We start from the raw sequence: 144,179 nt of genomic DNA, 5'->3' as shown, positions 1-144,179 counted from the left end.
CATCTTTATTATACAATCACACAGTTACAACAAATAGTATAGGTATATGTAGTTATAAAATAAATAAATAATTTGCATTTTTTTGCGTGTTAAAGCTAGTATTAATGTAGGGTGAAGTGACACTGGTTCTCAAATGCTTGGATGTCGCAAAAGACGACTAAGGGATATGCTTATAAACTTGGGATTCCTTTTGTAGCTGTCACAATATCAATCTCAATTCCTTCATAAAGCCATGCAGCTTTCAGTCTTTTCAATACTGTTGGCTCTGTTTACCCCGCAAGGATTACAGACGTGAATATATGTATGTCTGTAAAGTATGTCGGGACGAATCGACAAGGCAAAAATGTAACTGGAATTATTCGAAGGCGAAGTCCTGTCGCCGCGTGCGGATACAAAACTATTAATCTATGTCGTCGACAAAGGAAATTAATGGTAACAGTCCTATTCATTAACTTACTTAGCTCGCCCATAAATATGTATGAGAGGTATTAAATTTTAAGTCTGCAAAGTGTAGAGGAATCATGAATGAGAAATATTGAACTGGGTCTCGACATTTTTGGGGGAATTTTAGGAAGCATTTCAGTGTTTTCAAGACTGTTGGCTCTGTTTGCCCCGCAAGGGGTATAGACTAGAGATTGATGAATGTGAATGAAGCGAAAGAAGTATGCAGGATCGGGGCGAGTGAAAAGACGTAGTCTGTATATGTATTGTAGATACTAAGTTATTCATCAGCCGCCTGGCGAAAGTCCAGGTTGCGTCCTCACTTCCCTGAAGAGGACCCTAGGAAGCGCCTATGAACAAAATCCTGGATTGGGCAAGTCATGGGTTGTACATGAAGCGACCTCTGCTTGACCTCTGCAACCTTTTCAAGGGAACCTAATACATATAGGATCATGGTAACACATCCAGATTCTTCACCTTGAAAGCATTGGTTAGCAATCAAACTAATAGTTGTAACTCAGAATAGATTTATGTAGCGGGAATGGTTATTCAGGCTCGACCGATATAGGCAAGATCAAGAGAAAATGCTGCAGTGCAGTTTGTAACCGCTTCTTCTGAACTGACGCCTTGGAAGCGGCAGTAAATTTAGTTTTAAGTAATGCATTTGACGTCAACCAATGTTGTGAAACCAAAAGTTTTGGCAATTATTAAGCGATATAAAGTACCTATCCTATAATAATAATAAATACCTATGTTTTTTTAATTTGAATAAAAATTTTGAATCAACCAGGCTGGTGTTATGCCTGGAGAACCGCGCGACAGACAATGTTGAGTCGGAGGATGAATTAATGCTTCATGTAATCTTTGATATAGCGATTTAGCAAACGCGCTGTGATTGGTTGGTGACGTGTGACGTAAGTAATGTCGTCACATGTACAATAGGATTTTAATATTACACATTTTTAACGTAAAAAAAAGGTTGTAATTAAATTATCGCCATTAACAATTTATTTTCTGTTAGATATTTATTAAATTTCGAAAAGTAGGTACGAGAAACACAACTTTGGTGGGAGTTTGTTGCTTAAATTATGTCATAACTTTTAATGGCCAGTTGTTTACTGTCCTTTAATAAAATACGGTTAATTTGGAAGTTTTAATGTGGATTTAGGTCTCCCCTCTTGGGGAAAGGGGAAATTATGTCTTGGCTGTGAGAGAGAAAAAAAACGAATTATGATTTGATCTACATCTCTTTGGCTTGCGCGTGGCACCAGATTTTTCTCCTGATTGTGAGATAAAATCAAGTGAAATTCTGAATAACTTAGAAATAGACGTATTTAGTGCCAGCTTCCACGTTAAAGATGATATGTGTGACCAATGGAAGACAATTACATATATACATAAAATCACGCCTCTTTCCCGGAGGGGTAGGCAGAGACTACCTCTTTCCACTTGTCATGATCTCTGCATACTTCCTTCGCTTCATTCACATTCATAACTCTCTACATGCAAGCTCGGCGGCGGCGGAAGATAATTGGTCACGCATATCATGTTAATTCTTAATTTCTTAAAGTAACATCATCAACTCTCTTGAGAGGAGCCCGGGGTGCGCCTTTGACCATGATTCTGGACTGGGCAAGTCAGGGTTTTTCACAAAGCGACTCTTCTTGAGCTTTCTACTTCTCACCTCTCTGGAGAGAGGCCAAGGGTGTGCTCTTTAAAAAAAATGATCCTGGATTGAGTGAATCAGGTTTTAATACAAGTGCTTTGCGAAAAAACCTGACGTACTGCCTGTTCATTGTTATCTACACATAGCATATGCCGTGTGGTTCTCGGCACCTATAAAAAAAAATAATATGACCACTCCATGGGAATGGAAATGAGTCCCATGGATGTCGTAGAAGGCGACTAAGGGATAAGTTTAAAAGCATGGGATTCTTCTTTTAGGTGATGGGCTAGCAACCTGTCACTATTTGAATCTCAATTATATCGTTAAGCCAAACAGCTGAACGTGGCCTATCAGACTGCTGTCTCTGTCTACCCCGCAAGGGATTTAGATGTGATTATATGTATGTACGTCTATATCCGTAATTTGGGGCCTGGGGTCCGCATTCCGACATATCTCCAAACTTCGTCCAATCTCCAGCATCTTCAGTCTTAAGACTCTAACGAGTATCATTCCTTACAAAATAAATTGTCAAGCGCAATCAAATTAAATTATCAAGTGGTTAATATCTAAGTGATAATGATCTTTATTGCGAGAGTCCCTAAGGCGACTTTTGTCTTATTGTCTACTCATAAAATATAGCCGTCAAATAAACAATGAAACAAACCTTCGGGCCCATATTCAAATGTAAATTAGGCAACACCATTTCAAACCGCAGTCACACCGACACCGTAAATACATATATAGTACCCGGTTGACCGAGCTTTGCTCGGTCTACCAGAGATGGCGCTGATATAGTTTCTTAAAACGCGGTTTTTTAAAATGTTTAATCTTGGGAACCGAGCTTTTCTCGAAGCTAGGACCTTGATAAATCGATTTCTTGAGCCGAAAAGTCCCTAATCTGTAACTTTCATGAAAATCGTTGGAGCCGTTTCCGAGATCCTGATTATATATATACAAGAATTGCTCGTTTAAATATATTAGATATTTAATAGCTGTTCCCGCGACTCCGTCCGCGTGGAATAGTTATTTTGGGCATCATTGAAGCCCTCAAGGATGAATAATTTACCCAGTTTTTTTTTAACATTTTCCATTATTTCTTCGCTCGTAATAGTTGCAGCTTGATGTTATATAGCCTAAAGCCTTTCACGATAAATGGTCTATTCAACACAAAAATAATTTTTCAAATCGAATCAATACTTTCTGAGATTAGCGCGTTCAAACAAACAAACCCTTTTAGTTTTATTATATTAGTATAAATTAAATTTCGCAAAAAATTCGCGCTTCGTACTAAATGCGACAAAATAAGCATCACCTACAGAAAGCAACGAATTTAACGCCACCTTGCGACGAATTTAGCACCACCAGTTTTTCGCAAATTCAACTGAAAATATAGTTAATTTTACCCAGTATTAAGGTAAAACATTATGTCCTTCTCCAGATTTTTTATCTTAATTCGTGATATTTTAAGGAGATCAATATTAAGGAGAACAGATAAAGCAGTTTTTTACCGCTTTTTCTGCACTGACGCTTTGGAAGCGGCAGTAAACTTAGTTTTTAATAATTTGTTTGACGTCAACCAATCTTGTGAAACAAAAAGACATGGCATAATAAGTGATGTTGAAATTTGCCATAATAAAAATAAAAATTTTGAATTGTGAAAAGAGGTAACAAATAAACAGGTTAACTTACTTACGCATTTATAATTTAAATTGTGATTTGGAAACAAACAAACCAATACAAAAAAGAATAGATCCACTCCATCTCTTTCCCAAGGATGTCGTTAAAGGCGACTTAGGGATAGGCTTACAAACTTCGGATTCGTTTTTTAGGTGAAGAGCTAGCAACCTGTCTTTCCAAGACTGTGGGCGCTGTCTACCCCGCAAGGGTGACGTGACCATATGTATGTAGGTATGTATGAAAAATAAAAGTGAAATACGTAAATATCAGTTTAAGTTTGTTCGGTGTAACTGAGGATTCGATTCAGAATGAAAACAAAAGGTATTCTCTCGACGAAACTGTCCCGGCTTGCCCCGGAAGATTTTATATATTAACAATAGCTTTCACCCGCAGCTTCGTCCGCGCCAATTTAGCGCCATCTACAAGCGCGAATTTAGCGCCACCAACAATATATATACAGGTTTTCCGCAAATCCCATTGGTATTACACATATTTTTGTCAAGAAATTGAGTTATAAGTAGTTGTTGTTTTGTTGTCAAGACTGTTGGCTCTGTGTACCCCGCAAGAGATATAAACGTGACTATATGTATGATGATGTGATGTGATAAAAAATGCATGTACTTCTAAAGACTCTTAAATAAATATACCTAATTTTTCAAGATTGGTTCAGTAGATAACGCGTGAAGAGACAACAAATAAACAAACAAACTTTTATTAGTTCGGCATATTTACAATACATACATACATACATAATAGTCAAGTCTATATCCCTTGCGGGATAGACAGAGTCAATAGTCTTGAAACACTGACAGGCCAAGTTCAGCTTTTTGGCTCGATGATAGAATTATAATAGTGACAGGTTACTAGCCCATCATCACCTAAAAGAAGAATCCCAAGTTTATAAGCCTATCCCTTAGTTGCCTTTTACGACATCCATGAGAACGAGATGGAGTGGTCCTATTCTATTTTATATTGGTGCCGGGAACCACACAGCACGTAATCCTAATTCGTTATTTTATACATACATACATACATAAAAAAACGACAAAGAATAGTCGACTCTTAACATTGTACCTATAACTGTAATTATTGAACGTCCTACATATAAAACGCTAGTATTTACACTAATTGACAAACAAACAATCCCCATCCGACCGGCAAAACTACAGACGTGTGTATAAATTACAGCTGCGAGGTACTAAAGCGTCTTAGCTCAATTCCGCTTCATTAATATACCATTTGCTTAATCCTTCCTTCATAGTATAGGCGGTGTACTTAGAGGCACACACTTTCGACTGCGACTCGTAAAACGCAACATAGGGAATATCAATTAATATTATACCTACATATAAATATAATATAGGTAAATAATGTTTAAGTAATTTTGACGTGTCGTTTAATTGGTGCCGTGTGTACATACATACATACATATGGTCCCGTCTATAACCCTTGCAGGGTAGACAGAGCTAAACAGTCTTGGAAAGACTAAATGGTCACGTTCAGCTGTTTGGCTTTATGATAGAATTGAGATTCAAATAGTGACAGGTTGCTAGCCTGTCGCCTAAAAGAAGAATCCCAAGTTTAAGCCTATCCCTTAGTCTCCTTTTACGACATCCACGGGGAAACAGATGGGGTGGTCCTATTCTTTTTTGTATTGGTGCAGGAAATATCACGTTCTAAACTACCTAGAACTACAGAACACATGATATTAAAGATATGACCAGTGAGAAGTCCAAAATGTGCGCGTATAACCTTGTAGTGGCGTCATTTGCCAAGGAATGTGTGCGTACGCTCAGTCTCAACATTGCTAAGTCGTCCTGATAGGCTCAACTGAGCAATATAAATTATCCGGGGTGATGGATTTTGTGGAGACCGAAATTTGTACACCACAGATTCAAAGTGGAAGTGAAAGGTTTCTTCGCGTTGTATTTCCATCCATGTTATCAAGTCTGTATCCTTTGCGGGGTAGACAGAGCCAGCAGTCTTTCAGATATAAATGAAATTCAAATTTTCACAACATCGGTTGACGTCAAATAAATTACTTAAAACTGTGTTTACTGCCGTTTACAAAGCGTCAGTGCAGAAGAAGCTGTAACAAACTGCACTGCAGCATTTTCTTCTCTCTCTCCCTCTCTCATCAAACTATGTTCCCAGTTGCGCCTTCCGTCACAATGCTTTGGGGCCAAAGATCCGCATTTTGCCTTCCACTTTGTCCATATCCTGCTCGCAATGTCTACGATTTTTCTCAAAATTAGAAAGAAAAGTATTATATTATGGTGACGATTGAAAATGATGATCAAACCTGGGCTTTCGATGTTAAAGCCTAGTATTACAACAACTAGATCACCTAGGTATTACAGATACCCTGTTTATCAAAGCTGCATGCGATGTTGGATTAGCATTAGTCTGTTGCTGTTTAATTTAGGGTATCCACACACTTACGACTTAGTCTGAGAGTTAACATGATTATGGTCGCTATTTGAATTTCAATTCTATCTTAAAGCCAAATAGCTGAACGTGGCCTATCAGTCTTTTCAAGACTGTTGGTTCTGTTTACCCCGCAAGGGATATAGACGTGATTATATGTATCGTCCACGTTTAGCTATTTGGCTTATTGATAGTATTGAGATGCAAATAGTGACAGGTTGCTAGCCCATCGCCTAAAAAAAGAATCCCAAGTTTGTAAGCCTATCCTTAGTCGCCTTTTACGACATCCATGGGAAAGAGATGGAATGGTCCTATTCTTTTTTGTATTGGTGCCGGGTACCACACGGCAAATAAACATATGTATGTATATTTATCAGGAATTTTTTTTTAATATATATATTTATCCTAGCAGCGACGCTGCTAGTGTTCTCTAGAGATCTACAACTCTGATTACGTCGTGTGCGCAAGAGGGAAACACAAGTGTGCATGGCGTTAACACACTTCATAACCAGATGTCACGGAACTGTGTGAATGTTGTCAAAAATATTTGAAAGTCTAGCATGCGCGGGCGCCCTTTTAATATGTCAGTACCAATATTGTTCAACGCTTGACCTGTGTCATACAAAATCATGTATAAGTTTATTGTTTGTTTTGTAAAATGGGTTTACATGCTAACTACCGCTCCCGATTTTACTTGCATAATGACTGAGGTATTGATGTTGAATCAAATGATAAAAAGTTCGCTTCCAAGCCAGTATAGAAGTGTGCACTAGACCAATGTGCTCCCTTAGTCGCTTTTTACGATATTAATGGTAAAGTATGGGGCGTGTGGTTCCCGGCATCAATAGAAGAATAGGACCTCTCCATCTCATTTCCATGGATGTCGTAAAAGGCTACTAAGGAAGATAGGCTTATTTACTTAAGGTTTTCGTTAAGGCGATGGGCTAGCAACCTGTCACTATTTGAATCTCAATTCTATCATTAAGCCAAATAGCTGAAGGTGGCCATTCAGTCTTTTCAAGACTGTTGGCTCTGTCTACCCCGCAAGGGATATAGACGTGATCGTATGTATGTATTTATGTATGTTTTACCAGACACCCTGTATATGTATGTAATCAAACTTTACACGTACCAAAAGGAATGTAATTTATAAAAGGAATGTCGCGGCGAAAACCAATTTATTTGAAGAGAATTCAATATAACTCTTGACTGATTTATAAATCACTTTTTTGTACGAGAGTTACTTATTTTTTTTTACATAGGCATATTCAGTACCAGGCACATACAAATTACACACCTTTCTTTTTTAGTGCGTGAAGCCACGCGCGTTCTTTAGTATTACATATATAGTCACGTCTAAATCCCTTGCAGTGTAGACAGAGCCAGCAGACTTGAAAGTGTTGAAAGGCCATGTTCAGCTGTCTGGATTTATATTGGAATGGAGACTAAAATAGTGACAGGTCGCTAGCCCATCACCTACAAGAAGAATCCTAAGATAAATAGCCATTCTCTTAATCGCCTTTTACGACATAGAAAAGACGAAATGGCCTTTTCTAAAATGCCAGAAACCATACCGCACATTATTAAACAAGTATTCCAATTTGTGTGAAATCGCAAAATATTTGCCAAGCAACAAACGTAAGCGCCGTGTGGTTCCCTGCACTAAAGAATAGGACCGTAGAACCAAACTAAGGGATAGGCTAATAAACTCTGGGGCGATAGGCTAGCAACCTGTCACTATTTGAATCTCAATTCCATTATTAAGCTATACTCGTATAGCTAAACATGGCCTTTCGGTCTTTTCAAGACTGTAAGCTCCGTCTACCCCGCAAGGGATATGGACGCGATAATATGTGTATATGTATGTAACAACGTACAATTGCCTTACCTTCAAATTACTGGAGCTTTCAAGTAGGTACATTGCCACACAAAGTTCAATTAGAAAACTTTCCGCCTAAAACCTTTAGGGAAACGATGTTTGCCTGTTTCTAAAGTACTGATATGTTAATTTGTACGGCCATCAACATCACAGCAACAATCATTTACGTCACTTGCTTTTATTCAGTTGTATGGGCAAGACTAATAAAATTTTGGTATTGGACGGCCTCTGTGGCGCAGCGGTAGTACGCTTGTCTGTGACACCGGGACGTCCCGGGTTCGAATCCCGATCAGGGCATGACGAGAAAAGAACTTTTTCTGATTGGCCTGTGTCTTGGTTGCTTATCTATATAATATCGTTGAGTAAGTACCTTGAAATACAAGTTTCGAAATAACTTCGAGGCTAACTCAATCTGTGAAATTTGTCCCGTATATACCTACCTCATTATTATTTATTTATTTGAATCTCAATTCTATTTTTAAGTAATATAGATATAAAAATTCTCATTGTAACTTGGCTCAAAACGTCTGAGATAAATAAAGATACGTTACGTGCGCGTGTAATAAGTACCTGTATTATTTTTAAATATGAAGGATAATAGCTAAACTCCATATATTTTTTTTATGAGATACCTACATTTTCCGTGCCGTGTGGTTCCCGGCACCAATGAAAAAAAGGAATAGGACCTCTCCATCTCGTTCCCATGGATGTCGTAAAAGGCGACTAAGGGAAAGGCTTATAAACTTGGGATTCTTCTTTTAGGCGATGGGCTAGCAACCCGTCGCTATTTGAATCTCAATTCTATCATTAAGCCAAACAGCTGAACGTGGCCTATCAGTCTTTTCAAGACTGTTGGCTCTGTCTATTCCGTAATGGATAAAGACGTGATCATATGTATGTATGTACCTACATTTTCGATGACAAATTTTCATACATGAGAGAAGCCGTGGACATAGTTCAACATGGATATGAACGGATGATAAAAACACCAGAAATAAATAAAAATATTGCTAGGTGCTGAAAATATTTCAGCGTTAAAATTTATTTATTGTTACTCTATGTCACCACTGAAGTCAGGTGAAAACACGAAGTACGACAATACAGTCAGCATAAAATATATTTTAAAGTATTTCATGACACAGTATAAAAATTTAAAGGATTTTTTATAAAAAAAACAGTTAGCTATAGATTATATTTTATTTCATGGTAGAGTATGAAAATTTATACAATATTTAACGAAAAAAAGCAGCACTTGACTTTTGTGCCGTGTGCTTCCCGGCACCAGAATAGGATCACCATCACGTTGCCATGGATGTCGTAAAAGGCGACTAAGGGATAGGCTTATAAACTTGGAATTCTTCTTTTAGGCAATGGGCTAGCAACCTGTCACTATTTGAATATCAATTCTATCATTAAACCAAACAGCTGAACATGGCCTAACAGTCTTATCAAAACTGTTGTCTCTGCCTACTTCGCAAGGGTTATAGACGTGATTATATGTGCATATGTATGCAAAATACATGTTATGAATGTGGATAAATCGAAGAAAATATGCAGAGATCGTGGCAAGGCAGAGATCGTGGCAAGGCAGAGATCGTGGCAAGTGGAAAGAGGTAGTCTCTGCCTACCCCTCCGGGAAAGAGGCGTGATTTTATGTATGTATGTATGTATGCAAAATACATCACCATTCACTTGGCGTAAGTCCCAATTGCATCTTCAGATCCCTGGAACGGAGCCCGAAGTGTGGCTGGTCCAGCATCCTGGATTAGCTAAGTCAGGTTTTTACACGAAGCGATATCCATTTGAACCTTTTATGATTTCACTAGCGGTGCCCGCGACTCCGTCCGCGTGGAATAGTTATTTTGGGCATCATTGAAGCCCTCAAGGGTGAATAATTTTCCCCGTTCTTTTTTTTCACATTTTCCTTTACGCTCCTAAAAGTTGAAGCGTGATATTATATACCCTAAAGCTTTCTTCGATAAATGGTCTATTCAACACAAAAAGAATTTTTCAATTTGAACCAGAAGTTGCTGAGATTAGCGCGTTTAAACAAACAAACAAACTCTTCAGCTTTATAACATTAGTATAGATGAATATTGGATCAGTTATCTTTATAACCAGATTTTTACGATGTTTTCGCATACCTTGCATCGGTAAGCGATTCTACTAATAAACATAACTAGAGGACGCCTGCGGCTCTGCCTGCATAAAACATAAATCACAGTAATTCCCGTTCCCGCGAGAATTTCGGGAAATCCTCTCTTAATACATCCTTAGACCACATACCACTAGAACCAGCGGTTTAGGCTGTACGTTATACGTCAGTCAGTTATTTACCTTCTTCTTTTACATATTGAGATTCAGAAAGAGTCAGGGAGTAAAGAAATAATGAGACTAAACATTGTAGTTCAACTTTATTTGCAGTTTCACATTATATACAATATTGTCAAAATTATCATAATTAGACAGGGCCTTTATACCGCTGCTTATTTAAAATATATGTATATAATTCCGACGCCTTCAAAGGTAGAATATGTGTTAACGGAAACTGTACCTAAATAGGTACTGAAGACCCTTATTGTAACCATATTCAAGGAATAAATAATTATGATTTATCCTATTCCTAACTAATATTATAAATGCGAAAGTAAGTTTGTTTGTTTCTTTGTTGTCTTTTCACGCGTTATCTCCACAAACAATATTCTTGAAATTTCGCATATATTAGTTCAGAGTATGCAGAAGGACATAGGGTACCTTTTATTCTGAAAAAAAATTATCGTTCCCGTGGGATTTGCGAAAAACCTGTGCACTCTTACATAGATGGCGCGGAGTGAATTTAGAATCAATCTTCTTGAAATTTCAAATTATTCCACTTGTCAGGATCCCTCCATACTTTCATTTTGTCTACGGTTGTCTAAACCTCATTTTCAACATCATTCATTTCACCTCCCACGGGTCTACTGGAAGCAATAACTATTGAAATAAGTACTTGTACTAAAATTTCTGTATGTCTTTTTATGTGTACATAAATAAATATATTACCATTTACACTGCCTATGTAAAGTTTATGCGTTAATAATTGTAAATATGTATGTGCCGTGTGGTTCCCGGCACCAATACAAAAAAGAATAGGACCACTCCATCTCTTTCTTATAGGCTTACCAACTGGGGATTCTTTTTTAGGCGATGAGCTAGCAACCTGTCACTATTTGAATCTCAATTCTATCATTAAGCCAAATAGCTGAACGTGGCCGTGGAATTCAGACTTTTCAAGACTGTTGGCTCTGTCTCCCCCGCAAGGGATACAGACGTGACCATATGTCTGCTCAACGTCTTGTTTAAAGTTCAAAGTATCTCTCACCAGTCACCATTTGTCTACTAAACAATCGTCTTAGTTTCAATGCATTCTTCCTACTGGAATCAGACCCGCTTACATCCTCACCTCTCTGAAGAGGTGTCAGAGGTTTGCCTTTTTGTCAATGCTCCTGGATTGGATGAGTTTTATTCATTGGCACATGTAAATTATGTGCTTAATTTGCGACTATTTTGTACATTTTGTCATACCATCCTGTAGTTTCTTCCACAAATCGAACTGTTCGTGATATTTCACCATATGTACTGATATTCCTCGTTTTATCATACATGTGTCTTTGATTTTTTTATTATAAAACTCTGTGGCATGTTGTCTTTTGATTCCTAATTTTTCAGCTAATATACCAGTAATGTAAACATCTTCAAGTCTAACATACGGTTCTGTATTAGACGCATCTAGTAAATCTTCGATTACATCAGCTGTCATTAAATATGCTGGTCCAGTCGTGAAATCAGGGTAAACTTTACCTGGAAATTCATTATTTGGAACATAATATTTTGAGCGACTCGACCTTTTGGGTAGAGATTTCTTCATCACCTTACCCCAAATCGTTTTAGTCATTTTCAATCTTAAAGGGTTCTCCATAAAGTCTATCAATTTAGGCACATTTATAAACATGTCATCATCTGTTTTAAGTATTCTTGTTGCTAAAGGACAATGTTTATTCACCCATTCAAGCATAAATATACTTTTCAGCGTAAGATTACTGTAAGAATCGACAAAATCACCGATTATTATATCACCATACAATAAATCTTCATCTTCAACCAAAGCTTTAAGGGAATCTGGTGGTGTACCAATAACAAAAGCTAAAGATATATTAGAACGGGTTGCGTAATGTCCCCAAGTCATTCGTATGGCATTTCTTGGTGCCACATGAGAAGGTGCTGATGTTACCAATATAAGTACCTGAAGTTTAGATCCTAATAATGGACACAATTCAGAATAACTCTTTTCATCATCAGATTCGTAAATATCACTAAGAATAAGTATCTCTGAAGATTTGTTTGCAGTTGTAAGCGAGTCGTCAGCTTTAGTTGATGATATGACAATCTTTGTTCCTTTCGATATTGGAAACTTGGAATAATTTGTAGGTATAAATGTTGTTCGGTGTAATAGAGGGTGAGGCGTACGCGCAGATGGTTGAGGTATGGAAATAATCCATAGCATCAACAGTAAACCAGTCGCTGTAACCATGGTGGCAGGATTTGGAGGTCGAACCATTTTTGACACTGTAACAGAACAATTTGCAATGAAAAATCACTAAAAACATTTTCATGAAAATGTACATTAATACATGCCATCACGTCTGTTTTTTATTGGGCAAGGTAGAGACTATGGATTGCGAATTGCTACAAAATAATATGTTACATGATTGCAAGATGCTGCAAGAATTTTGCAAAATATCTTCACGTGTGTATATGTATGTATGTATGTAATTACTGCACAGATTGAGTTAGCCTCAAAGTAAATTCATGACTTGTGTTACGGGATACTAACTGAAAGATATATGGACTATATTTTATGATAAATACTAATATAGATAAACATCCAAGTTAATCATAGGAAGTTTATTTGGCATCATGACCTGGTCGGGATTCTAACCCAGGACCTTTGGTATCACAGACAAGCGCTCTACCGTTAAGCCACAGAGGCCGTCAAATGAGAGGAAACAGATATTTCAGCAAAAATTCCAGTAATCATTTGTTGTAAAATTTTTCAGAGACATCAATTAGCTTACATACATAAAATCACGCTTCTTTCCCGAAAGGGGTAGGCAGAGACTACATCTTTTTACTGGCCACAATCTCTGCTAACCTCTTTCGCTTCATTCACGCTCTAAACTCTCTTCATGCAAGCTCATCAGTGCCGTGTGGTTCTCAATACCAATTGAAAAATGAATAGGTAGGACCACTCCATCTCTTTTCTATGGATGTCGAAAAAGGAGACTAAGGAAAAGGCTTATATCGCTGGGATTCTTTTTTGGGCGATGGGCCAGTAACCTGTCACTATTTGAATCTCAATACTATTATTAAGCCCAACAGCTGAACTTGGCCTATCAGTCTTATCAAGACTTTTGGCTCCGTCAACCTTGCAATAGAAAAAGACGTGATTATATGTATGTATGTATCATGAAATGAAGGTTTAGAAAATTACGAACCTTGTTTATTTAGATTTCATTAGTATAAGAAGACTTAGTCACTACATGCACTTCACAATATTAGTTTATTCGAAATGAATATTTTTTATATCGATTAAAATAAAATATGTGTACACAATACACACCTTAGCAATATTTACTAAGTAATAGATACTGAGTTATATCTTTGACACACATTACGATTAAGGTGATATGCATGGGATGCGGTTTCAAAAAATTTAAAATGTTGATGGCATAAATCATTTCTAAAGAGTAAAAATTTCTTTTTTAATCTTTTTGTAGAAATAATTTAATAACATACATACATGTGGTCACGTCTATATCCCTTGCGGGGTAGACAAAGGTTGATTTGAAATGACTGAATGGCCACGTTCAGCTATTTGGCTTAATGATAGAATTGATTTTTTTTTTTAAATTATACCATATCCAGGTAAATTTAGAATTTGAGTATACCCAAAAAATTTAATTTAATAAATGTTAGTATGAAAATGTATCCATTAAAAGTTATTTTATTCATAAGGAATATAAAATGTTAGAAGTCCAATGAGTAAGACTGCTTATTTCTGAAAGTTATTATTTGTATTCAATTTCGATAAAATAACTAAGGTGTATCATATCATATCATACAAGTATTTATTAATTTCATGTATACCTATATATATCGTCTTAAATCTGACACATAGATAATGTTGAAGTAAGTAATTGTAAATTTATCGCGTCAAGGAAAAGGGTACTTAACAATAATTTATTACAATTAACTTTTAGTATTGATACGAGTAATTAAATTCTTATAATTCGTTATATGCCTACCTTTCAATTCAAGTGAAATTCATCATAACCGCATTTTTATCAATATGTAGCGGGAGCGATGATTCGGCTCGACCGCCACCAAAGGGAAGATCTTCCGCCAGGCTAGGTGTTATGCCTGGGGAACCGCGGCTCCGACGATGTTGTGTCGGAGGTTGTATATATAGCTCCAATCCATGAAATCTCTGAAATCGCGATTTTAGTTTCTTCGCTGCTATTGGTTGAGCGCGTCAATTTCTTCGCGATGATTGACAGTTGTTGTGTGATTTGATGTTATTGACGAGTGGCGTAGAGATGTCGCCACAAATATATATATTGGAAACTCTTCCATTATTGAGTGACTGAATGACTGACTAATAGACAACATATAGCCATATGGATCCAGTTCAGATACAGATTCACAAGAAGCGACTCCTGTGTCTGAACTCCGTAACCTTTGCAGGGGAACCCAACCCGTATTTGATCATGGTTACACATCCAGTTGCCTGAATGTGCAGGTTTCCTCACGATGTTTTCCTTCACCGTAAGAGCATCGGTTAGTATTCAATCTAATGTACATAACTCCGACAATAGTTGTTGGTTGGTGCCGTGTGGTTCCCGGCACTAATACAAAAAAGAATAGGACCACTCCATCTCTTTCCCATGGATGTCGTAAAAGGCGACTAAGGGATAGGCTTACAAACTTGGGATTTTGTTTTAGGCGATGGGCTAGCAACCTGTCACTATTTGGATCTCAATTCTATCATTAAGCCAAATAGCTGAACGTGGCCGATCAGTCTTTTCAAGACTGTTGGCTCTGTGTACCCCACAAGGGATATAGACGTGACCATATGTATGTATGTATAGTTGTTGGTAAATGTCCGAGGTATTCGAACTGGTGCCTTTGAGGGCAACATGCATTTTAACCGGGCACCTTACCGACTGGACCATCGACGCTCTAAACGCTATGACTCTTGTTTATTGGAATAAAAATAGAAGATTAGAAGAAAAAGACACTCCAATAGGAAAAATATAAAAGACTAGCTGTGCCCGCAACTTCTTCAGCGTGGAGGGGCCACCATTTTGGGCATCATTGAAGCCCTCAAGGAGGAATAATTTTCCCCGTTTTTTTTTTCACATTTTCCATTATTTCTTCACTCTTTATATTTGCAGCGTGATGATTGATAGCCGAAAGCCTTCCTCGATAGATGGTCTACTAAACACAGAAATAATTTTTCAATTCGAACCACTAGTTCCTGAGATTAGCGCTTTCAAACAAACAAACTAGTCAGCTTTATAATATTAGTATAGATGTAAATTCCTTTGTCACAACTGGTTCAAAATCGAGTTGCTACTTCTATAATCTTATAATCTATAAGCTTCTAATCTTGGGATTATTCTTTTAGGCGATGGGCGCTAGCAACCAAACAGTTGAACATGGACTATCAGTCTTTTCAAGACAGTTGGCTCTGTTTACCCAGTTTTGTTTAGCAAGGGATGTAGACGTGATTATATGTATGATTTCTCCAGTAGTTTTTTATCTCCCATTCTCAGTGGACTTATTTAAAAGCGAAATATTTGTTTAGACCAAGGAAAAAATTTACGAAACCATTGGTCTTTTGTGTTCAAATTTAAAATGGCGGCAGTTCCGTCTCTTTGGATCCGTCGACGTGTTCAAAACTTATTCAGTGAAATGTATCGAAAGGTGTCAAACCGTTTAGTATTTTTTTGTTATAGCCATAATGCTATGTCATGGCTACGCGAGGAGTAACTGCAATAGAATATAATATATTTATTTTCAAAATTGGATACAAGGTACTACTTATTGACGTCACATCACTTAAATCTAATTATAACTACTACCGCTTCCAAAGCGCATGTGTAGAAGAAGCGGCAGAACAAACTACACTGCAATCATCAGCTGTCTTTAGAAACTAGATTGCTTTTAACAGAACTGCTTTGAGACTGAAATACCTAAAGGTGTGATGTGAAACTCATTGCTCTACTCATAGAGCTCATTAGTTACCGATCCTTACCTACCAAATTTATGACGTCAATTATATTGTAGTACCTGGTTGACCCAGCTTTGCTCGGTTTTTTGTTTTTGGTAGAACGTGTTTTTTGAATTATATTGTATTTAAAAACGTGCTGTTTTAAGCTGAATTAAACCAATGTTCCTTATGGTTTTGTCTTTATTCTTGTATCAAGGTGGTTATGGTCTTAGAGCTGAAGACGCGGTAGACCGTAAAATGTGGAAATAGAAAAGTAAGTTAGGGTATCCAAAGTAGAGGAGGGTGCAACTGGAAATATGTCAAGAAGAGAGAAGAGGCTTAAGAGGCTAAAGAGGTCAAAGAGGTCGAATAGGCTGAAGAGGCCGAAGGGGCCGAAGGGGCTGAAGAGATTGGAGCTAGTCAAGACAAGGAGCGCTGTTACTCGAATAAAAACAAGCGCATACCACCTCTCCCACAGTTATCTATCAAGAATGGATGAAGGAAGTATGCAGAGATCGTGGCAAGTGGAAAGAGGTAGTCTCTGCCTACCCCTCCGGGAAAGAGGCGTGATTTTATGTATGTATGTATGTATGGATACCATTCTTACAATGTTTACATTTACATTCTTCTTGTGTAATAATTTAACTAATGTAAAGGTTGACGAAGATTTGACTTAATGGATTTACGCCAAAACGGAGCCCACCCGAAGTAACACCATTCGATCATATGCTTTGGCGAACTGATGCACGGCCGGTCCGTCTACACTAGGGACGTGTGTAAATTTACGTTTGCAAAATATCGATATCGAGTTATATAATTTTTTCTTCCTTTCTATGAGGATGTATAAGATATTATTAAAATTTATTTCTTTGTATTTATATGTTTTATTGTGACTCGGTGACTGACGTTTTTATTGTGACATATCAATGCACAGCCCTAACAGAAAGGTTTTGATTTTTGGAATTTAGTTTTTAGGCCGCTTATGTTTATAAGCCAATCTCTGAATCGCCGTTAACGACATCCATGGGAAAGAGATGGAGTGGTCCCATTCTTTTTTTATATTGGTGCTGGGAACCATACCACACAGAAATATCGATATAGGTTTTAATTTCCCCACTCTATGGTACGATTCGTAGTAAAATGAACCAGCTTTGTGAATCAGAAGGTGCAGAATTTATGCTTTGGCATTTCTCGAAATAGGTCATAGATATTTATTAACACCATTGTTTAGGACTTACTCTTATTCTAACAAAGTACATGACATGCAGGTAGGTATATGTTTGACTAGAGGCAGCCCGCGACTTCGTACGCATGGAAACCCTATCAATCCCGCGGGAACTCTGGGATAAAAAGGAGCCTATGTGTTATTCTGGGTCTTTAACTACATATCCACATACCAAATTTTATTGTAATCGGTTCAGTAGTTTTTTCGTGAAAGAGTAACAATCATCCATACTGACATCCTGACATACAAACTTTCGCATTTATAATATTAGTAGGATATTTGTATTTATGTTAATTTATTATAATATTATTACTAAGAACAGCAGCAACACAGCGACTTGACACTTTTTCACTTAATTATTTTATTGCCGGTTGACGGGAAGAGATCCCTTCATGGGATAAGTCCGCCATTGCAATTGTTTTATATCTTATAGAAAACTATGCACTTGAAACTGTTTAAATTTCTGTACAATATAGATATGAGAAACAAACAAACAAACAAACGATATATCCTATACGAGCGAGTAAAGTAGGTGCGCCTATCTTTAGACAGAGATAAGATAGACAAGACTTGATATGCGGGATTTCTCGTTGACACTCCGCGGGGAACTCCCGTATCTGCGGCAGTCTTCATTCAAATCCAAGATGGCTGCCTACCTTGGTACGATTACGTCTTGCCGACTATACAGTGAACAGATTTCTAGCTATGCCGCTTCCCCTGGGTCTAGGTAGAACTGGCAGGTCTAAGAGATCCCGGCTTGACGTCGTGAAAGATGATCGTGCTAATGGTCTTAAAACTAAAGACTCTCTATATAAGCCTATTCCTTAGTCGTATTTTACAACATCCATGTGGAAGAGAAAGAGTGGTCCTATTCTTTTTTTTTGTGCCGGGAACCACACGGCCACTCCTTATAAGATGGAAAAATAATAATTTCTTATCAACCTGCCAATAATTTCTGCAATGATTATACTACCAGTATTTATAAATACTACAGATATTAAACGCACACGTTACGTAGGTACATTTATTTTACTTGTATCTCGGACGTGTCATTGATTTTTTGTAAATTTTCCTCGCCAAAGAGTTTCTCACATTTAAAAAAAGTAATTTGTCACAATACTTCATTAATAGGTAGGTAGGTACCTATACATAATTTTCAGTATATTTCATTCTTACCACGCAGATAAACTCGGGATCTATGCATAAAAAGATCAAGCTGAATAATTTTGTAATAATTAACATTATTTTTGTGTTTCTGCTGTCGACCTTTTTAATACATCAGCTGATATTCTTCATCATCACTTTTCATGTAAAAGCCGTTAGTATTTCTTTAAATTTTATACTCAACTACTGCAGGAGTGGTTGCTGCCGTGTGCCGTGTGGTTTTAGGCATTTTAGAATAGAACCACTCCATATCTTTCCAATGGATGTCGTAAAAGGCGATGGGCTAGTAACCTGTTACTATTTGAATCTCAATTCCATCTTAAAGCCTTGCAGCTGAACGTGGCCTTTCAGTCTTTTCGAGGTTATTAGCTCTGTCTACCTCGTGAAGGATATAGTCGTGACAACGTACAAATTGAAAGTCATTCCTTTTTCAGCCATTCTTGTATTCCATTCTCAGTTAATACTTTATCTTACCAGTAATATGAGTCGTGCTAGCAACCAAAGCATTTAATTGTAAGTTTACAGTCTGTTTTTGCTGATATATCGGTACATTTTAAAACAGAGAAGTAATTTGAATTGCTCTATAAATAAAGCAAATTTAAAATACTAATAAGCTTCATCAAGTGTTTTGTAATCACTTTTGTTTTTACGTATGTAGAATAAGTTCATTTTGACACTTATCCATTTTATGAGTTAGATCTGAAAGTTTATATTGACGATAAAAATCGTAATAATCTTAAGTTCAGTTATGCTGTTCCGATTTTCGTGAAACCTACAAAGTTTATAAATCCAACTTTTATTTTGCAGATTTCGACAGGCGAATTGTACGTTGGCGGTTATGAAAAATCACAACGCGAACATTGTTCAAAGTTCGGTTTTAATTTACAATTGCTTATAATCATACCGTCAGATCCTAAACATTTCGCGGAGAGAGCTGCTATCAGAAACACTTGGGGTCGTCATGCAAGAAAATTAAATGTTCCCACCCTATTCATTACTGGTGCTGTGCCAGATTACCTTAAACCTATCTTCGAAGTTGAAGAACAAATGCACGGTGACATTATTATAGGTCATTTTGTTGACCATTATTTGACGCTTACTCTCAAAACTATTTCAATGGTGGAATGGGTAAGAAATCATTGTCATTTAGTCCCGAAATTATTGAAAGTCGATGACGATGTGTCGGTGAATATACCAAAACTAATGGATTTTGTTATTAACAATAACGCTTCAAGAACTATGTGGGGGAACCTACAAGAAGGTATTAGTCCCAGACGAGTATACAATTTGAAATCATACGTTTCAACTAAGCAGTATCCTGGTAGGGTGTTTCCAAATTATTTGTCCGGTCCAACTTATTTACTTACAACTGATGTTGTAAAAGACATTTTAGACGCAGCTCCCAATGAGCCGTATATGCCTATTGAAGATGTATTTATTACTGGTGTGCTAGCAAATAAATTGGGAATACATAGAAAACATATTGAAGGATTCTGTAAGGATAAAACCAATGACATGTGCGAAGTTAAATCAGCAATTTCAATACATGGAGTAACACATCGAGAACAATTTGAGTTTTGGGAGAAAATTGTCGATGCAAAAATGAAATGTGAACCAGAGGGAAGTTAAAGTTTGGAGAAATACATTATGTAAATTTTTTGACATACAAATATTATATAATTATGTTTATATCCCTTGGTAAGGTAGACAGAGTCGATAATCTTGCAAAGACAGATAATCCACGTGCAGCTGTTTGGCTAAATGATAAAATTGAGATTCAAATAGTGACTGGTTGCTATCCCATCGCTTAAAAGAAGAATCCCTAGTTTAGAAAGTCTAACGACAGAGGAAAGAGAAGGATTGGTCGAATTCTATTATTGTTAGTGCCGGGAACCACACGGCTCTAACAAAATCGAGATGTATTATCAAGGATTTAATAAATAGTGATGTGTATATTTAATAATTAAGACCAAATCATGCAAAATCTGAAAAGGCATTTCAAAGTTGAAGAAGTTTTGGATATAAGGCCAGGCGTGTAAGATTTAACCATAGAAGAAGAAGAACGATGCGATTTAGTTTTAACAAAACTGTAAGCTCTTTCTACCCCGCAAGGGATAAAGACGTGATTATATGTGTGTATGAATAACAAGAAGAAAAATACAACTAGAATTTAAACTAAGTAGAAACTTTTATACAATATCGTCTTGAAATTTCCCAGAGTTTTGTTACGCTTTGTTTATTTGGAAATCAGATATCGTTGAGATGGCTTGTAACAGAAAAGCACTAGGCGTATGAAATTCACTTTTATAATGCATACTTTTTTAGATCGAGTTACGTTCTCTTTAGTTTTATCTAGATAATATTAAAGAAATATATAAAAAAGAGATTTTTCTTGACTCCTGCTCATGTCATGTAAGTTTTGTCATTTGTCCGTTAATAACTCAAAGATTTAGATCTAAGGTTGTAAGATGCATGTTTAAAACCTGCAATATTATGTTCAATAGTTGGAAGTTTACCAGGTAAATTTTAAAACAACTTTTTATCAAAGTACCTACATTTTTTATCCTGTATTTCTGTAGCAACTTGTCACTATCTGAATCTTAAACCTGTAGCGGGAGCGATGATTCGGCTCGACCGCCACCAAATAGAAGATCTCCCGCCAGGCTAGGAGTTATGCCTGAGGAACCGCGCGACAGACGATGTTGTATTTACCCTCCAATCCGTGGAAACTTCGTAATCGCGATTTAGACTCTTCGCTGCTTGTTGAGCGTGTCTTCGCTATGTTTGACAATTGGTGTGTATCTTTAGTGATGTTGCCAGAAACCCAGTTGAACGTGTAGTCTTTCAGTCTTTTTAAGACTGTGGGCTATGTCTACCCCGTAAAGTATTTGGATGTGATTATATGGACGTAAATATTAAATCAACTGTGCTATAAACTAGTTTTACTTTGATATCCTGTTATCCGTTTAGGAGTGTAACTTGGTTATTCCCTAACAGAATAAACATTTATTTGGTGTGTTTTTGTTATATTTTTTAACTAATTTCCAGGTCGGAGTGTTAAATCATCATTTAATTCTGAAATGCGTTCATACTTACGTAAATTGATTGAAAAAATAAGTGCAGCTCTCCTGCTTTTGATGATATTACTTTTGCTCTTTAACTCATCAAGAATAACTAAGAGACCAGTTCTAACAAGCGAAATTTACGTCGAAGGACATGACACAATCCATAGAGAACTCTGTCCACTCTTAGGTGCTAACCTGCAATTAATCATACTTGTATCTTCAGAAACCTCACATATAGCAGAAAGAATTGCAATCAGAGATACTTGGGGTCGCTACAGGTCACAATCAATTCCAGTTATATTCTTTCTCGGTAAAGTACCAGAACATATCAAAAAACTGATCGAAGTAGAAGATGCGTTATACGGTGATATCATAATCGGCCGGTTTGAAGATTCTTATGCAAATTTAACGCTGAAAACTCTATCTCTTCTTGAGTGGGTCGACAAATACTGCAATCTTGTTCCTAATATCGTTAAAACCGATGATGACATATTCATAAACGTACCTAAATTAATGAATTTCAGTCAAGATCCTGCTATAGTTAACGCTTCTAAAACAATATGGGGTAAAATTAATAGAAGAGTGAAACCGGACCGCAATACTTATTCTAAATATGAAGTACCTATTGAACAGTATCCTGGAAATAGATTTCCAGATTTCGTAAGAGGTGCCGTGTATTTGATGACCACTGATATGATAAGGGACATGTTAGTTATAGCTCCCAATGAATTGTATGTGAGACTTGAAGATGTTTTCGTGACAGGAATACTGGCGTCTAAACTTGATGTTGAACGGGTGAATGTTGAGGAATTCTGTGCTCACGATGTGGAAGATTTGAGAATGTCGAAAGAAAAAATTGGTTCACTATTGTTTGACATATCTGAACAGTTCTATTGCTGGAAAATTTTTAATGCCAGTTCTAAGTTAAAATTTGATGTGGTTTTAATGTTAATAGTAATTGCTATATGTGGTTTTAGAATAGTGTCTACTGTTTATTGATTGTATGCTATTCTGGGGGCTAAAATATTACGGTTTATTGATTGTACCTATGCTTATCTGGGGGCTAAAAATATTTACGTCTTCTCATTAAAGTAAGATGTTTTAATAAAAGTGTGCTGCTTGTTCCTTGTTTCTGTAATTTTTTACACAGATATTTATCGTGCCGTGTGGTCCCCGGCATCAATAGAAAAAAGAATAGGACCACTCCATTTCTTACCCATGGATGTCGTAAAAGGCAACTAAGGGGTAGGCTTAAAAACTTGGGATTCTTCTTTTAGGCGATGGGCTAGTAACTTGTCACTATTTGAATCTCAATTCTACCTTAAAGCCAAATAGCTGAACGTGGCCTATCAGTCTTTTCAAGACTGTTGGCTCTGACTACCCCGCAAGGGATATAGACGTGATTATATGTATGTATGTATATTTATCATGCACAGCTGGACAGCTTAAAGGATGAAATTGAAATTCAGATAGACTAGTTGCTGGTCCAATTATGTACTGGGTCACATTTTTTAAATATCAACATGCCCCTCCACATTTGCCGTGTGTGTGGTGTAAATAAAGAAATAAATATATACGCGACAAATTACACAGATTATAGATAAATATCCAAGACCCAGGTCAATCAGAGAAAGTTTGTTTCTCATCATTCCCTGCCCGGGATTCGAACCCGGGACCTCCGGGGACCACTCCATCTCTTTCTTATGGACTAAGGGATAGGCTTAGGAACTTGGGATTTTTTAGAAGATGGGCTAGCAACCTGTTACTGCTTGAATCTCAATTCTGTCATTAAACCACACAGCCGAATGTGACCCCGCAAGGGATTTAGACGATTATATCTATATATGTAGTATGCACTTCACATTTTTATACGTTTAAAGATGTGAAACAAAATGGCTTCAGTTTTCTACTTAGATGAATTTATCAGGCCTCTGCTTCAGAAAGGAATCTGAGCAATAAAGATCGCATGGTTTGAAGTGAAAGGCGGTGAAATCAGGTTGATAACAGGCGGGTGAGTATCAAAGAGTTCGCGATTGTATGCGGCGTTAGGGTTGTGGTATACTGAGGCATATTAGATTAAGTTTTTGCTTCAAGCCTCTCTTAGGTAGATTTTAAACATATCTTTTTCTTCTTTATAACATACATAAATATAAATAAATAAAAATAAATATATACGGGACAAATTACACTGATTGAGTTAGCCTCGAAGTAAGTTCGACACTTGTGTTACGAGATACTAACTCAACGATACTATATTTTATAATAAATACTTATATAGATAAACATCCAAGACCCAGGACAATCAGAAAAAGTTCTTTTCTCATCATGCCCTGACCGGGATTCGAACCCGGGACCTCCGGTGTCACAGACAAGCGTACTACCGCTGAGCCACAGAGGCCGTTTAAAACATACATACATAAAATCACGCCTCTTTCCCGGAGGGGTAGGCAGAGACTACCTCTTTCCACTAGCCACGATCGCTGCATACTTCTTTCGCTTCATCCACATTCATAACTCTCTTCATACAAGCTTATAAATATTTAAAAAAAATGTATGTATAAGTATGACAATTTCTTTGCAAAATTGACATTAAATTTCATTCATATTTCACTGAGAGATAATTAAAAAGAAAAAATCTTTACCGTCATCTTTATATATATAAAATACATTTTCGTCAATATTCCCTCAGGTAACAAAGTTTTTGACGCAACGGGAGCGAACTCACGGGCAATGCTAAGTTACATACAATGCGGCCTTTCAGTATTTTCATGATTCTGACTTGCTTATATTATATTAATTTAAACGAGACAAATTACACTGATTGAGTTAGCCTCGAAGTAAGTTCGAGACTTGTGTTACGAGATACTAACTCAACGATACTATATTTTATAATAAATAGTTATAAAGAACATCTTAGACCCAGGCCAATCAGAAAAAGTTCTTTTCTTATCATGCCCTGGCCAGGATTCGAACCCAGGACCTCCGGTGTCACAGACAAGCGTACCACCGCTGCGCCACAGAGGCCGTCAAATGATTATATGTACCTATGTGGTGTAACCGGAACCTTATTTAAAATCCAAAGGGTTTCGTCCTTTGAAATGTTAAAATACTTACTACCTCCGGCTTACTTCAAGGTTGGTGCGGAGTTTAAAATTACCGTAAAATTGTTTGAAGTTGTACTGAATATGAATGGTCATTTGTGAGTCACCTGCGTGACATCTTTTATTTTATCTTTATCTTTGTACCTGTGTTTGACAAATAAATTGATTGATTGATTGATTGACAAAATTATTCTACAATATAGTTACGATTTCATATCATCCACTTGTCTGAATGTGTAGGTTTCCTCACGATGCGTGCCCCAAGTCAGCCATCAAAGTAATGAACTTAACTCAGAGAAGAGAGGAATATAGAAAAAGTTGCTTTGTTATTTCATTATAATTATAATCATCATCACTACATAGTATAAAACAAAGTCGCGTTTTTAGTCTGTTTGTCTGTATGCTTAAATCTTTAAAATTACGCAACGGATTTTGATGCGGTTTTTTGTAACAGGTAGAGTGATTCAAGAGGAAGGTTTTTATGTATAATTTTTTCCGAATTTTGCACCCGTGCGAAGCCGGGGCGGGTCGCTAGTAATACATATATGTATATAACTACTTTGCTTTTTAATGCATGCAAAGTTTCATGTTTCAGTAGATATCTCGTGAAGAGAAAACAAATAAACTGACTTTCGCATTTATAAAATTAGTTAGGATAGTAATTCGTATTAAAAAAAATAAAGCACTATGCAGAGTTCATAGCAAATGGAAAGATGTAGTCTCTGCCTACCCCTCTAGAAACGATGCGTGATTATATGTATATATGTAAATTTATAGTTAAACATTAAAAAGAACTGTTTAAAACATTAAGTGCCGTGTGGTTCTCAGCACTAATACAAAAAAGAATAGGACCACTCCATCTCCTTCCCCTGCATGTCGTAAAAGGCGACTAAGGGATAGGCTTATAAACTTGGGATTCTTTTTTTAAGTCGATGGTGTAGCAACCTGTCACTATTTGAATCTAAATCTATCATCAAGCCAAACAGCTGAAGGTGGCCTAACAGTATTTTCAATATTGTTTGTTGGCCCTATCTACCCCGCAAGGGGTATGGACATGAGTATATGTATGTATGTGTAAAACATTAAACGTCTCAGCATTTGTACGTATGGGCGTTATTGGAGTTGAGCCAAGTGACCTCAATAATTGCGGTGTGTTCATAACTAACTTGCAATTTTAATATTTCCTGAATACTTTCTGTGTTACCGGTCAAAAGGAAATTGAATAATTATGAAGAATCATATCCAGGGGTCCTGCGTTACGATAGAAAACAAAAGAACAGCTACAAACTATTCTATCTTATTTGTTACTAGCTGTGCCCGCGACTTAGTCCGCGTGGAATAGTTATTTTGGGCATCATAGATGCCCTCAAGGATGAATAATTTTCCCCGTTTTTTTTCACATATTCCATTAAGTCTTTGCTCCTTATACTTAGTTGCAGTGTGATGTTATATAGCCTAAAGCCTTTCTCGATAAATGGTCTATTCAACGTTAATCTCAGGAACTACTGCTTCGAATTGAAAAATTCTTTTTGCGTTGAATAGATCATTTATCGAGGAAGGCTTAAGGCTATATAACATCACGCTGCAACTAGTAGGAGCAAAGAAATAATGGAAAATGTGAAAAAAACGGGGGAAATTATTCATCGTTGAGGACATCATTGAAATGCCCAATATTACTATTCCACGCGGACGAAGTCGCGGGCACAGCTAGTATTATATAGTTCAGATGTCACATTTGATATCAATTAATCTTGCATCTTGCATTTGTTCCTTTTAGTTCACGTCTATTCGCCGAACGCGTTAAATGAACCTCCCCCCCGCTTTCAAGACTAAACCCAGAAGGTGGAAGGCTAAATTAATTAATCAAATTTTCCGAACGTATATATACCCGTTCACAAAGTTTTCCAAACACACTTTAGGCGGAAAAACTTTGGAGTTTGTACGCATCAACGCCTCGTGTGATTGTGCTGTGATTAATGACTAGTCTTTATCGTGCCGTGTGGTTCCTGGTACCAATATTAAAAAAAAAATAGGACCACTTCATTGTTTCCCCATGAAGTCGTTAAAGGCGGCGAAGAGATGTGCTTATATACTTGGGATTCCTTTTTAAGGCGACGGGCTAGCAACCTGTCACTATTTGAATCTCAGTTCTATCATTAAGCCGAACAGCTGAGCGTGGTCTTTCAAACTTTTCGAGACTGTTGGCTCTATCTACCCCGTAATGGACAAACACGTGAGTATACGTAGCTATGTCTTACACCAAGAAACCTGTGATGTAAGGTAATGTTAAGTAACAAATATTGAATTACCTAAAAAATTCAACCGAAAGACACAACCCTTCTTTTCACCAAGTCGGGCAAAAATATCACCCAAAGATCAAGAACCCAAGATCAGTTGACTAAGACCTACGGTTCCTTGACGTCTTAATGCGCCTTCAAAGGAATTACTTGGAATAAGGGCGGGCCCTGCGGAGAATTTGATTCAAAACGTGGACTAACGAAAAATCCGAGGTTCTCGTAATAATAGACCGAGCTTGACATAATGGCCTCTTAAATGCTTGTGCATTTTTGACATGGTGATAACATAATTTGTACAGTGTGTATTGTACTTACATATTTTATTTTATCTTTATCTTATTTATTTATTATTTTTGAATTTTAAGAGTAGGTAAAATAAATTTATTCATGATTTTTGGAATTGCTATCAATATATTCCCGCTAATAATGCAGCAAACATACATTTATAAATTTAGTCAGGTCTATATCCCTTGAGGGGTAGACAGAGCCAACAGTCTTGAAAAAAAAGTCCATGTTCACCTATATGGCTAAATGATGGAATTGAGATTCACATAGTGACTACAAGAAGAATCCTAATCTTATTAGACTTTCCTTTATAGAAAAGATATGGATTTGTCATATTCTAAGGTGTCGGGAACCACACGGCATCACTCACCATGTAAGCGTTGCCTTTCAATTCCTGCCTCGTAGCATACCACGTGCGATGCCGTTTCTAACGCGCGAACAATTAGCAAGCGAACGATAGCAATAACAATCTATTCTCTCGTCCACATTAAAAAGTAAAAAGTAAAAAAAAAGTAAGTAAAAAAATTTTATTTAAAGAACACCATAACAAAAAGACAAAAAAGGAAACAAAAATGTTAAACACATTCTATTCTTAGTTTGAATAGTTGTGAAATGACGTTGTTAAAGAAATGCTGCAATGCAGTTTGTTACCACTTCTTCTGCACTGACGCTTGGGAAGCGGCAGTAAACTTAGTTTTAAGTAATTTATTTGACGTCAACCAATGTTGTGAAACCAAAAGATATGACAATTATAAAGCGATATGAAGTGTCCTATAATAATGAATAAACATTTTGAATTTTGAAGTTTTCTTTTCATTCTTGATCTTGTTGTTGGAAAGATGTTGTCTCTGATTAAACCTTCGGTGATGCCGCGTGATTTAATTTATATATAACACATCCAAACTTTACAGTTTCAAGTTTTATCATTTCCGAGGTCAGAGTCGCGGCGACTAAGAGACCTTAATAGAGTTTACGAGATTTGCATCTTCAGCACTTAAGTTGTACTTAAGGTTTGTATAGTTACTATTTATTTTTTTAATTGTTAGTAAGTAAGTAGTGTAAGTTGAAAGATGTAGTCTCTGCCTACCCTTCATGGAAATAGGCGTGATTTTATGTATGTGGTTGAAACGAAAGAAGTATGCAGGGATCGTGGCAAGTGGAAAGATGAAGTCTCTGCCTACACCTTCTGGAAAGCGGCGTCATGTTAGCATGTAAATTTAGTTTGAGAAAAGATTGATTGGAGTGGTCATTTTCAATGACGTATGGTTTCTGGCACTCAAGAATGTCGTAATAGGCGACTAAATGAACATACATACATATGGTCACGTCTATCTCCCTTACGGGGTAGACAGAGCCAACAGTCTTGAAAAGACTGAATGGCCACGTTCAGCTATTTGGATTAACGATAGAATTGAGATTAAACTAGTGACAGGTTGCTAGCTTATCGCCTAAAAAAAAAATCCCAAGTTTATAAGCCTATCCCTTAGTCGCCTTTTACGACATCCATGGGAAAAAGCTGAACGTGGCCATTCAGTCCTTTCAAGACTGTTGGCTCTGTCTACCCCGCAAGGGATATAGACGTGAACATATGTATGTATGTATGTATGGGAAAGAGATGAAGTGGTCCTATTCTTTTTTGTATTTGTGCCGGGAACCACACGGTACTGATGCTTATGGTAAGTGAGTTGGTAGCCACAATTAAATACTCTGCGATCCCACGATGTCTTCAAAATGGCAGGATGGCAGCGCTGGAGGGGATTTAGTCTTTTCAATACTGTTGGCTCTGTCTACCCCACAAGGGGTATAGACGTGACCATATGTATGTATAATAAACATCCAAGACCCAGGCCAATCAGAAAAGTTCTTTCCTATCATGAATCATCATCAGAAGAAATATACATATATAACCCAATTTTCGGACAAATACTCGTAAAGGAATGCTTAAACACTCCACTCAGTTACAGTTAAAGTTACAAACTTAAACGGGGAACAAACTTTAAGCTCTGTGTAAGTTTAGCCGGGTAAGTTCAGGCAATGAGTGTTCAAAATGTTTGTTTCGTAAAAGTGTTGGGAAAACAAAAGCATAACAAATTGGATACACAGTAAGATTGTTTACGTTACTTTAGTGCCGTGTGGTTCCCGGCACTATATAAAAAAAGAATAGTACCACTCCTTCTCTTTCCCATGGATATCGTGAAAGGAGACTAAGGGATAGGCTTTTAAACTTGGGATTCTTCTTTTAGGCGATGGGCTAGCAACCTGTCACTATTTGAATCTCAATACTATCATTAAGCCAAATAGCTGTGCGTGGCCTATCAGTCTTTTCAAGACTGTTGGCCCTGTGTACCCCACAAGGGATAAAGACGTGATCATATGTATGTATGTTAATATTTTATTGTTCACTAGCTGTTGCCCCCAACTTCGTCCACCATACAACGGAAAGAACTGAGCCCCTTTATTGCTCCTTGTCTTTGATTGTATTTTACAATCTGCAAGCGAATAGAAACAGCTACCAAACTAGTATAGGAACATGCACTAGAGGCGCTTATTCCCTTAGTCGTCTTTTACAACATCCATGGGAAGATTTGGACAATTCTAAGCGCCAGGAACCACACGGCACAATTATACTTATCTATTACCCAATCTGAAACTACATGTGATATTCACATGAAAAATAAGGGTGAGGTACTAATTTCAGTGTTTTATCGTGGGAGGGTGTCAGAATTTGTTTCTTGAAGGGTATTTTATTACGGTGGCTGGTTTTCAGTAAATTGGCCGAAATGGGAGGGCCTTTGCCGTAAATCATGTCAGTGGGGAGATAAGTTGTGGGTTAAAGTCATAAGATGAGGCGGAAATCAAAGACATTTTAAAATTGTATAAATTAATTAATCCCACGTTCAACTTTTTGGCTTAGTGATAGAATTAAGATTCAAATAGTGACAGGTTGCTAACCCATCGCCTAAAAAAGAATCCCTAGCCTATCCCTTAGTCGCCTTTTACGACATCCATAGGAAAGAGATGGAGTGGTCCTATTCTTTTTTGTATTGGTGCCGGGAACCACACGGCACTATAGATCAAATGCACTTAAACTATTATTTAAAAAAATACTTTTGACAAGTAAAGGTCTTTATACAAGCATCAAGCATCACATCTAGTCAGCACTCGAATTTTTCCATTCAAATATTTACTTGCTTTCATTTTTCTTTTGGCATAAGTCTAGTTTGTGTTTTCTGGAGAGAAGCCTGGCGTTGTCCTGTTACCACGATTCTGAATTGAGTATGTCATAGTTCAAAATTTATCGTTTTATTATACTTTAAAAATAATAGGGATATTAAGCGCGCACGTAACGCACCTTTATTTTATTTGATTCTCAGTCGTTTTTTTTTTGCAACCATGTTCTTTTTGCAAACCGTCTAAGCATATTCTGTTCCATTTTTCAAATCATTATCTTTTTTTTTTATTAACAGAATTTGTGTTTAAAATCATCACCGTTTTTACCTTTTTCGCGGTATTTGTTTTTGCAAATACAATAAAATTCTATTCGCTTCATCTTATGACTCAAACGTGGTTATAATAAGCGTAGACAGACCTTGGGGACTATGTTAGCGATATGACGCCGGGAGTTTAGATTTCTACGGATTTCATATATGGTGAGTATTTTATCGCATATCCAGGGTTGGACGTAACAGTTTTTTTTTAAGAATATGGTATTTTAAGAGATTTGTCGAATTTGTTTGAACACACAGTGGTTGTATTTTTAGCTTTTAATTATAGATCACAGTTTTGAGTCCCGGTCAAGGCAAGATGGAAGACGAAGATTTTCTAATTGGCCTATAAAAATTAATTACATGGTACACACTCTCCTTGTATAGTTTATTGATCAGTCAATCTCTTTTCATTCATCCTTCCTAGAAAGACTTATAGGCGTTTGATATAATTGAGATTCTAATAAAGGTTGCTAGCCCATGGCCAACAAGATTAATTCCAAGTTTATTCCATTAAGCCTATCCTTTAGTCGCCTTTTACGACATCCATGTAAAAAACTAGGAGTGGTTCTATTCCAAAGTGCTCTAAAAACCACACGGCTCTTAGACGATTATTTTACACGTTCCCAAAATTAAAACAAGACACTGTTTAATTTTTTAAATTCAATTATCAGCCTAGTTTCAGGGGATTTAACGCTGAAAATATTTAGGCGTTAAAAACGGGAGTGGTGGGGAAAACTTTTAATTGCCACTGGAATTAATGCTCGGCGGTTGGATAAGGTGAAACGTACGGGAGGTTATTTTGCACTGGCCCGACTCGGTTTTTCATTCGTCTCAATTTTTTTTATGTTGAGAAAGTTCTATGAATTTTTATCTCCACTTAATCTCAAGAATGTAAAATAAGCCTTTCTATTTCATTATTTTTTATTTTTTGTCTACACTTTTCTGTGCCGTGTGGTTCCCGGCACCAAATAAAAAAAAGAATAGGACCACTCTTTCCATCTCTTTCCCATGGATGTCGTAAAAGGCGACTAAGTGATAGGCTTACAAACTTGGGATTCTTTTTTAGGCGATGGGTTAGTAACCTGTCACTATTTGAATCTCAAACGTGGCCATTAAGTCTTTTCAAGACTGATGACTCTCTCTACCTCGCAAGGATATATACCTGATTATATGTATGTATGTATTATGTATTTCGCTTCCTGCGGGAATGGCAGAATTTCAATCCGTGTGTACACATTGTAACAGATTTTACAGCGTCACAGCCACCAAGTTGACATTTTTATTTATTACACTACTCAGTTTAGCCTGTTTTTTAGATTACGGCCATAATTTTGTAGGAACTGACTGTAATTCTTGCCGGTTTGAAACCGGACGGCCAGATTAGGGTTTTAAAAATTAGATAACCTAGATTTTTATAACTTGAGAGCAATTTAAGTGGGTCATGTTTTAGAAGGAAAATACAAACATACATACACATAAAGTCACGCCGCTTTCCCGGAGGGGTAGGCAGAGACTACATCTTTCCATTTGCCACGATCTCTGCATACTTCCTTCGCTTCATCCACATTCATAACTCTTTTCATGCAAGCTCGGCGGTTTCGGGTACTCTTGACCTGACCCTTTGCCAGGACATCCTTAATTTGATCAAGATACGTTCGTCTAGGCCTTCCCACTCCGACCTTTCCCTCCACACTCTCCTTGTATATCTGCTTAGTCAACCTGCTTTCATTCATCCTCTCCACATGACCGAACCATCTTAACATACTCTTCTCAGCAGACCGCATACGTCTCCCGCCGGGAACGAGACGATAATATAGTGTAAATAGGCTCTCTCGCTCACTCTTTCCGTGCGAATTGTAAAAGTTAATCAAGGGAAAGGCCAATAAACTCAGGATTACTTTTTTAGGCGATGCGCTAACAAACTGTTATTTCAATCTACCAGGCCCGCACGGAAGTTTGCATTAGATGAATGTGCTCCTATTCCTTTAGTCGCCTTTTACGATATCAATACGGAGTCCAATTCTAAAGTGCCGAAAACCACACGGCAAGAGATTGACTGAGTTTTAACTGATTTTAAGCACTCACATTGCATTATATTTTTTAATAATTTAGAATCATGTTTCAATGATTAGTGGTCACCGAGCGTCTAATAACATGATTCGATACGTCCGAGATAAAATAAAATAGAGTTACGTTACGTGTGCCGTGTGGTTCCCGGCACCAATAGAAAAAAGAATAGGACCACTCCATTTCTTTCCCGTGGATGTCGTAAAAGGCGATTAAGGGATTGGCTTATAAACTTGGGATTCTTCTTTTAAGCGATGGGCTAGCAACCTGTCACTATTTGAATCTCAATTATATCATTAAGTCAAATAGCTGAACGTGGCCTGTCTTTTCAAGATTATCGGCTCTGTCTAGCCGTGATGATATGTATGCACGTTACGTGCGCGTTTAATACCTGTATTATTAAAAAAAGGAGGGAGTTGTTAATACTTTTTCATGTTTTTTTTTAGTAGCGAAATAATTAATTCTGAGCTCTTAATACAAAATTAACACCCCATGTCAGTCCAGGGCTCTCTAAAAAAAAAGCCGTGAAGCCGGCTCAAAGTTAATATACGTAAAAAGTTAATTTAAAATGGTTCGCAATTTGCTCATTGTTCATAACATGAGGGTAATGAACCGTGCTCCTGAGTTTAAGGGTTAGAATGTTATGAATATTTATAAATATATATGTACCTACGGGACAAATTACACAGATTGAGTTAGCCTCGAAGTAAGTTCGAGACTTGTGTTACGAGATACTAACTCAACGATACTATTCTTTATAATAAATATAGATAAACATCCAAGACCCAGGCCAATCAGAAAAGTTATTTTCTCATCATGCCCTTGAAGCTCTCAAGGAGGAATAATTTTCGCCGTATTTTTCACATTTTCCATTATTTCGTCGCTCCTAATAGTTGCAGCACGATGTTATATAGCCATCCTCGATGAATGGTCTATTCAACACAAAAAGAATTTTTTAATTCGAACCAGTACTTTCTGAGATTAGCGCGTTCAAACAAACAAACAAACAAACTCTTCAGCTTTATAATATTACAAAGATTTATGAGTAGATATATATACTTTGCTCGCGCGAATTAAGAGCCATATACAAAATAATACACTTAATAAATGATTCATTTGTACTACAAGCTTCAACCAGCAGATTCGCTCGCGTGAATTTAGCTTCACCTACAAAATAAGATAGGATGAAAGCTATTATGTCCTCTTTAATTATATATACGCAAAATTTCGAGAAGATTAGTTCTGTAGATAACGCATGAAGAGGTAAAAAACAAACAAACAAACTGACTTTCGTATTTATAATATAAGTTGTGATCGGAATTAATAGTCGGCCATATAGAAAAGTATAACAACTGCATATCGTCGATACGTATCGAAAGTTGTGTACTTCATTTGTAGCCTACTGTACTTACTTCATCCTCTTAGCGTAATCCCCGGTTACTTTCTCACATAAATTGAGAGGTGCCCGTTCTATTTTTATTATATTCCTAGCTCTATTCTGCTCGGTCGGGGAACACACGCCCAAAGGTAATTCAATACTCGGCCCATGATAATTAATGAGAGATAACTCTGACATAATTAGCCCATTACAGCTCCATTTGTAGGTGAGAAGCACATCTGATAATTGTGTGATTTACTCGTATACGAGTAACCAAAACGATTTGAGTAATTTTTTTAAAATCGTAATTGAAAATTAGAAGGCCATATTCATACTAAGATAGTACATACTGACATATAGTCACGTTTTATCCCTTGCGGGGTAGACAGAGCCGACAGTCTTGAAAAGACGGAGAGGTCACGTTCAGCTGTTTGGGTTAATGATAGAATTGAGATTCAAATAGTGACAGGTTGCTAGCCCATCGCCTAAAAGAGGTATCCCAAGTTTATTAGCCTATCTAGCCTAACCTATCTATCCCTTAGTCGCCTTTTACGACATCCATGGGAATGAAATGGAGTGGTCTTATTCTTTTTTTTATTGGAGCCGGGAACCACATGCCACCCTTTTCTATTCCTGTCACAATATCTTTTATATCATCACGCTATTCTTTATCCTGTCACAAAATTTTACACCGATCATCCTCATGAACGTTCTCTCATTTCCACTGTGTGTATTCTTTTTTTCATGCCTTTTCTGCTATACATAAATTTCATTCCCATATATTAGTGTTGGGACCAACACACCTCTATGCACTGCCAGGCGCGTCTTTTCGAATGTCCGACTTAAAGCATACTTCCCCTTAAATAACCTGATTGATAAGGCTTAATACATTTGAGTGTTTACGACGTTCTACGTTCATGATTAATTAATGTTATTCTTGTATTTTAGAACTTTCTAGTACTTAAGGCTTAGAGCTAAGTGATTAAGGAATAAGAAAGGCGGGTGAATGAAAAAAATAATTAAAGAACATTTACACAAGACTGTTTAGCATTACATCTAATATGCCGTGTGGTTCCCGGCACCAATACGAAAAAGAATAGGATCACTCCATCTCTTTTTCATGGATGTCGTTAAAGGCAACTAAGGGATAGGCTTACAAACTTGGGATTCTTTTTTAGGCTATGGGTTAGCAACCTGTCACTATTTGAATCTTAATTCTATATTAAAGCCAAATAGCTGAACGTGGCCTATCAGTCTTTACAAGGCTGTTGGCGTCTCACTACGATTGGCTGATGGCATATGACGTCAGTGTAGTCGCCACTAGTCCAAATTTGATTCGAAATTCGAACTTAATACCTTAGTTCGGGTAGGCTCACGAATCGCTCCACTCAATGTCATAACATTTAAATCATGTTTTGACGACCTCTGTGACATCGGAGGTCCCGGGTTCGAATCCTGGTCAGGGCATGATGAGTAAGGAACTTTTTCTGATTGGCCCCAACCCAAATCTTGGATGTTTTTGTATATAAGTATTTATTATAAAATATAGTAGGTATCGTTGAGTTAGTATCTCGTAACACAAGTCTCGAACTTATTAGAGGCTAACTCAATATGTGTAATTTGTCCCGTATATATTTATTTATATGTTGACAAAAGCCATGAAAGCTCTAAAGCACTTCACATGACAAATATTCATAATAACAACAAACAAAATCTGAGAAAACCTACCGCGTGAACTCATCGTAAAAACGCGCATTTATCAAGTTATGTTATCAAAAATCTCGTTTTGAATGACGCAGCGACACGGGTGTAAATATTTGGGTTCTAGAAGTGCATACATATAATCACGTCTACATCCCTTGCGGGGTGGACAGAATAAACAGTCTTCAAAAGAATGATAGGCCACGTTCAGCTGTTTGGCTTAATTATAAAATTGAGATTAGAATAGCAACCTGTGACTATTTGAATCTCAATTCCATCACTAAGCTTTACGGCTGAACGTGGCCTATCAGTCTTTTGAGGACTGAAGAAACCAGAGGACATTGTTGGCTCTGTCTGACCCTGGAAGGGATATAGATGTGTTTATATGTATGGCTTAATGATAGAATTGAGATTCAAATAGTTACAGGTTGCTAGCCCATCGACTATAAAAATAATCCCAAGTTTTTAAGCCTATCTATAAAAGGATTTTCCGAAATTTTTTGCAGTAACAAAAATAAGCTTTCTGTTTTACTCTAATCAAGCCTTAATTTGATGACTTTCTTCAGTTTCTTCGAAATTAAACCTCATCTTTTTTTAAATAAATTTGCTGAAGATTTCTTTTATCCATTATCTCGTATACTCTATGAATGCTTTTTAAGGATGAAAATTTAACCAATCCAGGCGTCCCACATCTTTGTATTAAAAAAATCCACTGAGATAAAATGACGCCGTGGCGTCTTTTATTATCGCCGCTTTCAGATTAATATCCTTTTTGAAACAAAGACTGTGACGATACTGAAGCAGGTACGAGTATGAGATAGTGTTTTATTTTTATCGATATTTAATTATACTATATGAATCCTACTAATATTATAAATGCGAAAGTTTGTGAGTAAGTCAGAATGTCAGTATGAATGTTTGTTACTCTTTCACGCAAAAACTACTGAACCGATTACGATGAAATTTGGTATGTAGGTAGCTAAAGACCCAGAATAACATAGAGGCTACTTTTTGGCCTGGAGTTCCCGCGGGATTGATAGACTTTCCATGCGGACGAAGTCGCGGGAGGCCTCTAGTTCTGGAAATACCAGTTAAAAACGTTCATAAGGCTTAAAGGACTCCGTGTACTAAGACGGATGATGCAATTGGGAACAAGAAAATATGAGTACATACATACATACACATACTTATAATCTCGTACTCACATTGTCCTTTGCGGAGTAGACAGAGCCAAGAGTCTTAAAAATACTGAAAGGCCTCGTTCAGATGTATGGCTTAGTGGTGAAATTGAAAGACCTGTGTTAACAGATAAAAACATTACGATACTATATTTTATAATCAAATACTTATATAGATAAACATGCAAGACAATCGGAAAAAGTTCGGTTCCCATCATGCCGTGGCCGGAATTCAAACCCAGGACCTTCGGTGTCACAGAAAAACGCACTACCGTTGCGCCACAAAACTCGTTAAATATTACAAATACATTAAATCCAATGGCAGTTAAATCGAAATACATCAAATAGCCAATTTAAATTGTTAAATGCTATTTAATTTGTGAAAAGCAAGAATTTCGGGAAATATCGATATTCGATAAATTTATAGACACATACCATGGCATCACTAGCGCGTAATAGATCGTATTACGTATGCGGGCTCTGATTTTTTCCTCATTTGTATTGTGTCACACATCCCGTTGATAACATTTTAGGGACGTTCTATACATACATACAAGCATATCTTTATCCCTTAAGGTGTAAACAAAGCCAACTAACTCGAGACTGAAAGCCACGTTCAGCTGTAAGGCTCAATGATGGAATCGAGATTCATATAGTGACATTAACGGCCTCTGTGGCGCAGCGGTAATAGGCTTGTCTGTGACACCGTAGGTTCCGGGTTCGAATCCCGGTCAGGGCATGATGAGAAACTAACTTTCTCTGACTGGTCTTGGTCTTGGATGTTTATCTGTATTTATTATAAAATATAGTACCGTTGAGTTAGTATCTCGTAACACAAGTTTCGAACTTACTTCGAGGCTAACTCAATCTGTGTAATTTGTCCCGTATATATTTAAACATACATACATATACATAAAATCACGCCTCTTTCCCGGAGGGGTAGGCAGAGACCACCTCTTTCCACTTGCCACGATCTCTGCATATTATATAATGTATATATTTATTTATATTATTTAGAAATAGTTATTACAGGTTATTAGCCCATCGCCTAAGAAGACTCCCAGGTTGATAAGCCTATTCCTCGATTAACTTTTAGAATATACTGAAAGGAAATCTCTTCCATATATTTTTATGCTATCAGATGTGCATCAAAGCTTTATAAAAAAAAATATCGTGTGGTTCCCGGCACCAGTACAAAAAAGAATAGAACCACTCCATCTCTTTTCCATGGATGGCGAAAAGGCGACTAAGGGATAAGCTTAAACTTGGGATTCTTTTTTTGGCGATGGGCTAGCTAGGCTAGGTTCCCGGCACCAATACAAAAAAAGAATAGGATCGCTCCATCACTTTCCCATGGATGTCGTAAAAGGCGACTAAAGGATAGGCTTACAAACTTGGGATTCTTGGATTTAGGCGATGGGCTAGCAACCTGTCACTATTTGAATCTCAATTCTATCATTAAGCCAAATAGCTGGACGTGGCTATTCAATCTTTTCAAGACTGTTCGCTCTGTCTACCCCGCATGTATGTATGTAGATTACCGTGTCAATAACAGAAACACAATTGAAATATACCTATTGCCACTGTCAAAATGACGTGCGGATTTCCACCAAAAAGTATCGTTAAGCTATTAATAGTAAACTACGCTGAAAATAGAAATGGCTGAACACGCATTACAGGGGTTCCCGACGCCACAACAGGAAGGGAGGAAAAACGTTTATTGAAAAAAATAGTATCCTTGTGTTAGTGTGCCATGATACAAAGCAATTTCCGCCCGGGTTAATATCACACATTATGTAATGTATTGTAACATATTAAACTAGCTACCCGCTCCGGCTTCGCACGAGTCGCATCTGTACTTCTATACTATTCTATCATAAAGCCAAACAACTAAACGTGGCTTTTCCGTCTCTTCAAGGCTTGACTCTGTCTATCCCGCAAGGGATATAGACGTGACTATATGAATGAATAAAAAAATCTTAAAGTTTTCCCATTTTTGTCTGTTAACATACAAATCTAATGAACCAGTATGACCAAATTAATAATTAAGGAAAAGGTACTACCTATAAAAAAAAACAGAATAAACAAAGTTACAAAACCGAAATAATTTCCAGCAATAACACCGTCCCAATGGATGGAGACTTTAAGTGTCATAACAAATTTTATTCATCGAAAGTGTCTCTCCACTTTGAGTGGCAGATTTATTTTGCGCCGCCTTAATTACGCCTCGATTTAAGGGTGCTTGCCATTGAATTATATGACAGGATTCGACAATATAAATTTTCGCCACGGAAAAATACTCAAATTGAGTGACCGGATAAGGAACAGCGTGATAAGGGAATGTTGTGATGTGAAAGAAGATGTAGTTACAGGAATAGAAAAGGGTATGTTAGGATGGTTTGGTCATCATGTGGAGAGGATGAATGAAAGCAGGTTGGCTAAGCAGATATACAAGGAGAGTGTGGAGGAAAAGGTCGGAGTGGGAAGACCTAGACGAACGTATCTTGATCAAATTAAGCACGTCCTGGTAAAATGTCAGGTCAAGAGTACCCGAAACCGCCGAGCGTGCATAAAGAGAGTTTTGAATGTGGATGATATACATAGGTTCTGTGCAACAAAAATATAACAAACAAAACCCTGGCCGGGATTCAAACCTGGGACCTCCGGTGTCAAAGACAAGCGTACTGTGGCTGCGCCACAGAGGCCGTCATAATCGCCGAGTAACTTAGTCAGCTCTTGTACAAAATCACCTCCATTTTATCATCACAATTTTTTCGGCCCCTGTCAAAACGGTAAAGCAAATTTTGAATTAATTAAACAAGTGTCTGATTGGTAATGGGAAGGGATTTGTTTTAATTGTCGATTTAATTATATTTGGATATCCCGTATTGATTTTATGCTAAACATGCATTTACCCTCTTTTTGACCCCTTTAGGGGTTAAATTTCGAAAAATCCTTTCTTATCTGAGCACTACGTGGTAACATACAGATGGTGTCCAAATTTCAAGTTGGTGGCTTCAATGGTTTAGGATGGGCGTTGATGAGTCATTCACCCTTGTTCCTTTATATAATAAGATGTTTTTGATGTCAACATTAGAGCGTCGATGGTCGAATCGGTAATGTGCCCGGTTAAAATGCGTGATGCGCAGAAAGACACAGGTTCAAATCCCACCTCGGCCATGAGCCAATAACTGTTTTCAAAGCTATGTACATTAGTTTGAATACCAACCGATGCTCCCACGGTGAGGGAAAATATGGTGAGGAAACCTGCACATTCAGACAACTGGATGTTGTAACCACGGTTCCAATACGGGTTAATTTTACCTGCATAGGCTGCGGAGGTCAGAAGAAAGTCGCTTCGTGTAAAAACCTGACTCGCTCAATCCAGGGTCTTTGGTCACTTTGGTCAGGTCTCCTCTCCAAAGAGGTGAGGATGCAACCGGTACTAGAGGAAGAAGATTCAAACATCAAAGAAGTCAACATGTCAGTTTACGGACCAATCATTATCCATCCATACATATAAAACATTGTAACTAGTCGATGTCTGTACTTGTTTATTTTTAGAAATTCAGTCGGTATGTTTGTATTCACATCACGCGAAACCTATTGCATCGATTTGAATACGGTTTTCACATATGTGTAAAAATGAAAATCCGCCCACCCTTCTAAGGAGGCAATACACGAGAACAGCTTTTATGTATTAAGATTGTCCACGAACGAAGTCTCGGGCAACAACTAATCCATATTAATATTATAAATGTATGTTAGTTTTGTTCTTTGTACATACCTTTTCACAGTCAAACCGTTGAACTAATTTCCATGAAAAATCCCAAAATGAAATCCAAAATCAAAATCAGTCTTCTTTTAGGTGATGGGCTAACAACCTGTCACTATTTGAATCTCAATTCTATCATTAAGCCAAACAGCTGAACGTGGCCTTTAAGCCTTTTCAAGACTGCTGGCTCTCTCTACCCCGCAAGGGATATAAACGTGATGATAAGTAAGTATGAAAATCAAAATTAAACTATTCCAAATTTAATGATAAAATCCTATTCGATTTTGTAACTCGATTTACCACTAAATAATGCTAGCGCTATCCAGGTTTGTGGTCTCCCGGTTGGTCCAGACGATTTGGATCACGTCACCCTATATTGAAATCTATGTTGGATTCCGCAGAATCTGAATTATTTGGCTGTCAGTACCACCGCAAGATATTCGGTTCGCTTAGCTTGGCACTGGGTTTGGGGGTAACAAATTGAAAATTAAATCGTGTATATTGAATAGATAGACTTGTAGACACGTTATATCCCATGCGGAGTAGACAGAGTCTTTACTGAATTTCCAAGTTCGGCTGTTTGGCTTACGAAGGAATTGAGATTTAAATAATGACAGGTTGCTAGCTCATCGCCTATAAGAAGAATCCCAAGTTTATAAGCTTTTCCCTTGGTCGTCTTCTACGACATCCATGGGAAAGATATTTACTTCAACCTGCAAGGCATAAAGACGTCATTATATGTATTAATATTTCTTTTATAAAAAAGTCGTCAATAAACAAAATATTTTCTTTAAAATACATAGTTACTTTGTGAAACAAAGGAGCTGAAGAAACCCGACTCTCTTGTAACTGTCGAGCAGACCGCAAACCGGACGGCAAACAATGATTTGAAGTGAATTAATAATTAATAAACGGAATAGTAACAGAAAGGCATCAATATTAAGGACAACAATGGAACAATACAATTCAACGGGCACGATTTCTTGATCGAATCAAAGAGCTTTTGTTTTTTAGAAATGACATAAAAGTTGATTTGAAAAAAAAAACATATCTTCATTTAAGTAAGTAAGTTTATTTGCGTTAAAAGCGGTATTACAGGTCAAAGTACATTTATGTTTCTCACTCTTAACCTAAATAGGCATGCAAATTTCTGATTATAATATTATACAAAAAAAAAGATATAGATTTAGCTTAGTATTTTACTTTGTCACAATTTCGCTTGTCGATGCGTTCTTAAATTTCCTTGACACATAAAAAGTCTTTTACAGAATAATAACACTTTTGAATCAGAATGTTTCTTAGTCTACTTTTAAATATTGGTAAGGATAATTAAAAAATATTGATATAATTCTAAGAACGCAAATTGAGATAGTTTTCAAAAAACGTATGCTTCGGCTTCAAAAATGATGGTAAAAAATTACAGTAAAACTTAAAAAAAAGAAAAAAAAACAATTCTATATACGAAACAAAATACTGTGTGTATGTAATACGGTGTAACGCTGTGGTAGGCTAGTGGCGTGTGACGTTTGAGATGTCGCCGTAGATTATTCGCTGCTATTGGTTGAGCGCGTCTTATTCTCACTGTGATTGGCTGATGACATGTGACGTAGGTAAGTGCAGTCGCTCCATCCTTCTCTATAGCGGAACACTATATTATTATGTGTGCATAAGAATATAGTGTTCACGGAGATTGGATGTCATGTGAAAGACGGACAAACAAACCTGTTTTATAATGAATATCACTGCATAGTATTAAGCAGTCCACTCTCGCTTCAGTCTCTGTATGTATATATATATGTTTAGATCTTTTAAACTACACAAAGGATTTTTATGCAATTTTCTCATGTTCAGATTTTCGATTTTTCCTCTTTAATCTGCATCTGAAAATTGCTACTTGTGCAAAGCCGGGGCGAATTGCTAGTCGATAATAAATCTAGATATTTCAAAAATCTTTCCAGATGAACACATCTGGGATAGATTTTTGAAATTAATCCGGAAATAAAATCTGGAAAATAACAGACTGTTATAATTTTCGGTTTGGTATTCATTAATACTGCTTCCATCGCTACATCCACCTCACACTTCATGCAAATTCAATCACTGTAGGCAGTAAATAATTAAACAGAATAATAAATCCATCGTGTAGTATCGTGTGGTTCCCGGCACTATTACAAAAAAGAATAGGACCACTCCATCTCTTTACCATGGATGTCGTAAAAGGCGACTAAGGGATAGGCTTATTAACTTAGGATTCCTCTTTTAGGCGATGGGCTAGCAACCTGTCACTATTTGAATCTCGGTTCTATCATTAAGCCAAATAGCTGAACGTGGCCATTCAGTCTTTTCAAGACTGTTGGCTCTGTCTACCCCGCAAGGGATATAGACGTGATCATATGTATGTATGTATGTATGTGTAGTATCGTGACGGGGAGCAATGTATCTGCGTAATAGATGTACGTGGAGCGGCCTCGTAGCATGAGACATGAGATAAACATAGATTAACGAACGTTCTAGAATCTAACTTAGATTCTGATAACAACATAAAAAATTCTTAAAATGTATACATATTTACAAGCCTTAACTAACCGAGTTCTTAATCCAAACTAATGATGAAGAGAACAGATTTTTATTTTTGAATGTTTGTAATGAATAAACTCAAAAACTACTAAATCAATTTAAAAAAATTTTTTGAGACTCTTATTCCGGAAAGCTAAAGTGTGTATTTGTTTTGAAACAAATATTATATTTTAAGTAAACTTATGTTTGAATAATTTAGCGCAAATAATTACAAAATCGTCAAAATATATAATTTATATAAATCTTAACATAACCTATAACCTTTACTGGCAGCAGTGAGTCTGTAGCGCTTGGTCGGTCGCTTAATAAATAAATAAATAAAAATCAGGCCCCCCATGAGATGGTCTGATTATCTAGTAAAATCCATGCAGGTCGGCTCCAAAAGAGCGTGGTGGAAGTCTTTGGGGAAGTCCTACGTTCGGCAGCGGACGTCCTACAGCTGAAATGATGATGAAACATACATACATAATATGGTCACGTCGATATCCCTTGCAGGGTAGACAAAGCCAACAGTCTTGAAAAGACTGAATGGCCACGTTCAGCTATTTGGCTTAATGATAGAATTGAGATTCAAATAGAGACAGGTTGCTAGCCCATCGGCTAAAAAAGAATCCCAAGTTTGTAAGCCTATCCCTAAATCGCCTTTTACGACATCCATGGGAAAGAGATGGAGTGGTCCTATTCTTTTTTTTTTGTATTGGTGCCGTGAACCACACATATGATGATGAAACTTTACATTATATCAATATGCCGCTTCTACATTCTTTGTTAGTCTATGCCCGTTGATTGGATACACCCGGGAGAGATCCTGATTGTTTGACATAAACCCGAGTTTGATTTGTTTACTGATTTCCGCAATCGTTGATATAATAAAATACATTGTTAAATTTAAGTTTTGACGCGAGACAAGATGCAAATATTTGAGGAGTTTTTCGGTCATTATTTATTTTTGATGATAATTAATGAAAAAAATGTTATATATCGGCGTCAAGGGAAGATTAAGACAAATTAAAGTTCATTGAACGAATTGGGGAAGAGGTAGTCTCTGCCTACCCCTTCGAGATAGAGGCGTGATTTTATGTATATGTAGATATGTATGTATGTAGGGTTAGGTCAAGAGTACCTACCTTTTTTGCATGAAGGTATCACAGAGCCAACAGACTTGAATATAATGAAAGGTCACGTTCAGCTGTTCGGCTTAATGATAGAATTGAGATTCAAATAGTGACAGGTTGCTAGCCCATCGTCTAAAAGAGGAATCCCAAGTACTCCGGTGTCACAGACAAAGGCGCCGTCATAGTTGGTGTATAATTGAAAATCAGGATAAGGAACAGCGGGATAAGGGAAAATTGTGATTTGAAAGAAGATATATATATTGACAGGAATATATGTAGTTTATTACTGTAATTTATTTAATTATTTCATGTTTAATTATGTAAGTATTGGCATGTAGGTTTAGTTAAATAAGTTAAATGTTATTTATGCACACGCCACACCGCTCTAAAATTCATCTCTCCTCTCATGCGTCTACTGGAAGAGATTTCTTTTGAAATAAGTAGCACCTTTGTACTATAATTACTGTTATAAATGCTCGTGTATACAACTTTGTGTACATAAACATTATTTACGTATATAAATAATTAAAGTAAATATATAAACCTGTAACTAAGAAATACTTAAACACTTCTAATCTTTAAAAAAATCTACTTTAAATCTGAATAAATTCTTTCTCGAGTCTTGAATTGGTTATTAATATAATTAAGTATATGTATATGTATACTAAATTATATTAATAACCAATTCAAGACTCGAGAAAGAATTTATATTTTAAATTAGTATATATATGTATACTAAATTATATTAATAACCAATTCAAGACTCGAGTAGGAATTTATTCAGATTTGAAGTAGATTTTTTTAAAGATTAGAAGTGTTTTAGTATTTCTTTCTCGTGTGACTCTTGTCCTGACCTTTCTCCACGTCGGAAGATGCGTTTGTCTAAAAACAGTTGAAAATTATAATTAAAGCTGCAAATATGGAGGAAAACTTTTTATATCCGCTTTGAACTGTTCTTGATAAAAATATAAAACCACAAATTGACTTTTAGACTTTAATAAAGATAAGAATTTTATTAAATAAAAGCAGTCTGTGAATCGCACGTCCTGCATTAGTTGAATAAAAAACCAATAAAGACGCAGATATCATAATCTGTGGAATATAACTTGATCCCGCTGTAAGATACATTTTATGTAGGTATGTCATTTTCGCTTTTTTGTGCCATGTAGTTTCCGCCACTATGCAATAGAACCTCTCCTTATTTTTTTTTAATGAATGTCGTCCAAGGCCACTAAGGAATAGGCTTTTAAACTTGAGATTCCTCTTGTAGGCGATAGGCTAGCAATCTGTCGCTATTTGAATCTCAATTCCATCATGACGCCATACAGCTGAACGTGGCCTCTCAGTGTTTTCGAGAATGTTGGCTGTATCTACCCCGTAGTTGATATAAACATCACTATATGTATGTATGTTTATATGTACTTTTTTATTCATATAATGATCAGCATAATGTAAAAGTGCCGTGTAGTTCCCGGCACCAGTACAAAAAAAGAATAGGACCACTCCATCTCTTTCCCATGGATGTCGTAGAAGGCGACTAAGGGATAGGCTTGCAAACTTGGGATTCTTTTTTTAGGCGATGGGCTAGCAGCCTGTCACTATTTGAAACTCAATTCTATCATTAAGCAAAATAGCTGTACGTGGCCTATCAGTCTTTTCAAGACTGTTGGCTCTGTCCACCCCACAAGGGATATAGACGTGGCCATATGTATGTATGTAATTTAAAGTATGACCACGGCAAGCAAGCGAATCTACCATTAGATTATTCTTAAGCCTTTACTTTTTTTTCATCTGAATCCACTGACCTAAAATTCCTATTTCTTATTTCCTTACTCTTTCCATATATTTTGTATTCCGTATTTGGAAATAAAATGTAACAAAATATAAAATAAGAAACTGTAATAAAAAACAAAAAAGAATATTTTACTTCCGCCTTGGTTCGCCGAGCTTGCATGAAGAGAGTTATGAATGTGGATGAAGCGAAAGAAGTATGCAGGGATCGTGGCGAGTGGAAAGATGTAGTGTCCCTCCGTAAAAGAGGCGTGATTTTAAGTATGTATATCTGTATACTAGCGACCCGCCCCGGCTTCGCACGAGTGTAATGCTGATACTAAATACACTACAGAAAAATATCTATATTAAATCAATAATGTATTTATGCTATTTAATTGGATATGGATTGCTGTATTGGTTAAAATCACTTCAAAATTTGCCATTATTTGTCGTAAAAAGTAAATGACAAAAAAATGTTGTTGTGGGATATCTATGAGAGATAGACATACCATCGCGGAGTTTTCTGTAGACCTTTTCAATGTGTACAAATAATTAGTACATTATTTTGATAAATCTCGTAGGGTTCAGCCTGCGTTTGCAATGTAAGCGGAAAAAATTATAATTAACGACATCACATTAGAAACCTCAAAAATAACAGTATTTCTCCACTATTTAATGGATGGTATTATAAATATGAACATTCATCTTGAATCACTTTATCTATTGGAAAAACCGCATCAAAATCCGGTGAGAAGTTTAAAAGATTTAAGCATACAAAGGGACATAGGGACTGATAAAGCGATTTTGTTTTATACTATGTAGTGATATACAAAACAAATAGCTTCGAAGTTAGTTTGAAATGTGTGTTACGGAATACTTAGTCAACGATACTATAATTTATAATACTTGCTCTGCGCCAACGCCAATCTCCTGTTTGGTTTCCTTCCGCCCAAAGGTTGACTGGAAGAGATTGCATTAGCGATAAGTCCGCCTTTGTACCATCTCTATCCGTTTTGTGCTCTTTATCTATTTTTTTTTATCTTTAGATTTTTATTTATCTATTTATAATAAATACTTATGTACGGAAACATGAGAGAGTTCGTTTCTCATCATGCCCTGGCCGGGATTCGAACCCGGGTCCTCCCGTGTCACAGACAAGCGCACTACCGCTGCGCCATTTCTTGTATTAGCTATAAAAAGAAGCCGTCTCCACGCCTTTTCTTGTTCTCAGACACAGAAATTTCACAAGCGCAGTCATAATTACTGAAGGAAGAAAGCAGAGATTTACGGATGTAAGCCCACGACTTTCATATTACTGTTTATTAATTTGCTTTTTTATTACGTTTTCATATCGTCTGGTACACGCGTACAACATTCAGTGATGTGAATACAAACATACATATAATCACGTCTATATCCCTTGCGGGGCAGACAGGGCCAACAGTCTTGAAAATACTGATAGGCCACGTTCAGCTATTAGGCTTAATGATAGAATCGTGATGTGTCAATGTGATGAAAAGTGATGTGAATGACATTAATAATTATGTGTCACGGATTGGAGCATATATATATATATATATATTATATATGATTTATGCAACAATATGACATACAGTGAACATTGTTTGTTTGTTCGTAAACTCTTTATTGCACATAAAAAGGAATTATAACAAATTACAGAACAGTTATTGGATTTAGAAGAATATGTACAACATTATTACGAATCGTAATTTTGTCTTAGTTTTTTCTTAGTAAGTAGTTATCAGCAACTGTAGTTGTGTTAAGTTGTGCTATTAGGAACACATAATTGAGATGGCACAAATAGTTGTGCATACTTACATACATATGGTCACGTCTATACTCCTTGTGGGGTAGACAGAGCCTTATTAATTCTAGGTCTTGAAAAGACTAAATGGCCACGTTCAGCTACTTGGCTTAAGTTAGCCCATCGCCTCGCATCGCAGAATTCCAAAATTATTCGCCTTTTACGACATCCATGAGAATGAGATGAGTTCTTCTTTTTTTTTTCTTTTTTTTCTTATTATTTATCTTCTTCCTGTTCTTTTTTGTATTTAAACATTGGTGAAATAATTGCATCAATAAACAAAAAACTACCAGAGTTATAACGAGGTACAGAACACATGATTTGGACGAGTCCAAAACGCCAATATTACGGCAAGAGAAGCAGTTGGAACACACTATATTTTTCGTTCGCAACCAGACCAGCATCTTAGTCCAATTAACTTTTGCATAGTTAATTTCTCTGGTTGATTAAGAATTAATTTCAATGAGACGAAGACAAGATGGAGTCTTTGACAAATTAGGTTATAGTGGCGATATGTACAACTTCCTAGTTTGCATATGCTGTAGGTTAATTTTAGGATAATACCATTTCGTTTAGACGTCCTGGTAAAGGGTCAGGTCAAAAGTACCTGAAACCGAACTTACTTCGAGGCTAACGCAATCAGTGTAATTTGTCCCGTATAAATTATTATTATTAATATGAGCTAGTCAGAATCATGAAAATACTGAAAGGCCGCATTGTATGTAACTTAGCATTGCCCGTGAGTTCGCTCCCGTTGCGTCAAAACTTTGTTACCTGAGGGAATATTGACGAAAATGTATTTTATATATATAAAGATGAAGGTTAAGATTTTTTCTTTTTAATTATCTCTCAGTGAAATATAAATGAAATTTAATGTCAATTTTGCAATGAAATTGTCATACTTATTATACATACATTTTTTTTAATATTTATGAGCTTGCATGAAGAGAGTTATGAATGTGGATCAAGTGAAGGAAGTATGCAGAGATCGTGGCAAGTGGAAAGAGGTAGTCTCTGCCTACCTACGTGACCCCTACGTGAAAGAGGCGTGATTTTATGTATGTATGTATGAACCATTTCGTTCTTAATAACTTCGCGAAGGTATTCTTAGATATTAATTTTTAATTATTGTAATCAATGCACTTAATTGCCGTGTGGTTCCCGGCACCAATACAAAAAAGAATAGGACCACTCCATCTCTTTCCCATGGATGTCGTAAAAGGCGACTAAGGGATAGGCTTACAAACTTGGGATTCTTTTTTAGGCGATGGGCTAGCAACCTGTCACTAGTTGAATCTCAACTCTATCGTTAAGCCAAATAGCTGAACGTGGTCATTCAGTCTTTTCAAGACTGCTACCCCCACAGCCTCTGTCTTCCCCGCAAGGGATATAGACGTGACCATATGTATGTATGTATGCACTTAATTTACTTGTCTGTCATCTCATACTGATTCGGAACTCCATTTAAGTATCTGTCATTGTTGCTTGATGAATGATTGTATATTTGAAACTAATCGCATTTTTTAATGCTAAAGGGAAGCGAAAAATTTTTTTTATAAAAAGCCGCTCCATTCTTTCTCCCGTTCTCATTTCCTCTTGCGAAGTTGTTAGCACGCTGTGATCAACTACAGTCCCGGTTTTGTCTTCGCTACAACTAGTGCTGCTTGATTATCGATAGTTTTGATATCGATAGATTTCTTCTGTAAACGTTTAGAGTGTCGATAATATCGACAGCTTAGTTCGGCTATTTATGAACATTTATTAGGCATAATGACGAGTAAGTATGTCTTATTTTCTCTTTTTAAATTCTATTTGGATATGTTTTCGATGAAGTGATACATACATATAGTCACGTCAGCTGTTTGGCTAAATGACAGAAATGAGATTCAAATAATGACAGGTTGCTAGCACATCGTCTAAAAGAAGAATCCTATAATTACTCTATATACTTTTGCACTTCTTTCTTTCGCTTCTTAATAGTGATATTTTGATCTGAGTGTTGTAAAATCCAGTTTCTGCGTTTTACTATCGATAAATTTATCGATTATCTACAATTTTCAGCACTAGTTACAACATCGCTGTCTCTCTTTAATCCACAACACGACATACCTGTCTCGCTCTAACACACAAGCTCATCCTATATGTAGGGGTTTTAATTCAATTTCTTAATGTTTCCTTTTGCAATGTTTTGTTTGTAATAGAGTTTACTTATGGTATTCAAAGTATAAAAATTATAATATATAATACTGGCTATTGCCCGCGACTTCGTACGCGTGGAAGAGTCGCAAATCCCACAGCAATTATAGTCTTTGTGGCATTTATGAAATGTATCCGTCGTCATTCTCCAGACTGTTCTTAGTCCACGCAAATAATAAAGAGAAAATACTTATTTGTATTTTTGTATGTTTGTAACGAATAAACTCAAAAGCTACTGGACTTATTTTCACGAAATTTGACGCATATATAGATTAGACCTTCCGAAATGACATAGGCATTTTTTCTAGAATTTTCACGGAAAGGAAGCCCCGCCCTAAAGCAAATCTTTACACAAAATTTCAAGAATATTGCTTCAGTAGATAACGCGTGAAGAGACAACAAACAAACAAACTTTTGCATTTATAATATTAGTTGGGATTCACAAAACAAAAAAAAAGTAGAATAACCATAACGGAAAATCTATACTAATATTATAAAGCTGGAGCGTTTGTTTGTTTGTTTAAACGCGCTAATCTTTTATGTTGAATAGACTACTTATCGAGGAAGGCTTTAGGTTATATAACATCACGCATATTACGCAACTATAAGGAGCGAAGAAATAATGGAAAATGAGAAAAAAACCGGGGAAAATTATTCATCCTTGAGGGCTTCAATTATGCCCAAATTAAGTATTCCTTGCGGACGAAGTCGCGGGCACAGGTAGTTGTAATATAAAGATAACGTATGTAGCGTACGTATCAAGATATCAGGAACATATGGTACTACCACTGTGGCAAATTACTTTTAAACTGCATAGTGTCACAGTAAACTCTTAACAGAAGGTATAGCGACATCTCCACACTACACGTCACAAAAATAAAAATAAAATCACGCGACGCTATATTAGTAAAAAACAACGAAAAACCCAAATCGCGCAAGCAAAGATTTCACGGATTGGAGCATATATACAACCTCTGACACGACATCGCTGGAGCCGCGGTTCCCCAGACATGACAGCTAGCCTGGCGGAAGATCTTCCCTTTGGTGGCGGTCGAGCCGAATCATCGCTCCCGCTACAAAAGTAACGTCACTTCCGTAGTAATATAGAATGATAACACTGTTGCAAGGTGCACAGTAATCTTTTTTTTATTGGTAACTAGATATATAGATAGATGTGCAGTGTGGTTCCCGGCACCAATAGAAAAAGAAAAGGACTATTTATCTATACTAATATTATTAAGCTGAAGAGTTTGTTTGTTTATTTGTTTGTTTGGCCTATTGACCTGTCACTATTTGAAACTCAATTCTATCATTAAGCCAAACAGCTGAACGCGGCCTATCAGTCTGTTCATGACTGTTTGCTCTGTCTACCCCAGAGGGGATATAAACGTGCTTATATGAATATATGTATGTGTAGATAGATGTGCCGTGTGGTTCCCGGAACCAACAGAAAAAGAACAGGACCACTCATATAATTATATGATTGAAAGTACATACATTTCACGCCTACGGAAAATAGTTTTGTAACAAAAGTTGACTTTCTGTCTTTAATATTACGTACGTGTTTTACACTTTAAATGCGCTTGTGACAAACGACGCCATTTTGTCTAATACTAGTACTAAAAGTTTATAAAATTTTGGAGTATCTCTATTTTTAAAAAATGCCGTGTTTCTTGGACCATGAGTAAGAAGTGACAGCTTTTCAAAGACAATGAAGCTTATTCTAATATTATAATACCAATATTAAAAAGGAATAAAACCACTCTTCCCATGGATATCGTAAAAAGCCACTAAAGGCTAGGCTTATAAACATGGTATTCTTATAGATGATAGTCTAGCAGCCTGTCACTATATTAAAATCTAAATACATACTCGTACATATCAGTCTTGAAAGACTGACAGGCCGCGTTCAGCTGTTAGGCTTCATGATAGAATTTAGAATGTGCCGTGTGGTTCCCGCCATCAATAGAAAGAAGAATAGGACTACTCCATCTCTTTCCCATTCATGTCGTTAAAGGCGACCAAGGACTAAGATTTTAAACTTGGGATGCTACTTTTAGCCGATGGGCAAGCAACCTGTCGCTATTTGAATTTCAATTCTATCATTAAGGTAAACAGCTGAGCGTGGCCAATCAGTCTTTTCAAGACTGTTGGCTCTGTCCACCCCGCAAGGGATATAGACGTGATCTGATTATATGTATATACATATGTGTACAACTAATAATCTAAACCAATATCTAATAACGCATCCCTTAATCTAAAATTGGGAAGTCAATATTGAGTCGAAGTTATCCGCAAATCAATTGATAACATCATCAATTCGATAGATAAGGCAAATAATTTGGAACTTCCGTGTCCTTTGTTAATTAATATACAAGCAAAGCCACCTGAATGAAGTTATACCATGAACCCTTTTCATTGTGACACACGGCCACTAAGTTTATACAATAGTAGGTATGCGTATTTGTATTTATTTACCGTGAAGAGGTAACAAACAAATTTACATTCCCATTTTTTTCTTATAAACTTGGGATTCTTTTTTTTAGGCGATGGGCTAGCAACCTGTCACTATTTGGATCTCAATTCATCATTAAGCCAAATAGCTGAAAGTGGCCGATCAGTCTTTTCAAGACTGTTGGCTCTGTCTACCCCGCAAGGGATATAGACGTGACTATATGTATGTATGTATTTTTTTCTTTTGTCTTTCTGTGTCATTCTTTAAAAAATAGTAATGACGTTTAATTATATAATCCTTATTTAATATATCTATCTATCAGTCTTTTTAAGACTGTTGGCCCTGTCTACCCCGCAAGGGATATGGACATGGTTATACGTATGTATGTATGTAAAAATAAATATAGAATGGGACATATAATTAAGATTATATGTATGGATGTAAGTATGTATGTAAAAATAAATATAGGATGGGATATACATATAACTAAGATGTTAAAGTCAGTGTGTCACGCTATCTCTAAGTGGCTCAAGTTTCGGAAGGTCACCGCGACATCATAATCCCTCTATACGGTAACATGGTACTCTGTTTAATCGCAGTAACTAAGGTATTTGAGGTAAATAAACATACAAACATATCATCACGTCTATATCCTTTGCGGTATTAACAGAGCCAACAATTGTGAAAAGATTGAAAGAACACGTTCATATTTATAGATAAAGACGGAATTGAGAATCAAATATTGGCAGGTTGATAGCCTACAAGAAGATTCCCAAGCTTATATGCATTTCCCTTAGTCGCCTTTTACGACCTTCGTCGGAAAGACATGGAGAGGAGAGGCCTATTCTAAAATGCCAGCAACCAACCGACCTTCACAAGCTTTGCAGGGGAACCTAACCCTTATTGGATCATGTTTACAAACCCTTGTGATGTTTTCCCTCACCGTAAGAGCTTCGGTTAACACTCAAACGAATGTACGTAACTCATTAAATAGTCTTTGGTATTCTTCTTTTAGGCGATGTGCTAGCAATCTGTCACTATTTGAATCTCAATTCTATCACTGAGCCTAACAGCTGAACGTCTCAGGCTTCTAGACTAACTGGCTCTGTCTACCCCGCAAGAGATATAGACGTGAATGAATTAATGAACGGCCACAATCAGTTACCTAAACCGGAGAAAACTATAGAATAACTTGAAGTTATCTTCCTGGATGAGATTTGTTTGAAACCGCCAACGAACGTGCTTCAGATAATGAAATGGACTTTCTCAACTATGATAAAACATTATACCTACTACCTTCACCGTTCTAAAAGTTGTGCGAAGTTCAATGAAGAAGTTTCTCATAAACTATGATTTTGCAGTTGTATGCAATTATTACATCCAACTATACTAACTAAAATGTTTTATGTTATTAAATGTATTTTGTTAACAAAATTAGTCTAAAATACTTATAGTCATGTTTATATCCCTTACGGGGTAGACAGAGCCTACGGTCTTAAAACGTTTGAAATTCAGCTGTAGGTATGGCTTTATGATGGAATTGAGATTCAAATATGGCCTACAAGAGGGAGGGAGGGAGGAGAGAGGGCTATCCCTTAGTCGCCTTTTACGCCATCAATGGGAAACATACGGAATGGTGTAGGTGGTATTCTGAAGTGGCGAAAACCACACGGCACTCTAATATTCTTAGACAAATATAAACAAATACACCTGCCAAGTCACTAAACTATTTAGTACCTACAAGTAGTTAATGATACTCGTACGAACTTTCAACTCACATCAAACATTCAAGTGTTTGTTTTCTGAGAGTTAATTTACAGTTTCATTAGTAATAAGGCGTGTTTTCGCGAGAGAATATAAATAGTTGTACAATTTAAATAATTAACTACGTACCTATGTAACTAGAATAAACTTGTAACTTGTTGTAGGTTTATAAACATGGGATTCTTCTTTTAGGCGATGGGCTAGCAAGCTGTCACTATTTGAGTCTCAATTCTATCATTAAGTTGAACGTGGCCTTTCAGTATTTTGATGACTGTTGGCACTGTCTGCCCCGCAGGGGATATAGACGTGATTATATGTTATGTAACATAAGTATTCCCTTAGGTAGTCTCTGCCTACCCCTCCGGGAAAGAGGCGTGATTTTATGTATGTATGTATGTAACATAATTAGAAAAAGCTTTGTTTACAGAAATATTTCAGTCTTTTCGAGACTGTTGGCTCTCTATCTAAGCGGCAAGAGTAAGGGACATGATTTTTTAAAAATTAAATGGATTTTTTTTTTGTAATTTAATACTAAATTTAGTTTGGTACAAATTTACAACGTATTTCACTCTCTTACATACGTATCATCACGTCTATATCCCTTGCGGGGCAGACAGAGCCAATACTCTTGTAAGACTGTTAAGGCCACGTTCAGCTGTTTGGCTTAATGAGATTCAAATAGTGACAGGTTGCCTGCCCATCGCCAATGAAAAGAATCCCATGTTTATAAGCCTATCTATCCCTTAGTCGCCTCTAACGTCATCCATGGGAACGAGATGGAGCGGTCCTATTCTTTATTTTTTATTGGTGCCGGGAACCACACGGCATATTCTCTTAAAAAATTATATCCAAAAATCATCATTAATGAGGTCACCTTTTTGACACAACGATTTACCTTGTAAGGTTCACTTTTTTTTGTTACCGTATATTTTTTACTAATAGACCTTTGGAATTTTACTATTCGAGGGCCGTAACGCTAAACATCTTCAAAGGAGGAAGAACGTGATTTGGTTCAGAAAATTCTACGGGTTGAATAATGTTCAGATTACGTTACTTTATTAAATAAAGTTATTTGTGATATTAGACCTCACAAACACACACACACATTTAATCACGTCTATATCCCTTGCGGGGTTAACAGAGCCGACAGTCTTGAAATTACTGACAGGCCACGTTCAGGTGTTTGGCTTATGATAGAATTGAGATTCAAATAGTGACAGGTTGCTAGCCCATCGCCTAAAAGAAGAATACCAAGTTTGTAAGCCTATCCCTTAGTCACCTTTAACGATATCCATGGGAAAGCGATGGAGTAGTATTATTCTTCTTTCTATTAAAGCCTGAAAACACACGGCACTAAAAAAACAAAAGTTTTAATTTGATTTTAATAGTTTTTTTTTAAACTAAACATAGTGCGTTCCTACAATAAATGTTTAGGGTAGCGTAATTCGAACGGAACTTGATTCCGGTTCAATCGGCTTATATCTGTTATTAACTTTGTGGGCCTTTTGTTAGCAAACCAAACTGTAAGCATTTATTGCTGACTAGCCTTTGTAAATACAAATATCAATTTATATATTGTGCCGTGTGGTTACCGGCATTTAAGAGTATGGCCACTTCATCTGCTCTGTCCCATCGACAAATGGAATAGGCGCAAATCTAGATTAATAAATATGAATATATGTATATATATACATGTATATTACTAGCTGTTTCGGCAAACGTTGTTTTGCCATATAAATAATTTTTAAGTAATTTCTAGTAAAAAAAAATGATAAAGTGTGAACAACCAAAAACCCTTCACAAAACGTTGACAGTTTAAAAAAAAAGCTGCAGCATTTCATCATGTTATATATGTATTTTCACATAGTCTCCTGCAAGTTGATGCAAAGCGTTACTATTAGTACAATTTGTAAATTTAATTTCATTTTGTTATCATCTTTTTTATAAGTAGTTTATGTTTTACTTTTAATTAAGCTCATTCCAAAATGAAATACTTACCAATAGAATAATTAAACTTAATCATATATAAATACGAGTATCATGTTTTGACAATAGAAATAGCCTACACGTATATTTTGTTTCTAAATAGCGAACACTGATATAATGCCGGGTAAACACTATGTGCCCGGATATATCCGGCCTTTTGGACCAAATATCCGTTATCAATTGTATTAGTACAAAGAAGTTATTAATGTTGCTATAATTAGGGTGATTAAGCGCTAATTTGTCGCTTTTACGGTCATAATCAGATTTCATGCTGGCTTGAAAAAAAGCGTAGTGTGTCAACTGCTTCTCCATTCGTACATACATACATACATATTTTCACGTCTATATCCCTCGCGAGGTAGACAGAGCAACCGGTCTTGAAAAGACTGAATGGCCACGTTCAGCTATTTGGCTTAATGATAGAATTGAGATTTAAATAGTGACAGGTTGCTAGCCCATCGCCTAAAAATAATCCCAAGTTTGTAAACCTATCCCTAAGTCGCCTTTTATGATACATTCCATTCGTGCAGATTGTAAAAGACAATTAAGGGAAAGGCTTATAAACTTGGGATTCGTCGTCGACCTATCACTATTTGAATCTGAACGTGGCCTTTCAGTGTTTTTGATAATGCCGGCTCTGTCTACCCGGAAACAATTTAGTCGGACCAAAAACTCTTTTAGGTACATTTAGAATCATTATACATTACCGTGTGGTTCCCGGCACCAATACAAAAAAGAATAGGACCACTTCATCTCTTTCCCATGGATGTCGTAAAAGGCGACTAAGGGATAGGCTTACAAGCTTGGGATTATTTTTAGGCGACGGGCTAGCAACCTGTCACTATTTGAATCTCAATTCTATCATTAAGCCAAATAGCTGAACGTGGCCATTCATTCTTTTCAAGACTGTTGGCTCTGTCTACCCCGCAAGGGATATAGACGTGACCATATGTATGTATGTAGGTATACATAGTTCCCCAAGTTTATCTAAAGCCCTTAAGTACATGCGGAATTCCATCCGGCTCTTGGCTCAGGGCAAATAGAACTATGTTAAACTAAGTCGCAGAATATTACAGTTCTACAAGACAAAGAGTACATATTTGCACTTTAATATAACAAAGTTCTAGAGGATATCCACCATGGCTTATACGCATATGGATTACTTCTGATGATCTCATGAAAGTTATTTTCTTGTTTTATTATATATATAGTTATATGACTACATTTTCAAGGCTGTTGGCTCTGTTTACCCCGCAAGGGATACATACGTGATTATATTTATGTATGTACAACATTGTTACCGCAGCTTCGTCCGCGTGAATTTAACGCCATCTACAAAAAGCAGGAACTATAGTTTTTAACTACTACTTAAACTACTTGATATTTCAAGAAGACAATTTATTTTTATTGAATTAGGTAAGCCGTGAAGAGTTAACAAACAAACAAATTACTTTCACAATTATAAATATTTGTAGCCTTTTTGTCGTAAAATGTGACTAAGGGCCTAAATATTATAAATATCCATGGGAAACATATGGAGGCTCCATTCTAAAATGCCGAAAACCACACGGCAATAAAATTTTAATAATACTCATATTTTTAGTCGAGAGTTTAAGAAACCAAGATGAGGCCACAATTTGGCAGAACGAAGCCATATTGTTTAAATTAATAATGAAGTCTCCAGTGGAAATGACATCAAAAATGACTTAGTGAACTTCAGACGGGGAAACTTTTCTAATCGGGGCAGTAGGGACTCGTAATAAAATGTTTTAGACGCTAGAAATCTCCGTAGTTCATTAAAGTTTTGGCTTTATGAGCGTTTACGTCTTTGCCTTCCCTTCCATCTTGACAAGTGCGAGTCGAACGCGCGGGCTTCCTGTACAACATATTTTTTTTTAGAATAGAATATTTTCAAAACAAGGTATCACTTATTGACGTCACATCACTTAAATTTAATTATAAAAACTACCGCTTCCAAAGCGCATGTGTAGAAGAAGCGGCGGAACAAACTACACTGCAGCATTTTCATCGGACGTCGATATACAAATATAGATCTCTTAAATCTAAATCATGGACGAATGCATATTGTCTACATTAAAATCATGAATGAATGTAAGTACCTAGAACTAGTTTAAAAAAGTGCATATTCAATGTCAATTGGATATCAAGATCTTCTTAATGGTAGATGCTCTTTAGAAAATATTCTATTTTTCTTTGATATCTGGGATTTCTCTGGTAGGCTAGTAATTTATTTGAATATCTATTTCATTATGAAACCATACAATTGAACTTGGCTTTTCAGTCTTTTCGACACTTTGCTCTGTCTACCCCGCAAGGGATATAGACGTAATATGTATACATATTTGTATGTTGATATCGGTAAATATACTTTTATGAATATCGATGAAGTGGACTGAAAAGTGAACCAAGTTTTTTTTCTTGGGTCTACCTTTACTAACCCAACCCTCTGTTTTTGTAAAGTATCATCATACTACATACTATAGTCTCAAAACAGACCTCGATTGCCGTGTGCACCCGGCACCAATACAAAAAAGACTTTCCCATGGATGTCGTAAAAGGCGACTAAGGGATAGGCTTATAGATTATAGGATAGCTTAATAGGATAGGCAAACGTGGGATTCTTTTTTAGGCGATGGGCTAGCAACCTGTCACTAGTTGAATCTCAATTCTATCGTTAGCTGAACGTGGCCATTCAGTCTTTTCAAGACTGTTGGCTCTTGTACCCCGCAAGGGATATAGACGTGACCATATGTATGTATGTACAGACCTCGAGTAGGGATATACACATAAAAGCGAAAGCTTGGACACGAAGCTGAGATTCTTGGCTTAATTGACTTAAAAAAAAACAAAATGTCACAATGACATTGACAATAAGATAAGCCGCTGGCCGCTTCCGCCCGTCGCTGTTTACTATTTGTTTGTTGTCTGAAAGAGTTACAATTTATCTTCAAAATATTTATTTCTTTCTTGTGCAATATGGAATTTCAAAGAAATACCTTCGGAAATATTTGCAGATTGTGTCTGAGCAGTGAGAGCAATGAGACATTCGTATCACTTATTGAAAATAACCAAGTCAACTGTTACGGCGAGTCAGTAAAGCGATTTGCCCAGATTTCTATTGAAAAAGACGATAATTTACCCAAAAGCATGTGCCAGAAGTGTGTATTTTTATTAAAATGTGCTATTTACTTCAAGTTTAAGTGTGAAAATAGTGAAAAGACATTATTAAAATTGTCAAGAAGAAACGTAAACAAGACAAGGAAAGATTCAAGTATTTTCTCAAATACCAAACGATGTGCTCAAAATATGCAGAATTCTCAAACCGGAAATTTTGCCTTTTCTGCCAGTGATGATTTTCAGAAAATTTCAAATCAGCATTTAGAATTGCCGAAGCAAAGCTATGACACAAATGAAGATTCAAATGAAAGTTTTTTCGACAACACTTTGTCTTCAGAATGTAATAAGTCTAATATGCCTACAAATAATAGTGAAATTGTATTAAAGTTGTTAAGAAGCAGTCTTAGTGCTTCACGAAGCTCAACATATAATGCCACAAAAAGAAATCGCAAGAATGTCAAGAAGGACAAATACGAATGTGAAATTTGCAAGAAAGTCCTCGCGAATCGTGTTACATATAGTCATCACATGGAGCAACACACTGGCTTTACGTTCATATGTGAACACTGTGGCAAAGGCTTCCCGAACAAAGCAAGCTTGAACTTTCATACAATTGTTGCCCACGGGACCGGTCCGTACTTGCCTTGCCAACACTGTTCATTCAAGGCACCAAACAAAATAAAATTAACTGAACATGAACGGGAACATACCGGAGAGCGTCCCTTTGCATGCGATAAATGCGGATTGACATTCCGCAGGCAAGCGATTTGGAAAAAACACATGATACACCATACCAAAAAGACAGTACAATGTCCAAATTGTCCACGTACATTTTTCATGAAACATGATTTGGACGCCCATTTGAACAACGTCCACGAAAGGAGATATATGTATGCTTGCGATAAGTGTCACGTGACTTACGCTAGAACAGTAACCGTAAGGAAACATTTGACCGTAGTGCATGGTATTCCGAGAGAAATTCAGGGAAAAATCTTAAGAGTAAATTGTGGGAATCCACAAACGGCAGAACCATAAAATCTTCATTAGATTGATTTTGATGCAGATTTTTAGTCTATGTAACATCATTCTTAACACAAACTTTGTTATAAATGTATGCTATTTAAATGAGACTGATAAAATTTCATATGGATATAGTGTTCAAATGCTTGTCTATGTATTTAGTAAATTGGAATTAACCAAAGTTTTTCTGATATTTCCATTAGAACTAAAGATAAAAAAAAAAATTCCCATTAACAAAACAGAAAGATACAAAACATAGGATACTACTCATAAATTGTAGTGTAATGAAGATAATTTAGATATTTCCATTGAAAAACATTCTTCATAATTTAATATGGCTTCATTTGTTTTGAAATATAGTAACTTTATTTATTTAAAACTTTATGGCACAAAAAAAAAATGCACAAAAGGCGGACTTAATGCCGTTTGGCATCTACCAGTCAACCATCTGACCAAACACAAAAACTTTAAGTTGGTGGTGCGATAAAGTGCACATGCATTCTGAAACATACTACATTACTAAAAAATGCATATAAATACATAAAACATAAAATACATTATAAATACATAAACATACATACATAAAATATCAATATATGTATGGATGACCCATTGTTTTATAACATATTTTTACATATAATGTCTTCTATTCTGGTATTTATATCTTTTTGATGAATGCCTATAAACATATATTAGGTTTGTTTTAGATGGTGGACAAGCTATCTGTCACTATTTTAATTTCAATTTCATCATAAAGCCATACAGCGGAAAGTGGCCTTACAGTTGTTTCAAGACTGATGGCTTTGAATACCCATAAGGGTGATTGTATGTTTGTATGTAATTTATTTATTGAATTATAGTTGGATTATATTCATCAAATAAACGTTGTTCATTCCTAGTTTTTCCTCGTAAATCAACATTAATTTGTACTAAAATTACTCAGGATCATGATGGTCCCGTTATCACATTTACTAAATAGATTACAATGCCAAAGACCAACTATGACTATAGACAATATAAGATTTAATTTATTATTATTCAAATAAAGGCAATCCATCATTTAGTATTAATATAGATCTTAATTTCTGATGTTTTTCAGCATAGAAATATTTGATAAAATTATATAAAGCTAAGCTAATAAAATAAGGATTCTAGTTGTACGCGATGAGCTAGTGACCTGTCATTAAATCTGAATCTCGCACAGGGATGAAAAATTTAGAAAGGCTACTGCCAACAGGCAAACTGATACTTCTTGACTGAAAAGAGTCAATGTATTTAACCGTAATTTTAAATAAAACAAAGATAGTCATTCAAAAATGTATTTTATTTACAAGTAACTTATTCTTCTTCTTCTGCGTCTTCGTCCGCGCGAATTTAGCGCCATCTACAAAAGAATACTGGTTTCTCGCAAATTCCACTGGATCTTTAGTTGTTGCTGGGATAAAGCGTAATCTATGCCCATTTCCAGACTTATTAATTATATTGTACGCAATATTTCAAAAAAATTAGTTCAGTATAGATAACGCGTGAAGGACAATAAAAAATAAACTTACTTTCACATTTAAAATATTAGTTGACTTTTTTCTTGATTAGATGATATAATTTAGTGTTTTTTGTCATCATGATGATGATTCACTTGACCATTTTCACAGTTTAATTAAGTACTTGTATGGTTTCATAAATATTTACAAACAATAAATTTTGTATACAGATGTTTACAAGACGACCAAATTCCATGTTGGTCTCGTAGCGAAGATAAATATAAAGTGTGTGTCAGCTGCTTCTCTTCACGTGGAGTTTGTAAAAGTCAAACAAGGGAAGGGCAAATAAACTTAGGATTCTTCATTTAGGCAATGGGCTAGCAATTTGTATACAAATCCTCAATCAATCAATTCAATCCTCCAAAGTACACGAAACCGCCGAGCTTGCATGAAGAGAGTTATGAATGTGGATGAAGCGAAGGAAGTATGCAGAAATCGTGGCAAGTAGAAAAATGTAGTCTCTGTCTACCCCTCCGGGAAAGAGGCGTGATTTTATGCATGTATGTATTGAATCTCAATTCTATCATCAAGCCATAAAGCTGAACGTGGCCTTTCAGTCGTCAAAACTGTTGACTGTGTCTACATTCCTCGCATTATTTGAGAAATATACGTATTCTTGCAATCAAAATATTTAACCATCTTAAAGCAGCTTCGTTTTTTATCTATTTCTATATAGGTCAATGTTCGTGCCTAACATTACTAGGTCGAGTTTTGTGGTCGCGGTCTGCTCTCAAATTCAAATGCGATGTCTACCGAAGGCTTTTAGTTTTGCCGTGTAAATATGTGGGGGAAGGGGAAGTGTTATGTAATAGTTTTCATTTAAATGCTCGTCGCCACTACTGCGTAGTTTTTGTGCGGTAAATGGCGGTAAATTGCGTTGAAATTCTTTTTTTAAGCTCTTATTTGCTGGTAATTTAGAAGATAATGCTTTAGCGATAAGTCCGCCTTTGTATCTTATCATTCTGCTTTGTGCTGTTTTGTGTTTTACTCTTATGGTGCAATAAAGGGTTTTATCTATCTATATATTTATATATTTAACAACTAAGCTTAGGCTTTATTCGGTTATAATCTGAGGGCGTCGGTGGTCGAATCGGTAAAGTGCCCGGTTATTGCGTGATTCGAAGAAAAGCCACAGGTTCAAATCCCACCTCGACCATGTACCAATGACTATTTTCGAAGTTATGTATGTTAGGTTCCCCTGCAAAAAGATGCGGAGGTCAGATGGGAGTCGTTTCGTGTAAAAACCTGACTCACTGAACCCAGGATCCATGGTCAAAGGCATACCCCGGGTTCCTCTCTATAGAGGTGAGGATGTAACCGGGGCTTATGCCAGGAGAGGAAGGTTATCCTTGATCGGGAAGAAAATTGACGGCTTGTTTTGCGCAGTTGTCGGAATCTCGCCTCTGAACCAAAAGGTCCCAGAGTTCGATCTCCGGTCAGCTCATGATGAAAAAAAAAACTGACTGCTTTGCATAATGAAAATCTGTTCTTCGTTAAAGATGATTAACATTGTCTGCTTTTGTTTAAAGCTATGTACGTACCACGAGCGAAGCAGCGGCGAGCTGCCATTTTCTCATTATAATCAACTAGCTGTGCCCGCGACTTCGTCCGCGTGGAATAGTTATTTTGGGCATCATTGAAGCTCTCACTCAAGGATAAATAATTTTCCCCGATTTTTTCACATTCACCATTATTTCTTCGCTCCTTATAGTTGCAGTGTGATGTTATATAGCCTAAAGCGTTAAATGGTCTATTCAACGCAAAAAGAGATTAGCGCGTTCAAAAAAACAAACAAACAAACTCTTCAGCTTCATAATATTAGTATAGATTACGTTTTAAAGTTCCTAAAAATAGTACTTTAAACCCACTAGATACACAATATCATTTCGGTTTCAAAGTATAAAAAATCTACAAATTTCAATTGTATAATTCAAATGAGCGATCCCAGCTTAGCGTCGGTCCCACTTTGAGAGCCACTAGGCCAATTTAACCCTTCAACTTTCGGGCTATCATATTGTTACTTCCGGCACAAAAAATGTATCTTGGTGGTATCTCCTTAAATAATTTCCTCTTGGCGAACATCTGGGCTGGGGGTTTGGTGCGATTGACATGAAAATAGCGAGATGAGAAAGAAATATATTTTTTTTTGTACGTACAATTTATATTTTGTACTTTCATTCACGTGATACCTATATTGACATGTGCATCCATTTCGTAAAAACATTCCAGAGTGATCGGAATCATTAGAAAGTCTAAGGGAACGGCCCTTACGAAGTTTCTATAATATAATGTACCTACCTACAATGTGTTTTATAAAATGTTAAAATATTTACGATTCAAGAGAAATAATGTATCATGACGAGTATAAAGCTGTTGTTTTTGTCTACTAAAAAACATACTTACATGTAATCACGTCTATATCCCTAACGGGGCAGGCAAAGCGTACAGTTTAGAAAAGACCACGTTAAGGCATTATGGTATTGAGATTCAAATTGTGGTTCCCGGCACCATTCCATCTCGTTTCCATGGATGTCGTAAAAGGCGATTAAGGGATAGGCTTATAAACTTGGGATTCTTCTTTTAGGTGATGGGCTAGCAAACCGTCACTATTTGAATCTCAATTCTATCATTAAGCCAAACAGCTGAATGTGGCCTATCAGTCTTTAAAGACTGTTTGCTCTGTCTAACCCGTAAGGGATAAAGACGTGATCATATGTATGTATGTATGTATTATAAGGGTAACTGATAAAAATTAAATAATATGCTTCAAAAATTTGGATCACCCTGCAAAATTCATAATGTTGGTGTAGTTTAATGAAAGCTGTTCACTGTTAGTTAGGTTTTAATTAATTATTCATCCTTGGGGGCTTCAGAAATGCCCGAAATAACTATTCCACGCGGATTCCAGCTATTCGTTAATAATATGTAATTAAAAATTGTGTTCAGTTAAAAATTAATTCAAAATCCTCAATATTTATCTACAGAATCACTGTAAACCCATGTAAACATACTCCAGTGACAATTTACTTACAAGTAAGTGTACCTACATTATAATAACGCTTAGAGCTCACCACTTAGACCCCAATTGCTAGAACGAGCCCCACGGGACCCGCCTGCCTACTTCTATCAGACCTTCGTAACTTGTAACATTAGTAAACTTAGTCGACGCGTTCTAAAAATATAACCTCCCTTTTATAGTCGGTTAACAAGATAAAGTTGAACAGGTAAGTACATTAGTAATTCCGTGTTTGGGACCTTTTACCTTTTTTTTAGGATCGGGTATTAATACGCACTAACGTTTTTACATCCCTTACGGGGTAGACAGAGTCAACAGTCTCGCAAAAACTGAAGGCCACGTTCAGCTGTATGGCTTAATGATAGAATTGAGATTCAAATATTGACAGGTTGCTAGCCCATCGCCTAAAAAAGAATCCCAAGTTTGTAAGCCTATCCCTTAGTCGCCTTTTACGACATCTACGTTCTATTCTTTTTTGCACTGGTGCCGGGAACCACACGGCACCACACACACAAAATATAACCTCCCTTTTATAGTCGGTTAACAAGGTACCTAAAGTTGAACAGGTAGGTACTCGTAAGTACATTAGTAATTCCGTGTTTGGGACCTTATACCTTTTTTAAGGATCGGATAATAATACATACTAACGTTTTTACATCGCTTACGGGGTAGACAGAGTCAACAGTTTCGCAAAAACTGAAATGCCACGTTCAGCTGAATGGCTTAATGATGGAATTAAGATTCAAATATTTTGTGCTGTTTTGTATGTTTTACTCTTATGGTGAAATAAAGAGTTTTACCTATCTTTCTATCTATCAAATAGTGTTGTTTTAAATTTATGTTCATCCATCCTATCTTTGATAGTGAATAAGCACATTTAGATCAGGTCAAAAGTACCCGAAACAGCCTGTACGGTACAATTTAATTAAGAATTCCATAAAACCCACGCCACATTGCTTACTATGGGACATTGTAAGTGTTGGAACATTTTTGCCGTGTGGTTCCTTGCACCAATATAAAGAAGAATAGGAACACTCCATCTCATTTCCCGTGGATATCGTTAGAGGGGAGTAAGGGATAGGCTTTTAAACTTGGGATTCTTATTTTAGGCGATGGGCTAGCAACCTGTCACTATTTGAATCTCAATTCTATCATAAAGCCAAACAGCTGAACGTGGCCTGTCCGTCTCTTCATGACTGTTGGCCCTGTCCACCCCGCAAGGGATATAGACGTGACTATATGTATGTACGTATGGAACATTTATTTATAACCCTTATATTAATACGAACAGAACTCTTAAATGTTCTGGTCGGTTGATACTTGTAAGTACTGTACACGTCCACTCGTCTGGAAAAGGGTTAAAAGTGGGGCATAAAAGAGTAAATACGGGACAGAAAGCGTGAACACCGACGGCCATTGAAGGGTTAACTTTGAGTGTAGAAATGAAAACGTTTGGAATACAATGTGTTGCACGTGGCTTTGCTGCGCGTAAATTTGTGGCCAATGTTTTATACCGCGTGCCTTGTGGTTTCGGCAATTTGCGATAGAACTACACACATACATATAACCACGTCTATATACCTTGCGGGGTAAACAGAGCCAACAGTCTTGAAAATACTGATAAACCACGTTCAGCTATTTGGCTTTAAGATAGAATTTAGATTCAAATAGTGACAGGTTGCAAGCCCATCGCCCAAAAGAAGAATCCAAAGTTGGTAAGCATATTCCTTAGTCGCCTTTTACGACAACCATGGGAAAGAGAAGGTGTAGTCCTATTTATTTTTTATTGGTGCCGGGAATCACACGGCAATAAAACAAATATTATGGATAGACGTATTCTTACATGGAAGAGGTAAAAAGGAAGAATTTTTTTTATATTGCCAGGTATATAATAAAAGAGTAATCCTTATAATTTATGGACACATAGAAAGGTCGGAGTGGGAAGACCTAGACGAACGTGTCTTGATCAAATTAAGGACGTCCTGGTAAAGGGTCAGGTCAAAAGTACCCGAAACCGCCGAGCTTGTATGAAGAGAGTTATGAATGTGGATGGAGCGAAAGAAGTATGCAGAGATCGTGGCAAGTGGAAAGAGGTAGTCTCTGCCTACCCCTCCGGGAAAGAGGCGTGATTTTATGTATGTATATTATGGACACATCACACATTTGATACCCACCACGCGAAACGAGATCTTACGAATCCAACTTCTGAAACAGACGCGCGAGGAATCGATTAAAATCAATAATCAATTTGAAGTTATCAAACTGCCACGCTGTAGTAGTTAGTTCTAGTTTCTCCTGCGGGATACGCTGTAAAACTGAGTAATGGCTTCGTCACGTAGGTACGTGCTAGTACCGTTTAAGATCCTATTAATAATTTGGTACCGCATGGTACACAGTTTAGAATAAGACCGTACCGACAAACTGAAATAATATCCTTCAAACTTATTAGTTTGTTGGTTTCAAAAAAAGTAGTTGGGATAGGCTTACAAACTTTGGATTCCTCCTGGAACCTGTTACTATTTGAATCACAATTCTATCATCAAGCCAAAAAGCTGAACGTGGTCTATCAGCCTTTTTAAGACTGTTGGCTCTGTCTATCCCGCAAGGGATAGGTATAGATGTGACTGTATGTATGTATATTCGGTTACAATAAACGAATGCAGTGCAAATATATTTTTAAAATTGTTCCGGATGGCCCGGGTACACGTCAAAATGTATGATGAAAAAAAAAATTTTTTTTTAAATGAATCCCATCACTTAATGCATATTTAGGCCATTTAAATAAGGAACATATAAACCAAATTTAAAAAGCTAAATCCTTATATATTAAAATATATTAAACTTTGATGTTATCAGCCAGTTTTTTATTACCTGTGGCTTATTTTTCCTTGTAATTCCCAACGAAGACTAATTTTACATAAAGTTCAACAAATATTGTAACATTTCGTATTACGTCGAGTGGTTCCCGCCGCTTCATTTCTTTTCCATTATTATGGAAAATAGAGTGGTCCTATTCTATAATGCCGAGAACCACACGGCACATTAACAAGACGGCAAGTATAATAGCGACTATGATGTTAAAAATGAGACAGTTAAATAGCATTTTAGTTCATTGCACACAAATAATGGTCTTCGTCCGGATGCAGCGAGATTCAAACACTCAGATCATGGATTGGAGGAGATATGACTAATTAAAAATCATTTTTTTTTGTAAATATACATACATATATGTATATTGTATAGTCATGCCAATATCCCTTGCAGGGTAGACAGAGCCAACAGTCTTATAAAGACTGAAAGGCCACGTTCAGCTGTATGGCTTAATAGTGGAATTGGGATTCAAATCTCTTAGTTGCCTTTTACGACATCCATGGGAAAGATATGGAGTCGTTCTATTCTAAAATGCCGGAAACCACACGGTACCTCCCACGTGAAAATTGCTCTATGCTCTACTTAAGTACTTATATATTAAGTAAATTTTCATGGAAATCGGTCAAGTGGCATTGACGTGAAGACGGATAAGCACTTTCACATTTATGCCTATTAAAAATTATGGATAGATTTATAGATTGATAGTTACGATAATACTTTAGAAGATTTGAATTTGGAATCGAATGTCACTAGGTACTCACCACAAAATATAAATTACACTTTTACCGTTATATCTCCTTTTCTCCTTGGTCTAAAACTTCCATCCGTGACACGGGAACAAAAAGGAAGTTCATAAAAGAATAATTTCCACTATTTCTTACATTTTACACGGCTGTTCTCATTTATTTTTCACAATTATTTTGCGGTATTGTTTCGTGTTTGTAAAACGGAGATTAGCTTTAATTATGTTGAGGTTTTAGTATAAGCTTCAACTAATTTTACTCATATTAAAGATGCATAATGAAAGAATGTTTGTAACTGTTTTACGCCAAAACTTTTCAATGTATTTTCAAGTCTTGACACCGGTGGTCCCGGGTTCGAATCCCAGGCCACGGCATGATGAGAAACAAACTTTCTCTGATTGGCCTGGGTATAGGATATTCATCTAAGTATATAAGTAAGTATTTATTATAAAACTAGTTATTTTGGGCATCATTGAAGCCCTTAAGGGTGATTTTCCCCGTTTTTTACATTTTCCATTATTTCTTCACTTCTTATAGTTGCAGCGTGATCTAATATAGCCTAAAGCCTACCTCGATAAATGGTCTATTCAACGCATAAAGAATTTTTCAATTCGAACCAGTAGTTCCTGAGATTAGCGAGTTCAAACAAACAAACTCTTCACTTTATAATATTAATATAGATATAGTATTTTTGGGTTATTATCTCGTGACACAAGTCTCGAACTCACTTCGATGCCAACTCAGTCTGTGTAATTTGTCCCGTATATATAAGTATTTATTTATTACAGACGGTTTATTTGTACCCGAAAAAAGGAAGTTTGCAGTAAAAAGTATTAACCGTTTCCGGCAGCAATTATTTTAAATGAGAATTTCACAAAATTAAAAGCTTTGGCCATGACCGTCACTTAGCCTTTTTGTTTTTGTGAAAGCATTTTGTTTTGGACGATTATGGATATCCATAAAAACATTATTATCCCCTATGGGGTAGACAGTGCCAACAGTCTTGATAAGACTGATAGGTAACATTAAGTTGTACGGCTTAATGATGGAATTGAGACTTAACTAGTGACATGTTTCTAGCCCATCGCATACAATGAGAATTTGTTATTCTCTAGGCTTATCGGCTTATCCCTTAGTCGGTTTTTACAACATCCATGAGAAAGATATGAAGTGGTCCTATTCCAAAGTGCCAAGAACCGCACGGCAAGTATAAACAAACAAGAGAATGAACTAATAAATTATCAACGAAGTTACCAATCAAACAATTTTGTCGACACTAGCATTATACAGTAGGTAATGTCTATGGAGACCAAGCTTTGTGATGTTATAGTAGAGTATATATATCTATGTATGTTGAAAGACAGTGAAGTTTATCGTCATAAAGGGAATGTGAGATTTATTAACCTTTTTTTGGCGCCTATTGCAAAACTAAATAAGAAATTATTTGATTGATATTTTTTTTAATCTTTTTGTACATTTAAATAAACGCTGCTCGTTTGTGTTTTTGAAAAGGGTTTTTTACTTTTAATTTGTTGTAATAAGACCTTGGTCTCCATATTATATCTACTCTGTGTCACAACTAAAACCAACACAATCAGCTTTGTTCCCAACCGCCAATTAAATTAAACTTCAATGACTCAAATATTACTTTCGGATCATTAATTAATTTACCTCCGAAGTAATTATATCGAAGTTCATCATACATTATTAATGCAAACAGTAATTAAATTTAACAAGGCTATTGCGTATCTGTGAATTATAATTATATATATATACGGGACAAATCACACAGATTGAACTAACAGCGTTGTGGATCCCAGCACCGAAACCTAAAAAATGCATAGTTTTTAACGTCACCTGCAAAAAAAATACAGATTTTTCACAAATCCCACGGGTACCACAATTTTTACCGGGATAAAAAGTACCCTAATCACATCCTTAAGCAAGATTTCAAGAAGATTGGTTAAGAAGATAACGCGTGAAAAGACCACAAACAAACAAATAAACTTACTTTCACATTTATAATATTAGTTATGATAATATAAGTACCTACTTGATTCGTCAAGTGCCGTGTGGTTCCCGGCACCAATACAAAAAAGAATAGGACCACTCCATATCTTTCCCATGGATGTCGTAAAAGGCGACTAAGGGATAGGCTTACAAACTTGGGATTTTTTTTAGGCTTGTAGCGGGTATTTGGTTAAGTCTTAAATTTGTTTTATAATTAATATTTAAAGTTTTTTATTATTTGTATATAATACGGTCCTGTCTCTTAATAGAATACCTAGCGCCCGGCAATTTGAAATGGCGGAGTCTTCTATGAATTTCGTTGCGTTTTTGTTCGATAGTTTTTTGTTACATTTCACATTTTTTCCATCGATTATATTTAGTGTATAGTATAAATAGCATCCAATATATGTTTATTTTGTAAATCGTATTTTTCTTTACATAATTCGCAAGTTGCTATAGGCTAGTAACCTGTCACTATTTGAATCTCAATTCTATCATTAAGCCAAATAGCTGAAGATGGCCATTCAGTCTTTTTTATATTAGTGATGGGAACCGCGAGGCACATTGACAATATGTTATACACAAATATAGAATCCATTTGACCCACGTCCAATCAGCGTATCGGAAAATTTGAACTCTTGTGACCTAAGCTATTTTAGTAAATCCCCTTATGAATTAATTATTGTTAAGAGCGACTTTGACATTTTTAGTGTCATCCGTTTTAAGTGTCCTGAATAACATACATACATACATATCGTCACGTCTATATCCCTTGCGGGGTAGACAGAGCCATCAATCTTGAAAAGACTGAATGGCCACGTTTAGCTATTTGGCTTAATAATAGAATTGAGATTCAATTTCAAATAGTGACAGGTTGCTAGCCCATCGCCTCAAAGAAGAATCCGAAGTTTATACAGCCTATCCCTTAGTCGCCTTTTACGACATCCATGGGAAAGACAGGGAGTGCTCCTGCTCTAGAGTGCATGATATTACACAGTACAAAATTGCGTTAAAAAAAAATATCCTCTTCGTGAAAACGAATTCGGCTTGATCAATTTCTTCCACAAAATACGCCCCACGCCTGACAAAACACACAGATATGCAATACAATGCCGTCTCATCATTATTCATAAGAATAAATAAACCGACAGATGGTCGTGATGAAAGCCAATTGGAAATTCCCGTCTCTCATAATACATACATACATACATATGATCACGTCCTTATCCCTTACGCGGTAGAAAGAGCCAACAGTCTAGAAAAGACTGAATGGCCACGTTCAGCTGTTTGGCTTAACGATAGAATTGAGATTCAACTAGTGACAGGTTGCTAGCCCATTGCCTAAAAAAGAATCCCAAGTTTGTAAGCCTATCCCTTAGTCGCCTTTTACGACATCCATGGGAAAGAGATGGAGTGGTCCTATTCTTTATTGTATTAGTGCCGGAAACCACACGGCACTTATTTAGATATATTTCGATGAGAATTATTGATTAGTTGGTTCATAGTTTAGCAACCTCGTCACGTTTTGGCTGCCCAGATTATATTAAATAATATAGTATCGCATAATAATATTCTATTTAGTAATCTATGGTACAGTAATGGTATAATAATAATGGTTTGGTCATGTGGAGAGGATGAATGAAAGCAGGATGACTGAGCAGATATACAAGGAGAGTGTGGAGGAAAAGGTCGAAGTGGGAAGACCTAGACGAACGTATCTTGATCAAATTAAGGACGTGCTGGCAAAGGGTCAGGTCAAGAGTACCCGAAACCGCCGAGCTTGCATGAAGAGAGTTATGAATGTGGATGAAGTGATGGAAGTATGCAGAGATCGTGGCAAGTGGAAAGATGTAGTCTGTGCCTAACCCTCCGGGGAAGAGGCTTGATTTTATGTATGTATGTATTAGTAATCTAGCCGTGATCCAATATGGGTTTAGTTCCCCTGTTAAGGCTTTGGTGGTCAGACTACAATCGCTTTGAGTTAAAACCTGACTTATCCAATACGAGATCATGGTCATCTTAATTCTATCATTAAGCTAAACAGCTGAACGTGACCTATAAGTCTTTTCAAGACTGTTGGCTCTGTCTACTCCGCTCTGTCTTTATCGCTTGCAATACGAAAGGTATTATAAACTTTCAACTAAACTAAATCATTTTGACGTCCCAAAACAGCTCATGCATCCCATATCTATCCCATGGATGTCGTAAAAGGCGAACAAGGAATAGGCGTTTTAACTTGCGATTTCATTCCGGAAAAGAGCCGAAAGTGGCTTTTCAGTCTTTGTGAGACTTGTTGGCTTTGTTCACATCGCAAGGGATATAGACGTGACTACAAGGCGTAAAGGAATGAAGTGAAGGACACCAAGATGTTTGAAAATGGTTTAAGAAGAAGAAGTGCCTTGTGGTTCCCGGCACCAGTACAAAAAAGAATAGGACCGCTCCATCTCTTTCCCATGAATGTCGTAAAAGGCGACTAAGGAATAGGCTGACAAACTTGGGTTTTTTTTTAGGAGATGGGCTAGCAACCTATCACTATTTGAATCTCGATTCTATCATCAAGCCATAAATCTGTGCGTGGCATATCACTCTTTTCAAGACTGTTGGATCTGTCTATCCTACAAGGGATAATGACGTGACCATATGTTTGTATATACATATGTAAGAAGAAAATACAAACCTTAAAATAATTATGTTTCCTTAATTAATTTTTCGGGATTAAAATGAAACTATGGTGTAAATGAACAGATATATTTTATATGTTGTGCTTAACATAGTCTAACATTTTATTTACAAATATTAACAAATGCCTTAATAAGATTGTTCACACAAACAACATTAATTTGAGAGTTAACGATTCTATAAGTTACGTATATAGAATTGAGAAGGATGAATAATACTCCCCGTTTTTTTTTCACATTTTCCATTATTTCTTTGCTCCTTATTGTTGTAGCGTGATGTTATATAGCCTAAAGCCTTCCTCGATAAATGGTCTATTCAACGCAAAAAGATTATTTAAATTCGAACCAGAAGTTCCTGAGATTAACGCGTTCAAACAAACAAACTCTTCAGTTTTATAATATTAGTATAGATTACAAGTTCGTCAACTCTCAACTTAAAATGATATTTACACATCTTAAACCATTTTTGATTATTGTTTACATTAAAAAAAATCTAATATTGACAATTGTTTAAGAAAAAATGGCGAGGCATTTTGTAATCGCTTACAAAAAGTAATCTAAGATTTACTGACTGCTTTAGGATTTTTTGTCCCTTTTATTTTGACCTATATCTCATTATTCTATTACAAATCAAAAACTAAACAATTAATAATTGTGAAATCTAGGTATATAGTTAGGGTTGCATTTATTACTAATTTCTAAAACTCTGTCACTTTTTCAAAATAAGTTAATCAGACTAATTTTTAGCATTTACCTTTTGAGGTTCAGTTAAAAATGATCACATTAGACAGTAACAAAGATTTAGAACCTCTAAGCAACACCAAAGAATTAAAGTCATTCAAAAAAGTAAACTTAGCGAATCGCGTTTATTTTCATACGATAGAATAGACAAGAATAGACCTTGTATGAATAAGTTAACCTGAAACAAAGCTTAAAAGATTCTCCGCGTACAATTACGTGAAACAGAATAAAAATGAAAAAAAAAAGTTATACAATATAATATTTATACAATTTATCTGTACAAACATGGACATTTTTAATACGAATGAATAATTCTAAACGAAAATTCAACAACGTTTCAAAAGACACATTGTTTTCAAAATGTAAAATTGTATTACACAAAATTTTATATTTTCAATTCTTCTCATTACAAGTCGGCTAAACATTGGTGTTACTTTCATATAAAAATGATATATTTTATTATATTACATTCAACAGAAAACAGCTCTTAACTAGCTTATAATATTACAACAATGTCTATGTATATTAACATAAAGTATTATCTTAAGTTTACTATACAAATAACTATGAATATTTTTTGAAAATGTTCCGAGCACATTCTCTTGAAGCGATCAAGGGTTCTCATATACATATATAATGTCAAGAGCATTCAAATATTACCATCTTAATAAATTGACAATACAAAATGGCCCACATCGAGTGCTCCAAGTGAGTTTGTAATAAAATACTCTGATTTCAATACTATAACGATAAGTACTGAATATATTATCAAGATCCAATAATGAGCTAGGTTCACCTGCAAAGGTTACGGAGGCAGGCGGGTGTCGTACCTACATAAAATCACGCCTCTTTCCCGGAGGGGTAGGCGGAGACTACATCTTTTCACTTGCCACGATCTCTGCACACTTCCTTCGCTTCGTCCACATTCATAACTCTCTTCATGCAAGCTCGACAGTTTCGGGTACTCTTGACCTGATTCTTCGCCAGGACGTCCTTTTCGTGTTAAAACCTACTGTAATTTGTGTGCTGATAAATGGCGCATCCTGGCCCTTAGAAAAGTTAGAATGTCATCATAACTCTAGGAGAAAACACTTAAAAACACGCTATATAAAAAAATCTGAAAAAAAAAATCTTCTTTATTTTGAACAAGCTGTGCTGCGCGACTTAGTTATTTTGGGCATCATTGAAACCCTCATGGATGAATAATTTTCCCCGTTATTTTTCACATATTCCATTATTTCTTTGCTCCTAAAAGTTGCAGCGTGATGTTATATAGCCTTAAGCCTTCCTCGATAAATGGTCTATTCAACGCAAAAATAATTTTTCAATTCGAACCAGTAGTTCCTGAGATTAGCGCGTTCAAACAATCAAACAAACTCTTCAGCTTTGAGCTTTTTGATGTTAAAACTGTAGTTACAGAAGTTTCTTAATAGATGGCGCTCAAAATAATCGCGAGGTCTACGTTTGTGGCAAATGACAACTTCTTATCAAGTTATGTTTTACAAAGTGTATTGTTAATTTATAGATGGGCAAGAGAGAGATAATACGCGACCTTCAAAGGGCAAGCATTTCATATAAATGAAGCCATTAGGTAGTTAAGTCTTTGGGCGTGGGTCGTTCTGCCGATTACATACATAAGTGCCAAATTTGGTACGCACACCCTGCTCACTTCAAGCGAAAATGGACTCTATGTTTACATTATAGAGTACAGTTTAGTTTACAAACATTTAACTAGGGTAAGTGTAACAATGATTGTCACCGCGAGACGAAATGGAGTGTGGTGAGTGGTAATAATAAGTGGAAATTAAGGTGCGGAATAAAAGTTGGAGATGATGATTGCATTGCCGCTGGATTTTCACCTGGAACAAGAGAGAATATGTTGGAGCGTCGGATGTCTTACGGTTAAGATGCCCGGCTAAAATACGCACGTAATGCGTGCGGGGCATAGGTTCAAATCCCGGTCATGCACATTAGTTTGAGTGCTAACCTGGAAAAGTTGTGAGGTAACCTACACATTCAGGTAACTGAATGTGTCGGTGTAACCATGATACAATATGAGCTATCCCGTAAGAAGTCGTTTCGTGTAAAAACCTGACTCGCCCAATCCAGGGTCATGGTCGTAAAGGCGCACCCCGGGCTCCTGTCCATATGAAGAATATATTATGTTGGAAAAGCGTATCAAAATCGGTTGACAGGAATTTATCGCTTCATAGGATAAGTTCGGCGTTGTGCTAAGCTATTTATTTATACTTTTAACTAATGTACTACTATTTCTCATAACTGTACAAATTTCTGAGCAATAAAGATGTTACAAAACAAACAAAAAATTCAAGGTTTCTGCCTATCCTGCCTGTTAACCTCATAGATAGAACGAGAAGATTCTATACGCCTTTTAAACTTCGAACTCATAAATGAGATTTTTCATTTCGAACCAGTAGTTCCTAGATTAGCGCATTCAAACAAACAAACTCTTCAGCTTTATAATATTAGTATAGATAAAATGGCGGAATGCAGTTACTTATACGAAATAAAAAATCCGAGTATCGATATCAAAAGTGAACGCATTAAAATTTAAAATAATGTTCGCAATTTAAAAAAAAAGCAACCGCATTTTAATACTACCCACATTTCATGTAAACATTTCCGTTACAGGCGTTCTTTATTTGAATATGATTAAAATTTAACGCCGGCTGTTACAAAATTCACAATGGGCTTGAGTATTGCCTATTTTCGCAATTTAAAAAAAAAGCAACCGCATTTTATTAGGTACTACCCACATTTCATGTAAACATTTCCGTTACAGGCGTTCTTTATTTGAATATGATTAAAATTTAACGCCGGCCAGTTACAAAATTCACAATGGGCTTGAGTATTGCCTATTTTTTTAATGCTATTGTTAAAACCCTTTGAGAAATTGATCCGGCCAGTGCATTGTGCCGCCATATTGGAAATATTCACACAATAAGCATTCCGATGGATTCCGATTTGGAAGCTCTATAAGCAGTTTACGATCGACGCCCGCGGCAATCGTTTTAAAAAAAATAAAACAGTATTTTGATCTCTTTTGGTTAATTTCGATTCGTTTGTAGGTACTTTGTTAATTTGATTTTAAGCGTGATAATCCGTCAATTGCTTTGACAATCTCGGTTTATGATAGCTTTATCAAACCTCTTTTTTGTGGGAATTGATTCTGGATTCCCAAGACACTATTAATATTATTAACACGGGACCTGCTAAAGGCAAACGTATCTATGTGATTCTTTACATAAATACGTATAGTCATGTCCAGCTTTTTGTATGTATATAACTAACTAAGCTGTGCCCGCGACTTCGTCCGCGCGGAATAGTTATTTTAATCATCATTGAAGCCCTTAAGGATGAATAATTTTCCCCATTTTTTTTCACATTTCCCATTATTTCTTTACTCCTTATAGTTGCATCGTGATGTTATATAGTCTAAAGCCTTCCTCGATAAATGGTCTATCCAACGCATAAAGATTAAATAGAAACAGTAGTTCCTGAGATTAGCGTGTTCAAACAAACAAACAAACTCTTCAGCTTTATAATATAAGTATAGATTTGTAATGCCCATGTACTCACCGTTAAAAATATGGACGTAAATGCTAGCCGGCACGGCGTTGTTAGGAACGCAGGTGTAATTACCAGCGTGGGTGACGCTCGCCGCCGGGATAAGGAGGTCAGAGAGCCTCTGAGCGGGGTCAGTGGTCACGTTGATACCAAACTCGTAATCATAGTTGATCATTCTGCTGTTGTGGTACCTGTGACAAAGATTACTATAGTAAAATCAATAAATAAATATAAATATATATGGGACAAATTACACAGATTGAGTTAGCCTCTAAGTAAGTTCGAGACTTGTGTTACGAGATACTAACTCAACGATACTATATTTTATAATAAATACTTATATAGATAAACATCCAAGACCCAGGCCAATCAGAAAAAGTTGGTTTCTCGTCATGCCCTGGCCGGGATTCGAACCCGGGACCTCCGGTGTCACAGACAAGCGTCCTACCGCTGCGCCTCAGAAGCCGTCAACATGTTGAACATCATCTTCGTAAGTTCCAGTTGGCAAGCTGTCCGTCTATGGAATGCTCTCCCTATCGATATCAGGAAAGCCCAGACTATGTTGATAGTTTCAAAAATCTCGTTAGGTCTCATTATCATACATACATATACATGGTCACGTCTATACCTGTACTCTTGACGGCCTCTGTGGCGCAGCGGTAATACGCTTGTCTGTGACACCGGAGGTCCCGGGTTCGAACCCGGTCAGAGCATGATGAGAAACGAACTTTCTCTGATTGGTCTGTGTCTTGGATGTTTATCTATCTAAGTATTTATTATAAAATATAGTATCGTTGAGTTAGTATCTCGTAACACAAGTCTCGAACTTACTTCGAGGCTAACTCAATCTGTGTAATTTGTCCCGTATATATTTATTTATTTATTTTATAACTCTTGCGGGGTAGACAGAGCCAACAGTCTTAAAAAGACTGAATGGCCAAGTTCAGCTATTTGGCTTAAAGATAGAATCAAGATTCAAATGGGGACAGGTTGCAAGCCCATTGCATAAAAAAGAATCTTAAGTTAATAAGCTTATCCATTAGTCGCCTTTTACGACATCCATGGGAAAGAGATGAAGTGGTCCTATTCTTTTTTGTATTCGTGCCGGAAATCACACGGCACATGTATGTTAATAAGATAATTCCATTTCTTCGCGAACAGGTGTCTCAAAAGACATTTCTTTAAACCTACACCACAGAAAAGGGTATGTTAAGATGGTTTGGTCATGTGGAGAGGATGAATGAAAGCAGGTTTACTAAGCAGATATACAAGGAGAGTGTGGAGGGTAAAGTCTCAGTGGGAAAACCTAGACGAACGTATCTTGATCAAGTTAAGGACATCCTGGTAAAGGGTCAGGTCACGAGTACCTGAAACCGCAGAGCTTGCATGAAGAGAGTTATGAATGTGGATGAAGCGAAGGAAGTATGCAGAGATCGTGGCAAGTGGAAAGATGTAGTCTCAGCCTAACCTTTCGAGAAAGTGGCCTGATTTTATGTATATACACTAGAGAGGCTATTGACCAAAAAAACTCACTTTATCCACTCCGCAAAAAACGGAACGTGACAATTAGGCCACTTCACGAGAACTCCAGCAACTCTCAAACAAATCTGACGGCTGCCAACTGGCAATCTGATGCCAAACGGCTCGGTTTAATTCGTTCAATTAGTAAAAAGCTAATCAACATTGTTTGTTGATTTCGACCACGGAACAGTTAACAACGACTAACTATTTAATCCATTCATCCAGCTAATCACGTCTATATTCTTTGCGGGGTAGACAGAGCCAGCAACATTGAAAGGCTGACAGGTCAAGCTGTTTGGCTTATGATAGAATTGAGATTCAAATAGCCCATCGCCTAAAAGAATAATCCCAAGCTTATAAGCATACCCCTTAGACACCTTTTACGACATCCGTGGGAATGAAAAGGAGGGGTCCTATTCTCTTTTTCATTGGTGCCGGGAACCACACGGAACAACTATCTAATCCTATCCCACTTAAATATTAATTCGAAAGTTTATGTATCGATTGTATGGATGTTTGTTACTCTTTCACTCAAATACTACTAAACCGATTACAATGAAATTTGGTATGTATATAGTTGAAGACCCAAAAAAACACATAGGCTACATTTTATCCCGGAGCTCCCGTGGGATTAAATGTACCGTTGTGATAGGGTTTCCGCGCGAACAAGTCGCGGGCAGCTACTAGTGCCTTATGCATTTCAGCTTTAGAATTTGGAATATAAAGGGACTTTACTTAAGGCTTTAACTTTGAAATCCAACTTATTTCTCGTTCATCTTTGAGTGCCATGTGGTATTCGGTACTTATAATAAAACCACTTCCTCTCATTCCCATGGATGTCGCAAAAGGCGACTAAGGGATATGCTTATAAACTTGGGAGATTCCTCTTGTAGGCGATGGTCTAGCAACCTGTCACTATTTGAATCTCAATTCTTCAATCAGTCTTTTTAAGACTGTTGGCTCTGTCTACCCCGCATGGGATGTAGACGTGAATATATGTATGTATGTATGTAGATAGTCTCTCGCGCGATATAAACGGCGTCGCGCGTGTCATGCTACGATGTCAGGTTGGTATTTACGTAGATAACTCTGTGTAGGTATATATAAAATGACATACATACATAATGGTCACGTCTATATCCCTTGCGGGGTAGACAGAGCCAACAGTCTTGAAAAGACTGAATGGCCACGTTCAGCTATTTGGCTAAATGATAGAATTGAGATTCAAATAGTGACAGGTTGCTAGCCCATCGCCTAAAAAAGAATCCCAAGTTTGTAAGCCTATCTCTTAGTCGCCTTTTATGACTTCCATGGGAAAGTGATGGAGTGGTCCTATTCTTTGTTTTGGTGCCGGGAACCACACGGCACTACTCATATAAAATTAATGAGTTTTATATACTTACCAAAACACAAAAGCTGGTGCCTCAGTGGTTTGGACCACAGAGCACTGCAGGCGCAGAGTAGACCCCGGTTTCAAATACTTCTCTGTGGGTCCTGAGATCTCGGCTCTGGCTTCTGCAAAGAATTAAAGAATTAAATTATCGGTTCATTGATTTATGTTTAAAGATGGTTCGTTTCGTGATGTAAAAGGAATGCTACTCATTAGAGCGGGCTGTAATTAATGGTCTCATCTATTTGTAGCCCAGGTACAGCCAACAGCACTTTAATCTACCCAAATTTGCCTCTACTACCGAATCCTAGGCTCCTCTAGGCTGCCCGAAAACGACACAAAAAGTAACTTAAAATGTAATAATAAAAAACAATTTTTTGCTTAAAATTTCGCGTAAAGCAAGCTCATTTATATGAGTTTTTTTAACAAAGAGGTATCATAACGTAACAATGTTTTCTTTTCACGAATACAGGGCGATTGTTTTTGTGTCTAATAACATATTTATATGCAAATTTGAGACCCTTAGGGTCTGAATTTCACGCAGACACAATGGCTGGTCGGCGAAAGGGCTGAAATAATTAAAATTTAATTTTAACGCCGAAAATGGTGGCCGGCCGTTTTCATGAAAATTTCTAAAGAACATTGACCTTACTTATATGTGACTAACTTTTACTAGCAGCTTCGCCCGCGCGCGAAATGTACGCGCGAATTTACCGCCACCTACAATATTATACTGGTTTTCCACGGAAAATATAGGTACGACTTTTTGTTAAAAAATATTGAAAAAATATCATATAACCGAAGTAATAGATTGAACTAAAAAGAACATTGAATTATTTTTTCTAATTTACTTTATTGATTAAATTCTAAAACTTAATAAATGAACTAATTTACTTAGTTTAATTTACAACTTTAATTAAAACTAAATTTTTCAAGATTTCATGACCAAACCATTTAACTGTCAAAAATCGGTCCAAGATGGCCGCCGCCACAAAATGTCGGAATGAATAAATGATTTATTATGCATTGAATGAGTCATAATACAGTTGTTACATTTGTTTAAAGCACTTAACATTCAGCCGGAGTAACTAGCTTGTTTGAAATGTCATAATTTTTTTATAGGAAGTGTTAATCTGTTTTATAATTTAAATAACTTATATCAAGTTATCCTTAAAACTGAAATACAAATACCGGATTATAAACGCGATTCGTTAAAATTTCTGATTTCCACAAATATATCGTACATGCATATTTAAATACACGGCTTTAATATACTATATTATACAATAAGTTGGGTTAAAATAACCCCAACTGTTTATTTAGTACCCGAAACCGCCGAGCTTGCATGAAGAGAGTTATGAATGTGGATGAAGCGAAGGAAGTATGCAGAGATCGTGGCAAAGACGTAATCTCTGTCTACCCCTCCGGGAAGAAGGCGTGATTTCATGTATGTATGTATTATTATCTTGTAATTGTTGCGATACAAAAATACATAAATCACGCCTCTTTCTCGGAGGGGTAGGCAGAGACCACATCTTGTTGCGATAAACCAAAATATTGAAATTTTTGTATACTGTTTTTAGGGAGTCAAGAAATGCTGTGTGCACTATAAAAATAGGGACACTTCACCTCTTTCTCATGGATGTCGTATAGGTCGAGTTAGGGAATAAGCGATTTGATTACCTAAGCAGAGTAGACATCAGTCGGGTCATAAAAACAAAAGCTAATTAAAATATGGACCGAAAATGAAAATACCCCTTTAATTTCTGTATTAATATTGTTTGAATCTAAATTTATTATGACAGTATAATAAGCCGAATTTAAAAATATCCCCTGATATCTATAACTGTAAAGAAATTAAATAATTTTGTCTGTGACACCGGAAGTCCCGGGTTCGAATCCCGGCAAGGACATGACGAGAAAATAACTTTTTCTGATTGGCCTGGGTCTTGGATGATAAATCTATATAATTATTTATTATAAAATATAGAGTTAATATCTCGTAACACAAGTCTTGAACTTACTATAAGGCTAACTCAATCTGTGTAATTTGTCCTGTGTATATTAATTTATTATTTATTCATACATTTACAATTGCATTACATACATATAGTCACGTCTATATCCCTTGCGGGGTTGACAGAACCAACACTCTTGAAAAGACTGAAAATCCACGTTCAGCTGTATAGGCTTCAAAATGTAATTGAAATTCAAATACTGGTTGCTAGCCCATCGCCTACAAGAGGAACCCTAAGTTTATAAGCCTATCCCTTAGTCGCTTTTTACATCATCCATGGGAAAGATATGGAGTGGTTCTTTTCTAAATTGCCGGAAACCATACAGCACATTGTAATTAGTAACATAAAAATTATTGCATCGTATGTCCTGCCGTGTGGTTCCCGGCACCCATGAAAAAAAGAACAGGACCTCTAAATCTCTTTCCCATGGATGCCGTAAAAGGCGACAAAGGGATGGGCTTATCAGCTTGGGATTATTCTTTTAGGCGATAGGCTAGCAACCTGCCACTATATAAATGTCAATTCTATCATTAGGCCAAACAGCTGAACGTGGCCTGTGAGCCTTTCAATGTTGCTGGCTCTGTCTACCCCGTAAGTGATAGAGACGTGATAATATGGATGGATAACTTTTAATTAATGCTTAATTTTCGGTGAATTTGGCGTTAAGTGGCTTAATTTATTTTCTGACGCCTTTGTACAATTTTTGGTACACATTTATTTGTAATTATTAATTATATTGCGGTTAATTTGTTACTTCGTTGATTAATCATAAAATAATAATGAAATAACAAACAGAAAAACAGGATTATTCGTTTAACACTGCCAGAATTGAGGACCATATACATTTTCCTTGATGTAAATAAATATGCTAAAAATAAGGGATAAGCTATACTTGGGACTCCTCTTTTTAGGCAATGGTCTAGCAAACTGTTACTATTTAAATCTCAATTCTATCATTTAGCCAAACAGCTGAACGTGGCCTTTCAGTCTTTTGAAGACTGTCGGCTCGTGATTATATGTTATGTCTTTATGTTTATGTTTACATGAATATGTTAATAAATTAAATACATCTCTTATATATAAAATTCTAGTGTCACAATGTTTGTCTCCGTACTCCTCCGAAACGGTTTTACCGATTTTAACCAAATTTTGCATGCATAATCAGTAGGTCTGAGAATCGGCTAACATCTAGTTTTCATACCCCTAAGTGTTAAGGGTTGTCCACCCTTAACATTTTTTTTTAATTTCAAATTATTTATAAGGCAAAACAACGTTTGCCGGGACAGCTAGTTGTTTAATAAAAAAAAAACAATCTCAGCCCACGTCATTGCCAACTCACCTATGACATCTAAGCGTAGAAATATACTCGTGGGCGGATGTGACGACACCTGACATTCGTAGGTGCCCGCGTCTCTTTTCTGGACGAATTTCACTTTGAGAGTCCAATCCTGTGAAAAAAATAATTAATATTACATACAAACATACATATAATCACGTCTTTATCCATTGCGGGGTAGACAGAGCCAACAGTCTTGAAAAGACTGACAGGCCACGTTCAGCTATTTGGCTTAATGATAAAATTGAGATTCAAATAGTGACAGGTTGCTAGTAAAAGCTGGTCGCCTAAAAGAAGAATCCCAAGTTTGTAAGCCTATCCCTTAGTTGCCTTTTACAACATCCATGGGAACGAGATGGAGTGGTCCTAATCTTTTTTTTATTGGTGCCGGGAACCACACGGCACGGCAGAATTAATATTAATTAACCGCATAACTTTGCATTTGTGGTCGAATAATTTTAGATTTACACAAGCGTGCATAGGATTCCTGATGATGATTATTTTCGCTTAAATATATTTCATATTAATATAATTACATTATATAATTATACCGTGTGGTTCACGGCACCAATAGAAAAAAGATTAGGACTTCTCCATCTCTTTCCCATGGCGTTGTCGTCGTCGTCATCCCATGTCGTAAAAGGCGACTAAGCGATGGGCTAGCAACCTCTCGCTATTTGAATCTCACTTCTATCATCAAGTCAAAAAACTGAACATGGCCTATCAGTCTTATCAAGACTGTTGAGTTTGTTTACCCCGTAAAGGTCATAGACGTGATTATATGTATTTACAATTATTGATATAGGTATAAAGAACTGCGAATTCATCGTGAGTTTTTACGCAAGATTAAGATGGCTTACAATAAATAGAAAATACAATAAATGACTATGACAATAATGATCTAATTAGAACTATAAAACATACATATATCTGGTATCAGTAATTCGGTTTAAATAACTCAAGCCATTAAATACTGATGAAGAAAAAACCTTAATTTCCGTCTTGAACAGTTTTTTCCTGTCTCAAAGTCGTACTTTTACACATTGAGCCAGCTGCTAGCAAAGGCATTGCAATTTGAAAGGTAAGAAGTTGACGTTGTTGAAGAAAATGCTGCAGTGCAGTTTGTTACAGTTTCTTTTGCACTGACAATTCGGAAGCGGCAGTAAAGTTAGTTTTAAGTAATTTATTTGATGTCAACTAATGTTGTCAAACCAAAAGATATGACAATTAAGTGATATGAGGTTTCCTATAATAATGAATAAAAATTTAAATTTGAATTTGAATGGTTTAGGTACCCGAATAAAGTGGCACACAGGTTTGAATAGGTTCAAATCCCGTCGCGAGTAACCAATTTTTTTTTGTAGTTATGTACATAAGTTTAATTGATAACCGATGCTTTTAATCTCTCACCTTATCATCGTGAGTAAATCTGCTCAATCAGGTAACTGGATGTGTAATTATGATTCAAATGAAGAGGTTCCCAGCAAAGATTGCATAGGTTAGACGGGAGTCGGTTTGTGTAAAAGCCAGACTTCCTTAATCCCGGATCGTGACCAATCTCTTCAGACAGGCGAGGACGAAATACATTTTAGTTTCAATTCTGTATCATCTGTCAAACGTCCGCCATAATAATAATTTTTTTTAAATAAAGATGCAACCGCCCTTGCTGTAGGTAGTTTAAAAATATCAATATTAGGTGCATTAGCTATTATCATATTAGATACATATATTACATATCATCACGTCTTTATCTCTTACGCGGTAGACAGAGCCAACGTTCAAGTCCCCGATCCACGATGGAAAAGCTATCATGTTATTTTAATAATAAAGTATTACTTTACTGTGCCGTGTGGTTCCCGGCACCAATACTGAAAAGAATAGGACCACTCCATCTCTTTCTAATGGAAATCGTAAAAGGCGACTGAGGGATAGGCTTACAAACTTGGGATTCTTATTAAGGCGATGGGTTAGCAACCTGTCACTATTTGAATCTCAAATCTATCATTAAGCCAAATAACTGAACGTGGCCATTCAGTCTTTTCAAGACTGTAGACTGTCTACCCCACAAGGGATATAGACGTGACCATATGTCTGTATTACTATTTATATTAGCCAAACAAGCTGGCCTAGCGATCGGCCAGTCACTGGCCCAATGTGCACAGCGGTCCTTAAAGCCGAGAATTTCGAAGAGTACGTCACTTGACATAAAATTACTCGAATAAAAAAGCCATTTGGAATGGTGGAAATTTCTTTTGAGGTCTCCGTCTATTTACATCACTTAATATTTCATTTGAACAAGTTATATTTTTTTTTTCTCTTTATAATTACGCTAATATTCATTAGCCTTCCTTTGACTTTTAAATTTATATTTTTTTAACATTAATAATCATGGGATTCTTTTTTTAGGTGATGGTCCTGTCAACGAGAGGTCACGAGCATCTTTGATGATGGAATTGCGATTCTGATAGTGACAGATAGCCCAAAAAAAACCCTAGTTTATGACTGACTGAATGATTAGACTTTGAAATTCAGCACGCAGAAGAAGCAGCTGACACGAATTACGTTTTTTAATTTGCCTTGCATGATCAAACTAGCATGGAAGCTTGCGATAGACGAATGGGTCTATTCCGTTAGTCGCCTTTTACGACATGGGCAATATGTGAAATGTAATATGTCATTCTTCATTTTCACGATATCATTCCTTATGGGGTATTTGTGTAGATAGTGCAAAATGTTTATTGTTAAGTTAATCTAATTGCTGGGAGAGTTTGAGTCATCTCCTTTGAGAGAAATAAGTTTATAAGCCTTTACCTTGGTCGCCTTTACGACATCCATAGGAAAGACAAGAATATTACTAAACATTTTAAGAATTTAACTTTCCAGTCCTGAATGGTAGGTAATTCTCGAAAAATATTACATATAAACAGGATATCTAACCTCGGAATGCTGTAAATGTATCGCTTGAAACCTCTGGTCTGAGCTGTACGTGGTGAGACCAACAGTCAGCAAATGATAATCCTTCCTCCTGATCCAAGATACCTGGAACAATGAAAATGTAATGAATAAGGATTAAATCATTAACTAGCGGCCCGCCATGACTTCGCCAATAACACCTGCAAATGATAAATATAAATATAAAAAGGGGCAAATTACACAGATTGAGTTAGCCCCGAAGTAAATCCGAGTCTTGTGTTACGAGATTTTTAGTGAAGAAAAATGAATAGGACCGCTCCCTCTCTTTCCCATGGATTTCGTAAAAGGCGACTAAGGGATAGGCTTATAAATTTGGGATTCTTTTTTTAGGTGACGTGCGAGCAACCAATCAATCACTATTTGAATCTCAATTCTATCATTTAGCCAAATAGCTGAACGTGGCCATTCAGTCTTTTCAGGACTGTTGGCTCTGTCTACCCCGCAAGGGACATAGACGTGACTCTATGTATATATGTAAAATATAAATAAGTATATCTGATTTATGTAGTTTGACAATAAAATTGAAGATCGATAATTAAGGTTTGAACTACATTGAACTTATATTTCATGATAAATAATACGCTTTTGAAACAATATCTGAGTTGACATTCTATTTTGGTTTTTCTTTTTTTCTTAGTGGCCAGTTTCAGTCATAAAATAAGTATTTCGTTCACATCAATAAAGAATTTATTCGGCTTCTGAGCCCGGGAATCGCGTCAAAATAAGTATTTATGATCTAAATATAGATCTAAAGAAGAGAGGAGGTGAATGACTTTTCTATTAACTTACAGCCGGAACCACTGAACGGATTAAACTGAAAATTTTCCTCATATTGTTTAAGTTATGACCTTTTTACGGCAGAGTAAAAATAAATAAATATTTAATATGAAATCTTATCACAAATATAGTTTGTAATGAAGTAAGTTTCCTTATGCCGTGGGATGTTATAATATGTAGTGGTTCTTGGAACTCAACAATAAGGATGTTGACAAAGATTTTCGAACCATACAAATAGGTAACTAACCAATATGAAATTACACGTGAACAAAATTTAATACATTTCTTAAAACTTCGCTTTTAATTTTTATATTCCAACTAGCGGACCGATAGACATCGTTCTGTCAAAAAGATTTGTAATGTAGCAGTTTTTTGTTCTTACATACATACATATAGTCACGTCTATATCCCTAGCGGGGTAGACAGAGCCAATAAGTCCCGAAAAGACTGAATGGCCACGTTCAGTTGCTCGACTTAATGATGGAATTGAGATCCAAATAGTGACAGGTTGCTAGCCCATCGCCTAAAAAAAGGATCGCAATTTTATAAGCCTATCCCTTAGTCGCCTTTTACGACATCCATGGGAAAGAGATGATGAGTGGTCCTATTCTTTTTTGTATTGGTGCCGGGAACCGCACGGTTTTGTTCTTACCTATTTTATAAACGGGGCAAAAAATTCTGCTGAAAAGAACCGTCACCCTGATGACGGGGAGTGAACTTTATACAAAAGCAATACAGCTCAAATTAACTCTACGTTTTAGTTAGAAAACGTTTGTATGGGAAATGGAAAAGGACTGTTTTTAAGGTTTTTCCGGCAATTGTTCAAATTTTTCTCGCCGTCCACGAACACCAACAAACATTTAAAAAAAAAATTGCAAAATTGCAGCCGTCAAATTGCGATACATTTTAATATTATATATTGTACATACATACATACATAAACTCACGCCTCTTTCCCGGAGGGGTAGGCAGAGACTACCTCTTTCCACTTGCCACGATCCCTGCATACTTCCTTTGCTTCATCCACATTCATAACTCTCTTCATGCAAGCTCGGCGGTTTCGGGCACTTTTGACCTGACCCTTCACCAGGACGTCCTTAATTTGATCAAGATATGTTCGTCTAGGTCTTCCCACCCCGACCTTTCCCTCCACACTCTCCTTGTATATCTGCTTATTATATATTGTGTTATACCTATATCCATTTAAAATGGCGCAGCGGTATTGAAGGTCCCGTGTTTGAATCCCGGCCAGGGCTTAATGAGAAGCGAACTTTTTCTAGTTGGCCTGGATCTTGGATGTTTATCTATACAAGTTTTTATTATTAAATATAGTATCGCTGTGTTAGTATCATTATATGTTTTACCTACATCGGATCGGAAAACAGCGCTTATCGGTACATTCGAAACAATGCCATCTAGTGTTAAAAATGGAAAACTAATCGGACAACGGGCACCGTTCAACCACCTTATTCTTCTTCTTACTACCTACATCATGTAGGCTACATACTGTGTTAGCTACTACTTATATACTGTGTTATAAACAGTTTTGTTATCTGTACATTATAACATGTTATTGGTTGCAAACAATCGTAAACCTATATGAAGATACAACTAATGTTCCTGATGCACATTATATGCACTGAAGATAACAGTTATGACTGAATACGACAGTTCATGTATGAAATATGGTTAGTTAGTTAAGATAATATTAGTTATGGTCGGAGCAGTTCGACTAAGCAAATGCACAAGTTGCGTATAAAACGCGCTATAGTTACTTTTAAAATGTTTATATAGTGTTTGGTAATGTGTGTCTCTATAGTCATTAATACAGTGCCGTGTGGTTCCCGGCACCAAAGCAAAAAAGAATAGGACCACTCCATCTCTTTCCCATGGGTGTCGTAAAAGGTGACTAAGGGATAGACTTATAAAATTGCGATCCTTTTTTTAGGCGATGGGCTAGCAACCTGTCACTTTTTGGATCTCAATTCCATCTTTAAGCCGAGCAGCTGAACGTGGCCATCAAGTCTTTTCGGGAGTATTGGCTCTGTCTACCCCGTAACGGATATAGACGTGACTATATATATGTATGTATTACTTCTTTAGATAACTTCTTGTTCCTAGATTCATATTTGGACCCAGCCGCAGTAGTCTAAGTAGCCCAACCGTAAATAAAGTAATGCGCGTGAGCACAGATCCCGACTCGGAGATGTGCCAATGACTTTTTTTTTAAGTTATTTACGACTGATTCTCTTAAGTTGAGGAAACCTGCACATTCAGATCCATGATCCAATGTCAGTTTAGTTCCCCTGCAAAGGTTGAAGAGGTCAGGTTCAGATTCTATTCCCGTCCGGAAAGTATTTAAAATTAATCATCTCTTACTTCTCATCTTTGAAAAAGATGTGTCAAATTTCATCATTATTTTAAATGCGTGAAGTGGTGGTTCCCGTACCAATAAAAAAGGAAGACAGAGCCAACAGTCTTTTCAAGACTGTTGGCTCTGTCCGCCCCGCAAGGGATATAGACGTGACTACATGTATGTATGTATTTTAAATGTCTGTTAGACACTTAGTAACGCGAGAGTTTTTAATTATTACCTACGAATTACTGTTAACATTTAACACTAGTCTGGCCATTTTAATATTAAATCATAAAATTATCAATTCATCATCAAATTATTAAATACCACTAGTAAATCCTATTTGATTTGCCTCGTCTAATTAAAACCAGGCTTGTTTAAAATAATGCAATTAATATTTGCAATGAATTCATAATTCATCAATCATAATGTTATTTTGTCAACTTTAGAATTATTAAGTATTAAGTATCCTAAAATTTACATTAATATAATAACATTTTAATATTCAGTTACTGAAACTAAAATTAATATAAAATAAATAAAGTAATTGAGGAAAATTTAAACATAAAACTACAAATACATTTTAATAAAAAATTAACACTTATTTACAAAATGCAACTCCCGGCAGATTGGAATCCCGAGGTAAAGTGCCCAGAAGGCTGGCAGCATTGCCACGAATCAAATGTTTATCTTTTGAGCGAGATTGTCAACTCTAAATTAATTAAAATACATAGTATGTACTATATGTTCTTGCCTTTTCTTGTAAAACTCAATTAATAAACTTCTAAACTTAGGTATCTTTTCTTCTGACTTGTGGATGGTGTCGTGTGGTTCCCGTGAATTTAGAATTGGACCACTCCATCTCTTTCCCATGGATGACGTAAGAGGCGACTAATAGGCTTATAAACTTGGGATTCTTCTTTAAAGCGATGGGCTAGCAATCTGTCACTATTTGAATCTCAATTCTATCATTTTGTCAAACAACTAACTGAACGACATGGCCTGTCAGTCTTTTCAGGACCGTTGGCTCTGGCAAGAGCTATATACGTTATTATATGTAACATTTATACATACATACATATAATCACGTCTATATCCCTTGCGGGGTAGACAGAGCCAACAGTCTTGAGCGGACTGATAGGCCACGTTCAGCTATTTGGCTTTAAGATATAATTGAGATTCGAATAGTGACAGGTTGCTAGCCCATCGCCTAAAAAAAGAATCTCAAGTTTTTAAGCCTGTGGTTCCCGGCACCAATACAAAAAAGAATAGGACCACTCCATCTCTTTCCCGTGAATGTCGTAAAAGGCGACTAAGGGATAGACTTACAAACTTGAGATTATATGTAAGTTTGTATTAATTCATTAATGTTATTAACTATGTACTTATTTCTTGTAACTGTATAAATTTCTTACTTCTTTTGTAGGCTTACAAACTTGGGATTCTTTTTTAGGCGATGGGCTAGCAACCTGTCACTATTTGAATCTCAATTCTATCATTAAGCCAAATAGCTGAACGTGGCCTATCAGTCTTTGCAAGACTGTGGGCTCTGTCCCCACAAGGGATATAGACGTGACCATATGCATGCAGGCATGTATGATATTACGAAAGAAAAAATTAAAAATGTATCATGCATTAACTTCAATAGGTAAGCCTTTATTTCGATTTAATATCAAATGCAATGTGGTTTGTAGATTTCGGAGTGTAAAATAATGTGGCACATTATTAAACACATTTCAAATATTGGTTGAAACAATATGTCGGTTGGGTCACCGCAAAAAGCACTTACCGGATTCAATGTTTGTTCATATTTTCGTTTTCAATATGGCTTTTTAATTTTTATAAATATTTTACCTTGTGGTTTCGGGCTTATATACTTGGGATACTTATTTTAGGCGATGGGCAAGCATACTTACACGTACAAGGGATATCATTACGTCTATATCTCTTGCGGGGTAGACAGAGCCAACAGTCTTGAAAAGACTGAAAGGCCACGTTTAGCTATTTGGCTTAAAGATAAATTTAGATTCAAATAGAGACAGGTTGCTAACCCATCGCCTAAAAAAGAATCTCAAGTTTGTAAGTCTATCCCTTTAGTCGCCTTTTACGAAATCCATGGGAAAGAGATGGAGTGGTCCTATTCTTTTTTGTATTGGTGCCGGGAACCACACGGCACCTCGGCATATATAATACATTATCTTACAAATTATTAATAATTTAAATTGTTAATGAATTTAAATTATTATTAAATTTTTAATTTAAATTATTAATTTATTATCTTACCAAGCAAAGGAATTCTCCAAAGGAAGGAAGTAGAGCGTATCTTGAAATTATCTTGATTCGTTTGAGCGAGGAGCTTATAACCACAAAATAGACAACTCATTATGAAGATCGTACGAACAATTTGTGTTCCATGTTTAAAAGGATTTTAATTCCGTTAAAAATATGTGTTCCTTTTTGTGCAGTCTACCGTGAAAAAAGTACCTATACTACGATACTTCTGAGAGAGCTTGATATAAGTTTTCCTTTTTCATAAAAGATATTTGGATCAAACAAAAAATCTTAACTCCATTAGCTTAATAAAGCAAAAAATTTGTTCATTATCTTTAAATTATTTCTGGAATTTTTCCTTTTTTCTATTTATATATACTAATATACTTTAAATAATTCCCAGAATCTTTCCTTTTCTTTTCATATTAATACTAAATAATATAAATCTATATACCTACTAGCTTTTAGGTAAGGTTTATAGACTTTTATTCCCATAAATACATTATTTTACATCACTTACATGAGATGTAAAAATAATGCCTTTCTTTCCCAACTTTCCCAGATGCCGTGTGGTTTCCGGCACCATTATAAAATAAAGAATAGGACCACTCTATCTCTTTCCCATGGATATCGTAAAAGGCGACTAAGGGATAGGATCATAAACTTGGGATTCTTCTTTCAGTGCGACTTCTTTCAGACTAGCAACCTGTCACTATTTGAATCTCAATTCTATCATTTTTACCCAGGTTTAGTGTACTCTTGACCTGACTGTGGATGAAGCGAAGGAAGTATGCAGAGATCGTGGCAAGTGGAAAGAGGTAGTCTCTGCCTACCCCTCCGGGAAAGAGGCGTGATTTTATTTATATATGTATGTTGACCTGACCTCACACCACTCCAGCTGTTTCTAAGCTCCTTGATTGTACCTTTTGTTACAATTCGCTTTGTTCAATTCTTTTCTTAGGTAATCACTTTAGACGTCTACAAACAAAAATGCGTTTTGTTTCATTCTACTTACAATTTTCTGTTTTTGGGGTTCCTCAGAAAAATTGCTTGCTACCCCATCGCATATAAGAGAAATCCCAAGTTTATAAGCCCTATCCCTTAGTCGTCTTTTATGACATTCATGGTAAAGATATGGTGTGGTTCTATTCAAAAGTGGCCAAAACCACACGGCACTATAAAAATGTACTACGTAATAATAAAATGTCCAATCACAATTAACAAAAATTTTACAGCCGTTTCTTAAGTAATCCCTTTGTGTTCCCACACAAGTAAAATCCATAATAATTCCAGTTATTACGATCATAAAAATAAACCTGAGTTACGTTTAACAAGAGCAAAGTTAATGCGCCATTGATTAAAAATTTAGCGAAGATACTGCACAAAATGAGAGAGACTTTTATGAACGTGTTTCTTACTAAATAACCTGATGATTACAAACTAAAGCTATTTATAAAAAAAAGATGATTACCAACTAATATTAAATTTACAAATTGTACAGTCCTTGCGTAGCATCAAAATGCTGGAGTTTGCCCAGAAGGCTGGCAATGCTATTTTTTAACTCCACTTAGAAAATAGAGACTAATTATTTTGAAAATACTGAGATTAAAATAGTCTCAGCTTGCTAGCCTTTCCTTAGGTACCTACCTTTTACGACGTCTTGGGAAGATAATGGAGTGTTTCTTTTTGTAAATGCTGAGAACCACACGACATAAAAAAATGGTTTTGCATTTTAATTAACATTATCAATACACTACTTTTAAATCTGCGAATACCTTTAGACATTTTACTATAAACAGACATATTAATAACCTAATTTTGCAACGAGGGTTAAAAAATAAATGAACGACGTATCTTCCCTTTTGTTTTCATCTCTCTACCTACTAATTAATTGTAATTATGCGTGTGAATTACTTAATTACAGCTGACTGTGCTGTTTAACGTTCATTTTGTTTCGTAATGCATGTAATTTATTAAATAAAGGTCTCGGATAATTAGCTCTTAAATAGGCATCTTCTGTAGCACGAAACGTGCGTTATTAGTCGATTATTATCGGTAATTAATGCCAGTATAGCTATTTATAATCATACATACATACATATAATGACGTCTATATCCCTTGCGGGGTGGACAGAGACCACAGTTTTGTTAGGACTGATAGGCCACGGTCAGCTGTTTGGCTTAGTGATCGAATTGAGATTCAAATAGTGACAGGTTGCTAGCCCGTCGCCTAAAAGAAGAATGCCAAGTTTATATGCTTATCCCTTAGTCGCCTTTAACGACATCCATGGGAAAGAGATGGAGTATTTGTATTTATTTATATGTATTATATATATAGATATACCGTGTGCATTTTATTGTTTTAATTTTAATTCATTTATCTTGCTCTGCACCAACGCCAATCGCCTGTTTGGTTTCCTTCCACCCAAAGGTTGACTGGAAGAGATTGCATTAGCGAGCTTATCACTATTTGAATCTTAATTCTATCATTAAGCCAAATAGCTGAACGTGGCCATTCAGTCTTTTTAAGCATGTTGGATTTGTCTACCCCGCAAGGGATATAGATGTGACCATATGTATTGTATGTATGCAAATATGTATAAATACACAAAAATACGCGTCTATATATAGTCCCGAAAAGACTGACCGGCCATGTTCAGTAATTCAAATTCAAATTCAATTCAAATTCAAAATTTTTATTCATTATTATAGGATACTATTATATCGCTTAATAATTGTCGTATGGTTTAACAACTTGGTTGACGTCAAATAAATTACTTAAAAACTAAGTTTACTGCCGCTTCTAAGGCATCAGTGCAGAAGAAGCGGTAACAAACTGCACTAATACAACTTAATTTGATTGATTTAGAGTGATCGCTTAACCTGAAAAGCGATTAACGTTATCATCACTAGTTCAATAATAAAACTAAAATTGTACTAACTGTAACAGTTTTAGTAATTCCAGTCGAAATTTTGCCGTAGCAATTAGGGTCCAAACTTTGTGCCATTAGTTTAGTCGTTAAAACTGAAAATAACTAAACTATTTTGTTGTAAAACTCATCCGTGCGTGTAACGCGCTAGTGATGAGCGAAATTAGTCTCAAGTTTATATTTTGAGGTCTCGTGTTAGTATAGTAGAGCCAAAAAAAAAGACTGATAGGAAATCTCGTTCGCATTTTGAAAGTTTGTTTTTTTTTTGACACATAAAATAATTTTCAATAAATAAATCAAAATGTTATTTTGCCATTTACTATAGAATTGAACCACTCCATATCTGTCCTATGAATGTCTTAAAACGCAACTAAGGGATTGGCTTATAAACTTGGGATTCCTCTTGTAGGGGTAAATTGAAAGTCAAATGTATATCAATCTTCAAAAATAACATAGGCTATTTTAACACCATACGGTTTACAGGGTAGACAGAACCAAATACCAAGACACAAAGGCCACATTCAGAATGAAATTAAAATTTGAAAATAGTGACAGGATTTTAGCAAGTCATCTAAATAAGCGAAACTTTTTAAGTCTCCCAAAATTACGACGAAACAAAATTACTCACATAGCGAATTTCTAATTTCATTTACTCCTGTTTTCTCGAAAGTTAACTAATATATCGAAGAAGCATGTTTCAAAATCCAATATGCCTAACATTTGAGTTGGGAAGTTCATTTCACCAAAATGTCTGCCTATCAACGGGATTGCGCCAAAAATAGGCCACTTTTCCCTTGGAATGGCGCCCTTTAGGCAAAAGCCGTGCTATTAAGACCTTGATCCTTGCTTTCATATAGAATTTAAATGTTCCGTTAAGTTAGGTTGCTTTTTTGGGACTTAGAATAACAATAGAAAAACAAACGCGATAAAATATTGTAACATTAAAATCTATGAACTTGCAGAGTTATGAATGTGATTGAAGCAACAAAGTGTACAGGGACCGTGGCAAGTGCAAGTAGTTTCTACCTACACCTCCGGGATAGGCTCATTGTTTTATTAGTAGAGTAGAGTGGAGCGGAGCGGAGTGGCGTGGAGCGGAGTAGAGCGGAGCGGAGTGGAGTGGAGTGGAGTGGAGCGGAGTGGAGCGGAGTGGAGCGGAGTGGAGCGGAGTGCAGTGGAAGGGAGTGGAGCGGAGTGGAGTGGAGCAGAGTGGAACGGAGTGGAGAGTAATACTCGTAAATAGTAGGTACAATAATAAATGGAATTCTTCAGTTACATATTTATTATATCTTTTTTGTAGACTCTCGAAAGGCATTGAGATAATTTTGCCATCCAAAATAATAGTAGAAAGAGAAAAGATTTGTATTTTTGTACGTTTGTAAAGAATAAACTCAAAAACTCCTGTTTTTATTTTCGCAAAATTTGGAACGCATATTGACCTTCGAGTGTAATAGGCTACTTTCTTCTGGCTTCTCACGGGAGCGAAGCCCCTCATAATAGCTAATATATTTTAATACTAGTAGCTCATGGAATCTCGATTCCAACACCAAGCCACCCAGGTAATCGTGGCCTTGTTATTGTAAGCTTTGTCTCCCTCGTAAGATATGAAGACGTGATGTGTATGTATTATATAAGGAAGACCTCTGTAGTGTTAAACTGGTGAACAAGTCAATTGAGTCGTGGGTTTTATTCACAATGAGACGATGTAAATTTCATTCTGGTATCACGGATTTTATTGTCCCGAGTTTATGAGCCTCTTCCCTTGATTGATTTTACGATCTGTTCGGGAACAGAAGCTGCCATCACACACATACATATACCTACATACAAACAATTGTATAACTAAATGTAATTTTTAATCTGTGTAAGCACAATATTGTCTACTAGCTGTGATGCTACTGCTACTGCGGTGATTCCAACTTGAAGAAGGCCTATGGATGGTTTTATTTCATATAGAAGCACTTTATTTTACACTAGCTGTGCCCGCGACTTCATCCGCGTGGAATAGTTATTTTGGGCATCATTGAAGGGGCTTGAAGGATGAATAATTTTCCTCGTATTTTTCACATTTTCCATTATTTTTTTTGCTCCTAATAGTTGCAGCGTGATATTATTTAGTTTAAGTCCCAGTTTCTCAGCTACTAAGAATTTCTTTGTTATTCTTAATATTATTCTGTTCCTATCTCGAAACTGTATGTCACGGTAATATAGTGTTCTTGTAGAGAACTAATATCGTTTGTGTTACTTGTCAAGGAGAGAATGTGAGCGGAATAAAATACAGTTATCCTCACTTTTAAATAGAAAACAATATTGTAAAATATATTGTACATATACATTCATATATATAATCACGTCCATATCCCTTGCGGGGTAGACAGGGCCAATAGTCTCTAAAAGACTAGCCACGTTCAGCTATATGGCTTACTAGTGGAATTGCGATTTAGGTACATCGTCAAGGCAGGTTGCTAGCCCATCACCTATAAGAAGAATCTCAAGTTTTGAAATTTACCTTGATCGCTTTTATAATCTGTACGGATAGAAAAGCAAGGTTCTACCAGACCAGCGTGAATGCTATATGGACTAACCGTCTAAAAAGGATGGTAAGTCGTCACAGGTAAGAGTGATGAGAGATAATTTAAAAAACCATAGGGTAACGATAACCTTTATTTGGGCTAGATTTACAATTTTTCATTCGTTCATTCATTCGTTCATTCATTCGTTCATTCATTCGTTCGGTCATTCGTTCTATTCGTTCATTCATTGTCATGGGAACACTGAAGGCAAGAGATCGCGTGGTCGTTCCCCAATTGAACGTGAAGGACTCTTCCTCAAAATATTACACGGTTGTAAGAAACGCGGAAATGGTTGGAGACTGCTGAAGGCAGATCATCCGTTCCTGATGCAATCCTGAAGCTGACCATGATCCTCAGACGTAAGAGAAAGAGAGATTCATTCATTCAACATTTTCAAAAAAAAAAAAACATGAAAATTCTTAAACTCCATTAGAATACTTACCGTTAAATAAAATTTGTAGCGTCATTATTCAGTTGATTTCGAGTTGAGAGTTTCTTAATGACGGAAACTTTGAATGACGTCTTCAAACTTATTAATTAGATGAAATGATACAAAAGTGTTTCAGACACGAAGGGCTTAGAAGAGTAATTATTTTGTTCCTATCAGGGAATTTACAGAAGTTTACCTTGGAGGGGTTGACCAAGTGATACAACTCGATAGTCCTGTATCAATAGTCTATCGATACATACATATCATCACGTCTATATCCCTTGCGGTGTAGACAGAGCCAACAGTCTTGAAAAGACTGATAGGCCACGTTCAGCTGTTTCGGCTTAATGATATAATCGAGATTCAAATAGAGACAGGTTGCTAGCCCATCGCCTAATAGAAGAATCTCAAATTTACAAGCCTACCCCTAAGTCGCCTTTTATGGGAATGAGACGGAGTGGTCCTATTCTTTTTTTATTGCCAACCATACGGCACCAATTACACTACACATAATTATTCGCTCTATCTACCCCGCAAATGATATAGTCGTGATTATATATGTGTTTTATAAACCTATATAGTAAAAAAAATGGCACTTACAATTCCATCTCCAATATTCCTTATGACACACGGCAGTAATGCTGTTGAACCCGTTTGTGACGTCACAACGGTGTTGTTCTCAGTGCCGAAATGCTTCTCCGGTGTATTGTTGTACAGATCTTCTAGAGGTGGGAAAGAGACGGTGAGCTCGTTCTGTTCTGCTTTGACGGTCGGCGACGCTGAGGTAAGGGGTGGCGGGGTCGGTCCTGAAAAAAAAATGTCTGATCAAATTCTCATTGCTATATATATTCATAATTCTATTTTTAAACGACTTCAAAAAAAAAGGAAAAGGTTTGAGAAACTTTCTTTTTTTTAACAATATACCCTCTGATATCAAAAGTCCTCTGATACTTCGCTCGATGTATTCAAGAGAACTTTACTATAACTATAATATTATGATAAATACAATATTATACTGAACTTTTGCTGTTATATTTCGTTTATTTAGTGTGACAACGACCTATTTTTTTTTTTTGTATTTTATTTTCTCATGTAAGTGATGTTAAATAGTATGTCTTTATGAGAATAAAAGTCTATAAACCTCAACCTATATTAGTATTTTATTTGCAAAAGATGTAGTCGCTAATACCCCGGTATATAAACAGATATTGTGAAGTTGACGTTGTTGAAGAAATTGCTGCAGTGAAGATTGTTACCGCTTCTTCTGCACTGACGCCTTGGCAACGGCAGCAAACTTAGTTTTAAGTAATTTATTTGACGTCAACCAATCTTGTGAAACCAAAAGATTTGACAATTATTAAGCGATATGATAGAATCCTATAATAATTAATAAAAATTTTGAGTTTTTAATTTGAATTTTGATATTATCCGCAGCTCCACCCGCGTAAAGTCAGGAATGGCGATAATTTAACTTCCCGCGGGATTTTCGGAAAATATAAATATGTAAAAATAAAGAATAGTACCACTCCATCGCTTTCCCATGAATATTGTAAAATGCGACTAAGGGATAGGATTTCTAACCATAATCGTTAAATATATGTTTTACTTTGTAACTATTCATCAATTTTAAGGACGTTATTATTATGGTTTATAAAACACAGGCATAAAAAGTGAATTATAAAAATATATATACGAACCATGAAATGTCGGTATTTTTCGAATAATCTTGTTTGAAAAAAAATATTAATGAAACGAAAAAAATATTTTTGTTCAATATTGATTCCGCGTAGTGCCAGCGCGAACAAAAGGTCATTCTATTCTACTGAATATTTTTGTTAATAACTTTCGGATTTTTCATTTGAAACAAAATGGAAATAAAATCTATTCTTACCTATAAAAGAGGTACCCTGACTGACTGACTCACATATCGACGTACATTCTTAACAGCTGAGTCGAGGAATTTGAAATTTGGCATATACCTTCTTTATGCATTTTTAAATTTTCCCACGGGAACAGAAAATAACAAGATTTTTCGTATTACGCACGCGAGTGAACCCGCGGGCGTACATAAGTTAACTCTCCCGGGTTAACCAAAACTAGGTGCTAGAAGTTTCAATTCCTCGCAACCTCTTTGCGGGGTAGAAAGAGACTAGCATTCTCAAAAATACTGGAAGCCTACGTTCAGCTATAGGGCTTAATAATGGAACTGAAATTTGTCACTATTTGAATCTCATATCTATCATTAAGGCCAAACAGCTGAACGTGGCCTAGAAGTCTTTTTAAGACTGTTGGCTCTGTCTATCCCGCAAGGGATATAGACGTGATTATATGTATGTAGTTATGAATGTGGATGAAGCGAAGGAAGTATGCAGAGATCGTGTGTGTCGCAAGTGGAAAGATGTAGTCTCTGCCTTCCCCTCCGGGAAAGTATGTATATGTATGTAGTGAATTCAATTAGTGGTACACCTAGTTATAACTTTAAGTTAAAAAAATAATTAATGAGATTGAGAGATAAAATTGATAAATTGCCAGACAATAATTCAATATATCAAAATAACTCCAAAAACATTTATGGACATAAAATATTCCTCTTTAATATCTGTTTAAACACAGACTTTATAATAATGACTTCTCCGAACTCAGGGCCGAGAAAAATAAAATAAAGTGTTCCTGAAATTACTCAAGACATTAAAATATTACAACAATTAGACGAAATCGAAACCTTTTTGCAATATTTAATGAGAAACTTTTCAGGCTCCCTGTTTTGACAGTTAATTAATTTTGGACCCACGTTTAAAATATTAAAATTAATTTGTGCAAAATACGTATTTTGAGCTCAAATAACGGACAGGGAATAATTTATTACAGGAAATTATGATGTTATTTGAAAAAAACTTACCAAGTGCGAGTCGGGCTCGCGGACTAAGGGTTCCGTGTATCCATAACAATTTTCTATAATAGAGATATCATTAAGCAAAAATGAGATAGGAGCCATCTTGAAATAATTATTTAATTTAGATTTGACTACTCATTTTTGAAGTTACATAAATACAATATTCTGTGAAGATTTAAACAGTGTACCTGTTGTCATTATTGACAACAAAAGAAGCAAAAAGGAACATGTTTGTTGTATTGGAGTCCCATTATTTTTATAATTCTACTTTAAGAATATCTTTTATGTATCATACATAAACATACATACATGTTATTAAAGTGTAGTTGATGTTATTAAAGAAAATGCTGCATTAAAGTTTGTTACCGCTTCTCCTGCAGCGATGCTTTTGAAGCGGTAGTTAACCTAGTTTTAAGTTACTTTGACGTCAACCAATATTGTGAAAATTAAAAGATATGACAATTAATAAGTGATGTTGAAATGTCCCATTGTAATTAATAAAAATTTTGTATTGGAATTTGAATTATACCATCATTAGTTGTGCCGTGGTGTGAATAGGACCACTCCATCTCTTTCCCATGGATGTCGTAAAAGGCGACTAAAGGATAGGCTTACAAACTTGGGATTCTTTTTTTGGCGTTGGGTTAGAAACCTGTCACTATTTGAATCTCAATTCTATCATTAAGCCAAATAGCTAAACGTGGCCATTCAGTCTTTTCAGGACTGTTGGCTCTGTCTACCCCGCAAGGGATATAGACGTAACCATATGTCTGCATGTACGTTAGTCTAGATAGTGGACTATCCGGGTGCAATACTGACTTAGTCAGTAACTCACTTTGTTTAAGGACTTTCACTCTTATAAAACGGAACCCTAAAAGATAATATTGTTGCGTCTTATGAGACGAAAAGCTCACGGCGATTTCAGCTCATTATGAGATGTTGCAAGATTAATTTAGGAAATTAATTTGGTAAAGATAATAGAACTATATTAAGACAAGGCGGCGCTGGCGCAGCGCCAGTGCGCTTATCTGTGACACAGTAGGTCCCGGAGTCGAATCCCGGCCAGGACATTAAGAGAAACGAACTATTCCGATTGTCCTGGGTCTTGGATGTTAATCTATGTATGTATTGATATTCATAAAGTGACAGGTTGCTAGCCCATCGCCTAAAATAATAATCGCAAAGTTTGAAGCCTTAAGCCTATCCTTTAGTCGCCTTCTACGAAAACTATGGGAAAGAGATGGAGTGGTAATATTCTTTTTGTTACTATAAGACATAGAATCATTGAGTCAGTATCTTAGAACACAAGTTTCGAACTTACTTCGAGACTAACTCAATCTGTTCTGTTATCAAAGCTAATATGCCTCATAAATCTATACTAATATTATAAAGCTGAAGAGTTTGTTTTGTTTGTTTGTTTGTTTAAACGCGCTAATCTCAGAAACTACTGAACCGATTTGAATAATTCTTTCACTGTTAGATAGTATATTTATCGAGGAAGGCATTTAAATAAAATCTACATTTTATCCCGGATTTCCTACGGGAAACGTCAACAATGCAGGTGAAAGTTGAATGAGTCGGCCATCTGCGAGTTTTCCACGCGAACGCTGCGCAAACCAACAAAGATATAGTAAAACAATGTTCTAAAGATGTGAAGTACTAATTTTTTGCCACAAAAAAGTCCGCGAGAGCATATATCTATCTCTTAAGGTTTACTTACAATAACCATTTTTATGTTCATTTTTTAAGATTATTTTTTCATTATAAACATAAGTTATTTTGAAACCAATTTTCTTTAATTCAGTATTAATCCTTATCCAAATAAATATGTTTATTACTTTCGGCTTTTCATGTAGAATAGAATAGATTTAGAATAGAATAGATTTATTTTCAAAATTGGATACAAGGTATCACTTATTGACGTCACATAACTTAAATCTAATTATAATTACTACCGCTTCCAAAGCGCATGTGTAGAAGAAGCGGCGGAACAAACTACACTGCAGCATTTTCACAGGACGTCAATTTACAAATATAGATCTCTTAAATCTAAATCGTGGACGAATGCACATTGTCTACATTAAAAAACATGTATGAATGTAGAACTGATTATGTCAATACGAATATTTCGTCAAATAAAATAAATATAAAATAAAATATGTACATACTGTACAAATTATGTCAAGATCATGTCAAAAATACACAAGCATTTAAGAGGCCATTATGTCCAGCTCGGGCCACACATGTTTATCATTAATATAATCATCCGTGCTGTAATAGGCTTTCCTACAAAGCTCAACTTTAATATACTGTTTGAATTTTCTATCATTCATTTCAAGAACACTTTTTGGTAATTTATTATAAAATAAATAATGTAGACTAAAATTGCCATTTACAGTATATAAATCAGAGGAATAGGTTTTGAGATATAGTCGTTATAAGCAATTTGCAGCGAAACATTTAATACGGCGAACCAGCGTTCTTTCTAATACGCGTGACCGCCTGACCGAATTGATAAAACCGAGGAGGATGTTTGCAAAAATAAATATGATGCCCAAAATAATAATTCCACGCGGACGAAGTCGCGGGCACAGCTAGTACATAATATTTTCTCAATCTGTGTAATATGCCTCGTAAATACATCATATTTTTTTAGGTTCATTCAGTATCGTTAATTTCAACTAATTCTCAATTTTTTTAAATGTAGACCATTTCACACTGGTCTACAGTGAAGATTAAAGATGTATACTTTTGAATTATTGTCTGGTGAAAATACTGCAGTGTTGTTTGTTCCGTCGATTTTTCTACACAGACCAGCGCTTTGGAAGCGGTACTGGATATAATTCTACCTACTACTTTGTATCCATTTTCTTATTAAGTTTCATGAAAACTTCTAAATAAATAATTCAAAAATTATAATTATCTAACGATCAAAAATAAAGGAATATAATCTCGAAAAACTTCTTCATCCCGGAATTACTTCCGGAAGGGAAACAAGATCTTTCCAATATTAGATTTCAAAAGTCAATTTCGTGAGCATTAATCCCTTGGGACTAAGACGGGTCCAGTTCTATAGATATAAACGCAACTAGATACGGCAAATGCATTTTTTCTATAATACTTTTAAATCGTAGAGTGGCGTGTGGTTCCCGGCAATTTAGAATAAGACAACTCCATCTCTTTCCGATGGTTGTCGTAAAAGTTGACTGAAGGAAATACTAATAAACTTGTGATTCTTCATTTGGGCGATGGGCTAGCAACCTGTATTTTTGAATCTCAAATACATCTTTAAGCCGACAGCTGGACGTAGCATTTCCGTCATTTTAAGACTTGAGGCTCTGTCTACCTTACAAGTGATAAAAACAAGATCATAAGTTCCCCTGCAAAGGTTGTAAAGGTCAGATGGGAATCGCTTCATGTTCGTGACTTCTCCAAAATACTTAACTTCATCGTCTTATTTAGAAAAACCTGTATTATTTTGTAGGTGGCGCTAAATTTGGGGCTTTTTTTATGTGGCGTTTATTTCGTTGTTAGTTTGAAGACGGAATTAAATTAGTCGCATTTTGTAGATGCCGCTTACTTCACGCGGGCGAAGCTGCGAATAAAAGCTAGCTGGGTTCATAAACCAGACTAATCAAATAAGGAATGCCAAAAATAAAAAAAAAAACATTCCCATAGACCTACAAAAGCATAATCGAGTTTTATTATGATTGTGTGAAAAAAACATTGTCTTGGAGGACAGCCTTCAAAAGCGAGCATTTATGTTAAACGAATTACATTTTTTTGTCTGAAATACTAAACAGTATGACTAAACGAGTGGGTGCGGACGTAGATTCTAAAATTTTTAGAGGCGGCATGGCTTATTCGTAATGAAAAGAGATATGGTATGCTTTTGGTATTTTTGTTAAGTGCCATTAGGTGTCCAGCACCAATACGAAAAAGAATATTACAACTTTCAGTAAAAGGTGACTAAGGTATAGGCTTATAAACTTGCGATTTCTTTTTAGGCGATGGGCTAGCAACCTGTCGCTATTTGAATATCAATTCTATCAAGAAAAACAGCTGAACGTGGCCTGTCAGTCTTTCAGGACTGTTAGCTCTGTCTAGCCCGCAAGGGATATAGACGTAATTATATGTATGTTTCTATTTACTTTTGATTTGTTACTTGAAAAGACAGGATTCAAATAGTGACAGGTTGCCAGCCTATAAGAAGAATCTCAAGTTTATTAGCATTTCCCTTAGTGGCCTTGTACGACACCCATGGAAAACAATGTAGTGGTTCTATTCTACAGTGACGGCAACCAAGGCTTAATCTAAAAAAAAAACAGATTAATAAAAATTACATAACACTTCTAAATATTCGTAAGTCTATATTACAGCCGACTTACAAGGTATCAGAATTCAAAGCTTGTTTGAGTATCGTTGCATCCAGTTTAAACTTTAAGACTAACTTTAGCTTCATGGAACCATTTGTATCTTTTGAACTTAAATCTATTGCTGTTTTAAAATACGTGGGTTGACTCACAAATTCTATTCATGTTTTGAAGAATTTCGTTATTTATGGAATATAATTTATAACGTTATTTTAGGATGAATTTCGAAGTTTAAGAACAGATAAAGATTACCAAAATAACTTTTATTTTCAAATAAAATGTAATGTTTCAGTTTTGAAAATAATTTCGAATTGAATTGAAGAAGATTTTGAATTGAATTGAATGAAATAGTTTATAAATATTACGGGACAAATTACACGGATTGAGTTGTTCACGAAGTTAGTTAGAGACTTGTGTTACGAGATACTAACTCACCGATACTATATTAAAACGTTATTTGTACTTAGTATGGTTGCCTACAATAAGTTAGAGGTAAGAAGAGATTTTGCATTAGCACGAATTGTGTTTAGTTTAATCAGGGGCAAGGCGGTTAATTCAGAAATTAACCGCCTAATAATAATAAAGTGCCAACAGTCTTGAAAAGACTGACAGGCCACGTTCAGCTGTTTGGCATAATGATACAATTGAGATTCAAATAGTGACAGGTTGCCATCCCATCGACTAAAAGAAGAATCCCAAGTTGATAAGCCTATCCCTTAGTCGCCTTTTACGACATCCATGGGAACGAGATGGAGTGGTCCTATTCTTTTTTTTTATTGCTGCCGGGAACCACACGGCACACGGCACGAAGTTACTGATAACGAACAGATATAGGAAAATTCAGATATTTTCTATTGCTACGAATCATATTAGAATATAAATGATTTAACTTAAACATAGAATAATAATTGTCGTGCCCGTGCCGTGTGGTTCCCGGCACAAATATAAAACAATAAAGAATAAGACCACTCTATCTCTTTCCCATGGATGTCGTAAAAGGCGACTAAGGGATAGGCTTATAAAATTGCGATCCTTTTGTTAGGCGATGGGCTAGCAACCTATTTGGATCTCAATTCCATCATTAAGCCGAGCAGCTGAACGTGGCCATTCAGTCTTTTCGGGACTATTGGCTCTGTCTACCCCGTAAGGGATATAGACGTGACTATATGTATGTAGAATAATAATTATGTGAATTACTTATTGAACCACATTAAAGCGTGTTTACGTCAGCTATTTCTAAATAAATGAAGATAAAAAAAGCCAATTTTCTGGAACGCATTAACAGAAAGACTCAATTTAAAACTCCAAAAGAATTGCAGTTAATAAAAATAAATTCAATTTAGAACTAAACAAAAAAGAACTAACGTCTTCAGCTCGGCACAAAGAATTCACTGGGAAACAATTTAAATGCTTAATTCTCAATTAGTTGCTGGGTAATTTGGTTCGAAGAATCTAAGCCATGGGCATTTAATGCTGATGAAGAAAATGTGCCGTGTGGTTCCCGGCATCAATGGAAAAGGAATACACTCCCAAGTATTTCCCATGCATGTCGTGAAAGGCTACTAAGGGATAGGCTTATAAGCAAGGGATGTTTATATAAGGCGATGAGTTGGCAACCTGTGACTATTAGAATTTCAGTTCCATCATAAATGCCTACCCCGTAAAGGATAAAGACGTTATTATATTTATGAAGACAGATAGTACATAAAAAAATCCTTCACAAGCTCTTGTAATTTTCTTTTCAACACAGTTAAAATGGAAATAAGCTTAGCATGAATTACACAAAAGCAAAACCGCCGTTTACATACTTTAAAACATACTTTAAGGTTTTATATGTAAACATTTTTTAAGGTTTTATATGTAAACATATTTTAAGGTTTTATATGTAAACATACTTTAAGGTTTTATATGTAAACATACTTTATACTGTCATCTAATGTTTTGAAACATTACATTTTAATTTTTCCTTGCAAACTTGATTCCGTTCAGTTGTATTTTTGATTTGCCATTAATGATCATGATGATCACTACAGTCTAAAGCATATACGTAGTAAAAAAGGCAGACGGACTGTGGCTTGAATAAAAAGTGAAGCATCATAATGGCGGCATTGTACGCATGAGTTACAAATAATGAGATAATCTATGACGCATCTAAGACGTAATGGCGGGCGACTGTCACACTATAGGTGAGGGTTTCTGCGTGAGATAAAGACATAATCTATACTAATATTATAAAGCTGAAGAGTTTGTTTGTTTGTTTGAACGCGCTAATCTCAGAAACTACTGGTTCGAATTGATAAATTCTTTTTGTGTTGAATAGACCATTTATTGAGGAAGGGTTTAGGCTATATAACATCACGCTGCAACTATTAGGAGCGAAGAAATAATGGAAATTGTGAAAAAAACGAGGTGAATCATTCATCCTTGCGGGCTTCAATAATGCCCAAAATAACTATTCCACGCGTACGAAGTCGCGGGCACAGCTAGTATAGTATAAGTATTGTTTGATCTGCCACTCGGCAAGCAAGATTTACTCACAAAGACTTGACAAATCCTCAGTTTAAGCCCGTGCAATTTAAAAGTCAAGCTTCAGAATTTCAAAGGGAAGCCTCTCATAATGCCACATTGGATGACAGATCAAAATATAAAACCTTAAAGTATGTTTACGGCGGTTTTTCTTTTGTGTCATTTTTGCTTTTCATGTGAAGCTTTACTGTGTCGAAAAATGTTACTGGAGTTTATATATATTTTTTCAATTTTTAAGATTAGCGCATTCAAACAAACAAACAAACTCTTCATTTTTATAATATTAGTATAGATGTTTAAATAATTTAACTATTATTGTTACCGACAAGCTTGCATGACGAGAGTTATGAATGTGGATGAAGCGAAAGAAGTGTGCAGGGATCGTGGCAAGTGGAAGGACGTGGTCTCTGTCTACCCCTTAGGAAGAGGCGTATGTATTTATGTATGTATGTACTATTATAGTTTTCTAATCTATATTACAGACTTACTATCATCTTAAAATCTAAACTGCGCCAGGGCGAATTTAGCGCTACCTAAAAAAGAATACAGGTTTATCGCAAATCCCACGGAAACTTTAGTTTTATCCGGGATGAAACATACCCTAAGTCCTTGTGCAGTTTCCTAATTATTCAAAATTTCAAAGGTTCCGTAGCCAACGCGTTAAGAGGTAACAAACATACGTACTTTCACATGTTTATTATTAATTGGAATAACGAGAAGTAGACAAAGCCAATATTCTTGAAAAGACTCAAGGGCCACGTTCAGCTGTTTGGCTTTATGATGAAATTGAGAACCAAATAGTGACAGGTTGCTAGCCCATCGCCAACAAGATAAATCTCAAGTTAATAAGCCTACCCCTTAGTCGCCTTTTACGATATCCATGGGAAAGAGATGAAGAGGTCCTATTATTTTCTATTGAAGTCGGGAATCACGCGGTAAACTCCATATTAATTTTTTATTTTTATTTTCGAACGGTCTATGAAGCCATTTAATCAAACTTCAACTTCAAACAAATGCTTAAACATAATAGTAGGTTACGGATTCGAATCCCAGCCAGGGCATGATGTCTTGGATGCTTATCTTTTTAAGTATTTATTATAAAATATAATATCGTTGAGTTAGTATCTCGTGACACAAGTCTCGAACTTACTTCGAGGCTAACTCAACCAGTGTAATTTGTCCCGTATATATTTATTCTTTAATCTACGCTTACCTTCACCGGATCCGATGGCGGTGTGTGTTAGAAGCACCACGATGCACAAACATCGCTGCCCCTCCACCGACATCGCTGTGCGGTACCTGAGACAAGATATATTCAAATTACATACATACATACGTACATATATATACATATAATCTTCTATATCTCTTACGCGGTAGACATAGACAACAGTCTTGAAAAGACTGATAGAATTGAGATTCAAATAGTGACAGGTTGCTAGCTCATCGCCTAAAATAAGAACCCCAATCCCAATTAACAAAGTAACTATGAAAAATAACAAAAGCCAAACCACAAAAGAGAAACATAAAAAATAAAAAAACACAGCGAATGGAGTGTAAAAGTGGGAACAAATAAACGCCATTTTCTGCGTTTTATCAATTTTCCGTGCGATGGCATCGCAAACGCAGAGGTTTAAAACATTTCTTGCTAATTAATCTCTTGCGTTCGGCTGAGCGCGAAATTAACAGATATTTTGCTAGAAGAAAATTGGCTGGGTGTGATCGGTGTATTAGGATTTCTGGGTTTATTCTGTTTCGTTCTAGTTCCGGTTAAATCTTGGAAAGAATTCTGGAAAAAAATTAACCCCTTTGTGGGTTCCTGACCCCCTAATTAACAGACACAATTCTTATTTATTTAGAAACGCACTTTTCAAAAAAAAATCTGTAGATGATGGATCTATATAAGATAATATATATGGAATTTATAAGGCATTTATAACTGTAAAATTGGGACAGGGCCGGCCTTGTCGAACTTTCAAAGACCAAATTTCGAATGTCTTGAAAAAGGGATATGTTAGGTGTACCCGTAATCGTCGAATATGCATGAAAGGAGTAATGAGTGTGGAGGAAGCGGGAGAGGTCTGTAAGGATCGTAGCAAATGGAAATCAATAGTCTCTGCCTACCCCAATGGGAAACAAGCGTGATGGTATGTATGTATATATGGATCTATATCACTACAAATTATAAAGTCCCCCTATTTTGTCTGTTTATATGTACCTTTTTGCAAATCTCGTTAAGATGTGGACAGATTTTGTTCCTGTTTGAAATATTTGAAAAAGGTTTTTTTTGTATTGAAAAGCAAATGTTCTAGCAAAAGGTTTGGTCAAGAGTAGGTACCCGAAATCGACGAGCTTGCATGAACAGAGTTACGAATGTGAATGAAGCGAAAGAAGTGTGCAGGGAACGTGGCAAGTGGAAAGATGTAGTCTCTGCCTACCCCTTCGGGAAAGAGGCGTGGTTTATGTATGTATGTTTTGTATTGAAAAGCTGAAAACTACCACATTACAGAGCTAGAGAATAGCTTTAAGCATAAAAAGTAAGGGTTCCCAAAGATTTAGATCGGAGTTTCATTTCATCACGTCTGTCTGCCGTTCGCTGCATGAAGAGAAGTTAATGAATTTTTTTATCAATTATAAGTTCCTTTATAATTAAAACAAAGTATATAAATAATTATTTTACGGTCTCTGTGGCGCAGCGTTAGTACGCTAGTCTGTGACACCGGAGGTCCTGGGTTCGAATCCCGGCTGGGTCTTGGATGTTTATCTATTTAATTATTTATTATAAAATATGCTATCGTTGAGTTAGTATCTCGTAACACAAGTTTCGAACTTAATTCGAGGCTAAGTCAATCTGTGTAATTTGTTCCGTATATATTTATCTACTTATTTACCGAATAATTCTACTAAAAGAAATTAATTTTCATTCATGTACATTTCACGTGTAAATTAGATTATTTAAAACGCGTTGCTCAAATTGACTGACAAACAATACTAATCTTCTGAAATATGAATTGTTAAGAGATATTATAATTAATTTGATGAACATTGTTCAGAATTCGCATTTTTTCTCACTCGAGTAATTCAATAAATTAATTGTATTGTGCTTCAGATGAATGCTTGGTATATTGTGAAAGGAATGGATGCAAATTTTGTATTTTATCTTTATAATTTAAGTCGTATGGCTCTTTGTTTTTATAAAAGTATTGTTCAATTGTTTTATATTTTTGTTGATAAATGTATCCTACTGATATTATAAATGCGAAAGTTTGTATGTCAGTATGGATGTTTGTTACTCTTTCACGGAAATACTACTGAACTGATTACGATAAAATTTGGTATGTAAGTAGCTGAAGACCTAGAATAACATATAGGCTACTTTTAATCCCGGAGTTTATAGGGTTTCTATGCGGAGGAAGTCGCGGGCGGCCTTTAGTTTCTGATATACTAATATTATAAAGAGGTAAATATAATTAATCAGAAAATTTAATCATTATGATTACAAACTAAAACTAGTTTAATTTACAAAATGTACTGTCTCTGCTTAGCGTCAACTTGCAGGATTATGGTCACAACATTGATGAAATAAAAACGACGAAACCTTTCGAGAAAAGGTAGGTAGTGCCTTTGCTCTTTGCTTAGTTCCTCTTGGCGGGACACTTCCGTGCCCTCAGATTTGAACATAAATGCATACATATGGTCACGTCTATATCCCTACGGGGTAGACAGAGCCAACAGCCTTGAAAAGACTGAATGGCCACGTTCGGCTTAATGATAGAATTGAGATTCAAATAGTGGCAGGTTGCTAACCCATCGCCTAAAAAAGAATCCCAAGTTTGTAAGCCCATCCCTTAGTCGCCTTTTACGGCATCCATGGGAAAGAGATGAAGTAGTCCTATTATGTTTTGTATTGGTGCCGGGAACCGCACGGTATTCATTAGATTTGAATCAACTATTAAATAGAAAAAAAATATCAATTATTTTGATTGTAGTTGGATTGGTTGGCGCAGTGGTTGTATTTTTGCCAATCGCAGGTCCCAGGTTTAATACCCGGTCAGGTCATGATGTCTATTATGATCATGACAAAGATCTGATGATGAAGACTTGGAGAAATTAAGGCATTACTTTTATGCAAAATTATTGTTTATAATGAAGTTAAAGTTGATATGCGTTCTAATGATTTTTTAATAAATTACCAAAAAGTGTTCTTGAAATGAATGATAGAAAATTCAAAAAGTACATTAAAGATGAGCTTTGCTGGAAAGCCTATTACAGCACGGAGGATTATATTAATGTGCATTCGTCCATGATTTAGTTAGATTTAAGAAATCTATAGTTGTATTTACGTCTGATGAAAATTCTGCAGTGTAGTTTGTACCGCCGCTTCTTCTACACATGCGCTTTGGAAGCGGTAGTAGTTATAATTAGATTTAAGTTATGTTACGTCAATAAATGTTACCTTGTATCCAATTTTGAAAATAAATCTATTCTTTTCTATTCTATTCTGTTCTAATGGACTGCAAAACTGAAACCACCGCAGACTGGACAATTTGAGAAGATAGATGTAGTAAAGCGGACCCCGGGGTCCGAAATACGATGGTGGAGGGTGCAACTGGGAACACCCAAAGACGGAAGAGAGAGAGAGAGAGAGTTATCGTTTTAACTGTTATTTCTAAAGCTAGTTAGAATTTAAATCTGATAGTCTCAACATAAAAACTGGAATGAGCAAAAAAAAATACTTAATTTAAAAAGATTTGACTTTTGAAGTCGGATAATTTTTATGTTATTTTGTTAGTTTGAACAGATTTGCGAGCCTTTCATTTTCAGATATTTTTAAAATACTAATATTCAATTTACGAGACGTACTTTTCAAATAACGTGACAAAAATAACTAAGTTTTAGCATTAGTGTTCAGGGAGCCATTTCGGCCGGCACATAAAAAGAGCCGTCAGCCATTTTGCGATAAAATAAATTGAAAACAATTACTACACATTGGGAAGATGGTGATTGATTGATTGATTATAATGATTATAGCAGATGGATCAAGAAATAATCATTGGTCGTGGTGAAGAAACCACATCAAAGAAGTCATTTATGATGTGGAGCCCTTTTTATAATTAATTTTAGTACATACATACATACATATGGTCACGTTTATATCCCTTACGGGGGTTGACAGAGCCAACAGACTTGAAAAGGCTGAATGGCCACGTTCAGCCATTTAAGCCTATCCCTTAGTCGCCTTTTACGACATCCATGGGAAAGAGATGGAGTGGTCTAACCTAAATTTGACTTTAAATTTGAATTATCTATACTTTAATAAATAATTTATGATTGTTATGTATAATAATATGAAAACAAAAACAACATAAAATTAAGTATAAGGAAAAGAAAAATTCAAGTGTGCTTTCACACAAGGAAAATGTTTGAAATATAACCTTATTTAAAAGTAAACCTTTTTTAATGTTACATTTGAAGAAAAAAAAAACATAAAGAATGCGAAGAATTCTTAATTTAAACTGTCAAAGAAAATCTAAAGTGGTCGAGTGACCGCTGATGGTCACTCGTAATTCGAAAGCTTGGTCAAGCAACTCTTGACCGCTTTTATTTAGACTTCAAAAAGCTCGTTTACACAGCAACGACAAAGTGTCTCGTTTTTAAGAAAAACAAATTCAGTGAAGTGAAATTATGTCAAAAGTGTAAAGATTAAATACATATACACATACATATTATAGTCACGTCGATAACTCTTGCGGGGTAGACAGACCCAACAATCTAGAAAAAACTGAAAGGCCACGTTCAGCTGCTTGGTATAATAATAGAATTGAGATTCAAATAGTGACAGATTGCTAACCCGTCGCCTAAAAGAAGAATCCCAAGTTTATAAGCCCATCCCTTAGTCGCCTTTTACAACATCCATGGGAAATAGATGGAGTGTTCCTATTCTTTCTTTCAATTTTTTTTTTAAATTTCTATCACAATTTCATCAATAAGCCGTATAGCTGAATGTGGTATTCCAGTTTTTTTTAAGACCCATACCTCTGTCTACCCCGAAAGGGATATAGACGTGCCTATAATGTATAAAAAAAAAACACTTTTTATTAAAAAAAAATATTCTTATACCGGAAAAGGTATTCCCGGAATCGTAGCACACTCGTCAAGGTGTAAACGGTCCTAGGCTGAAGACGGCTCCAGTTAACGACCCAAACTTTATAAAGCCTAACAACGCTGAACCCGCCTTTGTATGTTCTCATTCTTTGTGGACTAAGGATAGTTTCCACAACAGAATTATGCTGGAGTACACTACAAAACAAGTTATTCGGCTTTTGGCGACCTTGGTTGAATTGTGGATTTCGGAGGGTAGTGAGTAGAGATATAGATTTACGTACTTAGATAATGCAAATGTATTTGAACGGCCTCTGTGGCGGTAGTACGCTTGTCTGTGACACCGCAGGTCCTGGGTTCGAATCCCGGCCAAGGCATGATGAGAAAAGAACTTTTTCTGATTGGCCTGGGTCTTGGATGTTTATCTATGTAAGTATTTGTTATAAAATATAGTATCGTTGAGTTAGTATCTCGATCTCTGACTTACTTCGATGATAACTCAATCTGCGTAATTTGTCTTCCCCGCGGACGTCATCAGATTTTCAGTCAGTCAGTGAATTAGTGAGTAGTTTTCGCTTTTATATGGTTTTTTTATGTACTTACATACATACGTATTTATGTACTGCATTTGTTGTTTGTACTTACATAGTCACGTCTTTATCCCATGCGGGGTAGACAGGGCCAACAGTCCTGAAGAGTGATAGGCCACGTTCAGCTGTTTGGCTTTATGATAGAATTGAGATTCATATAGTGACAGGTTGCTAGCCCATCGCCAAAAAAAGAATCCCAAGTTTGTAAGCCTATCCCTTAGTCGCATTTTACGACATCCATGGGAAAGAGATAGAGTGGTTCTATTCTTTTTTGTATTGGTGCCGGGAACCACTTTTTTTATTTAGATGGCGTTAAATCCGTCGGTTTTTGTAGATGGCGCTAAGGTCACGCGGGCGAAGCTGCGGTTAACAGCTAGTTCGTATATCTAAAAGATATACTTACTTACTGAAAATTTGCAAACCACTCAATAAGTCAGGCTTTATGTATTATGTAGATTTGTCATTTACATAAAATAACTTCCTTCACAGCGTAAATCTAAAATTTGAAAGGGTTATTCGGCTACCGTGGAAGTAAAATTAAGGGACATATTAAACACCTTGTGCCGTGTGGTTCAGGTACTTTACTATAGAACCACTCAATATCTTTCCCATGGATATCGTATAGGCGATTAAAGAATAAGCTTATAAATTTGGATTGGGATTGTCGTTATTTGAATCACATAATTCTATCATAAAGCCATACAGCTGAACGTGGACATTCAGTCTTTTTAAGACTTTTGGCTCTGTCTACCCCGCAAGGGACAAAGATGCGACCGTAATCACTACCGATGTAGCTTTTGAAAATACTTATCTACCTCCTGGGTTTACTCGTGGTTCCTCAGCTCTCTAGAGTGGAGCCCGGGGTATGCCTTTGACCATGGATCCTGGATTGGGTGACTCTGATTTTTACACCTCTGACCACCACATCTGACCTCCGCCACCTTTGCAGGGGAACCTAACCCGTTTTGGATCCATGATTACACATCCAGTTGCCTGAATGTGCAGGTTTCCTCACGATGTTTTCCCTCACCGTATGAGCGTCGGTTAGTATTCAAACTAATGTACGGTCGCGTTCATAATTGCACTCATAGTTCGCAAAACTTTATAGCTTGCAGTCACCGCTGTCACTCACACATTCACACAAATAACACAATAAACAACAAGCGGTTAAGCGTTGGGTAACGCGCCATCAAGAAGAGGGTAGTGTAAAAAGTCGACCGCGCAGCGACCGTCGTCCGCTAATCAACACAGCGACACGCCACACAGCGGAGATCCATGGTGGAACAGTACGAAAATAATGGCTTCATACCGACCAGAACATTTGCGGAACAGTTCGACACATCAGTGGTTACTGTTCGTCGAGTTTGCACCGTGAGGGACTATTCCACAGACAGCCAGCAAGAAAGCCGTATTTATCCGAAATAAATAAGCAAAAACATTTAGAATTTGCTCGGCAGTATTTGGATTTTGACTGGAACACGGCGATATTTACGGACAAAAAGTTCGTTTACGTCATCGCAACACGGTAGGCTTCATTTATGGCGAAGAAATGCAACTCGGTATGAAGAAAAAGATATTATGCCAAATATGGAGTCTGGACGCATATCTGTAAATATGTCTATAAGGCTGGATGAGTGCTGCTGGACCTGGGGAACAGGTGTAGATAGCAGGACGCGCTACAGCTGCTCATTATGTGCAAGTGCTGCAAGAAACCATGTTACCAACTGTGCGGTGTATTTATCCGATTGATGATATGCAATATCATTTGTGCAAGACAACTACCCTGTGTATCGAGTCCATATAGTGCGTGAAAGGTTCTGCCAGTTTATATTAAAACTACTACTTAGATAGTATTTTAAGGACAGCTTCAATATCTTTTCTTTATGAAAACGAATAATTAAGCTGTAACCTTAATAACAGGAGATAGGTAAATTAGTGTAATATGCTGTATGTATACCTTTATATAATCATCAATATGTAAACAAAACTATAGGTAAACTGTTTCAATAAAATTTACTAATTTTAATTATTGAGTGTTTTATTTTGCTCCCTCTTGTTTAATATTTCTTGCTGATTTCCGTGTTTGAAGACACGGGTATCGTAATTCTTAGATATCAGTTAGTTAGTTAGTCAGTCAGTTACTTAGTTCAAATGGCACCTTGAAACATTAAAAATTGTCAGTAATAATATATTTTTTTTAATAGACAGAAATTCCTTGAATAACTTCGGAATCCGCTAGTAACTAGAACAAACGAGTGTGAGCAAGCGAGATTATCTAATATATCTTAGATCTCACTTGCTCACACGAAGTAATAAAATTGCTACCCAATAACTTTCAAAGGAACCACTACCTATGTTAGGGTCGTGTGCAGACAAACTTTCAACTTTATTGAAATGACATAAGTCTGGCAGTCGCAGGCTTCCCTCTATAGGCAAATCTTATGCAAATAATGAGAGACGACGATATCTCGATCGACAATTATCGGGCCCAGTTCGGCCATCGTTGATTACCGTCTCTTTCTGTTTTGTTATGTTATATGTCATAGAATAATAAACTGTTTTACTTAGTAATCATTGGTATTAAAGACCGTATTCATTTGAAGGAATATTTATTCTTTTTAAATATGCATGTGTGTGTGTAACCTAGTGGAACCACAGTGCACGCTATTTTAACCCGTAAGAATTTTAAAACTATGACTGCAGATATGAACGCGATCGTACATAACTTTGAAAATAGTCATTGGTAGAAGGCCGAGGTGAGATTAGTACCTGTGCCTTTCTGCGCATCACGCAATTTAGCCGGGCATCTTACCGATTCGACGGTACAGACGTATTTTAAACTTACTTTAAAAAAAAATATATATATATAACCTACTTCTATCGCTCGAGTTCTTTTTTTTTTGACAAAAAGATAATAATAAACCTATTCCGACAGTTCTATCGTAATATTTCACGATTAAGTTGCGTTAAGTAAAACCTTTTGAGTTTATTCCCTTTGTAACTCTAATAACCACTAGGTCACATTTAATTTATAATTGACTTGCCTAAACGTAGTAATTTAGCGTAACCTACACCAGCGCCACTTGCAAAAGGACAACAGGTTTTTCGCAAATTCCACAGGAACTTTAGTTTTTACCAGGATGAATAGTACCCTGTGACCTTCTCCAGACTCTTAATTTTATGTATAGGCAAAATTTTAAGAAGATTGGTAACAAAAAAACTGATATCTACTGAATTAATCTTCTTGAAATATCACGATAAATAGAATTTAGAGTCTGAAGAAAGACATAGGGAACCTTCTATCCCGGTAAAAATCGCTGTTTTGTAGATGGCGCTGAATTCACGCGGGCGAAGCTGCGGGTAAAACCTAATTCATCATAATCTCCTCATTTACTCTACTTTCAATATTACTATCACACTCTCCATTTGCAGTAAATTTTGACCTACATTTTTTTATACAAATTAGTCACCCCGGGGTGGAATCTCAAGTGCCCTGTGGCCTAAACCAACTAGAGTAATGTTACATAACGTATGTAAGGAAAAAGGGCCGGGATTTCCCTTATTTTTTCCAGTTATATCATGGGCGGAAACCCTGAGGGATGGTTTCAGTTATTCTACAAGATAAATTTGAGATATAGTTTAGTTTCCGGATTTTTTGCTTTGGCACACACACACACACACAATCACGTCTATATCCCTTGCAAGGTAGGCAGAGCCAACAGTCTTGAAAAGACTGATAGGCCACGTTCAGCTATTTGGCTTCAAGATAAAATTGAGATTCAAATAGTGACAGGTTGCTAGCCCATCGCCTAAATGAAGAATCCCAAGTTTATAAGCCTATCCCTTAGTCGCCTTTTACGACATCCATGGGAAAGAGATGGAGTGGTCCTATTCTTTTTTGTATTGGTGCCGGGAACCACACGGCACACGGAATAGGTACTAGGTTAAAAATATACTGATTTGCCAAGCTATCTAACTATAAAATTACATGTGTCTTCGTAGCATGGCATCCGAGATTCCGTTTATTTCGCGCGAAAAACTATCGCTGTCTCGTTTCACGTTGTAATAAAAAGCGAAACGGCGATAGCTTTTGCCATGCCACGGGCACTGGAGACATTAACTCACCCAAAGACCTCAAATTTACTTACATTATTCCTGGTCGGGAAATAAATAACCACAAATAATTATTGAATTTGATAAATCAAATTAGAATACAACTAAAAATGTGAACTAAAAACCTTGGATTAGACAAAATGTGCCACAACACATGCCGTGTGGTTCCCGGCGCCATTAGAAAAGAAAGAATACGGACCACTTCATCTCTTTCCCATGGATGTCGTAAAAGGCGACTAAGGGATAGGCTTATGAACTTGCGATTCTTGTTTTAGGCGACAGACTAGCTTAAATTTATTTATATTATTCCCGGTCGGGAAATAACTATTTGTCCATTATAACCCGCATAAAATACATGAGCAAGTATTACCATATATCTTCCCACAAATCCAGATACATCTCCATCTGAAAGGGATCTTTATATTTCATCCTTACTAACTTCGGCCTCGACCTTTCACCAAATGTACTTTGTGAAACTAAATGCCTTTCAAAGCTGATGTCTAAAAAATCTGGTCAAGTGCGTGTTGGATCGCGCATGAAGGGATCCGTACGATTTTGTTTTTTGTTAAAGTCATTCTATAACTCATATCATCGATTTGTTCTAAATTATAAATTAATTTTTTTTTATTATTTTTTATAGTACGTTGAAATTTAAATTCGTTTTCTCAATATATGACGAATGAGCTGAAAATTAGGGAATGTCACTACTTAAATCTCAATTCTATCATTAAGCCATTAATTTAAAAATTCTTTATGCGTCGAATAGACCATTTATCGAGGAAGGCTTTAGGCTATATAACATCACGCTGCAACTATAAGGAGCAAAGAAATAATGTAAAATGTGGAAAAAAAGACGGGGAAAATTATTTATCCTTGAGGGCTTCAATGATGCCCAAAATAACTATTCCACGCGGACGAAGTCGCGGGCACAGCTAGTTTCAAATAATTATTGAATTTGACAAATCAAATTAGAATATAACTTCAAAATATGAACTAAAAACCTTGGATTAGACAAGGTGTGCCACCACAAAACACATACCACCGATATACGAATAGGTACATACATACATATGGTCACGTCTATATCCCTTGCGGGGTAGACAGAGCCAACTAGCTTGACAAGACTGAATGGCCACGTTCAGCTACTTGGCCCAATGATAAAATTGAGATTCAAATAGTGACAGGTTGCTAGCCTATCGCCTAACTAAGAATCCCAAGTTTGTAAGCCTATCCCTTAGTCGCCTTTTACGACATCCGTGAGAAAGAGATGAAGTGGTCCTATTCTTTTTGTATTGGTGCCGGGAACCACACGGCACTATACACTAATAGGTATTAGAACAATATGATCAGCCCAGCCTAATGTCTAGTCTGGGTTATTTTTTAGATAGATAGATAGATAACCTCTTCATTGCCCCATAAGAAAAAGAAAAAACAGAAAAAAAAACACAGGCCATTGCCTACCTCATTAGGTATAAAGGCGGACTTATCGCTAAAGCAATCCAGTCAACCATTTTTTACATGGACATAGAACATGATATATGATATTTAATTCTATAATAGTTTCTTTGCGATTTGTTTAAGGAACCCTAAAAATACAGAAACCTAGACCTATCAACCTATATCTATATCACGCTAACTGCTTTTGTAAAGAGGGTTACTTTTGCGTAACCATTCAGAGCATTAATGATAGAGCTGTTGAGATATTAAATTGATGGCCGAACTTCATCAGGCTCTGATCACATTGAAGTTATTTCATCAATGATAACTAACTCAAAAAGGAAAAAGAAAAATAAAATAAAGTTATCCGTTTTGTTTCTGCCTACCACTTCCGGGAATGAGCCAAGATTTCATGTATGTGAATCATAATAGATTTACCCTTCAATAATATACTAGCTGTAAACGTTGTTTGGCATGTAAATAATTTTTAAGTAATTTCTAGTTAAAAAAATCTTACGGGTAGACAACCATTATCACTTTTTCTTCTCAGACCTATTTAAAATGCTCACAAAATTGCATTCGGAGGAGTACGAGAACGAACATTGTGACACAAGAATTTTATGTATAAGATACCTATAATTTGTATTGAAAAATGTACCTACCCGAACAGAAAATTGCAAAGCTTCGTTTACAATGAAAACATTGTGTTAATATTTATTTTTAAAGTGTCACAAATGGTGAAACTTTTTTTTTAAAAGGCACGAATCTTTTTCCACGCGAGTCGGTAAGCTCTTTCAGGCGGGAAACAACATGACATAATAAATATGGAACGAGCTTTTTTCTTTTTTTCACTTTAAAATCGGCCATCTTTTTTTTTTTTGGAGCCACTAAAATATTGTGCATCAAATTGATTGAGTGGACTTTAAAAGCAGTCTGTTTACGAGTAAGTGTATTTGATTTATCAAATGAATAGGGTTTTAGCACCAAGGACTGCTTCATCTCTCTCTGTGGATGTCGTAAAAGGAGAATAAGCACAGCGTCAATAATAGATTAGCTAAGGTGCGTAAGTTAAATAAATATACGAACAAAATCATTTTAGTTGTTAATTTATTACATACGTGTGTAAGTTATAAGACGTTACTTTAGATATGTTTATAAATAAATAAATATATACGGGACAAATTACACCGATTGTGTTAGCCTCGAAGTAAGTTCAAAACTTGTGTTACGAGATACTCAACGTTACTATATTTCATAATAAATACTTAGATAGATAAACATCCAAGACCCAAACCAATCAGAGAAAGTTCGTTTCTCATCATGCCCTGACCGGGATTCGAACCCGGGACTTCCGGTGTCACAGACAAGCGTATTACTGATGGGCCACAGAGGCAGTCAATTTATACATTGAGTCACGTCTCGAAAAGACTGAGAGGCTATGTACAGCTGGATGGCTTCATGATGGAATCGAGATTATATGGCCTTCTCCAGTTTCCCAAGATTTTAAGCCTAGGTATCCCTTAGAGGCCTTTTACAACATCCATGAAAAGATATGAATTGGTTCAATTAGTGGAAACCACAAGGCACAGCCGGTTAATTTATTAACAAAAATTAAACAAATATTTTTGTACCATAAATATTTCAATAACTTACAATCATTCCGCTTTTCGTTTAAAATATTTTTTAAAAATACTCCGTATTTTACTGCGGCTTAAGAGGGTACGCCACATCAATCGCTGCCCTAAATGAAATGGAAATCCTTTAAAAATGCGAATAGTGAAATGCTTTTTTTACCTATTTTACCTAACAAGTAATATCTTGTTTTTGCCTATACCAAACCTTATGTCCCGAGTTCTATACCAGCCCCGGTAGCCTGGCAAGTAAGACGCCATTTTTATCGCGTAAATATTATCGTTGTCCCGTTTCACGTCATAATAAAAAGCGAAACAGCGATAGCATTTACCGCGTTCGGTGCGAGTATCGAAATTCAACTGGCACAGCTATTGAGAAACCAAGAAATACTCGCTAGCGCGATTTAGACACTTCGCTCTAATTGGTTGAGCGGGACGTATCTTTGTTGTGATTGTGTGAAGGCTTATGAGGTTAGTAATGTCACCATATGTACCAACAGCGGGTCGGCTGTTTTTTTTTAAACTATTCTGTATATTATTTTAAATTATAATGCCATTGAGTTTTTTTTCGACACAATACTGTTACTTTAATTTTTTCAGATTAGACTACTCTTAACGTAGTACTCGCGGTGCTCCACGGGTTATTTGTAAGCAGAAAATACGCTCGAATGTTGACATCTCATGGTATGCCCTCTTAAGAGAAATCAATCAAAGTAATATATTCCGCGCCTATTATCGAAGATTTGCGAGATTTGTGAGAGCGGGGCTTTGGAAACGGTTTGCTAAAGAAATTGACACTCTGCAGTCTGAAGTTAAAGGTGTTTAGCAATTTGAAAGGCATTTCCTGAATTAATACCTCCATATTTTTCTTTTGTCTTTTAAAAATTACACAAATTGCGTTAGCCTCGAAGTGCATATGTAGCGGGAGCGATGATTCGGCTCCTGTCACTATTTGAATGTCAATTACATCATGAAGCCATACATCTGAATTGTCAGTCTATTCGAGACTCTGTCTATCCCGTATGGGATATAGACGTGACTATATGTATATTACAGATTTTTATTTTAACTTTTGATAAAAAAATCATCCACGAAAAATCTGAGGCATTTAGAATTCCCCTTAAGTGTGCATATACCCTTACAATCGTACACGGCGTCAACTGGCGTCGCGTTGACGTGTATTAAGACATAACACATAAAACTTTACGAGTGTATTGTGTATTCTCATGCTACAAGTACAGTCGGTAACATTAATATGTACATGGTTTTCTAAATGTCCGCCATTTTGTTATGTTTTCATAATATTACCCTCGAATGTTTGTAAACAGGGTGTATTTTTATTCGTTGAGGATCTTTTTATAGTATGTTCGGACATTGAAACTGTGTAAGTTTTAATAAAATCGAAAAGCAAAAACGCAAAGAAATATACTTTATCACACTAAGACAAATCAGCTGATCAAAAAATTTTTATGGGATAGTAAATTTTTTATGCATACATACATAAAGTCACGCCTCTTTCCCGGAGGGGTAGGCAGAGGCTACCTTTTTCCACTAGCCACGATCTCTGCACACTTCCTTCGCTACGGGAACTCGCTCGGGTACTTTTGACCTGATCCTTTACCAGGACGTCCTTAATTTGATGAAGACATGTTCGTCTAGGTCATCCCACTCAAACCTTCCCTCCACACTCTCTGTAACTTTTTTATAGTAATTTACTCAGTTTCGTCCAAACTTGATGTGAAAATTTCCTGAGCTAATAAAAATTCACCCTGTATGTATAATGTTGCGTTTGTGTCACTGTGACATGAATATTATACTTTCTTCCGTTTAAATAATGTTTTATTTATTTTTGTATAAAATTAAAAAAAAAATGCGGCCGTAGATAAACTTGACCCTTGTTCGTACAATCCTAATTTCTTTGCAGTCGACTGTACACATGTTTCTAAATGACTGCTATGTTATTATGTTTTCAAAGTGTAACGCCCATATACAATTGTACATGTTTATAATACTCTCACTTCCATACTTCGCTTCATTTTTAATTCAATTTATTTTTTACTTCAAATAATGGCGATAAAGGAAAATATTGCCAAAAAAGGCAACAAACTATTTACAAAAAAAGTGATGAAACTAGCGTTATCTACAAAAAGCAGCTAAATAAACGCCACCTGCAAAAAGCGACAATTTTAGCTACAAACTTGTCGCTCAAATTCTGCAAACTAATAGGATAGGTTTTTCGCTAATCTCACGGCAACTTAAGTTTTTACAGGAATGAACCGAGGACCTACTCTATGTCCTTCTCCAGAATCTTAATTATACACACATGATATTTCAAGAAGATTAATTCAGTAGAAAATTCGTGAAGAGGTTACAAACAAACAAACAAACATTATTACTTTCGCATGTATATGGGATTGGGATAGCTAAATAAGTGCCGTATGGTTCCCCGCACCAATAGAAAAAAGCATATAACCACTCTATCTCTTTTCCATGGATGTCGTTAAAAGGCAACTAAAGGATAAGCTTAAGCTTATAATTATAAACTTGAGATTCTTCTTTTAGGCGATGGGCTAGCAACCTGTCACTATTTGGATCTCAATTCCATCATTAAGCCGAGCAGCTGAATGTGGCCATTCAGTCTTTTCGGGACTATTGGCTCTGTCTACCCCGTAAGATATAGACGTGACTTTATGTATGTATGTATGTATTCTTCTTTTAGGCGATGGTCTAGCAACTTGTCACTATTTGGATGCTTACTCTTTCATTAAGCCAAATAGCTGAACGTGACTTATTAGTCTTTTCAAGACTGTACGCTCTGTCTACCCCGCAAGGGATATAGACGTGATTATATGTATGTATGTATTGGGATAGCAATGAATCCACACTGGATTGCCTCTTTCCGATTGGCAGTTAAAACTGAAACAATTCTCATATCGAAACCAGCAAAACCAATAAAAAAGTTGCGCAAAATAAAAAAAAAAAAAAAAAATATGATGCCACAAAAGCAATTATAACTGGCAACACCTGTTGTGCTGTATGTAACAGAGTTTTCTAAAGCTGGATTTCCACTGGGTTTTGGTGAAATACAATTCCCATTATTTTACACTAGCTGTGCCCGCGACTCCGTCCGCGTGGAATAGTTATTTTGGGCATCATTGAAGCCCTCGAGGGTGAATAGTTTTCCCCGTTTTTTTTTCACATTTTCCATTATTTTTTCGCTCCTAATATTTGTAGCAAGATGTAGGTAATATATGTAGTCTAAAACCTTCCTCGATAAATGGTATATTTAACTCAAAAATAATTTTTCAACTCGAACCAGTAGTTACTGAGATTAGCGCGTTACAGCCGACTTCGTTCGCAGTGAAACAATTGTTATAAATGGTTATGACAATTGACAATAAAGACGCCTAACTTGATCTTCTGAACTTCAGATTCTTCTCTTAGCTAGCAATTCTTGTCAATGATAAATTATTCTCAAGTAGCTTTTACCCGAGACATCGCCCGTGTGACAATGTTCCTTTCCTTACTCCTCCGAAACGGCTTGACAGATTCTCATGAAATTTTGTGAGCATATTGAGTAGGTCTGAGAATCGGCCAACATCTATTTTTCATAAGCCTTAGCGATAAACTCTTATAACTAAGGAGTACACTTACACTCTTAACATTTTTCTTAAACTAGAAATTACTCAAAAAATTATTTATGTGGATAACAAAACAACGTTTTCCGGGACAGCTAGTAATTTTATAAACGGCATACATATACTACTCTTTCAAGAAAGTAGCGGGAAAAGATCAATAATACACAAACTGTTTGTTATTCATCCAAATTTATTTTATCACCTTCAAAATATGCTCCTTTAGAAACGATACACTTACGCCAACGAATAATCCAATCATCAAAACATTTTTTAAACGCTGTTTCCGGAATTGAGGTCAGTTCTCGCCGCGAATTCTCTTTTATGTCTTCTACCGATTGAAAACGGGTGCCACGAAGTGGTAATTTGAGTTTAGGAAAAAGAAAAAAGTCGGCTGGAGCCATATCTGGTGAATATGGTGGTTGCTCGATGGTATTTGTTGAGTGTTTGGTTAAAAATTCGTTCACAATGATGGCCTTGTGCGAAAGTGCATTATCATGGTGCAAAATCCAAGAATTTTCTTTCCACAAATCTGGCCTTTTTCGTCGGATTTGCTCTCTTAAACGCCGCATAACACTCAAATAATATTCCTTATTTACCGTTTGATCTTCCGGCAAGAATTCCGAGTGCACAACACCGCGATAGTCAAAGAAAACAGTCAACATGACTTTGACTTTTGAACGACTTTGGCGTGGTTTTTTCGGTTTCGGTTCAGTTGGAAGGCGCCACTCCGAAGCTGGTTGACTAGTTTGCATGTCAAACTCGTAAACCCACGTCTCGTCACCAGTAACAATGCGTTTCATGAATGTTGGGTCGGAATTGACTCGTTCTAGCATGTCCTCAGCGACTCTCATGCGATTGAGTTTTTGAAAAAAATTCAGGTCTTTTGGGACTAGCCGAGCGGCAACATGTTTCATACCCAAATTATTAGTTAAAATGGTACGGATCGACTCGTGAGATACAGAAAGTTCGGTGGCTATCTCTCTCAAAGTTGAATGAGGATTTTCAGTCACTATTTCCTTCACTTTTGCGATGTTAACTTCAGTTGCAGACGTTGATGGCCTACCAGAGCGAGGCAAATCTTCCATCACATCTCGACCGCTTTTGAACGCTTTGTACCACTCATAAGCACGAGTTTTTGATAAAGTCGATTCACCGTAAGCCTTCTGTAACATTTTCAGTGACTCCGAACACGATATTCCATTGGCAATGCAAAATTTAAGACAAACTCTTTGTTCGATGTTTTTATCCATTATGAAATTAGCAATACACACTAGATATGATATAACTAAAAATAGCACTGTATTTAATGTAAACAACAGATGCAACTCAAACGCCGCGCCAAAATGGAAAACAGTTGTGCCAATCTAACAACAACAAAAAAAACAAAAATTTGAATTTGGAACGATAAATAAATAATCCATTCCCGATACTTTTCTGACTGAATGTATAAAGATGATTAATTCAGTTGATAACCAGTGAAGGGATGACAAACAAACAAATAAACTCACTTTCGCATTTTGAATACCTATAAGTTAGGATTAATAATACAATAGGACCACTCCATCTCTTTCCCATGGATGTCGTAAAAGGCGACTAAGGGATAGGCTTACAAACTTGGTATTCTTTTTTAGGCGATGGGCTAGCAACCTGTCATTATTTGAATCTCAATTCTATCATTAAGCCAAATAGCTGAACGTGGCCTTTCAGTCTTTTCAAGACTGTTGGCTCTATCTACCCCGCAAGGGATATGGACGTGACTATATGTATGTATGTATAAGTTGGGATTTATAGAAGGCAAAAAATAAGGTTTTATTCCGTTATCTGGGTCACCACTTACAACGCCAAGCAACTTATTACACGACACATTATCTTAGAAGATGTTACCAACTGCTAACATACGAATCCACTCCATTTTTATTAGAAAGAATGCGAAAAGATATATTCAAAGCGAACATTTTGTGGAATTTCTTGTTTTCTTTTTTTTTTACGTGACGTTTATTTATTTCATTGTATACTTACATATATTTATTTAGTTTGAACTTACATAAAGTTTTCTGTCAGACCCAATGGTTGACTGGTAGATAATGCTTCTAGCATTAAGTCCGCCAATTGTGCTATACATTTGTATTTTGTGTAATGAAGTTCAAATATATAAATAAATACATGTATATAATAACGTCTGTATCCTCTGCGGGGTAGGCAGCGAAAACAGTCTTTAAAAGACTGATAGACGACGTTCAACTGTTTGGCTTAATGATAGAGTTTAGATCCAAATAGAGACAGGTTGCTAGGCCATCACCTAAAAGTAGAATCTCAAGTTTATAAGCCTATTCCTTAGTCACATTTTACGATATCCATAGGAAAGAGATGGAATAATCCTATTCTTCCATCTTTGACGGCCTCTGTGGCGCAGCGGTAATACGCTTGTCTGTGATATCGGAGGTCCCGGGTTCGAATCCCGGCCAGGGCATGATGAGAAAAGAACTTTTTCTGATTGGCCTGGGTCTTGGATGTTTATCTATATAAGTATTTATTATAAAATATAGTATCGTTGAGTTAGTATCTCGTAACACAAGTCTCAAAGAACTTACTTCGAGGCTAACTCAATCAGTGTAATTTGTCCTGTATATATTAATTTATTATTATTTATTTATTTATTTTATTATTCTTTTTCTTTTCGTGCTGGGAACCACACGGAACATACATAATATATCAACAGAAAATTATTTAATGCTTCTTCTTAATGAAATATACTTATTGCGTGTTACTGTTGAAGATCTATTATTCTTATACCACGTCCGCAACAATAAATATGCCATTCATCTCATAGAAAGATGATAGATGAACTTCCTTACCTCGCAAAATAATTATATACATTCATATTATGGTACTCATGAAAGAAAAATGTCTTGGGAAACCAGGTGCCTTAAGATATACATTAATTTTCATGTTATTTTTTTACTAGATTAAATTTGCAGTTTCGCCTGTGTGATTTTTAGCGCGATCGACCAAAAGCGAGAATTTAACGCCGTGTACTAAAAAAGCTCCACCCACAAGAAGCAACGAATAAAGCGCAACCCACAAATTGGGACATGGTTTTTTTGGTAATCCTGTGAGGAATTTAATGCCACCTACAATGTATAATATGATAGAATATAATTGAGAATCAAATAGTGACAGGTTGCTAGCCAATCGTCTATAAGAAGAATCGCAAGTTTATTAGCCATTTCCTTAATTGTCTTTTACAATGTGCTTGGAAAGAGAAACAGCCGACACACACTATGTTTCCTCTTCGCTACCGTGAAAGCCTGCAGTATGATGATTGTTCGCCTACTCCCTTAGCCTGCTTTTACGACATTCATGGGAAAGAGATGGAGTGGTCCATATCTGATGTGGCAGGAACTTAACGCGACTTACATACATACATATGGTCACGTCTATGTTCCTTGCGAGGTAGACAGAGCCAACAGTCTTGTAAAGACTGAATTGCCACGTTCAGCTATTTGGCTTAATGATAGAATTGAGATTCAAATAGTGACTGATTGCTAGCCCATCGCCTAAAAAAGAATCCCAAGTTTGTAAGCCTTACTCGCCTTTTACGACATCCATGTGAAAAAGATGGAGTGGTCCTATTCTTTTTTGTATTGGTGTCGGGAACCACACGGCTCTTTTTTTTTAAATCTTACGGAAATATCATGTTACTTTGTTGTAACAATTTCAAGCTATTATCTCCTTTAATATCTTGCATCAAAATGGCTCATTGTTTGGAAATACCCGAATAACCGTTGATATAAAAGGCATAAACAAGAAAATCTTGCTATTACTGAGTTCGCGGACCAAGGACGAATTTTGAGATCAAAGTTAAGAGGAGATATGATAAATTGCAAATTTCTGTCTTTATATACATATGTAGGTTTTTTGATCAATTTCGTCGAAAAAAAAATCTGTTTTTAATAAAAAAAATAGTCCTTCTTGTCTGATTTGAGCGAAATTATAAGTCCTTAATTGTATAGTAATGTAACTATTGGGAAACATATGTGAATTAAATGTTGTATGTGTGATTGTTAGTAAATTAAATAAATTTTATTTTTACTGTACTTACATATTTATTTTATTTCTATATGTCCAAATTATGAAATGAATTATATAAATATTAATAGTTTTTTACACTTTTAATATGTACACTTAAAATATTTTTTTAATTCTTTTATTAGACACTTTATGTTGCGTATAGGTACCTACTTACTTACATAATATCATAAAGACACGTCATGATCCATTACGCGGTAAACAAAGCCAACAGTCTAGAAAAGATTTACTTATTAAATATAAAAGTAACAATTTTTTATTGCTGAATAAACAAAACATTATAATTTCCTCTTTCCGTGATCTAAGGTCGCGCCCTAATCTGCAGAATTGTTCCGGCGATGTCTACTCCGCCTTATTTAACTCAATTTGTTCTCTGTATCAGCAAAATGGACCCTCATTTTTAGTGCTGTAATGGTAGCTGTTGATATATCGATGAGTTTTGTCGATAAGAGTTGTGTAGTGTTGGGATAGTGGGAAAGAAAATTAGTTTCATTACTAGTCATTTGACGTGAGCTTAGAATAAAACTTTGTTTGTTTGTTATATCTTTATTGCCGAGTAATAAAATAAATAAATCACTTGCATTAAGCCAAACAGCTGAACGTGGCCTATCAGTCTTTTTAAGACTGTCGGCTCTGTCTACCCCGCAAGGGATATAGACGTGATTATATATATGTATAGCTGTGCCCGCGACTTCGTCCGCGTGGAATAGTTATTTTAGGCATCATTGAATATTTTTCCTCGATTTTTTTTGCATTCTCCATTATTTCTTCGTTCTTTATTGTTGCAGCGTGATGTTATATAGCCAAAAGCCTTCCTCGATAAATGGTCTATTCAACACAAAATGAATTTTTCAATTCTAACCAGTAGTTCCTGAGATTAGCGCGTTCAAACAAACAAACAAACTCCGCAGCTTTATAATATTAGTATACTTAGATGTATCTGGAGGCACGGCAGTGGTCCCGCCAAGATGAGCCAAGCGAAGCGCAAGAGCACTACTTACCTTTTTCTCGAGAGGTTCCGTCGTTATTTTAAACTTTTTTTATCTATGGTTTGGTATTAGTTACGTCCAGTTCGTTCGGAAATTTGCAATTTAAAATAACTAGAAGTTAAAAAAATTATGTTCCAGTTCACCATTTAGATTCAAAATAATATTAATAAAATGCTAACACATTTGAAATATTTTCGATAGTGGTTTTAACGGACTATTATTTTTATTGCTTTTAAGTTAAATTAATTTAAAAGCCCTGTAAAATTTTCATTTTGTTCAGTTATTTTTGTGGAATAAAAAAAAAATACAGTTGAAATTTATTTTAAAGCTTTTAAAATCTCATATATAAATAGAAATATATTTTTTTTATAAACCACTAGCTATGCCCGCGACTCTGTCCGCATGGAATAGTTATTTTGGGCATCATTGAAGTAAAGGGTGAATAATTTTCCCCATTTTTTTCACATTATCCATTATTTCTTCGCTACTAATAGTTGCAGCGTGATGTAATATAGCCTAAAGCCTTCCTCGATACATGGTCTATTCAACACAAAAATAATGTTTTAATTCGAACCAGTAGTTCCTGAGATTAGCGCGTTCAAACAAACAAATAAACAAACTCTTCAGCGTTATAATATTAGTATAGATCTACAAATTTAGTCAAACGTTATTAAGCTTTGAAATCGCAGTACTTGTTGTCATCGTCACTTCTAGTTGGTGACGTTTATTTCTTTGCTTTTTATATGTTGTCTTTTTATGTGTTTTGTAGATAGAGCTTAATTCCCGCTGGCGAAGTTTCGGGTAGAAATTAGTTAATTAACTTGTCATGTAGTATTAAGTTCCGTGTGGTTCCTGGCACCATTACAAAAAAGAATAGGACCACTCCATTTCTTTCCCACGGATGTCGTAAAAGGCGCCAATGGGATAGGTTTATAAACTTGGGATTCCTCTTTTAGGCGATGGGCTAGCAACCTGTCACTAGTTGAATCTCAATTCTATCATTAAGCCAAATAGCTGAACGTGGCCTATCAGTCTTTTCAAAACTGTTGGCTCTGTCTACCCCGCTAGGGATATAGACGTGAACATATGCATGTAGTATTAACAAAGCAAATCATCACCGTCAGAATTAGGACGTCCCAATGCAATCAATTAAGAGTAGCTATAAAGAAAATTTAATTACTTGTAGGTACCCACAGCCCCAACTCCGTCCTGGCGCCCTGCCATTTTGCCAGTGCAAATTTTAAGCAGTTCTCGACAGTTTGATAATTTTTTTAATGGCCGTAATGCGTATAAAGTTGTTATGGTACATATTAAAAAAATGCTGCAGTGTAGTTTGTTCCGCCGCTTCTTCTACACATGCGCTTTGGAAGCGGTAGTAGTTATAATTAGATTTAAGTGATGTAACGTCGATAAGTGATACCTTGTATCCAATTTTAAAAATAAATCTATTCTATTCTATTATTCTATATACATACATTCAAGTATATATCCCTTGCTCTACCTACCCACAGAGCCACGGTATTGAAAAGACTGATAGGCCACGTTCAGCTAGGCTTATTGATAGAATTGAGATTCAAATAGTGACAGGTTGCTAGCCCATCGCCTAAAAGAGGAATCCCAAGTGTTGAAGCCTCTTCAGTTTTTAATATTACTTCGATATTAATTCTTTGATTGTAAGCAATAGAAATATTATCAGTAGCCTATTGTCCTGTTAATGTCAAAGTCACAATGTCTATGTTTATCAATACAAATAACTCGTCACAGTTAAACCACTGAACTGATTTACATGAAATATTGCAAACATATAGTGCGGAGTACCGAGAAGGGTATCTTACATCTCAGTAAAAAAGATAATGCACATGGGATTTGCGAAAAACTTGAATTCTCTTAAAGTTGGTGTTAATTTCGTCACTTGTGGCAGGAAATTGTAATACATACATACATACATATGGTCACGTCTATGTCCCTTGCGGGGTAGACAGAGCCAACAGTCTTGAAAAGACTGAATGAAAACGTTCAGCTATTTGGCTTAATGATAGAATTGAGATTCAAATAGTGACAGGTTGCTAGCCCATCGCCTAAAAAAGAATCCCAAGTTTGTAAGCCTATCCCTTAATCGCCTTTTACGACATCCATGGGAAAGAAATGGAGTGGTCCTTTTCTTTTTTGTATTGGTGCCGGGAACCACACGGCAACGGGGAAATTTTAATTCGTTTATTTTTGTATGTAGTTGCCGTTAAATTCACGCGGACGAAACTGCAGGTAAAAGCTAGTAAACCAATTGACTAACATTCGCATTTACAATAAAAGTTGAGAATGTTTTAAACGTATTTCGCAAAGGAAATCCCAAACGTAAGACAGACGGTGAGGTAACTCAGTGATTAATTTCACAAGGTTTTAAAGTCTCGGATTTTGCAGATTTATGATCCAATGCGCGAATGAGGAATTAATTTTGCGCGAGTTTTAGACTTACTTCGGTTCTCATTTCAAGTGAAAATGTCGCACTTAGGGCAAAATTAAATAAATACATCTATATTAATGTTATAAAGCTGAAGAGTGTTTGTTTGAACGCGCTAATCTCAAGAACTACTGGTTTGAAATGAAAAAATATTTTGCGTTGAATAGACCATTTATCGAGGAAGGCTTTAGGCTATATGTCATCACGCTGCAACTATAAGTAGGAAAAAAAACGGGGAAAATTATTCATCCTTCAATGATGCCTAAAATAACTATTCCATGCGGACGAAGTCGCGGGCACAGCTAGTCTTATATATAAAATTCTCATGTCCCAATGTTCGTGCCCGTACTCCTCCGAAACGGCTTGACCGATTCTCATGAAATTTTATGAGCATATTGAGTAGGTCTGAAAATCGGCCAATATCTATTTTTGTTTGTTGTTTGTAAACTCTTTATTGCACATAAAAATAAATGTAACAAAATCAGAACAGTCATTGAATATAAAAGAATATGTACAATGGCGGACTTATCCCAATCGGGATTTCTTCCAGTCAACCAAAATAAAAAGGAAAGTCCATAGTCAAAGAGGCAGCGCAGATTTTTCATACCACCCTTGACATTTTTTTAACTAGAAATTACTTTAAAGTTATTTCTATTTATAAACCAATTCCAAGTTAAATGCTTGTTCCAATTTACTACGGCTTCACGTTAGTGTCCATAATATTATACAATTATTTCTCTTTACACAGTGCTTAAACTACATCCACTATGACCAAATTGTTCCGGGTAAATCAACACACAAACATTCAGAGGAATTAGGATTCAGTTTGAAGTTTGAATGGACGTTTGAGTGTCGTTCAGAATAATTTAGTGAGCTGTCTGCTGGGTCATGTATTGTTCATGTACTTAGTGTATTTGTTGCAATGGTAGTTAAGTGGTGAAAGTACATACACACAGTTGCCGTGTGGTTTCCAGAAATCTGGAATAGAATCACACCAACCAAAGGCGACTAAGGGATAGGCTTACAAACTTGGGACTCTTCTTTTAGGCGATGGGCTAGCAACCTGTCACTATTTATATCTCAATCCAAAGCCAAACAGCTGAACGAGGTCTGTTGGTCTATTCGAGACTGTTGGATGTGTTTACCCCGTAAGAGATATAGACGTGACTATATATGTGTATGTATGTAGGTCAATCAAGGAAATGATCTTAATATTTTATCAAGGAAAATGTACAACTTAATCTCATGCTCATCTCATGCTAATCTCTGATCTTTGAGTATTCCAACTACTGGCTCTGTCTACCCCGTAATTACACTGGGTACGTTAACACACAAACACAGAGGAATTAGAAATCAGTTTGAAGTTTGAATGGACGTTTGAGTGCCGTTCAGAATAATTTAGTGACCTGTCTATTTGTTCATGTATTTGCAGATTGGTGTAGCTAAGTGATAAATGCTATGGTAGTTTAGTGGTTAAGACGTTTGTTTAATTTTTTATTGGTGCCCGGGACCCCGCGGACGTCGTAAAAGGAAACTAAGGGAAAGGCTAATAAACTCGGAATACTTCTATCTGGCCGATGGGCTAGCAACCTGTAACTGTTTGTTTATATCTCAATTCCAAATTAAGCCGAACAGCTGAACACGTTTCACGCCTTTCAGTCTTTTCAAGATTATTGGCTCTGTTTACCTCGTAAGGGATGTAGACGTAATTTTGAATGTGTGGACGTTTGAGTGCCGTTCAGAATAATTTAGTGACCTGTCTATTTGTTCATGTATTTGCAGATTGGTGTAGCTAAGTGATAAATGCTATGGTAGTTTAGTGGTTAAGACGTTTGTTTAATTTTTTATTGGTGCCCGGGACCCCGCGGACGTCGTAAAAGGAAACTAAGGGAAAGGCTAATAAACTCGGAATACTTCTATCTGGCCGATGGGCTAGCAACCTGTAACTGTTTGTTTATATCTCAATTCCAAATTAAGCCGAACAGCTGAACACGTTTCACGCCTTTCAGTCTTTTCAAGATTATTGGCTCTGTTCACCTCGTAAGGGATGTAGACGTGATTCTGAATGTTTGCAGGTTTAAAGAAGTGACAGTATGCTCGCCCATCGCCTAAAAGACGAATCTCAAGTTCATACAAAAATCTGCGCATGATATCATCAGGATATAATATACATACGTACTTACTATGATTTTTCTTTGCTATAAGATTATCATAAATATATACAAAGTTAGTTAACTCAAATATTTAACCATAAGTGTAATTTTGTGCCGTGTCGTTCCTGGCACTAATACAAAAAAGAATGAGACCACTCCCATCTATTTCCCATGGATGTCGTAAGAGGCGATTAAGGAAAAGGCTTAAACTCGATATTCTTTTTTGAGGTGATGATCTAGGAACCTGTCACTATTTGAATCTCAATTCTATCATTAAACCGAACAGCTGAACGTGGCCTATCAGTCTTTTCAAGACTGTTGGCTCTGTCTACCCCTTTAAGGATAACGATGTGACTGTATGTTTTATGATGTATATGTATGTACCTAAGTGTAATTTTGAAGTTATCAAATTTTAACCAAATCATGTTATTGCAAAATTTGTTATCTCTAAGGATTCCTAAAGCCTACAAACTAAACTTAACCGACCGTTCTCAAGTTTCGCAGCTTGGCTGTTCAACCATCTTTTGTTTAAGATTTCATATAATAGTAATTGTAATATCCTAAGTCCTTTGGGATATCTGTAGGCCAACAAACTTGCAAGTTCATGCATTAAACATGGTGTGCGCCGAAGGGCGGAAACTATTCAAAGTTTGACGAGTCCCAATGTTTGGGAATAACTATTACTGTGAAGATTGGGGTGGAGTTATACAAGTAGTTTGGTAGGTCTATTTATGATAAAATCTTTATATTTTTTTGGGATGAAGTTTAAGAAAATTCTGTGGTTTTCAGCAATTCACGCCAAGTTACATACATACATATGGTCACGTCTATATCCCTTGTGGGGTAGACAGACAACAGTCTTGAAAAGACTGATATGCCACGTTCAGCTATTTGGCTTGATGATAGAATTGAGATTCATAAAGTGACAGGTTGCTAGCCCATCGCTTAAAAAAAGAATCCCAAGTTTGTAAGCATATCCCTTAGTTGCCTTTTACGACATCCATGGGAAAAAGATGGAGTGGTCCTATTCTTTTTGTACTGGTGCCGGGAACCACACGGCACTGCCGGGAACCACACGACATACATGGTGGTACATTAGATGAAATCACAACTCTTTCCTGGGTGGTTCCTTCCTTTGCAGAGGTCAGATGCGATTCGCTTCATAAAAACCTGACTCACCAAATCCAGGATCCGTGGTCAAAGGCATTTCGTAAGTTTTGTGTGTAAATCACGTACACGGGAAACTTACGAATTGCAAACACATTAAAAAGAAGTTCAGCTATAAAAAAATCTCTTCCATATTTTTCAATTATCTCTTTATTTTTATGACTTTTCATTAATTCATTCATTCATATAACCACGTCTATATTCCTTGCGGGTATAAAACATGTTGTATAAAACCTATTGTCAAAAAAGTTGATCGGAAACCCTCACTAGCTTTGATCGCTCAGTTACATACATACATACATATAGCAACTTCTATATGCCTTGCGGGGTAGACAGAGCCAACAGTCTTGAAAAGTCTAATAGGCCACGTTCAATTGTTTGGTTCAATGATAGAATTGAGATTAAAATAGTGACAGGTTGCTAGCCCGTCGTCTAAAACAAGAATTTTTTTTTTTTTAATTCAATTAAACAGATAACGAATAGAAAATTTCGTAAATCGAACAAAATTTTTTATCTTTAGAACGAAACGAGTCGACGTCGAAAATTTTTTGAAGTGACTATCTATATAAATCTGTAGAAGGGTCAATTCTGGACATAGAAAATATTGAAAAAATAAATAGCCAGCGGTGTTACTGGATCGATACCAAACCTAAATATGTGACTAAAAAATTTTTTGTCTTTCTGTCTGTCTGTATGTTCAGACATCACGTGAAAACTTACGGTTCGATTTCGATGAAACTTGGTATAATTATACCTTATTATCCTGGGCATAAAATAGGATACTTTTTATCCTGGAAAAATACGTAGAAAAAAAAACACTTAATTTTACAGTTTATGCGATCTTCTTTTACTAAAACACCGAAACATGCTATGCGAAGTCTAGCCGTATTAGGGTCCAATAGATATTTATAAGATGTCATTGTCAGAGTTACTCAAAATGGAGAAATAAACCATCCACGCGAAGACCGACATCCGCGCGAACGGAGTCGCGGGCGGAAGCTAGTCCGAAATAAAAATTTCGATACAATCGAAACGTAGACGTTATACTTGCTTGGTTTATTATCCATATTGTGTTGCAGTACAATATAACGCAGGCCTCGGGGGCTCCACAAATATCGTGTCGTATTCTGAAACCGTTCAAATATTTGCCCTTTCAACCTCCCGCTATCAATGAAGCCACTTGAGTTCTACTACGTAGAAAACGGTCTAGAATTTCACGAAATTGATACTATTTCTTTATTTATTGATGTCGTGCGGTTCACGGCACTTTGGAATTGGACAAATTAATAGCTTTCAACTAAGGTTAGCTAAGCTAAATAAACTTGGGATTCTGTGTGCCGTGTGGTTCCCGGCACCAATATCATTATATTACCACACGGCACACAAGAATGAAGAATAAGATCACTCCATCTCATTTCCCGTGGATGACGTAAGAGGCGACTAAGGGATAGGCTTTTATACTTGGGATTCTTATTTTAGGCGATGGACTAGCAAACTGTCACTATTTGAATCTCAATTCTATCATAAAGCCAAACAGCTGAACGTGGCCTGTCAATCTCTTCAGGACTGTTGGCTCTGTCTATTCCGCAAAGGATATAGACGTGACTATATGTATGTAACTGAGCGATCAAAGCGAGTTAGGGATTTTTATCATTATTATTAGATTTACATCCATGGGAACGAGATGGAGTGGTCCTATTTTTTTTATTGGGTCAGTAATTTAAAGAAAATGACAAATAGACTACAATATACATATTTTCAGATCAAGTAAGTATGTCGGCAAACAAAAATCTTTCTTTTAAAATAACGTAGAATACCGAAGTAAAGACCCATATCGACTTATAATCCCGACTTAGCAAACATAATAAAGTTAAACGCAAGGTTTGAAGTCGGCTTAGTGAATGTGTTATATGAGTGACCTTTATTGTTAGGAGTAAATTCTTAAGAAATCTAGTGAAAGATTTACTCGTATTAACTTGGGATTCTTCTTTTAGGCGATAGGCTAGCAACCTGTCACAATTTTAATTTCAGTTCCATCATTGAGCCATACAGCTGATATTATAGTATCGTTGAGTTAGTATCTCGTAACACAAGTCTCGAACTTACTTCGAGGCTAACCCAATCTGTGTAATTTGTCCCGTATATATTTATTTATCTATTTTCCATTCAATAAGCAAGCATCGATAGCCTAAAGTTCTTAATTTAATTTCAAGATAATTCGTGTTCACTAAAGATTGGGAGTTCCCAATGAAATTTCAGGATCAAAGGGAGTCTCGTTTGGATCTTTTTTGTGCCTATATTTAGAAATCAAGTTAAGTTAAGATATTAAAAAGGCATATTTACTCGTAGTCCTATTCTTGTTTGTACTAGGAGTGGTCCTATTTTTTTTTGTATTGGTTCCGGGAACCACACGGCACTATTTTTATACAAGCTCGTAAACCTAGTTTCCTACTCTTTAACTAACCTTTCGTTGACCAGGATTCGACAGGCCTTAAATACATTCATTCATTCATATGATTACGTTACATCTCTTGCTGGGCAGACAGAGCCAGCAGTCTTGCTGATAAGCCACGTTCAGCTGATACGATTACAAAATTAAATAAATATTTGTTTAATTAATTAATATTGGTTTATTTCCCATAGTAGTAAAGTCACGGGTAACAGCTAGTTCTTCTTGAAAATATATTTAAATCAACAAGAGCAGATGGCGCCAGTGTGTAATCAATTTGTTGCGTAGAAAATTCGAGAGAAATTTATTATAACAATGATCAGTGAAGCGGGCGAAAATATTTTAAGGGGAAAATAAATATCTCGCTGGTATATATATTTTTTTATAAACTAACCTTTTCTTGGAATTGATTAAACATACCAAATATCGTTTCTAAAAAATGTGTATTCTAACATTCTGCCTTAGAAACCAAAATTGGCATATTTTTAATTACAATTTTAAAAACAAATGAAATATCGTTTCTAAAAAAATTGCACTCTTACATGCTGACTGGTTGTAATTAAAAAAAAAAATATGATTTCTGCTTTCTACTTTTCATCCCTGGAATACTCTTAAAGTCAATCAAGGTAAAAAAGGTAAATGTGCTATTGGTTTCCAAAACTTAAGGTTGTTCTTGTGGGCGATACCCTAGCAATCAATCAGTGTCTCCGAATCTTAATATTATTAAGATAATCAGTATCTACGCACCCGTGTATAAATCCGTAGTATTATTTACCATGGATTATTTACCATGGATTACTTATCACGACCCATAGCTTCCACGGTTCGCGAATAACTCGCGAGGAAACCTGCACATTCAGGTAACTGGATGTGTAATCATGACCGATCCAACACAGGTTGGGTTTACCTGCAAAGGTTTCAGATGTCAGATGGGAGTCGCTTCGTGTAAAAACCTGACTCACCCAATCCAGGGTCCAAAGTCAAAGGTATACCCCGGGCTCCTCTCCAGAGTGGTGAGGATACAACCGGGACTGAAGCTAAGAGGACAAAGAATAGTACCCCGTCTTTTGTAGCAGAGCTAAAAAACAATTTGTGCCAAGAAGTAATCAGACAGAGTAATAATAAAAAAAGACGATAACAATAAACTAATAAATTTAATATCGGAATGTAGCTCAAACCAACATAATGGCGGATAACAAATAGCATATTGCTTCCCCAAAAAGGCATAGATATAAATCTGAGAATAAAGATGGCGGCTTTCCCCCACCCTTTATTCCCGATGTGAATTGTATACGTGCTGGCCAAAACATTTCTTTTTTTTTTGGAAGTATTTGATTTAAGATATTAATATTGTGCCGTGTGGTTCCCGGCACCAATACGAAAAAGAATAGGACCACTCCATCTCGTTTCCCATGGATGTCGTAAAAGGCGATTAAGAGATAGGCTTATAAACTTGGGATTCTTTTTTAGGCGATGGGCGAGCAACCTATCCTTATATGAATCTCAATTCTTTCATTTAGCCAAGCAGCTGAACGTGGCTTTTATTAGCCTTTTTAAGACTGTTGGCTCTATCTACCCCGCAAGGGATATAGACGTGGTTATATGTATGTACCTAGTATTTGATTTAAATTAATGGTTGAATCAGTGAATATCTTTTCGGAAAATGAAATAAGAATTAAGTGAATTGTTGTTCTAACATAAAACCATACATCGGTGTAATGTTTATCTTCTGCCTATAAACACACCTACAAAATTCAAACAACATAAAGAACAGAGTGGGGAGGGAAAGGTCGGAGTGGGAAGACCTAGACGAACGTATCTTGATCGAATTAAGGACGTCCTGGCAAAGGGTCAGGTCAAAAGTACCCGAAACCGCCGAGCTTGCATGAAGAGAGTTATGAATGTGGATGAAGCGAAGGAAGTATGCAGAGATCGTGACAAGTGGTAGTCTCTGCCTACCCCTCCGGGAAAGAGGCGTGATTTTATGTATGTATGTATGTATGTAAACATAACATCGACCGCTTCCCAACATTACCGTACATGACACGTAGTACGGCGGAAACAAAATATTTTTGTTTTCAAAACAAGCGGATGGTCGGCATAGCGAAAAGGGTTCCAAGGTCTCCGTCGACCCCTAATCGAACCCGATTGCCGCAAACATAATAAAAGGGCGGCCAAAAGTTGGTGTACGGAACGTCTGCGAAAGTTAGCAAAGTTATAGAAATGGATTGCTGTTTTTTTCTCTTCATATTGCCAGAAGTGTTGTTGGGAATTAGAAGTGCTCATTTGACGAGGTTTGTTAGCTCTGTATGTATAGTCACGTCTATATCCCTTGTAGGTTAGACAGAGCCAACAGTATTAACAAGACTGATTGGCCGCGTTAACTAAGAATCATAAAAAACAATACTTACGCGGATATAACTCCGGATAAATATAAAAGCCTTATAATATTGACACGACTCGAATATTCAACGTAACAATGATACCAAAAATACATACCAATCCGCGACAAAATGTCGCAATCATCAAAATATACACCTCATGCATCTGAATATATCCCTTATTTACACCCTTGGCAAATCATGGAAAGGGCGATATCCGATCGAAGAGAATATTCTGAAAGTATTCGAGAATTTTTGCTCGAATTCGCAATTCTCATGTCGTATACGTATTTTCGTTATCTTATTTCTTTTGAAATAAATATTAAATGCTGTAGAATAGAACCACTTTCTCTCTTTCCGATAGATGTTGTAAATGTGACTAAGGGCAAAGGTGCAAAATCATCAAGTGCAAGCTTCCCTGCTGGTCTGCTCTTTACGTGCAGCTTGTGAAAGTCGATTAAGGGAAAGGTTAAAAACTTAGGATTCTTCTTTTAGGCGATGGGCTAGCAACCTATTCTATTTCAATATGAATCTCATTATTTAGGTATACAGCCGAACTTGGCCTTTTAGTCAAAACAGGTTGACTCTGACCATCTCGTCAGGGATAAAGGCGTGAGCATTGTATGTAAATGAATCAGGGATAGACTCGATATACAATCAAATCGTATATTCCGAATTGATTCGAGTATTTTTGCTCGAATTGGCAATTTCATTTCAAGTCGTATACGTAATTTCATTATCTTAATTCTTGCGAGATAATCAATTTTGTATTTTCTTTAATCTGTGAAAGTACTTACTTATTTTTGTCCAAGTCATCTTTTTTTAAAATTCAATTGGTATAATGAAATCGGGTTCGTAAATCTTATCTTTTTTGTTATTTTTTTTTTATTTCAGTGTGCAGCGGGAGCGATGATTCGGCTCGACCGCCACCAAAGGGAAGATCTTCCGCAAGGCTAGGTGTTATGCCTGGGGAACCGCGGCTCCAACGATGTTGTGTCGGAGGTTGTATATGTATATTGCTCCAATCCGTGAAATCTTTGCTTGCGCGATTTCGGTTTTTGACTGATAGCATCGCGTGATTTTATTTTTTATTTTTTTGACTTAGAGTAGCGTAGACATTTCGCCACAAGTGCGTTTGATTTACATACATACTTAATGTTATATCTATATCCCTTGCGGGGTAGACAGAGTCAACAATATTGAAAGGCCACGTTCAGCCGTTTAGCTCAATGATAGATTGCGATGTAGATTGTGAACCAACACGATCGTGTAAGTAGATACAGTCGTCTTCAGATGACATATCAATCATAGCGGGGCTTAAGTTTCTTTGTAAGCGACTGTACCTATACAAAAAAAAATAATTATTTTAAATTAGAATTTTTTTTCCAATCTTTTAGAATAGGACCCCTCTCAAATTATTTTCGGTGAAGAAATTTAAAATATACAGAATCTGTTTCGCTAAATTAAAAATAGCGAGTAACATTCGGCCACATTTTCTTTGCAAAAAAAAAATTTTCCAATTATATTTACTTACTGGAAAACATTCACTAACCCCTGTAATAAAGGTTGTAATTCGATTGAACAGCCAGGAAATTTAATTTCGTATTGTAAATATCGTGATTAAGAATTGAGGAAATTGCTATTGGGAATCTAAAGGGAATCTAGTATCAGTGACCTTATAACAAAATCGTTTTTTTTTTCGAACTACGCAGTGTTTTGTTTCATTTCAAAGACTTTGTGGGCCTGTGGCATAGTAGTAGCGTACTTGCGATTAGAATAAAATAGAATAGATTTATTTTCAAAATTGGATACAAGGTCAACATCACTTATTGACGACACATCAGTTAAAGCTAATTATAACTACTACCGCTTCCAAAGCGCATGTGAAGAAGAAGCGGTGGAACAAACTACACTGCAGCATTTTCATCGGACGTCAATATACACATTAAACACAAGGTCCCAAGGTTCGAATCCCAGTAGGCCTTTGATGATACATACATACGTATAATCAAATCACGTCAATATCCCTTGCTGGGTAGACAGAGCCAACGGTCTTGAAAAGTCTGATAGGCTACGTTCAGCTGATTGGCTTAATTGAGATTCAAATAGTGACAGGTTGCTAGCCCATTGCGTCGAAGAACTCTATAAGCTTATCCCTTGGTCGCCTTTTCCGACATACGGAGTGGTCCTATTCTTTTTTTATGGGTGCCGGGAACCACACGACACTGATATGATGAAAACGTCCAAATTTGGACAGTCAGAAAACGTTCCTCTTTCAACATGCCCAGGCAGGGACCTCGAGTATCAGAGGCAGGAACACATTACATTACATACATTAGTATCTTGCACAACTAAATTAAGGGAATGCTTAGATGGTTTGGTCATGTGGAGAGGATGAATGAGAACAGGTTGACTAAGCAAATATACAAACGAAGTGTGAATGGGACTGTTGG

At 36.2% G+C, this 144,179-nt stretch overlaps 4 protein-coding genes across 10 annotated transcripts; 2 read left to right on the top strand and 2 right to left on the bottom strand.

The window, feature by feature from the left end:
* Positions 1 to 10,485: 10,485 nt before the first annotated feature.
* Positions 10,486 to 14,573, bottom strand: LOC106131967 (beta-1,3-galactosyltransferase 5). 2 transcript variants are annotated; one of them, XM_060951823.1, is made up of 2 exons: positions 14,435 to 14,573; positions 10,486 to 12,695 (listed from the first exon to the last, which is right to left on the bottom strand). In XM_060951823.1, the coding sequence occupies exon 2, from the start codon at positions 12,685 to 12,687 to the stop codon at positions 11,632 to 11,634; it is 1,056 nt and encodes a 351-aa protein (XP_060807806.1). In that variant the 5' UTR covers positions 12,688 to 12,695; positions 14,435 to 14,573; the 3' UTR covers positions 10,486 to 11,631. The 2 variants fall into 2 exon arrangements, with proteins under 2 accessions (XP_060807806.1, XP_013186702.1); XM_013331248.2 differs by lacking the exon at positions 14,435 to 14,573 and adding an exon at positions 13,625 to 13,786.
* Positions 14,574 to 18,235: 3,662 nt separating this feature from the next.
* On the top strand, positions 18,236 to 22,910 carry LOC106131985 (beta-1,3-galactosyltransferase 5). Of its 6 annotated transcripts, none has more exons than XM_060951889.1 (2): positions 18,236 to 18,286; positions 19,598 to 22,910. In XM_060951889.1, exon 2 carries the CDS (start codon positions 21,871 to 21,873, stop codon positions 22,852 to 22,854), a length of 984 nt encoding a protein of 327 aa, XP_060807872.1. In that variant the 5' UTR covers positions 18,236 to 18,286; positions 19,598 to 21,870; the 3' UTR covers positions 22,855 to 22,910. The 6 variants fall into 6 exon arrangements, with proteins under 6 accessions (XP_060807872.1, XP_060807869.1, XP_060807868.1 ...); XM_060951886.1 differs by lacking the exon at positions 18,236 to 18,286 and adding an exon at positions 18,619 to 18,757; XM_060951885.1 differs by lacking the exon at positions 18,236 to 18,286 and adding an exon at positions 18,620 to 18,761.
* A 36,834-nt stretch (positions 22,911 to 59,744) lies between these two features.
* On the top strand, positions 59,745 to 62,270 carry LOC106131976 (zinc finger protein 33B-like). Its single transcript, XM_013331258.2, has one exon. The coding sequence runs from the start codon at positions 59,814 to 59,816 to the stop codon at positions 60,987 to 60,989; it is 1,176 nt and encodes a 391-aa protein (XP_013186712.1). The 5' UTR covers positions 59,745 to 59,813; the 3' UTR covers positions 60,990 to 62,270.
* Positions 62,271 to 76,248: 13,978 nt separating this feature from the next.
* LOC106131928 (uncharacterized) lies at positions 76,249 to 109,815 on the bottom strand. Its single transcript, XM_013331209.2, has 7 exons — positions 109,743 to 109,815; positions 99,338 to 99,543; positions 87,365 to 87,466; positions 84,431 to 84,539; positions 81,087 to 81,198; positions 78,175 to 78,353; positions 76,249 to 76,433 (listed from the first exon to the last, which is right to left on the bottom strand). The coding sequence occupies exons 1-7, from the start codon at positions 109,813 to 109,815 to the stop codon at positions 76,330 to 76,332; spliced, it is 885 nt and encodes a 294-aa protein (XP_013186663.1). The 3' UTR covers positions 76,249 to 76,329.
* Between the last annotated feature and the right edge of the window lie 34,364 nt (positions 109,816 to 144,179).

Source organism: Amyelois transitella, chromosome 26 (genome assembly GCF_032362555.1).
Source record: "Amyelois transitella isolate CPQ chromosome 26, ilAmyTran1.1, whole genome shotgun sequence".
Taxonomy (NCBI): domain Eukaryota; kingdom Metazoa; phylum Arthropoda; class Insecta; order Lepidoptera; family Pyralidae; genus Amyelois; species Amyelois transitella.
The sequence above is the reverse complement of the archived record's forward strand: the minus strand, read 5'-3'. Positions and strand labels throughout refer to the sequence as shown.

Coding starts and splice junctions, on each gene's coding strand:
- LOC106131967 (XM_060951823.1), bottom strand. CDS start 12,687: ATGGTTCGACCTCCAAATCCTGCCACCATGGTTACAGCGACTGGTTTA.
- LOC106131985 (XM_060951889.1), top strand. CDS start 21,871: ATGCGTTCATACTTACGTAAATTGATTGAAAAAATAAGTGCAGCTCTC.
- LOC106131976 (XM_013331258.2), top strand. CDS start 59,814: ATGGAATTTCAAAGAAATACCTTCGGAAATATTTGCAGATTGTGTCTG.
- LOC106131928 (XM_013331209.2), bottom strand. CDS start 109,815: ATGTCGGTGGAGGGGCAGCGATGTTTGTGCATCGTGGTGCTTCTAACA. Junction 81,199..84,430: donor TCTACGCTTAGATGTCATAG/GTGAGTTGGCAA, acceptor AATTCTTTGCAG/AAGCCAGAGCCGAGATCTCA. Junction 76,434..78,174: donor TTACGTCCATATTTTTAACG/GTGAGTACATGG, acceptor CTCTTGTTCCAG/GTGAAAATCCAGCGGCAATG.